This window comes from Hippopotamus amphibius, chromosome 11 (assembly GCF_030028045.1).
Source record: "Hippopotamus amphibius kiboko isolate mHipAmp2 chromosome 11, mHipAmp2.hap2, whole genome shotgun sequence".
Classification (NCBI taxonomy): Eukaryota; Metazoa; Chordata; class Mammalia; order Artiodactyla; family Hippopotamidae; genus Hippopotamus; species Hippopotamus amphibius.
In genome coordinates this window covers 91,896,979-92,041,157 of record NC_080196.1, presented here as the reverse complement: position 1 = coordinate 92,041,157, position 144,179 = coordinate 91,896,979, and the positions used below count along the sequence as shown (strand labels likewise).

The 144,179-nt window shown below is 40.2% G+C and overlaps 3 protein-coding genes across 10 annotated transcripts; 1 reads left to right on the top strand and 2 right to left on the bottom strand.

Moving 5' to 3' along the window:
* Nucleotides 1–31,839: 31,839 nt before the first annotated feature.
* On the bottom strand, nucleotides 31,840–85,061 carry SMAD4 (SMAD family member 4). 3 transcript variants are annotated; one of them, XR_009047928.1, is made up of 13 exons: nucleotides 84,602–85,061; nucleotides 69,477–69,855; nucleotides 68,145–68,319; nucleotides 67,708–67,737; nucleotides 62,823–63,035; nucleotides 59,335–59,454; nucleotides 59,124–59,240; nucleotides 57,636–57,689; nucleotides 50,460–50,643; nucleotides 49,234–49,402; nucleotides 40,251–40,389; nucleotides 39,586–39,698; nucleotides 38,615–38,741 (listed from the first exon to the last, which is right to left on the bottom strand). XR_009047928.1 is itself a non-coding variant. In XM_057698321.1 (12 exons), the coding sequence occupies exons 2-12, from the start codon at nucleotides 69,723–69,725 to the stop codon at nucleotides 38,530–38,532; spliced, it is 1,662 nt and encodes a 553-aa protein (XP_057554304.1). In that variant the 5' UTR covers nucleotides 69,726–69,855; nucleotides 84,602–85,054; the 3' UTR covers nucleotides 31,840–38,529. The 3 variants fall into 3 exon arrangements, 2 of the variants coding, with proteins under 2 accessions (XP_057554304.1, XP_057554305.1); XM_057698321.1 differs by lacking the exon at nucleotides 39,586–39,698 and having other exon boundaries at nucleotides 31,840–38,741; nucleotides 84,602–85,054; XM_057698322.1 differs by lacking the exons at nucleotides 39,586–39,698; nucleotides 84,602–85,061 and adding an exon at nucleotides 84,196–84,374 and having other exon boundaries at nucleotides 31,840–38,741.
* A 24-nt stretch (nucleotides 85,062–85,085) lies between these two features.
* LOC130830991 (ribosomal RNA small subunit methyltransferase NEP1-like) lies at nucleotides 85,086–95,085 on the top strand. 4 transcript variants are annotated; one of them, XR_009047929.1, is made up of 4 exons: nucleotides 85,086–85,326; nucleotides 91,453–91,561; nucleotides 92,095–92,310; nucleotides 92,947–93,079. XR_009047929.1 is itself a non-coding variant. In XM_057698324.1 (2 exons), exons 1-2 carry the CDS (start codon nucleotides 85,320–85,322, stop codon nucleotides 93,663–93,665), a joined length of 726 nt encoding a protein of 241 aa, XP_057554307.1. In that variant the 5' UTR covers nucleotides 85,095–85,319; the 3' UTR covers nucleotides 93,666–95,085. The 4 variants fall into 4 exon arrangements, 2 of the variants coding, with proteins under 2 accessions (XP_057554307.1, XP_057554306.1); XR_009047930.1 differs by lacking the exon at nucleotides 91,453–91,561 and having other exon boundaries at nucleotides 85,091–85,326; XM_057698324.1 differs by lacking the exons at nucleotides 91,453–91,561; nucleotides 92,095–92,310 and having other exon boundaries at nucleotides 85,095–85,326; nucleotides 92,947–95,085.
* Nucleotides 95,086–128,996: 33,911 nt separating this feature from the next.
* Nucleotides 128,997–143,952, bottom strand: ELAC1 (elaC ribonuclease Z 1). Of its 3 annotated transcripts, XM_057698035.1 has the most exons (5): nucleotides 143,825–143,942; nucleotides 142,181–142,377; nucleotides 138,165–138,329; nucleotides 131,138–131,605; nucleotides 128,997–129,676 (listed from the first exon to the last, which is right to left on the bottom strand). In XM_057698035.1, exons 3-5 carry the CDS (start codon nucleotides 138,319–138,321, stop codon nucleotides 129,210–129,212), a joined length of 1,092 nt encoding a protein of 363 aa, XP_057554018.1. In that variant the 5' UTR covers nucleotides 138,322–138,329; nucleotides 142,181–142,377; nucleotides 143,825–143,942; the 3' UTR covers nucleotides 128,997–129,209. The 3 variants fall into 3 exon arrangements, with proteins under 3 accessions (XP_057554018.1, XP_057554019.1, XP_057554020.1); XM_057698036.1 differs by lacking the exon at nucleotides 142,181–142,377 and having other exon boundaries at nucleotides 143,825–143,952; XM_057698037.1 differs by lacking the exons at nucleotides 138,165–138,329; nucleotides 142,181–142,377; nucleotides 143,825–143,942 and adding an exon at nucleotides 133,252–133,363.
* Nucleotides 143,953–144,179: the final 227 nt, after the last annotated feature.

Below are 144,179 nucleotides of genomic sequence, written 5' to 3'. Positions count from 1 at the left end.
ACCTCAAATCGAGGCGTTTTAAAAACTGGGGTCTGCAAACACCCCCGAGAAGCACCCACCCCACTCAGGAGGTCTGTGACCTTACTGTGAGAATTTTAACGTTCATTTGGATCCAAATCTTAAAAATTAACGTAAACGTTCCATAGCACATGAAAGATCCTCTCGTAACTGAGTGTTTCTGGAGATTTCAGGGCCAAAGAGTGTTTGTAAAAAGAACGGAGCAGAGGCTTTCTTTCGTGAACATCATGGTGTCCTGTGAAAGGGAAAGATGTGCAATTTCTCCAGTCAAGGGAAGACGGGGAGGAAGCTGGTCGTCACGCCACCCGCGGGGCATCAGCAAGCACGACATTCAGTGTTTGGGTTCAGAAAATTACCATGAGGTCCCATTAAAGTAAGTGAGCTAAGTGGAGTTTCAGCGGGGATTTTCTATATTTCATTGGTACACCGGCTTGGGTTTTAGAGCCATGCAAGAGCCATTAAAGATACAGAGTTTAAATAATTTTGTGTCCAGACTCATTTAAGTAATATGATAAGCAAAATCATTTAAATCAGCCCTGGGGAGCATAACACTTTTGGTTTCCTTTGTTTAAAAGAGGTTTGTACATGACTCAGATTTAAAAATCAGCACTTTGATGTTTGAATCAGATATGTAGAATTACCTAGAATGAGGGTTTATGCTGGGAGAATTACAGAGCAGTCTCTTAGGGTTTAGGGCCAACCAAGAGAAGGAGCCTGTGGGAGGTATATTATCACTTGTATGTTTCCTGGGAGCTGAGTTTAAGCAGGGGTTGTTTATTACCAGCGAGGTTACTCAGGCCTGAGAACTTAGTTTCTAGCACTTTGTGGTAAATGAGTAAAAACTGAATGTCAGGTATGTGCTGTTGCCTAATGAAGCACATGAGATGCAATTTGAACACTCACGATCTCCCAAGAGCAGTTGCAGGCAGGTGAGGTCACCGCCCAGGGGTGAAGCTGGCGCCTCACCTCCTCCCTGGGGACTGAAGCTTCAAAGGCTCACCTTCCCCCCCCACCCACTGCTGGGTTGAGGGTCACCGGGTCAGGTCTGGGTTGTCACAGTCAGGAGGGCAAGGGCCACAGCTTTGTTCGGGTCACTTTCAAGCTTCCTAAGAGCCCCAGGGTCCACAAGAGCAAAACATGAAATGCAGCGGTGCATGCGGGGGGAAGAGTCCCAAACGGTAAGTCAGCTGAGTGTCGCTGCCACTGCGGTGTGGAGACCCCAGGGGCAAGTCCAACCAGCAGTCCTGCTGGTGCTCCCTACGCAGCTGGGAACTCAGGTTCCAGGTCCCCCAGGGATGGAAATCCCAGCCACCTGGGCTCTCGCCCTCTGAGACAGGAACCTGCTAGAATCACCTCACTGGGAAGGGGGTGATTGCTAAAGGAGGATGAAATAAACCTGGCAAACAGACCCAGACACATATAGAGGGAATGAAGCCCGACACCTCAGGACCAGGTGGGGTGGGGCTGTGTTTCCCAGGAGGACAGAGTTTCTCACCGTCACCTTCCCATCAACCAAGAGAAGGTTTGACCCCAAGTGTATTCGTTTGCTAGGGCTGCCATATCAAAGTGCCACAGACTCAAGGTTTAAACAACAGGACTTTTACTTTGTCACAGTCCTGGAGGCTGGACGTCCAAGATCAAGGTGTCGGCAGGTTTGGTTCTCTTTGGCTTGCGGGTGGCTGCCTGCTTGCTGTGTCCTCACGCAGCCTTTCCTCTGTTCATTGGCATCTCTGGTGTCTCTCCCTCTTCTTATAAGGACATCAGTCCTACTGGATTAGGGACCACCCATATGACCCCATTTACTTAATTAGTCCTTTAAAGGCTCTATCTCAAAATACAGTCACATTCTGAGGTATTGGGGGTTAGGACTTTAACATATGAATTGGGGGTGGGGGGTGGGGAGACACCATTCAATTTCTAACACCAAGAAAATGCGCTTGTGTGAGGTGTGGAGTCAGACCCAAGCTGTGTCCTCGCCACTGAGGGTCAGGCAGAGCCCCCACCTGCAACGGCGGCTTCGTTCATGGTCTGGAGAAGACAATGCAGTAGCTCCAGGAATGGCCTGTCTCTCACCTTTCCTCGGCCCCTGGCAAGGATGGGCTGACCCTGACCCTTGGCCCAGGGCTTTGAACATGCACTGAGCACTTGCTGTGCCCATCTTTGTGAAAGTGAAACAGAGTCTCTTTTCATACTGACCTGTAGAGGTCAGGGAGGCCCTGGGCACTGATCCCAAATCTGCTCAGGACAGTGCAGGCCACCTCGGGTGCCCTTTTGGATTATGTTTGTTCAGGCAGATAAGCAGTATGTGCAGCTCCTAGGGCTGGCTGGCACACACACCCGCCCCAGAACAACACCACCTGCTGGGTCTGTGAGTCACCTTTCCTGACACCACAGATGCTAAAGAGCTCTGGGATTTAGACTGCTCTGTGAGCTGCAGTCCTTGCCCCCATACCTGCTCAACGGGTCTTCTTCAACTACAGCATAGTTAAGAGTAGCAGACCTCCCCTGCCGTTAATGACAGAATAGGTAGATCAGACCAATTGTTTCACCAAGAACAACTAGAAAAGCTGGACTAAATATAGAAATCATTGAAGGTATCAGAGAGCTAACATAAGAGTAAAACATTACTGGGCCAAGGTCTCAGAGAGAGCAGAAACTCAGGTAAATAAGGCAGGTGTTCCGAGCCTGGGTGCATTTTACTGATCCACAGAAAGATGAGAGACTGAGCGTAGCTTTTCAAAGCTTATATGTTATAGGACTGGGATCCGTAAAAATAGCATATATATCAGAAATGGAGTAAATGGAATTAAAGTTTTTCTAAGGTACTCATACTAAGAAGTGGTAAACGTTCCAATTTCTTTTAGAAGTTGATAACAAAAAAGTATTGTAATCTCTGTTTGACCACTAAAAATCATATTTTTAAAAAAAAGTATAACTATCAAACTAAAAAAGGAAAAAATGAAATAATTTTAAAAGAACTAAAGAAGGCAAGAAAGGAAAAAGAAACATAGGCTAATTAGGACAAAGAGAGAATGAATAATAACATTTAAGCCCAAGTGAATCAGTAATTATATTAAATGTAAATGGACTAGATGCTCCAATTAAAGATAGCCTGACTTGATAAAAACAAAACCAGCTAAAAGCTGCTTATAAGAAGCACACCTAAAATAAAAAGATACAGAAAGTTTAAAAGTTAAAGTATTGAAAAAGATACCGCAATCAAAAATCTAAAGAAAGTCAGAGTAGCCATATTAATTTCAGAAAAAAATTGATTTAAAATCAAGAAGCATTACTGGAAGTGAAGAGGTATTTCATAATAATAAAAAAGTTGATTCACCAGAACGATCTAACAAATCTAAATCTGTATGTGCATGATAAAGGAGCCTCAAAATATAGAAAGCAAAATGTTGACAACGAAGAGAAAAAATAGGCAAATCCAAAACTATAACTATAGGTAGGAGATAGTAACATATTTCTCCCATAAACTTTGGAGAAAACAAACAAAAAGGCTGAAAGGAATTAAAAGGATGCACCACTTAATTGACCCCAAATAACCAATACCAAGACATAATCTAGTAAAATATTGGACCTTAAAAATAAAAAGGAGGAAAAAAAAAGAATATAAGATGTGTGAACTATACACTTCATAAAAGAAGAGGAGGAGGAGGTAGAATGGGGTGAGAATATACATACAAAGTCATCTTTTTAACATGTCAGTAAGCAAATTTTGACAGTAGTGTTTTGTTTCCCAGTAAAAGAAACCAGTGCCTTAGCCATTAAGGAAGGAGGCTGCAATGAACTCTATGTTCCTGTGATGGATCTAAGTACTCCAAGAAAATTCCAGTTTAATTAGTCCTAAATCATCATCCAGCCTGGCATTGTCTGCCTTTATTGAAATCTGGACCCGGAAGCCTGTTCATCCAGACGGATGCTTGCACAGTCTGACGAGTCCAGCTCTAATGCTGCCCTCATTTTCCAAGGTGACTGATGATAAAGGATTTTGTTTACCCATCAGCAAGAAGGCCTGGGAGGAGGTTGGGAAGGGGTATGTGCTTGACAAGAAAGCATAGAGGAACTCGGCTTGCAAAAAATCCTTAAGACACGCACGGTGGTTGTACAAAATCCCATCAGTTTTGCATCTCTTTTCCCTTCTCCCCCCATCTTCTTTTTTTTTTTTTTAAACTGGAAAATTTGATTTCGAATTTGTGGTCTGAGTTCTGGCTGAGCTTCCAAGCAGTAGATCTGGCCGCCATAGACATCCACTTCCTAATCTCTCCAGCGGGTCTGAAAGGCCTGCTGCTGAATTATGGAAAGACAAGCAGGATGGTGTCAGGAAAGCACTTCGTAAACTCAAAAGCATTAGATGTTCTTAGCTCACATCTCCAATGGCCTCTGCAGGGCCACTGAAGGAAGGATTTGCTAAGCAAACGAAGGGTGCGGCCACCTGGGCTGGGCAGAGGGAAGGGTGAGCCCAGAAAACTATTCTCTCACACTTTGAAACATTTGACCTCATCACAAGTTATTCTTAATCAAGTCTTCTCCCAGGTCACCCAAGATTCGCTGCTTGGCAGGGGCTACATGTCACCAGGCATGTACTGGAATGTCCCATAAGAAACACAATGCTGCTGGGCTCTTCCAGGACCTCAACGGGGGGCCCACCCCAGAGCCTCCCCAGGCACCTGGCACTTTTCAGTTTGTCTGTGTAATGAGCCTGGTTTTCTGATGCTCCTTGGGAAGCGGGATCCCACAGTGGTGGCTGCACTGTCTGGTCACAACTCACTCCCTGTGTGTCCTTGGGCAAGTCACTCAGCAGAAACCTCTGGGAGCTCCTGTTTGTCTTCTACACAGCAGGGAAATGACAATCCCCTCCACACAGCTTTGCTGTGTGGATGAAGTAATTCACACAAAGCACTGGACAATGCCTAACACTCAGGAAGTCTTCACACAGTATTAGCTAGTACACTCAGGAACAGAAGTCAAATGTGAAGTGAAAGGCTTGTTTCTCAGAGAGGCGGAGAGGCCCATGGAGGCCCCAGTTGTGTGTTTCAGAGACAGAGGCTCCAAATGGGGAGACCTTCACGCACCAGGCTACTCACTTTACACACATTTAGACGTTTTACCAAGCGTCCCATAGCACTTCAGCCAACCCCTAGCCACGGCTTTGCTGCCCCAGGCATGATTCAGTGTTTGAGCTTATTTATGGGAGACCATGAGTTCATTTCAAAATGTCAAATGCTCCTTGGTGACTAATGGTCCCTGCTGTGCTCAATATCTTCACACAGGTTGTCCTTCTGTGCCCCAAGGGCCTCTGCACTTCAGGAACATCCATCTGGGTGTCTGTCACAAGGAGCTACTATGTCGCAAAACCACCCAAAAAAGTCAGGGAGCCCAGGCACTGCTGGGGTGAGCACTGGAGGAGCCTCAGCCAAAAGGCACATCCCCATGGGACTTCCCCGGTGGCACAGTGGTTAAGAATCTGCCTACCAATGCAGGCGACACAGGTTCGATCCCTGAGCTGGGAAGATCCCACAAGCCACAACTAAGCCTGTGCACCACAACTACTGAGCTCATGTGCCACAACTACTGAAGCCCACATGCCTAGAGCCCTTGCTCCACAACGAGAGAAGCCACTGCATTGAGAAGCCCGAGCACCACAACAAAGAGTAGCCCCCGCTCGCCACAACTACAGAAAGCCTGTGTGCAGCACTGAAGATCCAAAGCAGCCAAGATATTAATTAACTTTTTTAAAGAAAGGCACATCCCCAGGAATGTGGAAAGGCGATGGTTGGGGGATGAGAACCTATAAATTCAACCACCCAGAAAAAATAACCAGTGCATTGGACAAGTGGATCTCCTGGGATGTGCCCAGAAAACAGTTCTATTATTTTACAATTTTTGCCCACAGCTTTTACCATTGAAACCTTCTCAGATCCTGCCCATAAATGACTCTCCAGCGGGTTCTGTGCTGGTCCTGTTCACTCCCAACTTCAAAAAGTCCTCTGGTCACCATCTAAAACTTTGTATGATGGAAATTTTCACACATCACCAAAAATGAAGGAAATGGTATCATGAACCCCCATGAACCCAATCACCCAGCTTCAACAATTATCAACAGTCTTGCTTGCTTTATCAATTCCCATTCTCCGTCCATCCCAACACCTCACCCCTGCCCTGCCAACACACACTTTGTCTTTGCTGGAGTGCTTAAAGCAAATCCTCTGATTACTTTCAGAAACAAAAATAGCCTTAGTTCAGGACTGAGTCCCCAGCCCAGTGGGACAATCTGGGACTTCCAAACTTCAAGTTCAAGCTCACTCTTCCGCCCGGGGCTGCTGCAGGCTGGGAACCTGCCTTTGGAAAAGAGGCATGGTGGGCTCCAGAGCTGATAGACAGAAGGTGGAAACAGACACCTGCCTGGGTTGGAGAGTAGTGCATGCTGGGTAAACTGAACAGGGTGTGCCTGTCCATCATGGTGAAGACTTTTTTTTTTAATGTCACCTAATCCTCACACTTGTCCATGAGGTAGGGACTATTGGGTTTTTCTGGTGGTGATGGTGGTTTTTTTTTTTTTTTTTTTTTGGCTGCACTGGGTCTTTGTTGTGGTGCACAAGCTCTTTGTTGCAGGCTTCTCTCCAGTTGTGGTGCACATGGGTTTAGTTGCCCTGTGTGTGTGGGATCTCAGTTCCCTGACCTGGAATGGAACCCATGTCCCCTGCATTGGAAGGTGAATTCTTGACCAACAGACCACCTGGTGGGAGGAAGGGAGGATATGCACTGTTCCACCCACTCCCTTAGGGGACCTGGCATCTCACTCGGGAATGTGGGAATAGTTGGCAGTTCTTGCCTCGGAGCCTCACTGCCCAACACGGCAGCCACTGGCCACGTGTGGCTACCAAGCACGTGAGATGTGCTGTAAGTGTAAAACACACACTGGCTCTCCGAGACGTGGTATGAAAAATGATGTGAAATATTACCAGTTTTCTATATTGATTACACATTGAACTGATAATGTTTTTATATTGCATTAAATAACATGTATTATTAAAATTAACTTCAGTTCTCTCTTTTTAACTTTTAACGTGGCTATTAGAAAATTTAAAGTTATGTCTGGGATTCACATCATAGTTCTGCTGGACGGTGCGGCCTTAAGGGCTTGGCGACAACCGTGAGTGACATCGTTGCCTTTTAACTCCATGGTGTGAAAACGCCTTCTCCTCCCCCACCCCTCACCCCCCAAAACTGGTCCTAAAACCAACAAATGTTTGATCTGGATGTGTGTCTAGCTGGACTCCTCCATTTTACAGATGATGAAACTGAGGTCTAGAGAGAAGTGACAGGCCTGGCTCGAGGTCACCAAGTGTCACTGCAGAGCACGTGAGCCATTTCAAGTTGCTCCTGTGAAACAGTGGGAAAGATGGGTGCCAGATTTCCAGAAAACCCTTTATACACACATGCCTCAAAATGCAGCATTTCATAAGTCAGACAAAGACAAATACTGTATCATATCATTTATATGTGGAATCTAAAAATACAACAAACTACTGAATATAACAAAAAAGAAGCAGACACAGATACAGAGAACAAACTAGTGTTTATCAGTGGAGAGAGGGAAGGGGGAGGGGCAACAAAGGGGTGTGGGATTAAGAGGTACAAACTATTAGGTATAAAATAAGCTACGAGGATGTACTGCACAACACAGGGAATACAGCCAATATTTTATAATAACTATAAATGGAATATAATTTTTAAAAATTGTGAATCCCTATATTGTACACCTGTAACATATATTGTACAGCAACTATACGTCAACAAAAAAATAAATTAAAAAATAATAATAAATAAATAAAATGCAGTATTTCAGTGTCTCATAGCTGAATGACAGCTCGGAGTGGCAAGGGCAAGGCTGCAGACCTTTGCCTGCTGCCGGCGGAGATGGCTGGGTGCCTGCCAGCAGATGGCACAGGGCCTGAAGAGGTCTGAGTCTGAGGCCAATGAACTGGCAGCCCGAGGCCTAAATCTGGCCCTCAGACCTGTTTTGATTGGCCTGCAATGTTTGACAATGTTTTTAATCACTTGCCAACATTCCAACTTTAGGAAACGTCAATAGAAATGCGGGTTCCAACTTCTCCTAAAAAATTAGATCTGGCGACACTGGGCTGTGGTCCGGCCTGGCAGCAGCCGGCAGGCCCCACAGCTGCAGCCCCTTTGGGTGTGGGGTCACACCCTCCTTTCCCCATAGTCCTCGCCCCGCCCTCCCCTCCTGCCCAGGGGCCCAGCTGTAATCAGCTTGATCTCTAGTTTTCCTTAGGGCAGCGGTAAGAGGAAAGTGAGGTCATTTTCATATCTCGGTCACTAGCAAAAGGGGAAGAAATAAAAGCTAGGCCAAGAGGGCGTTGTGTTTCGGGGGAAAAAAAAATCTTTTTTACCAGCTGCTGCATCTATTTGCATCACGTCCCCCCTGACCGTGGACACCTGAGTTTGCCATCTGATCTAATTTGTTTCTGCTGCAGCCCGGGACAAAAGGGAAGGTATCCGTTTTATTCATTTTCCAGGAGGAAACAGAGGCGCCATCCACTGAACCCTAGGAGCTGGCTCCAGGGTGTCCTGCTGTCTGGGGCTTCTTTCCAGCTTGCCAACGTTCTGGGGCCAAGTCACCAGGATTTGTCGGCCCGGGCTGCAGGTGCTTCTGTCCCAAGGACAGATTACGTACCTCTGGGGGGCAAAATTCCATACAGTAGGCCTCTCCAGGGCTCTTCCCTAGAGCCACATTCAGGCACAGGAAGGAGAAAGACACAACCATGCTGAGGGCAGGAAACGACAGAGAGGGCTGTCACCACTGGCATTTCTGCTGCTTTTCCTGCTATCAGGCCATCCTGCCTCCGTCCCTGATGGCGCCCTACCCTCGGGGTCCTGGAGCCCAGTCCTGTCTCCCGGGGTGTGGGGCCAGCCACATCTAGTCTCCCCCAGCTTTCAGAATCTCGTCCAGACAAGGCTTGCCCTGTGGGGTTGGCACTCTGACCGGAACGGGGCCAGCGGTGCCTCTCAGCTCTCGTACTGAAGGGCCTGGAGACACTTCCTTGTCCCAGGAGACCTACGGATTGGGACTGTAGCCAAATGAACAGGCAGGAGAGGGCAAGCTGCCCTGGTAGGGGAGGTAAAGGGAGAGAAGCGAGTTCTAGCTATAACTAAGGCTGCTCATATGGTTCAAAATTATTTACTTCGGGGTGTGAGGGCAAGACAGTGAAGACAAGTACACAGCAGGTAGATGCTCCAGCAGCTGGCAGAAGCCCATTCACATCTGTCCCCAAACCTGATGAACCAACACGGAAACATACTTGCCCAGCTGCCTGGACGGGGGAGCAATGTTTGTCAGGTAAATGGCAAAGGATGTGCATCCTTCATTTCACTAGGAAATGAGGGGAGAAGAAGATGGAGAGTGGAGGGACGGGGCCAACCAGGTAGTAAGTGCAGGATCCGAGTCTGCTTGCTAGGTTGGCAGTCACGGACTTTACACTTCTTTTTGCTTGTTTGGTTTTTCTCCTTTGTTTGTTTAGGAGAAAAGTATCATGCAGGGATTCAGAAAGATTGCTAAGTGAAAAAAGGAGAAGCAATGTGTTTAGGACTCTACTTTTACAGTGGAATGAGGAGAAAGAAGAATATTATTCAGGCTCGCTTAGATTTACATCAAGAAAATATGGACGGAAATACAAGAAGCAAACAAAAGTGGTTACTGGGGGACAAGGTAAAAGGAATATATCTCAAAGTATACATTTTAAAAATAAAATGAGGGGCTTCCTAGGTGGCTCAGTGGTTAAGAATCTGCCTGCCAATACAGGGGACACGGGTTCGATCCCTGCTCCAGGATAATCCCACATGCCGCGGAGTAACTAAGCCCGTGCGCCACAACTATTGAGCCTGCGAGCCACAACTATTGAGCCCATGTGCTGCAACTACTGAAGCCCACGCGCCTAGAGCCCATGCTCCACAAGAGATGCCACGGCAATGAAGAGCCTGCGCACCACAATGAAGAGTAGCCCCCCTCACCGCAACTAAACAAAGCCCGCGCACAGCAAAAAAGACCCAACACAGCCAATAAAATAAATAAATAAATTTATAAAAAAATAATAAAATAAAATAAAATGAAATTTAAAATAAATAAAAATACTGCAAGCAACTTCATAAAGAGTTTAAAAAGCAGATGAAGGACACATACCCTTAGTTCTACTGCCATCAAAGCACACATGCATTCATTTGTGCCTATTTTCTTTCTGCTTTTAACCACATGCCTTTATGTTTTATACATGGATACAATCACAGGGCACATAAAATTGACTCCTGATTGTTTCATCCGTGTTTTCCAGGTTGCCAGGTAGGATTCATTTGGGTTGGAATCAGAAAATTCCATCACCTTCCTTGCTTCTAAAGACCCACGGTCTTTGCTTCTTTATTTCTAAAGCTCACCAGGTTGATTAGCTCTGAAGCTCATCACTCAGCACAATCATGGCTGCAACTGGGGTCAATGGGAGAGCAAAACAGAGACTTTCTTCTCCCAGGACACAGGCAGAAAAACAGAGCCAGGACCCACGCCTTCCCCTCAAGGCAACTATGATTGTTCATTGACCTAACACAGCCAGAGGCCCCACAAAAGCTTTTATTTCCTCTCAGAGCTAAGGGTTCTTTAAGATCTGTTTACTCTTTATTTTGAAATAATTATAGACACAGGAAGTTGCAAAAATAGCACAGAGAGGTCCCATGTACCCTTCACCCTCTTCCCCCCAATCGTGATGTCTTACATAACTATAGCAGATCAAATATATCAAAGCCAGGAAATTGACATTGAGACAATATATGTGTAGTGTGATGCCACTCACCACGCAGACACGTTCCTGTAACCAATGCCCCATTCAGGATAACCATTCTAGCACCACAAAGGCTTCCCTTGTGCTACTCCTCCCACCCACCCTCATCCCTAACCCCAGGCAACCGGGAGTCTCTTTTCCATCTCCCTAATTTTTTTTGTTGTTGTTGGTTTTATTTATTTATTTATTTATTTGCTGTGTTGGGTCTTCGTTACTGCACATGGGCTTTCTCTAGTTGTGGTGAGTGGGGGGGGCGGGGGCTACTCTTCATTGTGGTGTGAGGGCTCCTCATTGTGGTGGCTTCTTCTCTTGTTGCAGAGCACCAGCTCTAGGCATGCAGACTTCAGTAGTTGCAGCACGCAGGCTCTAGAGCGCAGGCTCAATAGTTGTGGCACACAGGCTTAGTTGCTCCACAGCACGTGGGATATTCCTAGAGCAGGGATCGAACCTGTATCCCCTGTATTGGCAGGCAGATTCTTAACCACTGTGCCACCTAGGAAGTCCCCATCTCCCTAATTCTGTCATTCAAGAATGCTGTATAAATGGAATCATATGGTGTGTGATATTTGAGATTGGCTTTAGGGGAACTATTCCAAATAAACTGTTATTCGTGTACAGGTTTGTGTGTGGACATAAGCTTTCACTTTTGCGGGATAAATATGCCATTGCTGGGTCATAGGCTAAATGCTTAGTTTTTTAAGAAACTGCCAAACTGTTTTCAGAGTGTCTGTACCATTTTACATCCCCATCAACAAAGAATGAGAAATCCAGTTTCTCCAGGTCCTCACCAGCACGCGGGTTTGAGCGTATCACCAGTGTGGGCCAATCAGAACCCCTTCAGTAGGTCAGTAGGTGATGTTGAGAGAGCCAAGTTCTTTATGGGGTTGCTAGTTGTAAGCTGTACTCATCATAGCCTTTTCTTAATTTTCTGTATTTCTGTTGCTTTGACATCTGGGGCCTTGCTGACACTGACAAGACTGCCCCCCCCCCCCCCCCCACCCAGGGCTAGGCAGTTCCTAGAGATAGTAAACCAGTGTGCCTTTCATATGCAAACTAATCAGTCAGGACCCAGATGCGCCAACCGCCTCCTTCACTTGCTCCTTCACTCAGCACCACTCTCTCCCTCCCCTAATTACTCCCAGGGACAGGTGTCAGACATGCGGGGGCAGCCCCTCTACCCCAGAGCTGCTCAAATTATTCAAGCTAGCCAATCCTGCTCACCCTGCTCACCCATTCCTTCCCACAAACACCATAATAAAGGCTCTTGCCCACGTTGTTTTCCTGCTGGGCCCTCTGCCTGTGACCAACAGTGATGGTTCCCCGTGTGCCCCAGCAACGCATGGTGTACCCCGTCCTCTTGGGAACTGTGAGAATCAAAGTATCTTTTCAGTGGTAATTGTCTCCTGATCTGTTGTCTCATCACGTCTAATAATAAATCCTACATTTTAAAACATGAGGACAATGTGCGTTTAGAGTTGCAGGGGGTCCCCCTTACCCTCCACAAGGAGAGCCCACCTGAGGATGAAGCCCACCTACAGAGACACAAAGGAGAGGCAGTGTCCTGATGGCATCACTGGGCCTGAAAGGCACCCCAGCTACCTAGTACATGAGCAATCACCTCTTTTTTTCCCCCTTAAACTATTCTGACTTGAATTGTCCATCTCAAGCACCCTGACTGACGCACAGACAGGCCATGGTGACCCTGCCCAGGTGCTGTGCTACAGCAAGACCCAGCCCCCCAAGAATGCTGTGGAGGCAGTCCTGACAGCTCAGCAAAGAAGAAGCTGGTGGTGGGCACGGGGCTGGAGTATCCGCTCAGGGGTTCTGGGGAAAGCAGCTCTCTGGGCTCAGATTCCTCACCTGTAAAAGAAATGGTTAGGCTGGGTGACCCTGTGGACCCCTTGCTCATAATCCCTAATTCTCTAAGTTTTCATTTCAAAGGAAAAAATAACACTAGCTGGCGCTCACAAAGCACTCACCACAAGTCAGTCACTGGGCTGGGTGACTCATACATGGAAATTCATTTCATCCTTGTAACAGCCCTCCGAGGGGTATGACTATTCCCATTCTACAGATGGGGAAAGTGAGGCACAGATGCACGAAGGCCAAGCTTGTACGTGCAAGAGGTGGGATGAGACCCGAGCAGTCTGGCTACAGAGTTCTTACTGATGACCACAGCTGAGCCCCTCGGCCCCCCTCTCCAACGCAGGAAAATCTCCTGTGTCTGACTTGAACTCTCAGTCTCGGTTTCCTTCTTCAGTTCTTTCTAGTCATTTCCTTCCCAGATGTAATCATCTGACTTTTTAGACTTCCCTCTAAAAATTTATTGCTGTTACTTTAAAATTTTCTTTTCTCTCTAAATTGCCTCTCACGTTGTCCCTTGTAATCCCATACAGCTGAGGGGTTTTGCTCTTTTCTTTTTTTTTTTTTTTTAATTTATTTATTGGCTGCGTCGGGCCTTCATTGCTGCACAGGGGCTTTCTCTAGTTGCAGTGAGCAGGGCTACTCTTTGTTGCCGTGCGCGGGCTTCTCATTGCAATGGGTTCTCTTGTTGCCGAGCACTGGCTCTAGGCATGCAGGCTTCAGTCGTTGTGGCATGTGGGCTCAGCAGTTGTGGCTCTCAGATTCTAGAGCTCAGGCTCAGTAGTTGTGGCGCACGGGCTTAGTTGTTCTGCAGTATGTGGGATCTTCCCAGGCCAGGGATTGAACCTGTGTCCCCTGCATTGGCAGGCAGATTCTCAACCACTGTGCCACCAGGGAAGTCCAGGCAAAGGCGTGAACAACAGGGAATGGCACATCACAGAGAGCGAGGCCAAGCAGAGGCCCTGGGGGGGAGGGGGCTGTCAGCAGGCAGACTCTGAAACCCTGCTGGGGACACTACCACTGAAGAATCGGGTGCCTGAGTGCCTCTGTCTCCTGTTTGTGAAGTCCCACATGCGTATTCTTTTCATCTTCCCAACGTTCCATTATATAGTTTTCATTCCCCACCATCCCCACTGCTACTATTTATAGATGAGGAAACTTGTCCTGATATTTTAGCTGATAAACAGTGAGATTTACAATCAGGTCTGACTCCAGAGCTCATGTTCTTTCTACTACTTTATTAAATAAACATTTTAAAATATCACCCAGTGCTTGACACGGCACGGTTTATGGCTAGCATCAAGGGCGGGGACTAGCCCCAAACAAGGGCAGCTCCTTTCTTTGGGAAGAAGCTGAAGTCAACACATGTGGGTGAGAATCATACCAGGTAGTCTGAGTAGAGACCCCAACCCTTAAAGCAGCAGCATTAGACAGGATACTTGTGCACTGGAGCTGGCAATCGTATTAGGCAGCTGGGTTCTTCTGGAGCAATAGCCTTGAATGTCCCTTCCTCCTACTATGAGAGTATGTCATTCTCAAGGACAAATGGACCTAATAGCTATTTACTGACCCAACAAGGTGGTATGAGGACTCATGTGACAGTGCTCCCACAGCCACAGCAACACCCAAGGCAGCAGCTGGTGGTGATTTGAGCTCTAACTGCAAAGGCAGCTCTGAGACAGGGCCAGCACCCTCCTCCAGTTGCCGCAGGCTCCCCCCCACCCCCGCACTGGAAAGTATCTGATGAGCTCATTCATCCTAGGGCATTAGATGCCCTCCCTGGGGAACCAGGGCTCTGGGTCTTGAAGGAAGTTATTGGGAGGCAGGCCTTGTCACACCACTGGGAAGAATTTTCTAAGTTCAAAGGGGAGAAAAAATGGAACCCAGCCTCATGCCACACCCTCTTTTTTCTGGTGATGGAGTTTCTGACATCATCAGCAGTTCTGGAACTGCTGTGGATCTTCAAGCCACTGCTAACCACCCCCTCCAGTTCCACCTCTGCCCGACATCGCCTGTGCCACGTGGTTCACAGCCACAAATGTCCACCAGTCCTCTGCTCAGCCGCGAGCTGCTCGCCTGGTAGCTGAGCTCTCTCAATGAGCCGTTAGTCGGGATGGTGACTCAGTGACTGTTCTCTCCAGCTTCATGTCAACCTGCCCCTTGCCCACACCGAGGGGTTCTCAAACTGAGGGCAAAACTGGTATTTCTATCACCAGGCTGGGAACGCATCCCTCCCAGGGCTGACCTCCAAGGGACTTTGCCAGGGCAGGGGCCTTACCCGCCCTTCCCACCGGGGGGCGCCTTAAGAGAAAAATTCACCCGCAGCTCATTTAGAAGCCCTTGCTCTTCTAGGTTCAGCAATTTTTCTAACCCAATTGTCCCACGGCAGCACATCCAGAAAACACACTTTCCTGGTCTCATCCCTACAGTTTGCCACTTACTCACCATGAATTGGCTGCTATTTCAGTCAAATAATTGATGACTAACCTGGTGGGGCACTTTCCTTCGAAAGTGCTGAATTTTCAGGAACCTGAGACCCAGAGAGATTTAAGATCTCTGTGCCTCACTTTCCTCACCTGTAAAACAGTGATAATATTTCCTCCAAAAATGTTTGTGAGGATTAAATGAGTAACTACAGGTAAGGAGCTCAGAACAGTGCCTGGCACAAGTGCTGACTCAGTGTCAGCTATTGCTATTATTACTGTTATTGTTCATGCCCCTGGGGCCTGGCTTTAGAATTTCCTCTTCGGTCTGTGGCTCCTCGGGCTCAGGGTGGGGGGACGGTCCCCCAGCATTTCAGTAACGGGGCCTCTTTGGGGGAGCTGACGAGTACCAACTCTCCTTCCGATGCTCTGAGAGTCAAGCTATTCGCATCACGGGGGACGTTTCCATTCGGGCCCAGGAAGGGAAGGGACCTGGCAAGGGAGGGGGCCCGGCACACTGGCCGACCTCCAAGGAAGCCAGCGCCCTGCCAGCTCAGACCCCAGATTCTGAGCAAACGAGGGCTGGCTTAGTCCCTCTGCAAGACCGAGGCTCTTGTGGACCAAAACGACAGCCGTCCTAGGCTGTCTCCCGGAGTCCTTGCGACATCGAATTAAAGAACCCTAATACCCGAAACCTAGGGGCAGGAGCACCCGTGTTAGTCTGGTTCCCGGCTCCGCCTCCGGCGAGCGACTCGGGCTGCGAAAGGCGCATCCTCCTCGCAGGCCCGCGACGCACCCGGGAGGAGAGGGGAGGAGCGCGGCGGAGGGGCGGGGGCCCTGAGGAGGGCGCTGCGCGGGGCGATGGCGACCCCTGGCGGTCGTCGCGGGAAGCGGAAAGCCGGGGCGCGCCTCCCGCCTCCTCGCCCGCGGTCCCCGCGGCTTCGCTCCTCCTCGGCCCCGCCTTCCCCGGGGACGCGCGCCCCGCTCCCTCCTCCCCTCTCGGCCCGGGTCCCAGCGGCCTGCAGGCTGAGGTGGCGGGTCGTGCGTGGGGGAGGGCGGGAGGCCCCGGGTGCCGAATCAGAATCCGCAACAGCCCGCCTCCCGCCGGCACCGTGATAGGCCCGTGCGTTTCAGTGGTGAGGGGCAGCCTCCAACACACCGGTTTTCCGTTAAGGCTCTGATGACGATAGTGGTGATGACAGTGGTGATGGTGGTGATGGTGATGACGGTGATGGTGATGATGGTGATGACGGTGATGGTGGTGATGACGGTGATGGTGGTGATGGGGTTGATGGTGGCTAAGCTCTATCAACCCCTTCCTGGCGGCGGACACATTAAGTACTTCATAAGCATTTTTCTCAATTTATCCTCACATCAAATCTAAGACCTTACGTATGCCTGTCAGTGTTTTACAGATAAAGAGCCTGAAGCTTAAGTTAGAGAAGTTGCCGAAGGTGCAACAATGAATAACCGCGGTCGAGTCTGAAGATGCCAAGACCCTCGAACCACGACTTCCCCGCCTCCAGATGTCTGCCAGTCATGGGTGCAGAGGGTACCGTTGCAGTAGTGTTTTCACCATTAATGGGAGATTTTGCACGTCACCCCTCCTGTATGAGTGCTCCTATTTGTCGATCCTCAATGTACCAAGGAAAGGTGCCTGCAGGGCCCCAGGCGGCGATCGGCAGGCCCCCCAGCCGAAACCCTGTCCTGGGAGATTCGCGGACATGCTCTCATACCTCCGCGTTTGCCTCTCAAGCCTTTGTCCTCTAGGCTGAGGCCCGGGTTCTCAGAGGGTCCCCCTAGGGACCTTTGACATGGCCTGGGCTGGCCTCAAACTAACTTCTCCCTGGAGAATCCAACGTGCCAGGGCAGGGAGTCACCACCTCCCACTCGTCCTGTGCTGCCAACACCTCACCCCTCGGAGAGCCGCCCAAGGCCCCCAGCACAGCCAGGCTCCATGGACATGCATTACCTGTTTCAAAAATCAAGGAATAAATGTTGTGTTAATTTCCTAGAGCTGCTGTAACCAAGTGCCACAAACCAGGTGACTTAAAACAGCAGAAAGTTATTCTTTCACGGTTCTGGAGGCTACAAGTCCAAAATCAAGGTGTGGGCACTGCCACGCTCCCTCCCCCCAAGGAAGAGGATTCTTTCTTGCCTCTTCCAACTTTGTGTGGTGGCTGGAGATCTTAGGGTTCCTTGGCTGGTAGACGCATCACTCCAATCTCGCCTCCGACTTCATAGGACCCCCCCCCCCCCCCCGCAACCAAAGCCCCTGTTTCCAAATAAGGTCACGTTCACAGGTACCGGGGATCAGAACTTCAACATATCTTTTTGGAAGACAATTCAAACCATAACAACTGTTAAGGGCAATTTGCTTGTGGGCTGATTTTCAGTTAAAACTAAAGCTCTCCGGGCTGGGGTTGTCACAGCAAGCAAAAGGTCCGCCACGTTTATGAGGTGGTGCTGCCTTACACACTACAAAGATGTACTTGTTTCACCCGTGACTCCTTTCCTTTTTTATTAGTCCATCAGTGATGCTTTTGTGGTCATGGTAGGACTGTGTTTACTCCAGACTTAAGTGCTTCTGTTTCTCTTTCATGTTAGGTTTTAAAATGGAATATTAACTTGGAATATAGCTTCTCTCACCCTGGCAGTGGCAAGAAGCATTCTAATGTCAAAATAGGTCAGGCTGACCTTGCATACTCACTGAAGTCCAGACTCCTCTGTCTGGTCCTTAAGCCTCATCACAGTCCAGCCCCAGCTTGCCTTTCCTGGAGCTGTCACTCGGTTCACACACTCAAGGGGCTACCTGCCCTTCCCAGAAATGCCCCCCCACCACTCCCTCCCCCCTGCCCCCCCCCCGCGCACCCCAAGCTTCCACATACATGGCTTTGCTGTGTCATTCCCAGAATCCCATTCCCATATCCAGCCTTTCTGTTGACATTCTCCCCAGTCTTCGAGGCAAAGTTCAAAGGCTACCTCTTCTAGGAAGCTTTCCTGACCCTCCAGCTTCCTCTTCAGAAGGCTGGAGGCCCTGGCTGTTCCTCAGTTAAGGCACTGACCATGCACTGCTTTGAAATAAATTTGTGTCTTTCCTTCACTGCCCCTACTCCTACTACGCAGTAATGGAGAGAAATCTAGAGGCCATGTCATACAAGGAATAGCTGATGTTGCTCTTTTATTTGGAAAAGAGAAGACTTCCATGAGGCATGTGCCCCAAGCTTCCTTCAACTGCTAAGACTCTGTTAGACTATGAGCTCCTTGTAGAAACTACACCTGGGCTTCTTTGGAGGTCCTTTATACATATAGACACACACACACACACACACACACACACACACGCACGCACGCACACCTGTGTCTAGCACAGAGCAGTGCTCAAATACAATTGCCTACCCAATATAAAAGGTCTCTCATTTGTCCCCCTTTTAGGTGGTATCGTAGGCGGAATTCTAAGATGGACCCCAAGATTTGCTGCACCTCAGGAAATTCCTGCCTTGAATTATCCCCAGGACTATGGTGATGATGCTTTCACTCCTGTGATTAGGCTGTGTTATATGGCACAGTTGACCTCAAAATAGGGAAATTATCTGGGTTGGCCGGTCCTAATCACACGAGTCCTTTAAAAACAGAGTTTTCTTCAACTGGTCACAGAACGGGATGTCCAAGAGCTCAGAGTGTGAGAGGGATTTGACTTTGGGGAGGTCCTCTATGGCTGAAACAGAGGGGCCACGTGGCAGGGACCTGAGAGTGGTGAGAGCAGTCCACACCAACAGCTGGCAAGACAGTGGGAACCTCAGTCCTACGACCATGAGGCACTGAATTCTGCCAACAACCTGAGGAAGCTTGGAAGAAGCTCATTCCCTAGTGGAGCCTCCATATGTGGCTGCAGATGGCCAACACCTTGATTTCAGCCTCATGGGACCCTGAGCAGAGGGCCAGCTAAAATGTGCTGGACTCCTGACCCATGGAAGCTGCGAGCTAATAAATGTGCGTCATTTAATCTGTTCTGTTTGGGATAATTTGTCACATAGCATTGGAAAACTGATCCAAGTGGGCATTCCCCCGGGCCCCCTCCCAGGACAGAACTTGCTCAGATCCACTGTAGGTAGGTAGCTCTAACGGCTAGAAGCTCTTTCTCCTCACAAGTTAGAGAAGCAATGAGGAGAAATTTGCCCTAGGAGGCATTAAAGTATATTTTAGAGCCAGAAGAAATGAAATTGCCTGGTATTGGCTCAGGGATACAGGTAGATTAATCCAATCAGTGGAATACAATGGACCCAGAACTAAATATACAGATATAAAATTTTTGTTCATGATAAAAGAGGCATATCAAGAAATAAATTAGTGAATAAGTGATGTTTTATTTAATTAATGGTGTTAGACCAATGAGGTATCCATTTGGAAGAATTAAGTTAGATTCCTCCACCTCACACCACATGTAAAATTACAGTTGGATTAAATGACTAAAATAAATAACTAAATAACCATACAACCTGTAAAATACTACAATGTTACAAAACTGTATAAGAATATTTTTGTAATCTCTGAGTAGGGAAGGCTTTCCTAAGCAAAACATAAAACACAGAAAGCTGTAGAGGAAACTTCTGAGAAATTTAACTACATCAATTCAAAACTTCAATTAGACATTGGGACCAATAACAGAACTGAAAGCAAGAATCAGCGTGGGAGAAATCGGTTACACAAACATAACAGGCAACAGATAAATATCCAGGTCCAGATATATTAAAGCTTATACTAATAAATTTAAAAATTACAATTCACCAAAAAAAAATAAAGCCATAAACATATGAAAAACTTCTAAACTTACCAATAATTAGAAAAACTCAAACTAAAATAATAGTAAGACATCACCCTTAATCCAATGTGACTGGCAAAATTTGTAAGTTGATAATATCCAAAGTGGGCAAGGGTGAGGGAACTCAAATACTCATTTGTTGGGACTGCAAAATGGTAAGGTCTTTGGGGGGAACAATTTAAAAATTTAAACTGGAAATTCCCTGGCGGTCCAGTGGTTAGGACTCTGCTTTTTCACTGCTGAGATCCCAGGTTCAATCCCTGGTCGGGAAATTAATATCCCACAAGCACATGGTACAGACAAAAAAAAAAAAAAAAAAAAAGGAAAGAAAAAAAATTAAAATTTTAAACTGGCAAACTCTTTAATCCAACAATTCTACTTCTAAATATCTATCCTAGAGAAATACTCAAAAAGACCTGTGAAATATTTATTGTAGCATTTTCATAATATTCAGAAAAGTCAGGTATCCATAATAGAACAGTGGCTAGATATATTGTGGGATATCCACACTATGGACTATTGCAGCTATTGTATTAAAATAAGGCAGGTCTATATAGACGAACATAAAAAGTTGTGCACATATCATTAGATGAGAACAGGAAGTTGCAAAATACTGACATATATTTTCAATTATTCTGAGACATAGTTTATCATATTTCAACATCTCTGAAAATCAGAAGTCACCTTATAATCAATGACATGTGAAGTGCTGTTGGCCCAGTGCCTATATTACTTGAGTATATGTGAACCCTCAAAATTTCACAAACCATTAAAGGACCATTTGGTGAAGAAACATAAATCCTGTCTGTTGCCTGGAAACTTTCCGTTAACTTCTCATAAAATTAAGAAAGTGCCAGCATCAAAAATTGCAAAATGTTTTTTTTTTAATTATTTTTTGAGGGGTGTATTGGGTCTTCGTTTCTATGTGTAGGCTTTCTCTAGTTGTGGCGAGCAGGTGCTACTCTTCGTTGCAGTGTGTGGGCTTCTCAGTGCGGTGGCTTCTCTTGCTGCAGAGCATGAGCTCTAAGTGTGCAGGCTTCAGTAGTTGTGGCTCGCAGACTCTAGAGCGCAGGCTCCATAGTTGTAGAGCGCAGGCTCCATAGTTGTGGCGCACAGGCTTAGTTGCTCTGTGGCACGTGGGATCTTCCCAGACCAGGGCTCAAATCCATGTCCCCTGCATTGGCAGGCAGATTCTTGACCATTGTGCCACCAGGGAAGTCCTAGAATGGGTTTTAACAACTTAGAAGAAATTCCCTGAGACGGTATTGAAGTGGTCTTTTAAGAACCGCTGCATCATAAGGCTCTTGGTGGTGTAAAGAGGACACAATATGTAAAAACGGTCACGTGCAATTCAGAGTCAGAAGAGATTCTGAACAAACAACTGAATCAACTATTTATTTATATTTTCCACTTACTGTATGGACATGAGATATGATACCAAAAGAACACTTTGTGTAAATGTCTAAATTCTTCCAATAAATGTAAAATAAAAATTATAAACTGAAAAGAAAACGTGGTAAATTACTATTTTTGTTTAGATTTACAGATAGTTCGGAGTTCCCATACACTCCACCCCCAGTTTCCTTTATTATTAACATTTTATATAACATATAAATGTTATATATATTATGATATATAATATAATATATTATAATGGTACATTTGCTGCAATTAATGAAATGATGTTGATACATTACTATGAACTGAAGTCCGTACTTTATTCAGATTTCTTTAGTTTTTACCCAATGTCCCTTTTCTGTCCCGGGAGCCCACCCTGGATCCCATGGTCTATTTACTTACAATGTATTCTTGGGCTCCACTTGGCTGTGACTGTTTCTCAGACTTTCCTTGTTTTTGATGACCTTGACAGTTGTGCAGAGTACTGGTATTTGGTGGAATGTGCCTCAATTGGGATTTCTGATGTTTTTCTCATGATGAGACTGGGAAGAAGATCAAAGATGTAAAGTACCATTTTCATCACGTTATTTCAAGGGCACAGAGTACCAGCATGATTTTATCACTGTTTATGTGAATCTTGATCACCAGGCTGATGTAAAGTTTGTCAGGTTTCTCTACTGTAAAATTAGTTAATTTTTTACAAAGATGCCAAAATAATTTAATGGGTGAAAGAGAAAGACTTTTCAATAAATGGTGCTTGGCAATTGGATATTCTTATAGGGAAAAACCTTGACCCTTACCTCACAGCACACATAAAAACCAGCTTGAAATATATCACAGACCTAAATGTAAAAACTAAAACTATAAAACTTCTAAAAGAAAATATAGGAGAAAATCTTTATGATTTTAAGGTAGGCAAAGAATTGCTAGGACACAAAAAATATAAGCAATAAATGAAAAACGATAAATTTGACATAATCAAATTTTAAACTGCTCTTTGAAAGACAATTAAGAACATGAAAAGGCAAGTTGCAGGTTGGGAGAAAATGGTCACCATACATATATCTGATATAGATCTTTCTACAGAATATATCTTATAATTCAATCAGAAGGCAATCTGATTTTTTAATTTTTAATTTTTTAATTTTTTCTTTATCACTTTCTCCATTTCTTTTGAGAAAATACAAGAGGTCCCAGCCTCTGGTTCCTGCATAATGCTTCCTCTCAGAAGTGGAGACATCATGGAACTTCACTCATAAGGCTTTATGAACTGGAAACTGTGAATGTATGTAAAGTGCTTATCACAGCCCAGTACGTGGTAATCCCTCAGCAATCCTGCAGCCACTGGTAGCAGCAGCTGTAGTGATGATTATAGCATAATTGTTAACTCAAGAGACAGAACAATCTGACTTTTTAAATGACAAAAAGATTTAAACAGACTCACAGAAAAATATGCAAATGGCCATAAGCACATGAAAGGATGCTCAACATCATTAGTCATCCAGGAAATGAGATACCACTACATACTCACTAGCATGGGTGAAATCAGAAAGACTCACCATACCAGGTGTTGGTGAGGATGTGGAGGAACTGAAATTTTCACACTTTTCTAGTAGGAAAGTAAAATGATGTAACCACTTTGAAAAAGAGTTTGGTACTTACTTAACATATGTGCATACAAGCAATCAATTTCTCGATTTTATTTCTCTTTGAAATAAATATTTGAGGTGTTTACTCAAGAGAAATAAAAACAGATATCCATCCAAAAAACTTGTACATCCATGTCCATAGTAGCCTGAGGCATAATAGGGAAAAACTAAAACAGCCTTGACATTTTGCCAAGATATTAGGTTTCTGACATTCTTAAGTGTCTCCAGGTGGGCTGGTTCAATAAAGAACCAATTAAGTTGAAAACCAGAAATAGTGACAAGTGCATGTACCCTCTATTACTTTGTGGCTCATTCCTGGGCAAGATTTTAGCTGAGTCATGCCCTGATCACAAGTTGGGAATAACCTACTCATTACATATGACGGGTACCATTCTAGGCAGTAAGAGCACACAAAGCAGTGCAAGTCATGGTCCCTGCCTTAGCCTCTGAGCTCTCTAATATTACTTGAGGAATTCCCACCTGCCAGGAAGAGCCCATCTCCTGCTATAGAAGGAGAACCTGCCAAACACTTGTTCTCCCAGCCTCTCTTGCAGCCAAGATGTGAACACGATGATGTAGGCTCTCCAATTATGGGTTCTTGACTCAGACTTCGCTTGGTAGGCTACGGACAGAAGACGTGGGGAGGGTGCAGAATCCATGCTGGCAAGGGCAGCTGTGGCAGGGGCAGTTCCCTTCAGGATTCAGAGACAGCAATGATGTCAGGCCAGCATGGGCAGCGCAGGCAAAGCTCGCTGCCATTTCAGGGCCCGGCAAGACCATTTCTGCAATGTGACACGGGCCGTGCCTGGCTCTGTGGACTCCAAGCCCACATCTCCTGCTCTAGTTAGGATTCGAATGACTAAGCCAGATCCTTTTAATAAATTGCTTTTCTGCTTAAATTAACCAGAGTTGTTTTCTTTGCTTACTAGATAAACCAAGTCCTTAAGGAATTCACACTCTAGACAAGCTGCTTATACAGATTCCCTGAAACAAGAGGGAACAAAGAAGATAGTATTACAGAGTGTTACACTGGGTAGAATAAGCTAGCAGCTCAGAGCGAGAGGGATTGCTCAGTGATCGAGGGATTTTCAGAAGAGAGGCTTAGGGTGGAAGAGACATCATAAAGGTAGGAAGTGAGGAGTGCCCCGCCCCAGGGCTGTGAGACCTGCAGGCCCCAGGACCCCCATTCTCCAGGATTGTTCACAGTCTGGAAGAACATATCAGAGCATCCCTTTCTCTTCAGAGCCAGACCATGATGGGCTGTAGTTGACGTGGAGAGCAGCTTCTCAGGGCTCACTCCCCAGGCAGTTCTAGTGCGTCCTGAAGAACCTGCTGTGACATCATTCGGGGAGAACAGCCCCACAGGAGCAAGTTCTAGTTCCTGGAAATCAGCCTTGAATGAAAGCAGCACAGAACTGAGAGGGATGCAGCTTATTTCCAGTCCACCAGTCAACACATCTGGGGACTTCCCTGGTGGCACAGGGGGTAAGAATTCACCTGCCAATGCGGGGGACACGGGTTCGATCCCTGGTCTGGGGAGATCCCACACGCCATGGAGCAACTAAGCCCGTGTGCCACAACTACCGAGCCTGCGCTCTAGAGCCCTCGAGCCACAACTATTGAGTCCTCGTGCCACAACTACTGAAGCCCGTGTGCCTCAAGCCCATGCTCCACAACAAGAAAAACCACTGCACTGAGAAGGCCCAGCTCACCACAACTAGAGAAAGCCCGCACGCAGCAACGAAACCCAAAGCAGCCAAAAATAATTAAATAAGTAAATATATAATAAATAAGTAAATAAAATGTTTTTAAAAATTCCATGTTAAAATTCACATCTGACTGAGCACCTGAAACAAACAGCCAAGGGCTAGATGTCATGTGTGGAACACAAAGTGTAAAGTGTGAGAACCCAGTGTGGCTGAAGAGATCTCCAGCTCGTGTGACGACAGTCCCCTCTAGCAAACGGGAGGTCTGAAGGGCCCCTTCACAGCCAAAGTGGGCTTCCCCGGGGTGTGTGCAACGGGACCACCAGAAGGGGAGGATGGCAGCAGGCGCAGATGTCCCAGCCCTGCCCTCGCCCTGTGCTTCTGTGACCTGAGCTACCCAAGACGGCAGCTGTGGCGGCCGGCCATGTGGCTTGGTGATCCTGCAAGTTTTGCCTCAACTGACGTTTTCCCCAAGGTCCCAGCAGCCCTGGGCACCCAAACCCATATGAGATTTGTACAAGGTTGTTCCTGCCACAACTGTGCTAGTTCTGAAGGTGGGGAGTGAGTTTGTGGGTGTTCATTTTCTCATTATACTCCATATATCTTGTATATTATGTTCATTCATTTTTATTGATTGAATACTACATGGTACTGTTTTAATTAAAAGTTTTACTGCCAAGAACTACAGAAAAATGGGGATGTTTACAAAGCTCTAAGGTATCTTGGGAAGTACATGACTAGTATGCACTGTGGAGCGTGCGTGGGTGGTGGTCCGGATTTCCGGTGGGAGGCTGGGTTAGATGCCACACTAGGCTACTCTGATTCCAAGTTGATGATGCCAGCTGTCACTGCTGCCAGGATCAGTGGGATGGATTCTGTCCCTACTGGAACCGCTGCATTCTGGTCCCATCAGCTAGCTGCGTGGCTGCCTGACCTATTCTAAGTCCTGTCCTGCACCTTCTGTTAAGTGCCTGTGTGAGGGGTGGCTTCAGCTTTGCCCACTTCTCTAGGGTTTTCACTGGCAACTCACTACAATGTCATCCCCCACCTCCTGCCTTCACCTTCTGGTCCCAAGGAAGTAACCCTCAAGAATCCTATCACTAAGAGTGAAGAGATGTCCATGGATGACAACTAGGAGTCAGGCCTCAACCAAACTGGAGCAGTAAGACAGAAGGCCACCTCCAGAAAAGTAATTAATGGAATTGAAAGGTTATCTGATGTGACTGACCATAATGAAAGGAATTTCATCATTCTTTTGCAAAATTGGGGCTAAAATAATAGCTACATAGAATAAGCAAATTTGCACATTAAAATATTGAGGCAATTAATTTTCAGGAAAAAAGCAAAAACAAACAAAAAAAAAATCCAAGAAAAAAATACACACCAAATGGCTCAGCTATGAATACTGAATTAAAGTTATGACTTAATTCTATCGGTGAATGAGAAATCATGGTGGTAGTGATGGTCTGAGAGAGTCAAAGCCTCATTTTTCAGAGTACCAAGTCAGTGAATGTCTAAAAAAAAATTTTTTTTAAATCAAGAAATGGCAACACAAGTATGAAATTTAGAAGGATGGAGGTAAATTCAGAAAAAGAGCTAAGAAACAGGAATGAGAGTAGGGAGGGGTGAGCTGAGAGATCTTTCATTATAAGCCTCATAGTATGACTTTTTTAAGATTAAACTTTTTAGTTTGAAATAATTGTAGAGTCACAAGAAGTTGTAAAAATAACACAGAGAGATTCCCTAACAGTAATATCTTGCCCATTTATAGAGCAATTCCACACAGGGTTATCCACATCAAAACAGCTGACACTTGAACAACACATTTTAACCTGTGCTGGTCCACTTACATGCGGTTGATTGAACACGTAGGTGCGGAACCGTGATACACAAATTTTTCACTGCTCAGGGGTTGGCACCCCTCGCCTCCGGGTTGTTCAAGGTCAACTGTACAGTCAAGATACACATTTCCATCACTACAAGGAACCCTCTGTTATCCTTCTGCTTTATACCCACTGACCTCTCATCTTGACCTCTGGTAACCACTAATCTGCTCTTCATTTCTGTGCTTCTGTTATTTCAAGAATGTTTTATAATTGGAATAATTTGTAATTCGGGGGATTGTCTTTTTTCACTCAGCAGCCTACTCTGGAGATTCATCCAGAGGTGCATGTATTGTTTGTTCTTTTTCATTGCTGAGTAGTATTCCATGGTGTAGATGCACCACAGTTTGTTTAACCATTTGTCTGTTGAAGAACATCTGGGTTGTTTCCAGTTTTTAGCTATTACAAATAAAGCTGCTATAAACATTCAGGTACAGGTTTTTTGTGCGAATATAAGTTTTCAGTTCTCTGAGATAAACGCCCAGGACTGCAGTTGGTGAACTCTGTGACAGTTGCATGTTTGGTTTGTTTAAAAAGAAACTGCCCAAGTGTTTTCCAGAGCAGTTGTAACATTTTACATCCCCAGCACCAGCAATGTACATGTGGACCATTTTCTCTGAATCCGCATTACCATATGATGTTGTCACTATTTTTTACCCACTATAGGTGTATAACAATATCTCATGATTTTAATTTGCATTTCTCTAATGGCTGGTGATATTGAATATCTTTTCATGTACTTATATGCCACCTGTATATCCTCTTCAGTGAAATGTCTTTTCACGTCCTATGCCCATTTTCTAATGGGATTATTTGGTTTTTTAATTGTTGCGTTTGGGAATTCTTTATATATTCTAGATATTGTCATTTCACTTCTCTTAACAGGGTCTTTCACAGAGTATTTTTAATTTTGACAGAATCCAATTTATCAAATTTTCCATTTATGGATCTTGATTTTTGGTGTCAAGTATAAGAACTTCTTGCTTAATCCTAGATCCCAAAGAATTTTTTTCTAAAAGTTTTATAATTTTAGGTTTTACATCTAATCTGATTCATTTTTAGTTAATTTATGTGTAAAGTGTAAAACTTAGGTCAAGGTTCATCTCATCTATGAGTCCAGCTTCTCCACCACCACTTGGTGGAAAAACTATCATTTCTCCATTGAATTGCTTTTGCACCTTTGTCAAAAGTCAGCTGTGCATATTTCTGTGGGTCTATTTCTGGGTTTCCTATTCCATCCAATTGATTTGTGTCTGTCCCTCCAATATCTCACAGCCTTGATTACAGTAATCAATATACAGTAATCATATATATATACACATTCAGCATACACACACACACACACATATACACTGTGTTTGTAATATCTTCAATTCGAGTAAACTAACTTTTCTGACTTTATTCTTTTCTTAAAAAAATGTTTATTTATTTATTGGCTGTGTTGGGTATTTGTTGCTGCATGCGGGCTTTCTCTAGTTGCAGCGAGTGTGACTACTCTTTTTTGTGGTGCACGGGCTTCTCATTGCTGTGGCTTCTCTTGTTGCGGAGCATGGGCTCTAGGCGTGGGCTTCAGTAGTTGTGGTACATGGGCTCAACAGTAGTGGTTTGCGGGCTCTACAGCACAGGCTCAGTGGTTGTGGCGCACGGGCTTAGTTGCCCCGCGGCATGTGGGATCTTCACAGCCCAGGGATCGAACCTGTGTTGGCAGGTGGATTCTTAACCTCTGCACCACCAGGGAAGCCCCCACTTCATTCTTTATCAAAATTGTCTTACCTGCTAGTTTGCCTTTCCATGTACATTTTAGAATCACCTTGTTTATAGCTACAAAAAAAAAAAAATCTTGCTGGGATTTTGACAGGAATCATATTAAACCTATATAATAATTTAGGAAGAATTGACATATTTACTATATTGAGTTTTACAATCATGAACACAGCATGTTTTCCCATTTATTTAGATGTTCTTCAATTTATTTCAACAGCATTTGTAGTTTTCAGCATACAAGTCCTACACGTTTTGTTAGATTATACTTGTGTTTCTTTTTTAAGTAATTGAAAACAGCATTGTGTTTTAATTTCAGTGTCCATATGTTCATTGCTTATGATAAATTACAGTTGACTTTTGTACGTAAATCTTGTATTCAGTGACTGCACTGGACTCACTTAGTTTTTAAACACATTCCTTGGGAATTTCTACATAGTCACGTCATCTACAAATAGGGACTGTTTTATTCTTCCTTTCCAATCTGTATGCCTTATATTTCCTTTTCTTGCTTTATCACACTGGCTAAAACTTTTAGCACTGTGTTGAATAAGTTGTGAGAGTAGACATCCTTGACTTGTTCCTGATCCTAGGTGGAAAGCATTCAGTTTTTTACCATTAGGTATTATGTTAGCTGTAGGGCTTTTTTTTTTGTAGATGTGCTTTATTAAATTGAGGGATTTCCCTCTATTCCTATTTTCTGTTTTCATCATGAATGGGTGTAGGATTTTGTAGCCTGCATCAATTGCTAGGATGATAAGATTTTTTTCTTCTTTAGCCTGATAATGTGGTAATTAGATTAATTGATTTTTCAAATATTGAACCAGCCTGGCATTCCTAGTATAAACTCCACTTCATCATGATGCGTAATTTTTTTTGTGTTGCTGAATTCTATTTTCTAATATTCTAAGGATTTTTGCATATATATTCATGAGGGATACTGGTTTTATTTTTTTTTGGCTAAGTTGGGTCTTCATTGCTGCAAACAGGCTTTCTCTGGTTGTGGTGAGCGGGGGCTACTTTTTATTGCAGTGCATGGGCTTCTCATTGCAGTGGCTTCTCTTGTTGCGGAATATGGGCTCTAGGCTCACGGACTTCAGTAGTTGCAGCATCCAGGCTCTAGGGCATGCAGGCTCAGTAGTTGTGGCTTGCGGGCTCTAGAGCACAGGTTCAGTAGTTGCAGCACACAGGCTTCTTTGCTCCGCGGCATGTGGGATCTTCCTGGACCAGGGATTGAACCCATGTCCTCTGCATTGGCAGGTGGATTCTTAACCACTGAGCCACCAGGGAAGTCCCTGTTGTTTCCCTTTTTTTTATTTTCCTTTTTTCTTTCTTTTGTATTGTCTTTGGTTTTGTATCAGGGTAATACTAGCTTCATAAAATGAATTGGGAAACATTCTCTTCTATTTTCTGGATAAGATTGCATAATTGGTATTAATTCTTCTTTGGTAAAATCTTCAGTGAAACCCACCTGGGGACTGGAGATTTCTTTTCAGGGATTTTAAAATTAATTCTATTTCCTTAATAGCTATAGGGCTATTCAAATAATCTGTTTCATATTGGGTGAGTTCTGGTAATTTGTTTTTCAGTAAATTGGTCAATTTCATCTAAGTTGTCAAACTTACGTGTGTAACATTGCTTGAAGTATTCCCTTATTATCCTTTTGATGTCTACAGTGGCTGCAGTGACATCCCATTTTATTCCCCACATTGGTAATTTGCATCTTATCTTTTTCTGTCAGTCTTGGTAGAGGTTTGTTGATACTCTCTTTCCAAAGAACCTGTTCTTTATTTCATTGATTCTCTGTTGGTTTTGTTTCAATTTTATTGATTTCTGCTCCAACTTTATTTCCTTCCTTCTGCTTGCTTTGGGTTTTTCTAGGTGTTTGAAATGGAAGCTTTAGAGTATTGATTTGAGATTTTTTTCTTTTTCTCTAATGTTTGCATTTTAGTGCTATAAATTTCCCTTTCAGCACTGCTTTAGCTGAATCCCACAGATATTTATGTTTTCATTTCTCATTCAGTTTAGTATATTTTTTTTAAATTTCCCTTGACACTTCCTCTTTAACCCATGGTTTAGAGATATGTTGTTTAGTTTCTAAGTGCTTGGAGATTTTCCTATTATCTATTATCAATTTCTAGGTTGATTCCATTGTGGTTGGAGAACACTTTATATGATTTCAATCCTTTTAAACTTGTTGAGTTTTGAGTCTATCCAGGATATGGTCTATCTTGGTATATGTTCTGTTTGTACTTGAAAAGCATAGCATTTTGCTGTTGTTGAATGACTTGTTCTATAAATGTCAATTACATCATATTGGTTGATGGTGTTGTTGAATTCTTCTATATCCTTGATGATTTTATGTTTATTCTATCAGTTGTTTAAAAAGCTGTGTTGAAGTCCCCAACTATGGCTGTGGATATATTTCTCCATCCAATTCTATTATTTTTTGCTTCCCATATTTTGCTCTGTTGCCTGGTGTATACACACTTAGGATTAACTCTGTCTTGATGAATTAACCTTTTTTTATTATATAATGTCCCTCTCTATCTCTGGCATTTTTCTTTGTTCTGAAATCTACATTATCTGATATTAACACAGCCAATCCTGCTTTTCTTTGTTTACCTAATATATATTTTCCTATAAACTTCTTTCTTTCAGATTGCCTATATTATTAAATTATAGACAGTATATAGTTGGGTCACGTTTCTTAATACATTCTTTATTAATATTCTTAATATTCTATAACTTTTGCTTCAACTAGCAATTTAGAAAACTCAAGATGAAATTTATGTATTTACATATATTTTTGCTTACTGTATACATGTATATTTTTTGCTTACCATATTTTTAATCTGTTCTTGACATTACCATCTTTCTTCTTTGATCATTTCCTTCCTGTTTAGAGAAACTCCTTTAACCATTCTTTTAGGGTAGGTCTGCTGGTGACAAATTCCCTCAACCCATTCTGTCCATCCCAAGTGGATGCCATCCCCAAAGTAGGGCCAGAACTAAAAGAACTGCTCTTTTAGAACAGAAAGGGCTGAGGGTAAAGGGCACTACAATTTATCACAGTGGGAAGACAGGGTGAGAAGGGTCTGAAGAGGGGTTGGGACTTTTCAGGCTGTCATTTGTGGCAGCTATCATAAGGCAGGAGATTGAACAAAGCACAAAGAATCAAGGGTCAAAGGCACAGGGCAGAGAGAGATGAAGAATACATAAAACTGCCCCAACTCCTGAAGAGTTCCACAGGAATTTTCTTCCCCCTCAACAGAATGCCAATCGACAACCCTCTTCAAGTTCTGGCTTAAAATACTGTAAATTTTAGGTCAGGGGAGAACAAGTTTCTCGGCCTGATAAACACCTCTGGAACTCACATCAGCAAGATCAGGAAGAAAAAATATGTTTTTTTTTTTTTTTTAAACAAGCCATTGTCAAAGAATCACCTTACGTGACCACCCCCTGCCCCACAATGACCCCTTATTTCATAAAGGAGGCAGCTAGGGGAGAACAGCTTTCCTTATCCTTTGATGGGCAATGATAGGGTCTCCAATTTCCAATTTCTGTCTCTCCTTTAAGCATCTTGGTTCTCAGAATTCCCTAGCTCCCACATCTTCAACCACCATAATTCCACTCTCTCCTTTCAGAAATCAGAAAAGAATGGGGACTGTTCTCCCATGGTCATATTTGAAATGCTGTAGTTCCCATTTCAATGGTCACAAAGCAATGAAGGAAAATGTCCTCAAGTCTGAGAATTTCCTAAGTGATTAGAAATTCTTTCTAGATCTAAAACATCCACAAATTTTAAGAAAAAGAATGAGCACATAATGATTTAATTGGCTTTCTCTTTTAATCAAAAACATACTTTGTTACAGAGTTCTCAGGAAAGGTTCAACTATTTTTTCAGCCACAGACTTCAACCAGGCAAAAGTACACAGAAAGCCACAAAGGAACTACCAGAGCCTTAGCTGACCAGTTCTCCCAAAAGCAGAAGCTAAGTGTGGCTCTTCTCTAAGTTTTGGCATAGCTGCATTCCTCTGACTTCAGGGGAGGACACAGAGTTGGGAAATACTATCACCAAATCTGTCCTCAGCCCCTAGTCACCTCCTCCAAATGGTTGTGCAGCCCACCAGGTTTTCAACAGCTACAAGCTTTCACACTTTTCCCTTAAATCATATGTCCAAGGCATCAGCCAGAACCCAATATTTGGAAGAAGTTTGCTGACTCCATGTTAAGCTGTTTAACCAATCCAAGCCCATGAGTCCTTCTATCAATGACAAGCAGCCACAGCAACAGCAGCTGGTTTCATTCCCTCCTTTCCAGCTACCACAGAGCTGGCCTCTACCAGGACTCCCCAGTCCCCCCCAGTCCCCTACCCTTGACCCACCCCCAAGGAAGGTTCTCAAGGTCCTTGAAAAAGCCAAGTCCATTAATTATACTCATCCAAGGATAGGCTGGAAGAGAACTCTGAAAGGAATGCTCCAGCCAAAAGTCTTCTAATCAAAATGGACCTAAAAAGAGCCAAAAATAAAGTGAATAATCATCCACTGGTATTGATTTCTTGAGTCATATAAACCATTTTAATTGATACAGTTCAAGGGAATTTCCCTGTTTTGAGAATAGAAGAGTTAAGCAACCAAAGACCCAAAGCAATGACCTCTAATATCATTTAGGCATTTACAGTAAGTTTTCAATCCATTTTAGTTTAAAAAAATTACCAGCACATAGCATTTAAGAGGATGGTGTCACACACATACCAACCCAAAAGGTAGACTATCATGACTTGAAAAAAGCCTTAATAAACCTTGAATAGAGATGATGGGAAAATAAAATGAAGGCTTTTCTCCCTCTATTTTTTTTTTTAAGTATTTCTTGCAGCCCCCAAGGTGGTGCTAGGCCTTTGGTTGAATTTAAGTCTTAAGGACATATTATGTAACTTCTTGTCCATAGAACAGTAATAAAATATCAAGCCTAGTCTCATTTGAATAATGTGGAAATAAGTAAAAAGGCCCCTCAAACAGCAGACCAAAGGTAAGGAAGAAATCAAAAACTGCTGCAAGGTAGGCAAGGTCACTTAAACTTCAGAGCTGGAAGAACTCATCTAGTCCAACTCCCTCATTTTACAGATGAGGCAACTGAGGCCCAAAGAAGGTAAATGACTTGCCCAAGGTCATGCATCAAATGAGTGGCAGAGCGCAAACTAGAGAGTGCAACTGTCTGGCCCCAGCCCAGAGCCACTCGTTTCAGGTGGAACAAGAGCACTGGTTCTGAGACCTACTGAGAAAGCATCTGAAATACTATCTGCATCAATAGAGAGAAATGATTGTCTTCACTGGAGTTTTTTCCTTAGTTCTTCCTACATTTTTTTTAAGAAGATAATGAAAGGAAAAGAAAAAAGGTTCATTCACTCATTCAAGTCTGATGTTAAAATCCCTGAAAACATCAGCAATCATTTTAGCTGCTCCTTGGGGCAGGATATCAGACCCTCAATTCTCATAAAGGCACCTAAAGGTCAAAAATATCTATAGAGGAGGAAGGCCAGAAGATAGGACTCAAAAAGGGGACACCAAAACAAAATAAAAATGACCCCCTCATTTTCCAAGGTTTCTGTTTTTTGCTGTTGTTCTTTTTTTTTTTGGCTGGTGTCCTCTAGGCAATGGTATTGCCACTGGCTATTGATGCTGACATAGTAACCAACACTGTTTAACCCCAGTTTTTGTTGGAGCAGCATTCAAGTGGAAACAACAAAACCTTTCAAAGGGGGAAACTATGAATATGACTCACTTCTCTCTATCTCAACTACCTGAAACTCAGCAAGAATCAGGAAGCACACTAAGCAGTCAAACTGAAATCAAATGCCAAAGCACTGAAGTCCTTTTCAATACTTTACAGGAAACTTTCCTGGGTCCTGTCCCGGTTCGCCCTTGTGTTTTAAAGAAAGTTCTAAGTATGGTTATCTGGCTTCCTTGCCCAAGCAGTTGGGAAAATGAATCAAAAAGGGAAGAAGGAACTAAGGGGAGGTATACGAATAACACACAGGAAGTGGTTGCTGTCATTAATGGGGTGGGGGAGCGTACAGAAAAACCAAATATTCTAAGCCATAGCAGTCTGCAACCATTTAGTGCAGGTAAAACAGTCCCACATGTCTTAGCAGGCCCTGAAGTCTATAAGACAGCAGGCACAAAAGAAACACTGTATCCAGTGTGTTCTCTGATATACATATCAAATAACTCCACCCCAAAAAACGGCCAAAGTAAAAAAACTTTTACTGCTTAAATAAGGCAAGTTTCGATTATGCAGAAAATTCCATTCTGCAGTGATACCAGATAGAGAAGATAAATAACCTAGCAACACTGGGACAAGTGCTCATGGACAAGGCTAGGCCTGAGGATGCTATGAATAAGGCCACTAACTTTTTACTTCCTTCCCGATGTATCTTAGGAGAAAAGAAATTATCTAGTTGTCAGGAAAAAATGGAAAGGTTGCACACAAGATTCTCATATCCCATTTTAGATAATCCTTGCAAAGGAGGACTTAGGCGATTACTTACAGATAGTTAGCTATCCACAACAAAATGGGTTCTGCCTTTAGGAAGGAAAAAAAAAGCACTTCCATCTGCTAGTCTTAGCCAAACCCCATCCGCAATAGAATTGTCAACTGACTTTACAGGTAACTGCTTTCATATACTCATTTACCCCAGTAACCTAAAATTCACCATTTTCCCAATCTGCTATCATTAAATAAAACGCTAGTAAAATGACTCAATGATGGAGGGAGCAACCTATAGAGAGTATCAACAAAAAGGATTCTGCCCTACTCAGAATAACACTGCTTCTTCCAAAAGGCTCTCAAAAAGGTTCTGAACGAATCTGATTTTACATAATATCTAGTAATTAATTAGTTACCACCAAAAATTAGGAATAGAAATACTTCACCATGTATTCTTTAACCTCCACAGATACGCAAGGAGCACCATGGGAAAATGTAAAATTTCCCTTCTTCAGATGGGCATGGTCAAAAAGACAACTGCAATATACTTTTAAAATAAGATATTTATCATCTGGAAGATGGGACATTTTATTTTGCCTTCAAATGTTCTATTACAAACACCCCTCTCTTTACACTACACCCGTCCTCACCAAAGTGGATTTTTAACTTTGAAACCCAACACAGCTAATATGTGCTCAGTTTATTTGGGTATTTTGAGTATGGTTATCCCTAAGTCAGGTTACCCAACCTGTAAACCTACAGTGTTTACACGAGGAATGGGACAGGCAACCTATTTAGTGGTTAGGTCAATACAAATGAGCCATGCTTCTAGAAAAACAAGGTTATATGGCAGTGATTTATTACCATAATCTCTGTATACCAGGGGTAGTATACTATAAAAAATGAGATAGACTATATCCCACAAAAGAATCTACTCCCTGGAAAATAAAGGCAACACCATTTTGGATTTAAGGATTTCCCTTTGATAATGCACTGAAAGGCACTAGACAAAAGTGGAATGGGCCTCATACTGGATTATAAAGGTACATAGCTGGTTAATCTCTCACTCACCTTTCACTGAAATTCAACATTTTGAGAGTCTTTGAGATACGAACTAGCTAGAGAAAACCCACCCAGGACCATATACTCATAGCATCAGCTTCCAAGAACTGTGGAAACTATTCTACTCTTAAAATAGCCATAAAATCTTAAACCTAGTGATTCTTTTAGTCTTATTCATCAAAGATGACTACCTCTAAAAAATGTAAATACTGTTCAACAACTAAGCCCTCAGAAATAACTGATTATAATATACTGGATGTTTTCATAAAAGCATGTGACTGAACCTAGGCACAAATATAAAGCAATTAATAATGAGAAGTACTCCTATGTACTCGTCATATCTTCATGGCTCTTTGCAAAAGAAACCAAGGTAGGTGGCCTGGCCTCAAAGACAGGCTACTTAGCAAATATTTCCCACAATACTTTCCCCAGATGATTACACATGTAAACCTTCTTTAAAGTAGAAAAGAAGGCAATGGATTATATCATAGCATGCTTACGGTTCTAATCAAATAACCTCGGTTTTTAAAATGTTATTCTAAAACTCTTCTTACTCCTATTCTTCATTCACAGTAAAATAGACCTAAGTCAAAAATTTCTAGAGAATGAAGATACCTTTTTAAAAACCTGCCAATAAAACGTAAAATCACCAAACTTTTACAGATTAAGATTAGGTCTTTAACAAAAGTATTTGTAAGTACTGAAGAGTATAAATGAGCTGGTAGAAATGTTATTTTAAAAAACAAAAGACATGTAGCTTGGATCAAGGTAAGTTTAAATCACAGCAATAAGCAAACTCAGTGGTTTCTAGGATGGTCTTATTAAGAAGACCTAAGCAAGGAAGTAGAAGATTTGTTGATTTAAGTTGATATGAGGATGAATATCATGCATAAGTGTTTCTCATGTCCCAAAGTTGTAACACACCTGAAATAATCTTATTACACTTAGAAAGGCCCTCCACGAAAAAAGCAAAAACATCTGAAAGATCATCCTTGATTTATTTCACACTATTTATCCTGTAGGCAAACTATTTATCTTATAGACAATCAGGCCTAGTTTTGCTACAGTAAAATAAAAGTTAAAAAAATAACCAACCCTACACTTGATATGTAATGTCCATAGGGAAGTCCTGGTAGAGTGGGAGAAAAAAAACCAAAGCTGCCCAATAGCACTGGCTGTTGCCTGTCATTTAGTAGAAGGTGTCTCGCCACTAAGGTTGGACTCAAAAGTGCAAAAGAAAAAAAACTTAAAAATCAAACCTAGAATTCAACTTTGCATGTTGAGATTCAGTTTTATTTATGCTACTAGCTAAGTAAAAAGCATACATATCTCGTGTCTGTGGTACAGTCAATACATTTGCAACTTTTCTACTTAAATTCTCTATACAAAGTCACTTGCCAATTGATATGATCATTGATGGCAAAGGGCTTAGAATAACCAAAAGGTATAAAAAAGTTTGCAGTCTTGCCCCAAGATACAAAAACTGAATTTTAAACAATGTCATAACATACATGATTTAAACAGTATACGAAAAAAAAGTCACACATCAAATCAAGTACAAAAATATCCAAACTACCTATTATGAACGGTAAATGTTTCCATTATTCTGCACAGTATTTAACACAGAATTTAGCAGTTTCCAAAATACTCATTATTTAGTTTAAGCACTGCCACCTCTGCAGAACAGTAAGATATTAGATGGAGTGACACTGCTTTTAGTGTTTTTAAAAATACAAAACCTTTCCCTATGTTAATGAAGGAAAGAAATTCCTCTTCTAGGCTTCTTAGTAACCAACCCTGTGCCTAGTTATAGAATACATCTACTGTTTAACAGGGCAAAAGTATATTTCTTGATAAATAGTTATCCAATAAAGATAACAAATGTAATTTTAAATGATATTCCTTTCTCTGGTAATTGTAAGGAATTCTCAATATACACAGATTAGTGTTTTGCCTTGGCAAAAGAAAAATTGAAGTCGCAAGACAATCTGAACTGAAATCATCTTCACTAGTTTAACTTGAAAAAAAATGTTTTGGATAAAAGGTTATAATACATTACTATCTTCTCTTTTAAACACAGAGTAAAGTTGCTCTTGGTAAAATTAACTCACCCACATGGCACAATATTTTGGAGTAAAGTATGTTCAACAATAACAACTCACACACAAGATAACATAGGTGAATTAACTTTGAGAACTTCTCTGCCTTTAAAATCAGCAATATTGAATTTATTCTGTAGTATAACACACATATCAATGTTCTGCATATAAAAGGCTCTAAAACATTTTAAAGGGCTAAATTTTCCAGCATTGGAATGATTCCTTCATACATAACTGGTGAAGATTTAATAAGAATGTGTTTTTCCTGATCTTCAAGCTCTGAGCCATGCCTGAAAAGTTCTAAATAGGAAAAAAAAAAAATTGTTTTAATCCAGTTTCTGTCTGCTAGGAGCAAGGCAGCAAACACATTTTTCAACCCCTTATGAAAAGATAAAGCAGAACAAAAGTGAAATATATCTTCGGATTATAAACAGGATTGCATTTTATAGTCCACCATCCTGATAATGTTAAGGGCCCCAACATTAAGTTAAAAGACCTCAGTCTAAAGGCTGTGGGTCGGCAATAGGCATGGTGTGAAGTACTTCATCTAGGAGCTGGAGGGCCCGGTGTAAGTGAATCTCAATCCAGCAAGGTGTTTCCTTGATGCTCTGTCTTGGGTAATCAGGTCCCCAGCCTTTCACAAAACTCATCCTGAGTATGCATAAACGACGAAGGTCATCAACACCGATTCCGGCAGCAGCTGACAAACCTAACAGAAAAGATTTGGAAGACGTCAGAGGGACAGGCTGATTCCTTTCCATCCTCCCTAAATCTTAATAAGGTGACCAGCTTTTTTCACTTCATTCTCCCCAGCATATAACTTCTCTGTCAAAGTGCCAAAAAGTAAGTGTAGATCTATACTTTATCAACAGGGACTGAAAACTTTTGGTTAAGACAATTTACATTCCACATGGGTCTTCTAGCTACCATCAATTATAAATTACCACAATCCACCAACACCCCACCTGTTTTTCTCTTTATAAGTGGAGGTGAAGGGATAAGAAACAACTTGTTTTTAAGAGGTAGTGCATGTCTACAGGTTGGTTCTAAGAACCTTTACTGTCTGTCTAAACAGTCTAGTTCAGAGTTAAGACATGACGAATAATGAGACAGTTAACAGTCCTGGTTCCACTAAGACTTCTTGGATGACCTAGATGATGTCTGTCTCTCAATTTCACAATGTAACAGAGATAATATGTAATTACTCAATGGGGGACAGTAGATGAGAATGAAAAATTTAATAATAGTTCTGGATTCTTTAGTAAAAGCATGTTTATAACATCAGAACTAGCAAATTAATGGTTTAGATGCCCAAATTTTTTTTAAAAAATCAGATTCTCTAAATGAGTATGCCTTATCTACCTCTAAATTGTAAACTCCTGAACACAAGTCACAACGGAGACTCTGCATCTAATTTTCCAGTCAGAACATACAGTCATATAGTCAATCTGCATTCATCAATATCACAATGAAACTAATGGGAGGAATTTGCATGTACTGTAGAGAAACCTGCAGGGCCACTGCAGTTTTCTTAGCCAGTGTGATTTGCTTACCACACTGAAGAGGTTAAGAACAGGGGTTGAATGAATCACTAGTTATGCCTTCAGACGTGGAAGATGGGTGCCACGTGTTTCCATCATAAAAGTCTATAGTCAGGAGTTTAACTCTGCAGTAAAAAATTCCCCATCAGTGTGAAACCTGGCACACAGTTCAATTTTACCCTAAAATTAAAAAAAAGTCTACAAGTTATCAAAATACCACCCTCACTTAGTTTTCTCTCCATGCTTAGCATACTTAAAAAAAACTGGAGAGGTGCCTAATTCTGAAATTGAAATATGCTTTCCTTCTAGAATAAAGCAAAGCATGTCAGTGATCTCAACCCACCCTGGCTGGTGAGGCAAGAATTAAAAGCATCAACAAAAAAAGGGGAGACTGATCAATATAATATAATAATAACCCCCTTTCTCCTTTATCCCATACTCCCTTTTTTGATACAAAAAGAATGAAGACAGGGTCCTAGACAAAGGGCAACTATTACAGAAGAACAGGTTTTGTTTCATTTTGTTTTGTTTTTTTTTTTACAAATTCAAAAATGTTATCATCCCAGTAAAAAGAACTTAAATTTCTATTATTGCTTAAAGTAACTAATCAACTGAGTCAATCAAAATAAAACACCAACCATTACACTTTAAAACAAAGAAATCAAAAGCATACTTACTGATAGCTGGGGCTATTCCACCTACTGATCCGGGGCCAGGGATGTTTCCTGCCACGGCTGCTGCCTGGGCAGCTGCTGCAGCCTGTGCAGTAGCTGCCTGCTGTTGCATCTGACGATGACACTGACGCAAATCAAAGACCTAAAAAAACAAGTAACAAGTCTCATGCCATGAGTCCTGCAGAAAACATTCCATACATCAAAAACCAATGTACAATTTATTCAAAACTCACAGCTTGATTTCGTTCTCAGAATTAAAGAATTCACAATTTTAATTTTTTATGTAGATGTAGCTCTTAGGAAAGGTGGCTTGAAGCTCACCAAGAGACACATTTCACCATTAGGACAGCTTTGGCTGCCACAGGCCTCTATATCCTTTATCCAGAGTTCAGTGTGGGTCAGCCATTACTGTCCTTGGGAAAAACCACACCACACACACTGAACAGTTAAGAAATCGCCCTATCCTTTCACAGCCAAATTACTGAGAGTTTTCCTTAGACTGAACTGATGGCCTAGGTCATATGGCCAACTTCTTTATCATTCTAATTATTTGGAGGAGTGAATAAAAGGCATTGTCACTATTTAAGAAAACTACATTTCTCAGAGATGCATACTTTAATCCACAGAAGCAAAATAACATGATATTTAGAACTTGCTTTAAAACACAGTACTTTAGAAACAAAGGAAAAAGAATAGATCAAGTAAATGCAAAATCTTAACTACTGAATCTCAATGATGGATATATGGGATTTCACTAACTAGTTTCTCATTAATTTTCTGTATGCTCACGATTTTTTTAAAAAATGCTTAGCTTTGAATCCTATCACTGGTATCTGTTACTTACATGGGTTAAATTTAACCTCTCTGAAGCCTCAATTTTCTTATCTATAAAATGGGAATGCTAAGTGTACATGCTTTCATAAGGCTGTTGTAAACTTGGCATAGTATACAGTAAGCTGTCAATAAATGTTACTTATTATTTTTTATTTTGTTTTTGGCCTCCCATGTAGCCACTGACCTTTCAGGATGAGTTAAGGAATTCATAAGTAATTTCAATGGTCTATATTAGCCATGCCAAGGGTTGGCATTTTTCAAAGCATTAGAAGATTACACAAGCAGAGTGGTCACCTTGAGAAGTCGTAGGAAAGGAAGACAAGGACAGAGTAGAAGCAAGACTGCTCAATGCACTTCTATATCACTTTAATTTCTGACACCATGTGACTATACTCCTTCATCAAAAGTAAGTTAAATTTTAAAAAATCCTTCTAGTATGCACAAAATCCAAATATGAGCAAGCATAATTATCCTTGATAATAAAAGCAATCAAAGAATACATAACATAGTACTTTACCAGATAACAGGTTTGGAACCCAAACCATTCAGATGCCTGAAAAAATTCTGATTGTCTTTAGCAATGGTATTTACATAAACCATAAGAGTATACAACAATAAACAAGAGAACCCTCTCCAAATAGCAAACCACATTCCTATTTACTTATTTCCCTACTCAATGCCTATCTTCTAGCATCAATAACGGACAAAACTTAGACTATCCCATTCCCTGAAGAGACAGAAATTTGTCAAATATAGATGTATTTATCACCTGACCAAACTACCAGTCCTAAAAGGCTTCAGGATAGAAAGCATGACAAAGTCAGGTCTGGAAATCAGAAACCCCCAAATGCCCAGAACAAAAACCACTATTTTTTCAAGACTCCCAAGAGTCCATTAGACTCTGAAATTTTTCATTGGGCTCTGACCTCTTGGAAGGCATTACCTAGCACAGTATAAAGTGGGGCTCAAATATCTGAAATGCCAAATAGCTCTCAACCACTTTTTTTTTTTTTAAGAAAGAAATTAACGAACTTTATTTTTTGAGCAATTTTAGGTTCATGATAAAACTGAGTAAAAAGTAAAGAGTTCCCTATCCCTACTCAAGTACAACCTCCCCCACTGTCAACATCCTGCACCAGAGTGGTATAGCTGTTACAATCGATGAACCTACACTCACACATCATTATCACCAAAAGTCACAGTTTACATTAGATTTCACTCAATTTTATAATTCTATGGGTTTAGACAAATGGAGAATGACATGTATCCAACTTTGTAGTACCATACAGAGTATTTTCACTGCCCTAAAAATCCTCTCTGCACTGCCTATGCATTCTTCCCTCCTCTCTATCCCTGAAAACCACTCATCTTACTGTCTCCATAGTTTTACCTTTTCCCGAATGCCACAGAGTTGGAATCATACAGTATGTACGTAGCCTTTTCAGGTTGGCTTCTTTCACTTAGTAATAAGCATTTAAGGTTCCTCCATGTCTTTTCATGACTTAATGTTAATAGCTCATTTCTTTTTAGTGCTGAATAATATTCCATCCACTCTGTGGGTGTACCACAGTTTGTTTATCCATTCACCTACTGAAGGACATGGTTGCTTCTAAGTTTTTGGCAGCTGTGAATAAAGCTGCTATAAACATCTGTGTGCAGATTTTTGTGTGGACATAAGTTTTCAAATCATTTGGGTAAATATTAAGGAGTGTGACTGATGGATCATATGGTTAGAATACATTTAGCTATGTAAGAAACTACCAAACTGCCTCCCAAAGTAGCTGTACCATTTTGCATTTCCACCAGTAATGAATGAGAGTCCCTATTGCTCCATACCCTGGCCAGCACTTGGTGTTGTCAGTGTTTGGATTTTGGCCATTCTACTATTATATGGTGGTATCTCACTACTGTTTTAATTCATAATTCCCTAATGACATATGAAGTTGAACATCTATCCATACACTTACTTGCTATCAACATATTCTCTTCACTGAAGCATCTATTCAGGTCTTTTGCCTGTTTTTTAATCAGGTTGTTTTCTTATTGTTAAGCATTTCCTATATTTTCGATAACAGTCCTTTATCAGATGTGCCTTTTGCAAATATATTCTCCCAGTCTGTGGCTAATCTTCTCATTCTCTTGACACTGTCTTGCATAGAGCAGACATTTTTAATTTTAATGAAGTTCAGCCTATCAACTGTTTCCTTCATGGATCCTGCCTTTGATGTTGTATCTAAAAGGTCATTGCCATACCCAAGGTCATCTAGGTTTTCTCCTATGTTATCCTCTAGGAGTTTTATTTTTTACATTTAGGTCTTTACAACCACTTAAAAAAATCTTTTCAGCCATCATTAACCTAGCATGGCCCATATATAATCTTATTATTTGGGAGGAGGAAATACAACTTACTTATAAATTCCCAGGATTCAAATATGTTCTCAACATACCCCCACCTCCACCATTAAAAATAACCAAGAGGTCTTCACACATAGGTTCTTTACAACATGCTATAAACAATCATAATTATGACTGTCTTAGTCTAAATCTATGCTAACATCAGGAGCACATATTACAGTTAACCACAAAAATGCAATTTTAAAACATTATGACTTTTATCTGCAGATACAGTAAAAATGATTCATTAAGCACCTCGGCAAACCTTCTCTCCACATGGGTTATTTATGTAATTAGAGCACTCACACCAGAAGACATAATCATTGGCTACAATGCTAACTGAAACCCAGGCTGCCTCCTCACTGTGCACTCTACCTGTCTATACCATAAGTTTCATCTGTTATACTGGATGGTAAAATTAAGGCTTTCAATGAAATGTAACCATCTTCCCTTCAAAATGCGACTGAGTTGTTAAAAACAATACAAAATAACCAAAGGTTTTAAATATTATTTCTGGCTCAGATCCAAAAGATATTTCTGATCACCACCCCTGGGCTAATCAACAATTTGCCTCTGATTTCATTTATTTAAACATATTTCCTATGGTTACTCTCATGTAAGCTTATTACAAACCTACTACTTAACAAAGGTGAGTGTCTTACAAAGATCACTGTCAGCATCTTCAGGATATTCTCTTTCAACCAGGAGTCAAATTTTGGCATTCTTCTTTCATAAGGCTCAATTACAGTACTCCGTTTAAATCAACTACCAAGAAACAGTAATCCAGAAAGAGAAACATAATTGTGTTGGTGGTATACTGGGCATCTGAATATAAGACTGCTTTAAGGACTTGCCAAGTAATCTGACCTGGAGGTAAGGATCATGTTATATAGTAACTGGGAATAAATTTAAGTGGGATCATAATAAACTTCAACCTAGTCCAGCTGTGGTTTAGAAGCACTGCCTGCCCCCTGTCCCTAATATATATGTGTTCAAAAACAAACCAGACTCAACATCACCAAAGAAATGCAAATCAAAAACCACCACAATGAGATACCACTGCATACCCTCTAGGATGGCTAAAATAAAAAAGACAGATAATAACAAGTATTTATGAGACTGTAGAGAAATCGGAAACTTCATACACTGTTGCTGGAAATATAAAATGCTACAGCCACTTTGGAAAACGGTTTGGCAGTCCCTTAAAAAGTTACACACAGAGTTACTTTATGACTCAGCAATTCCACTCCTTGGTATATGTGAGAGAAATGACAATGTATGTTCACACAAAACTTTGTACCTGAATGTTCATGTCCTATATTATTCATAATATAGCCAAAAAGTAGAAACTCAAATGTCCACCAACTGAAGAATGAATAAACAAAATGCGGTATATGGAATATTATTCAGCCCTAACAGGAATGAAGTACAGATATATGCTACATGGATGAAGCTTGAAATCATTATACTTAATGAAAGACGTCACAGAAGACCACATTATATGATTCCATTTACAAAAACTGTTCTGAGTAGGCAAATCTATAGAGAGAAAAAGTAGATTAGTGGTTGTCTAGAGCTGGGAGAAATGGGGGGTTGGGAGGTAAGACCTAAAGGATACAAGGTTTCTTTCTGGGGTGATGAAAATGTTCTAAAATTGATTGTGGTGATGGCTGCACAACTCTGTGAATATATTAAAAAGCACGCAATTGTAAACTTTTAATGGGTGAATTACATGGTATGTGAATTACCTCAGTATCTTTATAAAGCTTTTTTTTAAATTAATTTATTTACTTATTTATTGGCTGTGTTGGGTCTTCGTTGCTGCACGCGGGCTTTCTCTAAGTTGCGGCAAGCGGGGGCTACTCTTTGCTGTGGTGCACGGACTCAATAGTTGTGGCACACGGGCTTAGTTGCTCCATGGGATGTGGGATCTTCCTGGAGCAGGGACCGAACCTGTGTCCCCTGCATTGGCAGGCGGATTCTTAACCACTGTGCCACCTAGGAAGCCCAATAAAGCTCTTAAAAAACCTTCCAGTGCTTAAGCAACACAAACAAAATATCTTACTTTTGAAAACAAAAGAGCAATGCACGTAAAGAGAATTCAAACATTTGCTCCATTTAAAGCTTGTAAAATACCATTTCATTACATCAGATTTTCATAAATGTAAGGAGACTGCTACGTCCTAAGAGAAGCAGGGGGGAAAACAAATCAACGTCTTAGAAGGAAAAAAAAAAATACAATTTAGTCCTAGCTTCTTGGTTAATAAAATGAAAGAATGGTTCTCCAAACCTATGTTTTCCTCATTTTAACTAAAAAGAGAAAAATGTGTTTGTGCGTACATATGTGTGTTGAGGGTAAGAGTGGATTCCCCCATGTGGATTCCCCAATGTAAGGGCACTCCTTCCAAGGGTTCAAGTACCTGCACACAATTCACCCCAGTAACATCATCTCTGATGAAAATGTATCTGACAACCTAAATAGTAAAATACAGATCCTTTAGTTAGTGCTGACCAAAAAAGTAGTAAATGAAGAAAACACCAATGGTTAGATTTAGGATATACGAGCGTGAGTCAAAAATTATCCACACTCTGGTTCTATTAAAACTTCTGTTGGCTGCACTGCCTTATCAGCGCTTTCCATTCAAGGCTACTGTCTCCCCAGTCACTGCTGTGTAGGTGTGAATGTGTTACATCAGTTCACTTATAACTGCAGTGTGAGCAAAACTGGATGCCCCACTTATGATTTTCATGAAAGAAGAACAGCATGCAATGATTCATTTTTTTATGGTCTGAGGGTGTGCACATCCACACACTTCTGCCCACACTGTCGACACTCTGCAAAAACTTCATCTTGAGGTGTTAAAGCATCCTCCCTATAGTCCTTATCTTGCTCCACTGGACTTTCACCTGTTTGGTCCCCTGAAAGCAGCCCTATGAGGACAAAGATTCACTTCTGATGAAGAAGTGAAGACAGCAGTGCATTCTTGGCTCACAGCTCAGCCTAAAACACTTTTTAATGAGGGAATACGAAAGCTTGTTGACAGATGGACAAAGTGTATTGAAAAGCAAGGTGATTATGTCAAAAAATGATGATGTACTTGTCTTTTCTAAAAGTTAATTAAAATAAATTCTACAGCCAGAGTGCAGATAATATTTGACTCACCCTCAAATTTTTATCTCTTTCTAATTAGAAGACTCTTCTGAAGAATATACTTTATAAACAGAAATAATTATTTTTAAATCTTAGTTAATACAACAAAAATGGGATGTTTTTTACTCCACCAAAATGTACCACAAGAACAGTTATTTATTGTTCAAGGCAAAAGTCTGAGACTGCTATAAAAAAATCTGTCCATGATAGTGGTTTATCATATCTTGGGGGCTTTTCAAGGACCATTTGTACCAAAAACAGAGATATTACATTATTTGACAATCCTAGAAATTAATTATACAAGATTCCATATTTTTTAAGCTTAAATGTTTTAAATACTACCTCATATCCTGCAAGTTCATAACTATGTCTGGCACAAAGTATGCATTCAACACTGTGGTCCTCTGTCCATTCAATTCTAATTGCACAAGTAATCCAAAGACTTATAATCAAGATGGATGCACAGGTATGCATAATTACCTTCTCTCTCTGCTCCAAACACATACAAAGTCTAGAAAAACTACTGAAAATAAATACTGGGTTGGCCAAAAAGTTCATTCAGGTTTTTCCATGAGATGTTATGGAAAAACCAAAACGAATTTTTTGACCAACTCAGTATCTTCCATGCCAATCATAAAATTCAAGTGGAAATCCAAGGGGCTGGCTATAGCCAAAACAACCCTGAAAAAGAAGTTGGAGAGCTCACACTTCCCAATTTCAAAACCTCCCACAAAGCTACAGCAATCAAGATAGGGTAGTACCGTCACAAGGACAGATACATAGATCAACGAAATAGAATTGATGGCCCAGAAATAAACCTTTATCATTTAAGGTCAACTGAGTTTTCAACAGGGTGTCAAGATAATTCAGTAAGGGAAAGAACAGTCTTTTGAACAAACGGTTGCTGGAACCACTGGTTCTCGTGCAAAAGAAAAAAGTGGGATCCTTTCCTTACACCATACACAAAAATCCACTCAAAATGGATCACAGACCTAAATGTAAGACCTTAAACTATAAAGTGCTTAGAAGAAAACACAGGCATAAATATTATGACCTTTGATTAGGCAATGGTTTCTTAACTATGACACCAAAAGCACAAGCAACCAAAGAACAGACTATACCAAAATTTAAAACTTTTGTGCTGCAAATCATTATCATGAAAAAAAGTGACAAGATGAGCCAAGAATGGAAGAAAATATCTGCAAATCATGTATCTGATAAAGGACTGATACCCAGAATAAAGAACTCTTACAACAATAATAAAAAGACTAAAAAACCCAATTGAAAAATGAGAAAAGATCTGAACAGACATTTCTCCAAAGAGGCACAAATGGCCAATAAACACACGAAAAGAAGTTCAACATTATGAGCCATTAGGGAAATGCAAATCAAAACCACAATGAGGTAGATACCACTTCATATCCACTATGATGGCTAAAATAAAAAAGACAGATAATAACAAGTGTTGGTGAGAATATAGAGAAATTGAAACCCTGCATATACACTGCTGGTGGAAATGTAAAACGGCACTGCCATTTTGGAAAACACTCTGGCAGTCCCTCAAAAAGTCAGACACAGAGTTATCTTATGATATAGCAACTCCACGCCTAGGCATATATCCAAGAAAATGAAAAAATACATCTACCTAAAAAACTTGTACATGAATATGCATAGCAGCATTATTCAAAATAGCCTAAAAGTAGAAACAACCCATATGTCCATTAACTTATAATGGATAAACAAAATCCACCGTGGAGAGCAGGGACGAAAGACAGAAGGTACTTGGGGTACCAGCACCAAACAGAAGATGCAGAGGACAGGAATTTGACTTCTTAGAGTGATATGGAAAGATAAAATAGACTCTCCAAGGGCTGCAACTGCACACCTGCCCATGAAGCAAGTGCTGGTGAAACAGTTTGACAATTAATTCAGAAATGCATCTAGGAATAAAATTCTTGTCCATGGCATGGGTAAGCTTCAGAGAAATCTATGCAACAGGAATTAGGCCCTGGGCATACCTGGGATTGGAACTCAATTTCCTCAAGGGACAAAACTCCTCTACCTTCTAAATATAAAAATGGGTTCTGAGGTGTGGATCCCAGGGTGCCAGACTAAGGCAAAACTGCCCTACAGGGAGAAGCAATGACAGGGAGGAAAAAATAAAAAAATAAAATCTCTTGAGACAAACTTGCCAACAAATATTAAATAGATTACAAAGCATATGAGGAAATCCAGCACCACTTAAAAATAATAACACAAATAATAATAAAGCACAAATAACTAAAATTCCTTGTAGAAAAATTAGAAAACACAAATAAAAATGATTCTATCTGTGTGCTAAGCAACTTCCTAGGACTAAGTGATGAGGTAGAGTTAATTCCACTAACTTACAATAGCTAATCTTAAAGATGCTTAAGATGATGGTGAAAAACCTGAAATATGAAATATATTTAGGCTATCTAACTACAACTATCTTTCACTTTCAAAAACAATGTTATAAATTAAAATTGAAATAAGTTGAATATATAATAATTAAACCATCTCAATTCTTTAAACAACAAATAGAGTTTTCCAAGTCTAAAATATTAGAGTAAAATTGCAACTAACCTTTATATATGCACTTGGGTAGATCTTATGAACGGCATCTCCAGGTGCACGCCCAGCTTCTCTGTCTAAGTAGTAGCTCTGTACAAAGACTGCGTGGTCACTAAGGCACCTGACCCAAACATCACCTTCACCTTTACATTCCAATTGCACACCTTTGCCTATGTGCAACCTTAGGAAGAAAAAGTGAATCACATTTCATTTTGATAAACAAATTTTGAAACAAAATTTTGAAACAAAATTTCATTTTAAAAACAAATTTTAGTTCAGATTATACAGCATACTCAATATTGAAAAATGTTAAAAAATAAAGGACATTATATAATACCATAACCAAAAGAGAGCTGCTGTCAACATTCCTGTGTGTTTTCGTGTTTAGTATCCTAGTCATATGTCATAATGATGAGCATTCATGTAACGCATATTATGTGTCAGGAACACAATATAAATTCCCACCTAACCTTCACAATTCAATTAAAATTAATTTAAAAACTCAGTTAATCATCTGAGCCAAATATTAAGTGCTCAATAGCTACATGTGGCTAGCAGTTACTGTACTGGACAGCACAGATACAAGCCATTTCCTTCATCACAAAATATTCTATTAGACAGCACTAGCTTAGAGAGTAGATAACCTGCCAAAATCACACAGTTAGTGACAGAGCCAAGATTATGTGCTCACACACACATACATTTCCTTAAAGAGCTGAGATCACAGAGTACCTAAAATTGTATAGGTTTTCCTATAATATTTCATCTTAAGTATTTACATTTGATTATGTAAACTTATATTTTAATGACTGCATAAAAATGGAAGTTTATTAAAATTTACTTAATCACTTCCCTGTTATTATTAGTCTTCCACTATAAATAACACTTGCAGAAACGTGTCTTCATTTTATGTTATTTCTTCTCAATAAACTTATAGAAGAAACACCATATAATCAGAGGAAATAAAAACTTGTTTTCAAACCAGGTTCCAAAAGGTCTAGTTACTATTCAAAACATAAAAACTTCACTAACTTTTAAAAAAAGACCTTATTTTATCATATTTTAAATAATAAACATCTACAATTAAAATGAAATGCTTACAAATTCTGAATTTTCAAGACGATCTTTATTCTTTTATCTATATTCAAAAACATAATTTACATTGAAAAATATAAATCTGAATAAAAGACAATGTACTATGTCCAAATTTTAAAATTATCTAACTATACAATCAATACCTTGCTCTCTCAATGGCTTCTGTCCTATGGACATTGGAGAGTTGACCCAAGCAAAAACGATCTCCTCCAGAAGGGTCTACGTATCCATCAACAGTAACAACAGGACAGCTTGAAGGAACCTTAAACGTCTCTCCTACTTGAACATCCATTTCAAAGTAAGCAATGGAACACCAATACTCAGGAGCTACAGGAGATAAATGGGAGAGAACAGCCACTCATGTGAGAAAGATACAAGGCTTTCACTTTCACTCCATATGACAAAGCTTTTCTTAAAGGGTGAAGGAAGGGGAGCACATCCAAAAGAATTTACAATGCATTATAAAGCAGGCATTGCCATGTCTTCTGTTTTTCAGCTTAGTATCTAATGTTCTTGAAACTTAAAAAAAGTCATTTTTAAAATCTGGAATTCGGTTCTTACCTCAAAGTACTCAATCAACAGGAAATTTAAAGACCAGAAATAATTAGAATCATAAAATTTTTTACCATGATGTTTCGTCTAGCTGCACATAGTATTTTCTATATAGTCTGAACTTTTTTTTTTTTTAAACACACTGATTCTAAAACATATTTCAGAGAAGTGTTCTTGAAAAACATCAATCCATGGTATATATTTATAGATCCCTAAATGAGAGAAAGGGCATAACCAAATCAGACATCCCAGACCAGAGAGTTAAGGTTAATTACAGTCCCGCTACACAGTTTCTATGAGCAGGAACTTTCAATTGTCTCTTGGATGAAAGGTCATTTGTCCCATCTGTATTTTTGGTGAAGTTCCATTCATGTTAACTACTATAATTTTAACTTTGAAAATGTGTTTAGTGCATTCATTTGAACAACAATAAATGATTTTAAATAATTTTAAATGATTGGGGAGAAGAGAGCCACTTCTTAGTTTGGTTTGCAAATATAGTTGATCAAATATTTCTAATTTTTGTTTGAATACAATTATTACATAGAGCCCACAAACATGGAAATTATTTTCCTTTTTTAAATAACAGGTGTTTATGGGGTACACAGGAATCACTGTAGGCACTACATACACAGCAGTAAACAAGGCAGCTACTGTCCTTATTTTCATGGAGGTGCAGAGGCAGACAAGTAAGCAAATAAATGAACAAGCTAACTCAGGTAACGAGAAGAAAATAAGACAGGGTATGTGACAGAAGATGAGTGGAAAGGTAGTTCAGACTAAACAGTCAGGGTACCTATCTGAAAAAGTCAGACCTGAAAAGACCATGTACCTATGCAGAGACTATGAATGAACATCTCAAGAGGAAAGCAAATGCAAAAGCCCTAGAGCAGCAAAGGGTCTGACATAAGAGGGGAAAAAAGGCCAGTGCCATTTGTGAGAGAAATGAAAGTTTTCTATGATAAACCAATTATTTATCTGCATCTCATTGTGCCCTTTATGAACTTTAGCCGAACTAGAATTTGAAGCAATAAAACTCTGAACAATATGAAAACATACTCAGAATGACAAAAAATTACATTTTTTCAAACCTCCCAAAAGATCTTAAAATGAAGTATGCTTAAGGCTTAAAATATATTAAAAACAAAAATCCTGTAAAGTCTACGTATCTAATTGCTTTTCAAAATGTTATCAAGGAAAAAAGTACTTTCCAATGAAATATTAATAAAACTGGGTGATTCAAAAACTTAGTAATTCAAATGTTTTGCCATACAGAACAACCAACCAATCACAAACACTCCTTTAAATATTCTTATTATAAAAAAAAATTCTTATTATCATTGGAACATGAAAACTAGTGATATACTAAAGTGCCTTCTTAAAAAGCTAGTTCTGAAACATTTATGAAGCTGTTCCTTATAGTAAAATTCCTTAATAAAGGCATCACATTATGCCATGGACAAGAAACTTTAGCCAACATAACACGCAGGTATACTGGTTGAAGCTAAAACTGAAGAGGTTGTCTAAGACAAGATAACAATTACCCAATGTTTTGGTAGCTTAAACAGTAATAGCACTTTAAAAAGGTCTTTAAACAATCAGCCCAAACAGTAAACTTTGTTACAAATAATATCCTGAAGTCATGAATGTTTTCAATGCTGGTTAAAAAAATGAGATCCAAGTACATGCATTTCCTAGTTCATACTGAAGAACACCATTTACAAGTAAAGTTCCATGGCAAGCAATCTTTTTTCCAAGAGAGTCAACTGAGAGGGAAATCGGGAGTTGTATAATTTCCATTTTAAAATAAGAAAAACATATTTTTATCACCATAAATTGCAATATCTGCAATTACACTTAAACCCTACTTTATTATTTCCCAGTTACCAAAGGGGTTTTTGTTTGCCTAATATTTCAGACACCATACAACAATGATGGTTACAAACAGCTGCATTTTGGCAAACCCTGAGGATAAAAAGAAACTGACATCAGAGTTGAATCACAGACCAGGGATGAAATATGACCAGCTAATTAAAAGGAGTGTTAAGGCCCAGAAAAGCAGGAGGTAGGGAGTTACTATCTGTGAGGACAGAGGGGCAAGAGGTAACCTAAGAGGTAATCCAGAGAATTTGGCCGTGTTGGGATACAAAATATCATGTGAAAACCTTTTCCAGTCCATTCTAAATTTGCTATACAGCTAGGAGGGAACATTCTCATTTTTAAAACAGGACAGGTTAATAGGAAACACTCATTAAGCCTTTCTGGATCTCCCTGTGTTCTTTTGCTCCAAGGACCAAATGCCATATAAGTGACAAGTCTGCAGCCTCTCAAAACTAGCATCAACAGCAAGACAGAATTCACTCAGTTCCAAGAGAGCTTTCTTAATTTCCCAACTCATTTGAAAGGGAGTGGGATTGTTATGTGCTTACTGACATTGCTATTTTTAGCTTCCTATTCCTTAAATTAGTGAGGTTGAACTGGTCTCCTAAAGTCTATGGGCTGCTCATCACTGACCAGAGGAAAAGTTTTGAAAGACTGAGTTAACAACATGAATTTTTTTAAACAATATAAAAACAGCTGAATATTTTTTGTAATGGGGAAACATAAAGCACAGCTTTATCAAAAAATTGTTGTTCAATTATAATAGAAAATGTAAATCTCCAAGGCACTATCTTTAAATTCTGAAACAAAAGTCACTCAAGAAAAAAGTTAAAAATTTGGTTAAAGCACCTAAATGGCTCATTATGAACTATTCCTTTTATTATTTATATCTGAATGAGATGTCCTACGAGAATCTTTTATGAACACATAAAGGTACTCTCTTAAATGGTAGTTAGTTCCAAAGTACTAGAACACAACCTGAATTTTTAAATCTGTGAATTCTGTATCCATTTATCAATGACCAAACAACCTCAAAGATGCTGAGGAAACTCTTCACTTTAATTTGCAATCAATATTTAATTTAGTGAATATATCTCAGCTTTACAAAAAAAGCAAAAGAATATTAGTCCATAAAAAGAAATGATTAAAAATGAAATAACTTTTTCCAAAAATATTTTTCAACTTAGTTATCAAAGTCAAAGCATAGAAATCACCAAGTATATGTCCTGTCTGAAATCATTTTTTTTCTATCTGAAATTTTTTACACCAAGTAAAGACCAGTACTAATTTTTTTCACTTTCAACAATTTATATTACCTATATTTCCTAAGATATATATGCAATTATATTATAAATACTTTCTCAAAATAGATATACTATGTATTATTGATGATTTTTAATTATTAAAAATATTTTATGTATTCACTTATATGCATATTTTCCATCTATATAGTCCTAAGTCAGTGGTAGAATATTTTAGCATTTCTTAATCAAACCTTAAGGGGTTGCATTAACCATACACCTAATACAAAATATTTTTACTTTGGTTTCCTTTTCTATTTGTTCATGAAACAAGGATAGCAGATCTGTACAAACTACTAACTAGGACTTACAAAGTACTAGACAGCAGGGGACACAAGATATTAGGAAAGGCTTCATGACAGTGGTATACTCAAGCTGATTTTAAAAGAGGTCACCACACATAAGAGGGTAGGGGGTGCGAGGTATGGGCATCAAGATGACCCCAATGATTCTCACCTCCTGATATTCACATCCTTGTATAGTCCCCTCTCCACAAAACAGGATTTTACAAAAATGAAGATATGACTTAGGAGGTTAAGTCTGAAAAGACCCCAAGGTTCTGTCTTGTTTTCTCTTGATCACTCAATTTTGGAGGAAGCAAGCTGTCATGTGAAGACACTCAAGAATCTCTAGAAAGGTCCATGCAGAAAGAAACTGGAGCTTCCTGCCAACAACATCACTAACTTGCCAGATATGTGGATAAGCCACCCTGAAAATGAATTCTCAATCCCAGAAAAGCCTTCAGATGATGGCAGCCTGAGCCAACAACTTGACTGCAACCTCATGAGACTATGAGCCAGAACAAACAACAGATAACTAATGGTGTATATAACATATGTGGCAGAGAACACCACACACAAAAAGAGCAGAGGGATGATACAGTCAAGCAAGCTTGGGTAAGGAGTTCAGGACGTTTAAAGCATGAAGAGTTGAAGCTAGAGAAGTATGCAGGGTCCTGGACCAGAGATTCTTTTCTGTCCAGCTAAAGGAATTTGGACTTAATCCTACAGGCTAAGCAATAAGTAGGGAAGTCAACGAAGTTCTTTAACAGCGAAATAATATAACTAGATTCAAATCTTAAAAGAAATACTGAGTAGCAGTAGAAATTAAATGGTGGGGAGGAGGGCACTATGACTGGAAGTTCTCCCATTAGGGAGACCAGTTAGAATATTCTCTTAACAGTAAGTACAAGAGGAGAAATAAACAACAGTTGTGAGATAAAACTCTTCTAGCGCCCATCAGTATTCACAGGCAGAGTTCACAGCCATCTGGGTTCCAACAAACTGACTCCATTAAAGGTATATGCACAGAACTCATCCTTTCCCGCAACCACTTGAACAAAGACCTTTCAGGACCATCCTCACCCGTAAGTCACTTCCTATTCTACTCAAAAACAGAGGCTTTAATGCCAGTGCAGGGTGCTACAGATGCATATCATAACTAGTGAACCCTATTCCCTAATCAACAGGAGCTGTTAGGCTTCAGCATCAGTTCTACCATGAGAAGAATGAAGTAAATCCATCAAGAGGCAAAAAAAATTGCTGAATCCGAAACTGAGTCCAAATAACTACCTAAATGCCACCATTCCTAATCCTACTCCACCATTCATCCAGGGACCATCTTTCTTCAGAGCCCTGATTACCCTTATTCCTGTAGACCACCTTCCACCAAGCCATATGAACACTGAGAACCACTGCCCTCCCCCCGCCCCAAGGTTGCTAGGGGCCACTACTGATTCTCAATGATGCTGCCTTGAAGCCAGCAAAATTCTCATTCTTAAGACTCTAGATTTCCCCCTCTTATCACAATATATTTATTAACACAAATTAAGATTCTCATGCAATGATTTCATTTATATAATTTCAAAAAGCAATAAAATCAAACTACTAAACTAGATTGTTTAGGGATGCATTTGTTTTCAAAGAGCAAAACAATAAAATCTATAAAAAGCAGGATAGTGGTTATCTCTGCAGGGGGAGAGGAAAAGTTTTTGACTGAGACAAAATGCATAGGGAGGGAAAATTTCTGGGGGTGCTGTGATGTTTTAATTTTCAGTCTGGGTGTTGGCTTTTCTGTTATTCATTAGACTGTATATATACTGCTTTTATGTACGTATCTGTTTATTACATTTCTTAATTAAAATGTTTATAGAAGGCAAGACCCCTTGACTCACAAAAAAGTTTAAAACCACAAAAATATGCAAATAACATACAGAAAATCCACTTAAAAGGATAATTTAACTAGTAATTGTGTATGGTTAAAAATATGTATGTTGAAAAATGTAAATATGTAACTGGTAAATACGTATCGTTAAAAAATATTTCTGTCCCAACCAGCATCATTTTTCTCCTTATCAAAATAAATATTTGTCTCCCAAATAAGTAAAAGTTAAAGTATCACATCTACTGCTGGTGAGCATGACAAAACTGGTTCTCATTCTCTGACATGATCACTAAAGCAATTTGGCCTTTTGATCCAGAAATTCTTAAATCTCCTAAACTGAAATATAAGAAGAATTATAAGCATAAAGATCTTACCCTCAATGTTTTATTTTTTTTCTTTAACAGCTAGAAGAAAAGTAGGAACCAACATAAACAAGACACTGTTTAAGAAAATTATGTAGATCTATTTGAGGAACTATAAGTTACCCTTTAAATTGATCATTATGGTTACTGTAGTTACATTTTCAAAAAATCCTCACTGGAAATATACAATGAAATATTTATGTATCAAATGATTATACAGGATTTCCATCGAAGTAATAGGTAAAGATATGAAAAGCAGGTGAGAGTATGAAAGAAACAAGATTGGCCATTAGTTGACAATAGCTGAAACTGAGGAACGAGTACAATAAGAATTTTCTATATTGGTATTTGGCATATGTTGAAATTCTTCATAATAAAACAAACTTTTTTAAACTAGGGGGAAAATTAAGGTGATGAACTGAAATTATATATTTGTGTCTTTCTAAGCTAAAAATTCAGATATGATAGGATGGAGTAAGGAAAAACAAATGAAAATCCTATGTTTATGTTAAGAAGCCTTCAGTATTTTTATTTCCAAACTTTCTGTCTTATTACTTCTATAGTTTAAATCTACTTAGCTATTTACTCTTTTGAACATAATTTAATGCAAATATTTCTAAATCCCACTTAACCAGAGATTCCTGAATCTATCTTCTAAGACAGATAAACAGTGAATTATTTTTCTGTTCAGCACCTACTTCAGATTCTCTCTGGTTTTTTAAGCTACAGTTTTACAGCTGTTCTATTTTGAAACCTAGTTTCTTCTGTATATGTATTGAATGCATCTTAAAAATGGCATTTTGGTACTTTATATTTTAGCCAAAAATGCAGTTCTTGTCTTTTCTTTCAGAGACAGTTAAAAAGCACCAAACATGGACAGTTTATGTGTGATTATATTGGTTACTCATAAACTGTTGATTAACTAATGCTGTAATGAGAATTGTACTTATCTGAAAAGTTAAGTTACTCTACAGCTATATTAAAATCTCTGTGTGTGTATTTGTTTCAATTGCCATAAAGAAAAGTTAAATGTAGGGAATTAGTTTTGAAATACACTTACCAGGATGATTAGAAATGGGAGGCTGGAATGCAAGCTCGTTGTGAACTGGCGGCCCTAAAGAAAAGACAATAAAAATACCATTTTTATTTATGAAAAGTTTTCCAACGCTGAAACTTTTAATAAATCTTAAATATAACCATCACACTTTAGGAATTGTTTAGATCACGCTTACACAATGTCTAAGAACTCAAAAGCTTAGTTTATAATTATAATAAGCAAATACTCTTGAATTACTTCTGTAGCTACTTAATAGCCAACATTTTAGTGCTATATACCAAATGTTAAACAATTTACAATAGTTGTACACACAAATTTTAATGTAAATTATAAATTATTCATGTAATATGTAATACAGTATAATTCATAATGTAATATATAATTCAAACTGTTAGGTACATTTTAAAACAAGTGTTTTATGGTTTATTAAATTAAGAATATTTACAAATGGCACGGTAGCTAACATAACTGAGAGATTATTGTGTGTTAAAACATTGTGCTAAACACCTCACATGAATTATTACATTTACTTCTTACAACATCCCTTGAGATAGATACTACTATTATTACCCCTAAGGTTTAGAGAGGTTAAATAACTTGCCAGTGGTCACACAGCCAGTTAAGGGTCCAAACTCAGCACCCTTAACAGCTATGCTGGCCTAGGCAGCCATTAAAAACTACATTCTCTTAAGACATGGATAAATAGTAACATAACTGTAAAAAAAAAAAAAAGCAGGGTACAACAACATATTCACAGTCTGATCTCCTCCTCCCCCAAATTTATATATATACCCAATTATATGACTGGAAGGGAAAATGTGACAAAATATTAGAAGTAGGTATCTCTGGGTAGTAGGATTCTGGGTAATTTTTATTTTCTTATTTACTTCTCTGTGTATTTTCCAAGTTTTCTTTGGTACTATTAATCTTATAATGGAGAAAAGGGAGTTAATGTATATGAAAGATTTACACTCTTGATTTTACTAGGCCAAATGAACAATGTTCCTATTCTGCCTGAATCTACGAGGTATGGTTAACAGTAGGGTATCCCTCCCAATCAAGCCTGCACAGAGTAGAGGAATGACAGATTCAACATCTGAGTGTCTATGGTATGCTGAACTCTATGGTGAGAGACACCTTGAGATCTTGACACTCAAGGAGTTTCAATCCACTTAGGATGGGTATACAGATAAACATGAAATCTAAGAACACACAAAACAAACAAACAAACAAATGAATGGCAATCAATGTGGTGTTAATGAAACATTAGCAACAAAGAAATAAAAGTATTTTGTAAATATCAATCCTTTAAAACAAAGGTATGATAACTATGAAAAATAAAACTGTTTACAAAGAATACTGAAAAGCACTAATCATTTCATGAAACTAAACTGTAAGATGAATAAAAGATGTAAAAACATTTTTTAAAAAATAGAAAGAAAACAAAGTTCTCAAAAAGAAAAGGCCCTTACAACAAAAACAAGAGCTTACAGTAATGTCCGGGATGGGGCGGCATAGGCGGGTGGTGCTGAAGATGGCCGTTTTGGTGGTGAGGCAAATTAGGTGTGTATGGTGCAGTCCTACTTCCAGTCCAGGTGGTAGTGCTGTCTAAAAATTAAGGCCCATATGGATTAATTTGCTTTTATAAAGTCTGCCTATTTTTTCTCAACTACTTAAAAGATTTTAAAAAGCATGTACATACTATGATGGTAAGTAGCTGGCTGACCAGTAAATCCATTCTGCTGCTGTCCTGGCTGAGGCCCTGAAGCTATCTGCAACAATCCTTCACTATGGCTGCCTGCCAGGATACTGGCAGGCTGACCTAGGGGAACAAGAAGACATTAATACGGTACATATACAGATGCAATCCTATGGTTTTATAGGGTGAATGAAGGATCAACTATATCTGATAGTCACAATTACAAAGATGAGCCAAAAGAGAAACTTACCCATGGCCCATCAAAGAAAAAACCCTACAGCCATCGATAAAGACAAACCTTAACTTGAAGAAGTTCAAAATTATTCTATCTTTAAGTAATATCTAGCTTATTTTAGTGGCCTATTTCTTCACAAATATTCTTAAAATGCCAGCAAAACCCCACTACAGGTCTAGCCTATCATGATGTCTTCAGAAGTACATCAGCTCACCCCTAGCCACTCCATCTAGCTCTAAACCTTTCTGATTAGGACTGCAAAAGTTCAGGCTCAAAAAAACTGAAAACTGTAAAATTCATTATTATCAGCACTGGTACTGGTAATGGCTGACTGCTAGAGTCTGATCAAAGAAAAGCAGAGCAGGCAAATATTTTAAATGGAATGCGATGGGTAAGGTGAAAGTTAAAAAAAAAAAAAGGTAAGCGCCACTGTCCAATCAACACAGCATCTCCTAGTTAAAAAAAAAACAAACAACAACAACAACAAATCAGTCTATTTTGAAATGCTTTCATTACTTTTAAAAATCAAGAATTGCCTCTAAGAACACTATCATATTCCTGGATTTACAGAAAATTAGTTGCCCTCTCTATATGTAATACACCTGGAAAACTAGTCTACTCAAAACCATTGTATGAAATTGCTTATATTTTTAAGGCTTTATTTTTTGTGTGGAAAAAGCTTAATTTCCTCAAGCAAGTATTAAGTTAACTGTGCATCTCACTTGGAAAGCACTGAAAGTCCATAACTGTTATGTTACTGGCATTATCTCAATCCTTTCTCATCTACATAGGAGTATAATCAGATAGAAGAGACTAAATGACAGCAATGCTCTAGTATGCTCAAAGTTTCAAGAAAAAGGAACATTTTTCTCTTCTCTACAAATCACATTCCCTCAAGGCTAAGATAATAAAATTAAAAGCTAGAGCGACTATTTCAGTACTCCCCAAATATTTTTTTTTGAGATGATGTTTTCAGCAACATCCATCCCTTCCTACTCATCCCCCTCAAATTTTTGCAGTTATCTTTAAAGGTTAGTTACATTTTTACTCTTGGTTTTAACAACTGTACATGCTACATACTCTTAGCTCTCTTACAAAAACTGTCACTATGCAGGAGAAATTAAATTATTTTAATTTACTGCAGATATTTGGAAAGAAACCCTGAAACATTCAGGTGCCAAATGAACATAAAGCCCACTGCAGTTATCTGTACTGAATATTTCCATTACACAATTCCAAGTACATAAAATGAAATTAAAAAACTAAATCAGCTCATGTAGTCTTCCAATTCCCCTATTTTAGTCCAATAACTTTTCTTTCATCTAGTTTTATTAATACACTTTTTGAGATCTAAGGAAACATTCTGCAACGAATTCTAAAACTTACAGTAATCATTATTAATTGAGAAAATATATCCAAATAAACACCAAGACAAAATTATCCTCATTTCATTCATATCACTTTCTCTGGTCTTGAACAGAACTCTGGCCCCAAGGAATATAACTGTTAAAATGAAGTCACCTTAGCAAGCATCAACAAAAGCATGCAGGACTTCCTAGGTGGCGCAGTGGTAAAGAATCCGCCTGCCAATGCAGGGGACACGGGTTCAAGCCCTGTCCTGGGAAGATTCCATATGCCATGGAGCAACTAAGCCCGTGTGACACAACTACTGAGCCTGTGCTCTAGAGCCCATGAGACACAACTACTGAGTCCATGTGCCGCAACTACTGAAGCCCATGCACCTAGAGCCCGTGCTCCACAACAAGAGAAACCACTACGAGGAGCCTGCGCACCGCAATGAAGAGTAGCCCCTGCTCGCAGCAACTAGAGAAAGCCTGTGTGCAGCAACGAAGACCCAACGCAACCAATAAATAAATAAATAAATAAATTTATATTTAAAAAGGAAAAAAAAAAGCATGCAAATTCAACCTCCAGGTAGTATCAAAAGAGTTAAAGTGGCACTAATCAACAGAGTTAAGTGGCTATAATGTATGTTCTTTTATTCTCCTTCCCTACCCACTCTGTTTGTCAATTATATTCCCAAACTGGTAAATAAAGAGTAGACAGATAAGAGAAGCACCAAGTGATTAAAGATTCACGTTCCAAAGTACGGGTTAAACCTATATGGCTCACTTGGAATATGCTATCTATAGTGAGACTGTCATCTCATGTAGTAAATCCAAAAGATATTGTTTGAAGAGGTAAAATGAATTAAAGGGGGAAATTTGGTATACTTTATTTGAAACTCAATTGCAGAAATCAGTCCTCCATTTATTCCAAAGATCAACTTCCTATGTTGAATCTGATCTGATATTAAACAGAATAATGCTTCCTTTGATATCAACTAACAAAGTATCAGTCCAGGCCTATCAACAATTCACTGCTGACATGGGCATGGATACGATCTCCTTAGCAACCAGGTGCAAATAACACAACACAAATGCCAAGACCCTGTTCTGTGATTAATTTAAAAAAAAAAAAAAAAGAGGCCACTCAATTTGCCAAGTTGAAAACTGTCCAACCTTTGGTGGCTATGAAAATACGGTCATTATTGCCTTGACCAGGCCCTAAGAAAAGCTGAACCTAATAGCACTCTGCCTCCATGACATGGCAGAGAAGGTGAGCACCTCTATAACGGGAAGAATCGTTTGAAAATAGACTTCTTGTTAGGGAAAAAAAAAGGTTAGATACACAGAATTTAGCTTTATTTCAAAGTTGACTAAGATACTTAACATCTATCTTGAGGGTTATATGTTACAAACAAATTTGTCAAGATGTGTTTTCCTATGTTTGCACAATTAGAGACTGAGATGACTATTATAAAGTAACATTCTTCCAGATAAAGCAAAATAAAAATACTGATTAAAGAAAGCTTACAATTCCATTAACACAGATTTTTATAAACCTCTTGGTTCAAAACTACTTGTTGGCAACTTAAATATTTCCCTAAAATATATCTGAAAGCTCAAGAGACTTCTTACTTCTGCACGTAATAAAGTACAAATTAGACCATTAATTTAAGTCATTACTTAAATTCCAAGTGACTATACATCAACATGAGAACATTTAAATAGATTACAAATACCGTTTTTTTCCAGGACAACTCAAAAACCTATTTAATGCTTGTTTACCTATGAAAGATACCATAGTACTTTTAATTTTCACTTACTTGGAGGCTTCCTCCAAGTGACTACCTATAAATATTCAATGATTAGGAAAATTCATCTTGCTGACTACATCTGACTCTACAACTCACTTGTGGAAGCCACAGGAATGTTGGGAAAGTTGGTGGTGCTGGCAGCATTAGACTCAGATGGAGCCAAGAGAGCTGGGGTGCTGTATGTCTCCGTCGACGCACGATTACTTGGTGGATGCTGGATGGTTTGAATTGAATGCCCTTCAGTGGACAATGATGGCTGTCCCTCAAAGTCATGAACATATTCATCCTTCACCAACATACTAGGTGGAGCTATACAGAAAAGCAAACATATTTTAAAATATTATAAGCTTCTGTTCCCAGGAAAAAAAATCTTACAAGAAATACAACACCACCTAAAATCAACTACAGGGTAAATAACTCTAACTCAGAATTTTCTCATGCTCTTTTAAAAGCATACTACTTTTATCAGCAAAAAGTTATTTATTTAGCGGTAGTAGCACATCAGATCAATCTGACTGACTGCTTGAAATCTGAAGGTAGACTATATTCCAACAACCTCCAGCAATGGTCCTGAAGAGGTATTCCTTAGTTTCTTTTTTTTCCCCCTTAGTTTCTTGATTAATAATCTAAAAGAAATAATCACCTTAAATATATAACATAAAATAGACAAAAATCAAGTGGCTGGGGAAAATGTTTACCTAGCTAAGACCAAACTGAGACCAAGTAATTACTTTCTTTATCTTTTTACTAATTTCACAGAGTAAAAATATGAGTAGGATCTGACAGCTATCCAATTCCAGGATCTAGAATTACTGTTCAGTAACGTAGTCTTTGAAAGTGAAGTATACTGAATGTCCCCTAAAAGATTAGAATGAGCAGAAAAATACCAAATGGTATGTCAAACTGAAACTTTTTTCTAGAAACCCAATCCAAATGATGTTTGATAAATATGTAGTGTGAAAAAACTCAATAAACAACATCTTTCACCTACGTAGTTACACCTTAATGAGCAAAGCTAGACTCTAGCTGACATAACACCTTTTCTTGAACAAACCAAGGAATAGTTGGCTTTGTTGTGGGAAAAAAAGAAAACTGAAACTGCATTTATAATAATCAATGGGTCTCTGCCCAGAACCTCCCTGTTTGTTTTCAGGCTATAGTTTCGGGGTTTGCTTTCTATCTTTAGCAAACAACCCTTTACTGCATCTGAACTAACACTACCCTAGAATTTTATAGTCCATTGAACTCTAACACTAGGTTCTTTTCTTAGAGCAGTTAACAGTCAACAAAAAGACATTCTCTTTTCCATTAAGAATCAACATATCCTTATCTTTATCTCAATCTTTGAAAAAATCTATTGCACATAAATACTGAGAGTTACATTTTTTTTTTTATTAAATTGAGAATATTTCAAAGAGGTAAGAATAATCTGTTGTTCAGATTTCCATGCACAATCTCTTAAAGGGCTTTTTCATGCATCAAAAGTAATGAAGACATTGATATTTTTAAGACCCATAAATTCCATTCTAAAGAGTTTCTCTTTAGAAAATTCTATGGCAGCAAAAAGATAACCAAAAAGAGCTTAACATATCATTATATGTCAGTAAAAAAATGGATCTAACCACTCATCACTAATGTTGGCCAAATTATAAAAATGCAAACAAAAAAATCATTTGGGACATGAAGTGGGTGTGACTGTATTTACTCAATTTTTTAAAAATTATACTCTTCAACAAAGTCCTATGATTTTCTGCATATAGACCCTGACATCTCTATTTAATTCTTGGAAATTTTAGGGTTTTTTGTTGTTTACAGTGACTGGGATCTTTTTACCAAGATATTGCTATTGCTAGTACATAAGGAGAAAGCTATTGATATGAGGATATAGCTGGTCAACTTGATACTCATTATCTCTGCTTTTCAGTTGACGCTTTGGCTTAATGTGCAATCATAAGAATCCCTGGCAGTCCAGTGGTTAGGACTCGGTGCTTTCACTGCTGAGGCCCACGTTCAAACCCTGGTCAGGGAACTAAGATCCCACAAGCCGCATTGCGTGACCAAAAAAAAAAAAAAAAAAAGATTTGAAAATAACAACTGAACTCTGCTTTTAAAAAGTTATGCCTCATAACTTTTTCTTGCCTACTACGCTAGCTAACCCTTCCCAACTGTAAGTTTGGGACTTTTACCAGTCTACAGGTCCCTTTAATCAAATCACTTAAAATAAAAGTTTCTTAGGAAAAACTGGGTATCAACAAGGATAGATGTCTGCAATACATTTTTGCCAAGAGAAAAAAAGTAGGTTACAAAACACTATTGTATACTACGATCATATTCATGTTTAAAAAATCATGTAAGTAAAAAATTAAGGTCCAGTACAGTGTACAATATGCTTTTTGTCTAAGAAAGAGGGAAATAATACATGTATTTTTGCACAAAGAATTTTTGGAAGGAAACACCAGAAACTAATAAAAGTGATTACCTGCGGAAGGGGGGAATGGGGACAGGGGTGGGAGCACTTCTTTTCACTGTATACCTTTTTATAGTATTTTGATTTATGGACCATGTATTGCCTATTCAAAAAAATAAAATTAAAAAAAACATATAGTATATATTTTTAAAGTCCAGGAAACAGACACCAAACTATTAAGTATTTCTCTTTATGGACTAGCATTCAACAAATTAAATTCACTGAAAAAATATTTATTGAGCACCTATGTTCCAGGTACTGTTCTAGCACTTGGGATACATCAGTAAACAAAAGATCACTGCCCTCACAGAGCTCACAGTCTTTTATGATATTTTTCTATTGCTTAAATATCTAATAGTGAGCACACATTACTCCAGCCCCTCCTAGCTGTCTAGTCTTGAGCACGTTCCTTGACCTCTCCGGGTACCAGTCTCTACATCTGATAAAATGTAGATAATGCCACCTACCATGTAGGAGTATTAGCAGAATGATGACACAATATTTGTAAAATATTCTGACACAAAATATGTACTTAGAAAGTGTTAGCTATTATGATTTAACCATATTTTTAGAGTGGTCATACAAGTATACAGAGATTATAAAATGTTCTATGAGGAGTAAAGAATGCATAGCGGCCAGAAAAGCTGAAGATACTGAGCTCATCCTAGGTCTCTGCTCTTTATTACCACCAGCAAGCAGGTTACAGCCTGTCTGATGGTACTGTCACTGTCTTATTTACCTTTTCTTTCCTCCACTAGACTATGAGCTCCCTCGAGTGGAAAAAACACACCATATTTATCTTATTGTCCCTGGAACCTAACACAGTACCAGGCAATACATGCTCATTAAATATTTATTAAAATCAACACACAAGTTGATGTGGTCATGGAAAGTTTCATAGAAGAGATGAGACAGGCTGGAAATGATTACCACCAAGATCCCAATTCAAAAGTGAAGGAATTAACCCATGTGCTTAACTTTTAGCTACCTGGCCTTATATTATTTCCTTGTCCAAATCTAAAAGAACCTGTGAGAAACCCATATTGTTCTCTGAGGAAAGAAGCCACTGAAGCCAGCCTTTACACAGCCACCACTAGGGGGATCCATAAGGCTGAATACAGGGCTAGAGCATAAAAAGGGGCTCCCAACCCACACAAGCCCATCAATAACAGGAACTCATAACAGCAGTATTTTAGGACAGGAAGCAGTGTGATGAGTCTTCAGAATTGGATATCCTCACAACCAGCCCCCTAGGAAGATTCTGATATAGTTATCACTACACTTGCCCAACCTCTAATACCCACCGAGCTAAAAGCTTTCATTCTCCAAAAACATAGATGGAGAATGCTAAAGATCTAAAGGGTGTTTACTTTCAAAAAGAGGTGACATGATATCAACGTCTGTGTGGTGAAGAGGCAGGGCTTTACCCAATCAATCTTAAAGCTACCCTTCCCAGATGACCACAACAGCTTCCATTACCAACCCACTATTCTCAGAAACCAACTAACCCTTAACAGGTACTAAAAGGCACTAGAGTCTTCCTTTATAATTACTGACATGGAAGAGAAGTGGAGAAATAAAAACAAGCAGACTTTCATGCTCTTCCTAAATGTTAAGGTCAGATGATATTTCTGACCCGTTTCTAAGATTCTGTAACAAAAGAGGTGCTCAGCCACTAATTTCCCTTCAAAACAATGGCACACCTTTCTAAGATGATAGTGGCTCTTTTATCAGAATTTCTCTGCAAATGAATTATTTCTTACAGAAATTTTAGTTCATTAACATGTTCCAAGAAACAGAACTAAAGTTTCAACGGATCTCAGTTCTCAAATATTATACACACAAAAAATACCCACCCCCCATTTGTTTCATTTCCCCACCTCAAAACACTTTCTCCTTTTAAAATCAGGATTAAAACATCTGTGATTGACATATACTTTAAAGTAGCCTTGTTTTATTTACTCAAAATGTAACAAGACTGAAAAAATTAATGTATTACACAGTTTTAAGTTATTCAGAAAATTATCATTCATAAAAATTAGGCTGAAATGAAGGAAAATGAGAATTTTGGTGTTTTTAAACTATGTTACACATGATTCTAAATTATCAGAGATTATTTATACCCATTTAAGTTAAAATAAATACTTTGAAGATTTTGAAAAAAAAAAATAAAGATAAAAAAATAAACTGGCTCCGTGAGATTTTCTTCCAAAATAGTTTTTACCAATTCAAAAATAATTCTTCCTTTGTATGTTTTCTGTTCCCCTATCACATTTTTTAGACTACCTTCAGTCATAAACAGCAGTTCAAATCCAAAGAGCCAACAGCCTATTTAAATCCAGTTTTAAGTGCTGACGCATGCCCCGCCCCCTCCAAAGCATACATTTCTGAAGCAGTAAGTTTTTTTCTTGTAAATGTTACCAGCACCCACACAAACTAGTTCTAGGTCAATCAAAAAACAAAGGGGACAGGATAAAAGAAAAGAGAGAAAGTTACGAGAAACAAATTACCTACCATTACTCTGCAGTGTTAATCCCGAGAGATCTTAAATTTTAAAAGGGAAAGGAAAATAAAACATTAATCATTACCATGAAAATAATTTCCATTATATTTTAAATTACAGAATGTAAATTTAAGCCAGGGATTCAAAACTTCCATGAACCATTCCAATTCAAGAATAGTAGTACAAATGCTATCTAACTGCATAAATGCTTTCCATCTTGTTTTTTGAAAACAATCTTCTAAATGGGCAAATTAGTTTTAGCAGTCAGAATACAAGTTTGTTCTGAATTCAAATTTAAATATTTATATTTCCTTAAAAATGTCTGATACTTTAACCTTAGTTGAAGTCCTGGGCTATCTCCAAATTTATAATTTAACTTAGAAAAATTAAAACACTATTGCGATCTTTTCCCTTTGTGCTTCTAAGCATAAAAGCAAAGCCTACTTACCAATTCCGGGTGATACAACTCGTTCATAGTGATATGGATTCACACAGACACTATCACATTTTAAGTCAAACGCATACTGACAATATTTAACATGTTTTAATTCATTTTTGTGAAGATCAGGCCACCTCCAGAGACGAGCGTAGATCACATGAGGAAATCCTTTCCGACCAGCCACCTAAGAAAAATAAATGACCATTTGTTGAACATCAGCTATGCATCACACATTACACAAGGCACACTATACATTCTCAATTAATCCTTACAATCCTATGAAGTCAGTATTATAATCCCCATTTCTTAAATGAGAAAACTAAAGCTCAAAATAACTTACTTAGCCATGGTCACAAAGCAATAAAGTTAGGTATGATTTTTAGGCTTATGCTCAGGTTTTAAAAATGCAAAAAAAGTATGAGTTTGATGAAGAAACCATGCCTAAAATCTAGAAATAAAAACTTTAAATCTAACAATATAAGCTTTCTACATGTTTCTTTAAAAATATTAAACACAGGAGATATATTATGTAGTTCTATAAGAAAAATCTGATCCATGAAAATAAAAGGTAAAGAAAATTTGTATATATAAGTTTTCAACTCCAGAAGTTTTAAAATTATGCTTGAAGTCTTCTGGATTGTTTTTCAAACAAAAGTACCAAACATACAATATCAGATTTCTAAATTATAAAAGAACTGAGTATAACTCAGTTTTTTGGGTTTTTTTTGGAATTTTTTTAATCAAAAATAATAACTCGTTGGAGGAAGTGAGTCGCAGAATGCATGTTAACGAAAGCTGATGTGATTTAAAAGACTGCCTTGAGAAAGTCCACCCAAAATACAAGGCAAAAGACAAAGTATTGGGATTTAAGAGAGAAATGGTAGGACTCATGGAGGATAGAGCCAAGAGAACCAATATCAATGCAAAAAAGATGTGCAAAAGAAAAAGAATGTAGTGGATGAGAGAGAATAATAACTCAGTTTTTTAAATGTGCACATAATACCAAAAAAGAGAAAAAGAAAAAAAAAAAGGCTACAGGGATGAATATCAAAGTGATGAAGATGTGGGTTTTCTTCTGATTTTTATTTTTAGTTTCCAAATTTTCTACACTGAACATTTTTTTTTAGTCAAAACACTTAAAAACTTTTAAACTATATCTCTACTGTATGGAAGATACATTCTTCTGTATATTCCCATAATGTGTACTGGTACAGGAGGTACTATGATATCTAAAGAGATGGAGCAAGCATTAAATTTCCCATAGTAACTTAAGAGGAAACATGAATTTGTAAAAATCTGCCACTACAGAAGATATAGAAAAAACTCTAGAACGAGACTAACCTGAAGCCTTCCATCCAATGTTCTCTGTATGGTAACACATTTGCTAGGGTGAGCTCCATTTGTAGTTATAGCTGTTATTAAAGAATCCAATTCATCTTTTTTCTCCTTCAGCTTCTTTACCAAACTTTCAATTGCTCTTTTTGCAAATGTTTCACTCTCTCCACCTTGTCTATGGCACATCAAACTATGTACAATGCTCAGACAGGCATCATTACTTGTTGGTGTATTTGTAATAGACATATTGTCCATTTGTTAAAGTTATTTCTTTTAAATCAAATGTGTCTCCAATTTCCGGAGCAATTCTGATCTTTTGGAGGCAGTGAAAAACAACGGCTAACGTTGCAAGGAAAATTGTTAGACATGTGGTATTCAGGATAACCTAAAAGAAAAGAAAAAAGAGAGAGACACACACAGATATTAGAAAACATTTCACAAAGTAGATTCAATTACTTGGGAAAGATGGAATTGCCCCAGTTAAGTCAAAGATTCAATGCACATAATTAAAATGTGGTGCTTATAGTTTTAAATGACAATTAAAATGTTGTTTTTGACATTCCCAAAATATTAAAGTTAGGCCTTCTCATTATTATAAAGGTGTGTTCAGTCAAATCCTGTCGACTGTCAACTAGTCTTGTCGACTAGTCACCCTAAAGTAAAATCTTAACAGAACTTTTTTTTTTTTTTTCCCAAAGTTCTTTATTGGAAAAGAATTGCTTTACACTCTTGTACCAGCTTTTGAGGTATACCAAAGTGAATCAGCTGTATTTATACATATATCCCCATATCCCCTTCCTCCCGTGACTCCCTCCTGTGACTCCCTCCCGCTCTCCCTGTCCTGGCCCTCTAAGGCATCAAGGATTACTTATGAAGACCAGCACTTTAAAATATTCTTGATCAACAACTAGCTAAACCTAAGTCTATCACTAATACACATAAAAAATTCACCATCACCTATGCTGTTTATCAGTTAACTATACCCAACTTCATTATAAAGACCATTGACAACAATAAAAAGATGAATAATTTTTAAATGGGCAAAGGACTCTAATACTCAATTCTCCAAAGAATGGCCAATAAGCACATGAAAGATACTGAATACCATTAGTTATTACTGAATTGCATACCAAAACTACAAAGAGATACCACTTCACACCCACTAGGTTGGATAAATTAAAAGAATAGACAAAAATTATTGGCAAGAAAGCAGAGAAAATGGAACCCTCATATATTGCTGGTGGGATTGCAAAACTGTACAGCCACCTTGGAAAGTAGTCTGACAATCCCTCAAAATGTTAAACACAAAGTCACCATATAACCCAGCAATCCCACCCTTAGCAATTTCATCCAAATTTACCAAAAACCTACATCCACAAAAAAAAATGTACATAAATGTTCACAGCAGTATCATTCATAATAGCCAAAAAGTAAATACAACCCAAATGCCCATCAACTGACAAATGTATAAATGAGTATATCTATACAACGTAATATTATCCAATCATAAAGAGGAATGAAGTACGGATACATGCTTCAGCATGGATGAACCCAGAAAACATGTTAGGTGAAAGAAGCCAGTCACAAATGGCCACATGTTGTATAATCCCATTTATACAAAATATCCAGAATAGGCAGATGACCAAAACAAAAAGTAGATTAGTGGTTGCCAAAGTGGTGGGGGGGGGGGGGGACTTCTAATGGGTATGGAGTTTCTTTTGGGGGTAATGAAAATGTTCTAACATTGATACTGGTGATAGTTGCAGAACTCTGTCACTAGAGTGAAAACCATCAAATCATACACTTTAAAAAAGTGAATTTTATACTATGTGAATCATATATCAATGAAGTTGTTATTTTAAAAAAAGAGAGACCACTGAATTCCTCAAAAGATTTTCCCCATAAAAACAGGGTAAATTATTTTCAAAAATATTAAAATACAGAAAATAAATATTAATTAAAAATCCATTCAACATTCATAACTCAAACTAACTTATCTAACCTCAAAATCTCACATGGAATAAGAAAATGGCATCAGCCTAAGAATAAATGAGATAAAGCAGGAGTGGAAGCTGTACTTATGCCAGGTTGTCTTTATTTGTTTGTTGATGTTGTTGCATTCCATCCTTATTTTGCTTTTGTTTTCTTTGGCTATTTACTTGAATTATAAAAACCCACCCTCCATCACCAAATTAATAAAACTAACTCATCAGTCTCTACCAAAATCTGTTCCTCTTCTGACGACCATTACTTGTACAGCTTGAACTCCACTCAATTACCCAGTATTGGAAAGCATGACAAATCATCTTTGACCTACCTCTCTTGACTACCCGCTACATTCTCTCACAAAGTTACCTTAGTCATTTCTATCAATTTCTATTCTACCAGACACTGCTGTAGTTGTGGGCTTCCTTTAAATTTATATCACTTGGTATTTAACATGTGCTCCCGTCTACTGTAATCTGTTTTACATAAATTCCTGCCCCAGGCAAAGAAAAAGCAGTTTTTCTTATGTCTTTGAATACTTAGCCACTTGCCCACATTCAATAAATACATGTTGAAGGTACACTTTCCAGATAACCAAAGATTATCTGCCTAGTAGGTTTTGGAATTAGAGGTCTGGATTAGAATCCCAGCTCTCACACTAAGTAGTGGAACAAATTAAGTTACTTAAACTCTCTCTGAACCTGGATTAAAAGGAGGGTATACAGAACTCAAAGAGGAAAATCTATATGAAGTGCCTAGTACGCAATGTTAGTAAAAGCTGCTCCTGTCTGAATACTGAAATGTTTATTTTGTTTTAAAAAGAGATGTTCCTAAAATACATCATGCATTTTTCTACATTTTCTCCTATTAAAATTTGTCAAACAAAATTTAGAAGAGCAGGAACAGTAGTAAATCACCCATGCAGGATTCACAACACAAAGGCATACAGGAGCCAGGAAAATTATGTAAATGAATAAAATATGCCAGGTGTAAAGAAAAGTACTGAGGAGGACAAGTGCATGTCCATCTAAAGTGAGTAGCCGTGGGACTTCCCTGGTGGTCCAGTAGTTAAGACTCCATGCTCTCAATGCAGGGGGCCCCGGGTTCCATCCCTGGTCAAAGAACTAGATCCGTCATGCTGCAACTAAAAGCCTGCATGCTGCAACTAAAAAAGATCCTACATGCTGCAACAAAGGCCGCCATTCGCCACAACTAGAGCAAGTCCGCAGAGCAATGACAACCCAACGCAGCCAAAAAATAAAAATAAAAAAATAAATACATAAATAAATAAATTTAAGAAAGAAAATAAAGTGAGTAGCTGCTACTCACCCTTGGCGGAAGTGGCATTTGAGCTGCCACATCTTCAACGCCCATTTATACGTCAAAAAATAAGTACTGGAAACTTATTTGCAGGAAAAGGGAGGAAAGAAGGGGAAAGAGAAATCACTGTGTACGCCAAACCAAACACACCTTCAACTCAAATCTGGCCCAAGAGAATCACCAGTCTGAAATCTCAGCATGCCAACCTAACAACAATTTTAATCTCTTAACTTCAAAAGCTCTCAGGGACAGGGATTGTACTCCTCAGCCATCATTATATGCCCAATTCCTAGGACATAAAATGTTTCCTATTGTTAGGTGAATGCATTTCTGCATGTGCTTTCAGATTCATGCTCCGGCTACTTGTTTTGCCTAAAATACCCAGTCCCATTTTACATACTTGCTAAAGTCCTAGCCATCCTTCAAAGTGCAGCTCAAATGTCTCAATTTCTCCAAGAGTTTCCCCTAACGCACTACCTCCTCTCCCCACAATCCTGAAGGAGAACTACTTCCCTGGTGTTTTTACTGTGCCCGCCCTAGTATGTTACTTGACACCTCCCTCAAATTAAAAACACATCCCAATTACAACTCAACACATACTGTAGTTATTTGATTATGTATTTGTTTCACACCTTGTTGCCACAAGTTTAGAAGAAAACAGCAACACTTTCTCATCCTAAAAATTCCCAGTACCATGCACAGTTCCTTTCATATACCAGGGAAATGTTTGCGAGTTGACTATATAGCTTTTGCATTGGGTGTCATTTCCTTGCAACATTTTTTTTTAATTAATTTATTTATTTATTTAATTTTATTTACTGACTATGTTGGGTCTTCGTTACTCTGCACAGGCTTTCTTTAGTTGTGGCAAGCAGGGGCTATTCATTGCGGTGCACAGGCTTCTCATTGCAGTGACTTCTCTTGTTGTGGAGCACAGGCTCTAGGCGCATGAGCTCAGTAGCTGCAGCTCTCGGGCTCTAGAGTACGGGCTCAGTAGTTGTGGCACGTGGGCTTAGCTGCTCTGCGGCATGTGGGATCTTCCTGGTCCAGGGCTAGAACCCATGTCCCCTGCATTGGCAGGCGGATTCTTAACCACTGTGCCACCAGGGAAGTCCCTTTGCAACAAATTTTGAAGAATGCAAATACTTCTGTCGTTGAACTCATTTTTTGATATTACATTCCAGAAGATTTGTTCCAATGCATGTAACTATTTCATCACAATCTCACTGTCAGATGTTATCATCTCTAAATTTTATTAAATTTTATTAAGCTATTTTTGGCCCTAACAGTATCTCAGAAACTGTTTTAATTGCACATTTCTTTGAAAACTAGTGGAAATATTCCTATGACCACTAGCGCCTGAAACATAATTTAAAAGTTCTTTGTATAAAAAATAACACCAGGGGCTTCCTAGGTGGCGCAGTGGTTAACAAATCGTCTGCCAATGCAGAGGTCACGGGTTTGATCCTAGCTCCAGGAAGATTCCACATGCCGCGGAGCAACTAAGCCCATGTGCCAAGAAATTAAATAAATAAATAAATAAATAAATAAATAAATAAATACCATTTAAAAAAAAAAAAAATACCAGCAGGGCTATATAGGTGTTTTTCTATATGAATTAGCTCTAGATTATAATTTTTTAAAGAGTGGTATGGAATGATAGTAGACAAGGGCACTGGACGGGCATAAACAAAATTATATATTCTAATCAAAGCTCCAGCAGCATGACTGGGCAAGTTAACATCTCTTTCAATTCTCTTATCTATAAAATGGAAACAATATCTGCCTTGCCAAGTTTACAGACTGGCTATGGTAATCAAATGCAACAGTGTATATGAAAGCAATCTGGGGACCATAAATTGGCCAATTCAACAAACACTGTATCTGCTAGGAGCAAAGCACTACAGATAGAAAAACAAGTAACACATCATCAGACAGTGGTTCTCAACTCTATTGAGAATATCCCATTTTTGTAACAAAGAATTTATATTTGTCATTAGCTGTCCTGAAACAAACTTCTAACCTACTTATGTTTTTATTTAATTTAACAATGCCCTAATTATAGTATAAAGGGGGAAAAATTAATATATAATGAAGTGTGTATTTCAATAAAAATGCTCAGGCATATCAACAAAAATTAGAAAGTATAGTAAAGAGGTTAGATGCCTAGACTTATATGGTAAATCACCATAAATATGACAATTACAAATTCAGACCTTCCAAGACAGGCGTGTTGTTTTGGCACAGTGGCATTACAGCTGGTGACATGGAGAACAACTGATATAGACAATCCAAACATATCATTACACTAAGTAACAGATACCTACAAGAGGTAGGAATTACAGTGATTTGGAAATAGAAAAGCATGAAAAATCCACAGGTAAGCTAAGTCTTAGCATGATGTATCAGTCTATCAGGCTAGGCTAGTCTATGTCACAGTGATAACCACTTCCCAAATATCAGCAGCTTAAAACAAAGGTTTGTTTTCTGCATAAACTACAGTCAATCACAGATATATGCCCATAACAGCAATGTCCATCACTGCTCACTGTCATCTCTCACAGATTAGGCTAAGAAAGTCTCCGTTTCTACATGTGTCCTTAAGTGGCAGGGGGAAAGACAGGATAACTCACGTTGCTGGACTATCACTTCTGCTCACACTGGATGGGCCAAGTCATATGGCCACGCCAGTGGTTCTCAATCAGAGCAACACTGTCCCTCCATGGACATCTGGCAACTTCTGGAGATAATTTTGATTGCCACAAGTGGAATGGGGAAGTGGAAGGCAAAGTAGTACTACCGAGTATCTAGTGGGTTAAGTCCAGGGCTGCTGCTACACATCCTGCAATGCACAGGACAGCCACCACAACAAAAATTTATCCAGCCCAAAATGTCAATATGCTGAAGCTGAGAAACCCAGGACCATGCCCAATTTCAAGGTGGGGAAGGGAGACAGAGAAGTACAAGATTACCATGTGCCAGAAGAGAGCCCTCAGAATATTGATGGAACAGTACTAGTCACTACCACATGTGAATAAGAATTTGCCAAACTGAGGAAAATTACAGGAAAAAGCAGAGGGACAAAAGTGCAGTTGTTTTGTCTAGAGCAGGTTTACAGTAGGAAAGAGGGGGAGAAATAACAGCATTAGATCTGTATTAGAAAGAAAACTATAGAGAGAGCATGGAGAAGAGCTTTGCAACGAGGAAGAGAAAACCAGTTAGGAGACACCGATTGGAAGACTGATAGGGCCTAGATTAGGGAAATGGACAATGGAAACAAGGGGAACGAATAAGATGTTTCTAGGTAAAACAGACTAGATTTTTTTAGTTAACTAAGTATAAGGAGTGAAAAGAAGAGTCAAAAGATGGCCCATTTGCTAGATAGGTTAACTGAATGGTGAAGAAAGAATAAAAGATTTAAAAGAGGTTAAGTAACAAATTCAGCTTTAAATATGCTGAGTTTGAAGAGCTCATTAGAGAAGTTAAGCCTACGTGAAAGTCTCTAACACACAGGCATTAGATAAAGTCACTGTAATACAACAAACCTTCCCACAGTGTTGGGGTAACAGGAGGTCGGAAGTCAGCAGAAGGAACACAGGTTTGTTCTTATACCTACCTATTTTGTATTTTTGTCTCTAGCCTTGCTGTTAAACATAAGCTGTCACCTGAAGTTGACCACAGGTCTAAAAGCAACAGAATGGACTACAAAGCCAAGATAATTAAAATACTCTAAAATTAAAAAGGCTGAGTGCTGACCTGAGAGGCTCTCGTGGAAATTCATAAACTTTAGTTAATGAATGTTGACCTCTTTTCATTTCTCAGATGTCTGTTTACATTTGGATTATTGACTACACTATATATGGGAAACAAACATACAGGTATATTTTCTAGAAATTATAGATATTTTGATCAAGGATCAAATATGGGAATATTTGAGAAAGTCCTTAAGTTTAACAAGGGGGAAAAAAAGCCTGCCCTGGTGAAGTATCACTAAAAAGAAATTCTAAGCACAGGCTTAGTTCAACTGCCTGCAGCACAAGTTACAGCCTAGACTGAGCTTCGTCAAAATGAGGTCAGTCGGAGGAGAACCTCCAAGAGCACAAAGAATTATATACATGCACAGGTATTAATGATTATAAAGATCTGAGATGGGAACAATACAATCAAAGAAACAAAAAACATTTTTTGGCAATAACTTTTAAGATGAAACAGAAGGGACAAATTTAGAGATATGCTTCTTGTTTACCCACTGGGCTTAGATTTAAATTTCATATTGGTACACTAATTTCACCTTAAATAATCTTATTTGAAAATTAACATTTTTCTGAATGAATAAATTAAAGGTTGTTAAAAGAAGAATGAACAAAATCCTCTAGCTGACATTTGTTTTTTGTCTGCCAGCATATATTTCCCCTTCTCTAACAGTACTCTGATTTTCCAATAAGACTCTCCCCATCTGAGCAGGTGGGACAATCCCAATCCTGACTAACCAGAGCCACCTCCTAGGTAGATCAGCTGTTTCAAAGACAGAAGAAGACCCAAGTAAGGCTAAGGATACAGCTCCAGGAGTTCTGTTGGAATTACAAGGTGGGTGGGAGGGGTGGGGACAACAAACACGACTCTCTCTTTGCTGGGCTTGAACTTGAAGCTGGGAGTTGTTGGTCTAGGCCTACCTGAGACTTAAATTAACAGAAAGGGAAACAACCAAAAGATAGAATCCTGGTGATACTGGCTTCTTGTGACCCTGATCCAGCACTCTGAGGCCAGCTCTGATTCCAGACCAAGCCAATGAATTCCCTTTTTACTTAACTTGATTGCTACATATTTCCCAGTATATAACTGAAGAAAAATTCAGTTACTCAAGGACCTACTATATAGCACAGGGAACTATACTCAATATTTTATAATAACTTATAAGGGGAAAAAAATCTGAAAAAGAATATATATGTCTCTATACATTATTTATATATCTATATCTACATATATAGAGATATATATCTGAATCACTGTGTTGTACACCTGAAACTAACACAACATTGTAAATCAACTATATACTTCAATTTTTAAAAAACTGAGTTAATAACATTCTCAGAAATTGCAGCAATATAATACAAACCACATGTATAAACAATGGAACCAACCAGTAATCTTGTCAATAATACAGTTAACAAATAACGAGTTACTTTAAAATAGCAGTTGCCAAACTCTAGTCTCCAGTACACTTACTTACATACTTAATTATTGAGAATTCCAAATAGCCTTTATGTGAGTTACATCTATTAATATTTACCATACCATGAATTAAAACAAATGTTTATTTACTCTATTAAATTAATTTAAAATAATAATAAACCCATTACATATTAATATAAGTTCTATGAAAAATAACTATTTTCTAAAACAGAGATGAATTCAGAGTGACACTGTTTTCCATTTTTGCAAATTTCTTCAATGTCCAGCTTAAGAGAAGACAGCTGGATTCTCACATCTGCTTCTGCATTCCATCTATTGTGATACGCTGTTTTGGTTAACATATATGAAAGAAAATGTGCCTCACACAGATAAATAACTGGAAAAGAGAAGACTATTTTAATGGCCCTTTCCATAATGATGGATATTCATCTTTTATTCAACACCAAAATGCAACAAACAGCAATTCCTAAAGGTTAGTTGCAATGTGGAATCTGAAACTGTATCAATCAACTTCTTGGCTCTGTTATATAAAAATCCATTGGTCCGTACTGTATTTTGAATGGCTCTCCTACCCATGCATGATTTGTAACATCACGCATTGGTCATCTGGAAAAATACTGGTTCAATGAGTTATAAGGACCTTCCCAATGTTGACACATTTCCTTACACAATCAATATATTTTTTAAAAATCACATTCCTAAATATCATCACCAATCTCATTAGAAAATCCTTTAAGTATTGAGAAGCTGGCAAGCCCACGGTGGCAGATACAAGTTTTCCCAAAATCAAATTTTCACTTGAAAGATCAGATTTTTATCATTGGCAGCAAAGAGTTATCTTCCTTAAGTGACAGGCTCACTTCACTCATTTTCAAGGAAAGGCCTGCCAAATATCCAAGTCTAAGTAACTACAGTTTAACTATCAGTCATTCTTTTAAGTAAAAATAAAAGTAGTGTCCCATTAAAGCAGCTAGTTTAACTTGCAGCCCAATCACACAAGTGCTTTTCCTAGAGATGAACCTTGTATGCTGATGTGCAGAACTACTTTATGCACACTTTCATTTAATCACACCGAATACTGAAAAGACATGCACTCCAGGATAGATACTTTAAAAATTAAAACTTTTTACTGCTTTACCAAGGATATTTTTAAGCGAAACTGCCATTTTTTTCAAATGGTAATGTGTGTTTGGTGGCCACTGCCTTGATTCAAGCTAAGGTGCCAGCAGTTTACCCACCACTGCTTCCTCACCATCAGTGCAAATGTCAACACAGTAAAAGGGCACATAATGTCTCAGTTTTATTATGAGAATAATTTTGATTTCATGAACCCCTAGAAGATAAGGATCACGGAGGCCCCCAGGAGTCTGTGGACCACACTTTGGAAAACACCATTTTAAAAGACTGTGAAGTAGGGTGAATTTTAATAACTGATAACTGAAAGATACATTTCATAAAACCTTCTAAATGAAGGAGACTATCAAGTCATCTAGCTTTCAAAAGAGGCTGTAACCAAATTCCCCCTGCAGGTTAGCCCAGCCCTACTAAATATATATTGAGTGGGGCCCTACCTTTAAAAAGCACTCTAGGAGTGCTGTCAGTTTTACAAAGCACTGATACAGTCTATGCTAGTCTACACCCTTCACTTTACAAATTAGCAAAAAGATAGTGAAATTGCAATGTCACCAATATATGAAACTAATTAAAAAGACTAATTACATAGAAGGTATGCCATTTTTCTTACTATCAGCCAGCTGCTTAATTTCAACATCTATACATATAAAATTCTTCCTTCAACTAGTTTTGGTAAATCTCTACGACACAGATGCACCTAATGTGTTTATGTACAGTAATACTTGGTTTATCTAACCACATTAAGCACTACTTCCAGTTATCCTTTCACCAGATGATTCAATTATTACAATAACTGGCCACCTACTGATATCAAATGCTCCAGAATTCACTAGTGAATACTGCTGATAACCTTAATCCACTCATACATTTAGAAATACATTTTGACTTGAAAAAGACCTGAGTTACATACATTCATCTACATTAGGATACAAAAATCACACCTTACTACATACCAAAGACAAATATTCAGTAGAAGTCCTTTTTTTAACATTATAAATAAGATTTGCATTCTAAACATGCAGACTGGGGTTTGATGAATTTTAAGTAACTTACTCTAGTGCACCAATGATTGTAAAATAAAGCTGGTAGTATATTAAAACAAATGAAGCAATAAAGACAGGCATACTAAAATATCCAAAGGCTTTAAAATCAAGAGGTCCTCTTTTTTTTTTTTTTTTTTTTTTTTAAATAATACAGATTCCCATGCCTCCTCCACTCCATTCTCATCCTGAATCTGTATTCTGGGATGGGATGTGGGGAGGGGACAAAGAATATTTTGTTTTATTTTTTTAAATAGCTCTTCTAGAGACGCATGTGCAACTCACAGACCAGCACTTATGAACTACTTCAGGTAATATATGGATAAATGGAGAACTGAACATGCCCCCTCTAGATGATCTCTAAAGAACTGGTAACTAGCTAGGTTTGTTGAGCAACTGTCTCACACTGTATAAGTTAACCTCTGACAGTAAAACCTAAATCAATGCAACTCGTTTCTCAGGGACCAATGAAGTGACCAGTTAATCGGTGCCTAGAAACTGTGATGGTTTCCAAGCAGATTAACCCCCTATGAGGACCAAATTCCCACTGGAGTTTAGATGCAAAGTTAAAAGGAGCCCAAGTAAGCATTTCAGAATATGTTAAAATATCAACTTTTTATTTGGGATAGCAATGATAAAACAACTTCTCATCAGGGGAAACAGAGCTTCCTAAAACTTGCTACCAGACAGTTCAAATGAATTGAAGAAAGATTCAAAGAGGAGAGAGGCAGACAAAGGGACAGACTTGGAAGCAAAACCAATATGGCTGGCAATACCTTCAAGGAACCCCTTAAGTCAGAAGTGAGAGATCATTACATTGTGCATGTGTATATCACTGTCTTAAAGAATGTAAAGCTGACACAAATGAAACAGTTTAAAGAAGAAGAAGTTAGAGGACCCTAACAGCTCAACCATTTCGGAACTCAGAATTGGTTGCATCCCAAGCCGAGTCACAATTTCTGGAGGTGGGATCCAGCCATCAGTATTCTGTAAAGCTCTCCAAGAAATTTCAAAATGTAGCTGAGGTTGAGAACCACTGCCCTAAACTTTGGGAGTAAAAAAGCAATAAAAAGACGAACACCACACAGTTACAAGTTTTCCAAACTGCAAACAATTCTCATTTAAAACGTAAATAATGAAGTATAGTCTTTAAGCTTAAAGGTATTTACAATTATCACCAACTTTAAATTAAGATGTAAAAATAGGCACTCTTTACCAACAATCTCAAGTAGCTATCTCACCTATGATATATTTGCAGTAGTAAATAATAAGATTTATTATAAGTAGTAAATAACAAGACTTATTCTAAGATTCGGATGACCTCTCATCTTAGTTTTACATAGGTAAGTACCACCCTAGTTTTTATCCACTCTCATGGTTAAAACAAATTTTCCTAGATGCCAAGTACACCCATGTAATAGTGTCAAGGTGACACAACCTAAAATATCTTGTTCCTGAGAAACTGGAATTTAGCCACATCTTCTATCACCAAAATTACACATTTTAGGATGAGGGAAAAAAAATCCAAAAATTCTAAATCTGACTCATTATTAAGTATATGTTTTGGCATATTATGATGCTAACAGTACCATAATAAAAGTTGCTCAAATGAATAATATCTAGACATATTTGTCAACTGTCTGAATTTCTCTTTTTCAACTGAATCTTCATCAACTGTGGAACAATAAACCCGAAATTTGATAATTTAACAAAATGATGTTAAATTCTGTGTTATGCAGATCTAACTCCTTTAACTTTAGTGTAGAAAATAATGAAATCAACACCATTTCAGTCAGGTTAGTATATTTACACATGATTGTCACCTCACCTTTAATCATCACTGAAGCAAAACAAAAATTTCTGCCTAACTACACTATTTTCTACAGGAAAAAAAGGAAATCCAAAGATGTACAATAAGCACTGAAATGGCAAATGTTTAAAAAACCATTCACTCTAAAATCACTGAATTAAAAAATGAGAAAAAAAAAAAAAAAAGCCATAAGCTGCAAGGGGACACAACAGAACTGAAATAAGTAAAGTTTAAATATAAGAAAAATAATGTATGTTCTCACCAAAATAGACAAAATTTTAGATGAAACTAAATATGCATTTTAAATGTAATGAGTGAGTCAGATCCTGTAGGGTTAACTGCCCTACTAGAGGCCTCAGCAATTCACAGCTCAATTAGAACAGGGTCTAATGATGTTAATATAACACGGGCTCAATCAGAAAAAACAGCTTCCAAGCCAGAGAGCTGGAGTGTGACCGGACAGCATAAATTAGTTTAATACTTGCACTTTAATTGGGGGGGTGAGGGGGCGGGACCTGAAGGGGAATGCAGAAAAATGAATTCACAGACAAATGGTGAAAGAGCTCAACTAAAATGTAGCTTAAGAAAGTGAAGCATAGGTTTTTGGAAATAAGATTTACTGCTTCCTAGTATAAGCAGAATTGCTTCGAGCAGCAAAGCCATGGGAAAAGGTCAATGATGCATATAAAAGTTATACCGAAAAAGTTCAAAGTGACTTTCTCAGCACAAGTTTTCATTAACTCTGAAACCAATTTGCAGTTTCTTCTAAGTTCAAGATATACAATGAAGGAACTTAGCTAAGAAGTTTCTACCTAGGCACTCCCACTTCAAAAATAAAAAAACTAAGATGCAATACCTCTTTAAAGCAACCTCACCCAAAAACCTGGAAAGCAAAGAAAAAGTCAATTCTATTAATAGACTCACAAAATGTTATATCAGTTTCCTCTAGAAAGGTTTTTAGTTTTAATTTCAACTTAAACTGACATAATTCATCACCACCCTTAGACCTAAAGATACTTCAAATTTTAAAGGCTTGGCCTACCTGCATTACATTTATACTGTAACAAACCCACTCAGAAAGCAAAATCATAACATTATGAAAGAAACACTAATTAAAAAATCATATTTTATATGTGTATAAAAACAGATGATTGAACTTGGTGTACCCCCCCAAAATAATAAATAAATAAAATTTTTTAAAAATCATATTTTAAGATGTTAATTATATCAATCATTTACAACTTCAAATGTCACGTACCAACCATATTAGAACTTTCCAAAAGAGAAAATAAATCCTTAGCACAAAAAGAAAAGTTGCACTTTAGAACTCCCCATGCTGAATTTCACCTGAAATAAATTTAGTCTAAGTACAACTTAGCAAAGACAATTTATGAAAACTGCAATTAAAATTATTCAAATGCAATGTTCTAAATCTAATTACTTTGTAAAAGTATACATTTCTCTATTTTCTATTAGGACTAAATAGTTTCTTCCACACAAAAAAGTACTGAACCTACTTTTTAAACACCCGAATAATCAAACTACTACTGGGACTAAAAGGATGCTAATTCTTGCAAAAGTCAAAGGTTAAAAATGAGCCAAGACAAACTGCTTTTAGAATATCAATTCAGACTAAATAAAAAGATTCCCCATTATCTTATATTTATTATTTCTAAATAACTGGCAGTTTCACCTTAAACTACAGTCCAAAAACTAAAGGCATTAAGAAACTAAATTCAAAATACACTGTTTAGAAATAGGCAAATATGTATATTTTTAATTTTACTAGGATTTTCGGGGTGGGGAATAACTATCAATTTTCAATAGCGTTGTTTTTTTTTTACACCTATTACCCCCCCTCCAAAAAAAACCTTCCAAATTAACAAAACACACCCATTTCTCTGAAAATCTTTTAAAATCTAGCTTAAGAAATCATAACAGCAGTTTGGGGCATGTGATGGAGCCACCGCCCTACACACCCTACACCAATTTCACGGTCAGTACTTGTAGTCCTAGCAGTAAGATAAACTATGCCTTTTACTTTTCATTAGGAGTGCGGGGGGCGGGTGTCAGCTGCGAAGAATGCTTCCTGCATACAGCCATCACCCACAATACTCGAAAAGTAAGTCAACAGACCAAAGCCAGAAACATAAAATGGAATGACACAACCAGGAAGAGAAAATAAGGGACAAAGAGAAAACAACAACCTGCCTGAGAAAAGAAATTAAGACAAACCACGTACAACTTTCATTTAGACCGAAGGCAACAGACTCCAGCCGACCCGACACGCTCGGCCAGGAGGGACAGCGAAACTACTCAGAACAACAAAGAGCAGCGGCGGCCGCGGCAGGAGTCCCAGTCCGAGTTCAACTTGATTCCGCGACAAACTGCGAGGGGAGCTCGGGGCCGGAGGACCGACCCCGGCGCGCGAGGGACGCGAGGCACGCGGCTCGCTCCGACCCGCGCTGGGGCCGCCGGCCCGACCCGGCCCGGCCCGTGAGGCGGCCGCGCAGGTTCTCCGGGCCGGCCCGCCGGCCTCCCGCGCGCTCCCCGGCGCCCCGCCGCCGGGAGCCCGCCTCGGGGCGGGGAAGCCGCGGGCGGGGTGCGCGGGCCCGGCCGGGAGAAGGGGAGGGGACATGGCGCGTTACCTGGGCTTGGGCGACGGCGAGGGGCGTCCGCTCTCCCGCCGCGGCTCGTCCGCGGGGGCGCCGGGCCCGTCGCTCCCCCGGCGGCCCGGAGCGCTCCTCGGCCCCCGCCCCGAGGCGTCCAGGCCAAGCCGCCCCTCCTCGGCGCCGCGCCGCTGCCCGCGCAGGCCGGGCCGCCTCGAGCTCCCGGGCCGCCCCGCGGCAGGGGGGCCCCTCTCGCGGGGCGCCCGGCTCCCCTCGCCCGCTCCCGCCCCCTGGGCGGCCGCGGAGCCGAGGGGAGGGCGGGAAGGGCCTCCAGAAGAGAGCGGGCGGGCACGAACGCGGGCTCCGCCACCCGAGCCGCTCCGTTACCGCAGCGGCGACGACGACCAGGGCCGTGTTGTTGCTGCCAACTTGTCGAGAGGACACTGAGCATGCGCGCGCGGAGACCACATCCGGGTAATTTCAGGGTTTGGCCCTTTTTCCCCCGCAGCTTTCCTTTCTCTTGGCTGCCCCCGCCTCCCGCCGGAGTGACGGGAGGGTCGCTCTGCGCAGGCGCCCGCGGGGCGGCGCAGTCGGCGCGGAGCCCCGAGTCCCGCCCGGCCTGGTCTGTGGCCCTGGCCGAGTGCGCTACCCGCAGAGGTCGGGGGAAAGGCTGCTTGGAGGCGGTGGTCATCAGACAAATGCGTGTCCCTTTGCCAAAAAGTACCCAAGCAGCGCGGGAGAGCTCGGCGTATAGTGGATGTCCCGTAAGTTTATAAATAGCACTCAAGCGGGCCTTGTTTTTGAGGATCAGCGTTGGCACAAAAATTAGACTTTAACAGCTTGCTCTGGGGAGAAGGTAGTTGTAGCGGTTTAGTACTTTGGAAGGAAACTAGGAGGACCGCACCTTCCCTTTCCGCCAGCCCTGGGTCACTAGATCCAAAGGTGTTTAAACTCTCGAGACTCCTTAGGTTGAAAAGATGCGCAATCATGGAATCACAGATTTGAGAGTCTGGACAAGTGTTAGGAAAAGTGAGTGGTTCCTGTTGGAAGAGATTTAGTCAAAACCTCGGAGCTGGAAGGGACTTACAAGGTCCTACAACACACCTGTTAACTAGGTTACCTGCTGGGTAGAGAAAGGCATAAAAACTCTGCTCTTGACTATATACTTCTTTTATTTGAAAATTTTACAGAATAAATACATTTATTTGAAATTTTTAAAGTTTCAGAAAACATATATGAATTATATATATTTTTTTCACTAAACAGGAAATATTTATGTTGGGGGTCCCACCAAGACTAACTACTATCAGAAGGTTCTAAAGTCATTTCTTAAGTCTTGTTACCCAGAAACTGGCTATTCCCCCATCTATGTTTTACACCCAGTACCCTAATCCCGTGCTGTCCTCTCTTTCACAGCCTGGGCTCTTTCCTCTTCTGCCCCAACAGCCTCTAAAACTGCCCTCTTCAAACTGGTGTTCCTTGGGGTTTATGAAGACTTTCCAAGACTAGTTTTAAGGCAGTTCATTTCCAGATGCCTCACTGCCATGTGTACTGTAGTCTAAAATGGCTCAGCTTGGGACTTCCCTGGTGGTCCAATGGTTAAGGCTCCGCTTCCAATGCAGGGGGCACAGGTTCGATCCCTGGTGGGGGAACTAAGATCCCACATGCTGCATGCAGGCAAAGATTTAAAAAAAAAAAAAAAAAAAGGATTTACACAGCTTGAGAAAGCATCTGAAGACACAGCATCCCCTTTCAAAACTGTTCTACTCCCACCATACAAACCAAAGTAAAAGCTCTCACCCATTACTAAGGAGCCATTGATCCAAGATGTAAAAAAACCTCCAGGACAATTCAGAGGAACAAGTCAGAAATTGGTGTCTGTGCTGAGAATGTGAATGACTCAAAACAAATGGATTATAAGTTATCTTGCAAGTCAGGTAGTTTTGAGTTGTTATTAACAAAATTGAAGGAAAAGCTAACTACGTGATTTGATAATAGATCAACATGTGGCTCTTGGCTGTATACCTCAGACAGAGTTAAAAGAATTGAGTAACATTGCTATATCTAAACTTCTTCCATTCCTGTCTCTAGTAATGATCTATGCACGTGCATCTTGTCACCTTTGCCAAACTCTGTAGGCCAGAAGCAAATCACAAGTCCCATCCCCGTTCAGGGGAAGGAGGCCACATGGGACATGAACACCTGGAAGCAGGATCATATGGGGCCACATTAGAGTCTGTCTGTTTATGCAAAGGACAGTTCCTATACGCTCAGCCTCCTCAGAATTTCCTCAGGTTCCCTTCACCTCCTTGTGTAAGGGAAACCTGACTTTCCCCTGGGGCACTGCTTCCCCTCCCCCTCTCACGTAGCAGGTCCTGTATTTTCAACCCTGCACCTCATAGTCTGGGCCTGGAGGTGAGGTAGACCTCCTGCTTGCTCCTCCACAGTTGCTTCCAGGCCATCCCTCTCTCTCCTCCCTATTAACCTGCAGCTGTAAATCTTGTCGTCCACAGATGTAGAGAACGGACTTGAGGACACAGGAGGGGAAGGGGAGGCTGGGACGTAATCAGAGAGTAGCATTGACATATATGCATTGACATATATATACTACCAAGTGTAAAATAGATAGCTAGTGGGAAGCTGCTGCATAGCACAGGGAGATCAGCTCGGTACTTTGTGATGACCTAGAGGGGTGGGATAGGGAGGGTGGGAGGGACGCTCAAGACAGAGGGGATATGGGGATATATGTATACATACAGCTGATTCACTTTGTCGTACAGCAGAAAATGGCGCAGCAGTGTAAAGCAATTATACTCCAATAAAGATGTATAAAAAATAAAATATAAAATAAAATAAGGTGCAATAAGGAAAAAAAATCTTGTCATGCAGTATCCTCATCATTGCTCTCATTCCCCTTCATTTTTTCATCTTATGGTCTTGTTGTCACTCCAATACCATTTCAGTCTTAATCCTAGGTTGTAATATGTACTTTGACTATCATCCCCATTCCCTGACCTCTCAGTTCCTTGACTTCTCCTCCAAGGATCTTGTCCTACTCCAACTCAGCCACTTATTCCCTTGGCATAATCACAGCAGCCTCATCAAACTCAATAACTTCATCACAATTTCAAACACCTCACGCTCTGAACACCACCTCCTATTTCCATTTTTCCCTATAGTACTCGAACTCCAACAATTCTGCAACCCACTTATCCTCTCTCCCATCCTTACCCAGCTTAACCTCCTGGCCAGTCATTACAATCACTCCCTTGGATACACTCTTAAACCCCTTCTCTCTTTCCCCTTTGCTGTGCTTATTGGACAAAACTACTGTCCTGATTCAAGCCAGCTCTCCATCTACTCCACGTCAGCCCCTGTGTATCTGAATGTGGCTAAAGAAAAACACAATCACACTGACTAGTTTCACTTTAATTTCATCACCATGAACTTCAAGTGGGTCCTTAGTGCTGCCCAGGAATCCTACTTCCCGCCTCCATTCTTCTGGATGTCATACCTCTCTGTCCTCTAATCTGTACCTCCTTCCCTCTCATCTTCATTTTTTTTTTTTAATTTATTGGCTGCATTGGGTCTTCGTTGCTGCGTGTGGGCTTTCTCTAGTTGCGGTGAGCAGGGGCTACTCTTCTTTGCAGTGTGTGGACTTCTCACTGCGGTGGCCTCCCCTGTTGTGGAGCACAGGCTCTAGGCACGCGGGCTTCAGCAGCTGTGGCTCTTGGGCTCTAGATTGCAGACGCAGTAGTTGTGGCGCATGGGCCCAGTTGCTCCACGGCACGTGGGATCTTCCCGGACCAGGGCTCGAACCTGTGTCCCCTGCATTGGCAGGAAGACTCCTAACCACTGCACCACCAGCAAAGTCCCTCATCCTCATTTTTGATTCATAACCTTGCTTCCTATTCCACTGAGAAAGTTGAAGCAATGAGATGAAAAGTTCCACAGAATCTTGCCATCTCATCTACCCACACCCACATACCAGTATCTGTAACCTCTTCTCCACCTTCCCTTCCATTACGTAGGTGAATTTTCCGTGCTCCTAGCTAAAACCAGTCCCTCTCCTAAGGCAATAGACCCCAATATTGCCTCGCTTAATCAAGATTATCACCATCACTCCATCAATTATCCCCCCTCCCCTATCTTACCAGTGTTTCCCTCTCTACTGGGTGATTCCCATAAGCTTTTATAAGCAGCTGTTATTTCTCCAGTCCTACGAAATCATCTCTTTGACCCACTTCCACTGGCAGTAACTGCCCCATTTCTCTGCTTCCTTTGCAGCAAAACTCCTAAAAGAGTTTTCTGTGCTGTCTCTAGTTCTCCCATTCTAGAGCAACAGAACACATACCATATGATACAATTAATATAAAGTTGAAAAACATGCCAAATATGATGTATATGTTAAGACGACATACATATGTAATAGAATCATAACAACACACATGAGATTACATATGTGGCATATTTTAGGTCTTCAGCTGAGAGGGTCTCCCACTCTCTTAAACCTACTTAATTCATACTTTCATCCTTATCACTTTATCAAAACTCTTCTTGCCAAGGTCAACAATGAACTTCACATTGCCTAAGTCCAATGACCTATTATTCTCAATTATCTTAAACTGACCTGCTTGTAACAACTGATACAGCTAACCACTTAATTCACCCTTTTTTTTTTTAACTGCACCCTCTTGGTTTTCCTCCTCATCACTTCATCAGATCCCTCATTCTCTGACTTCTTTCTTCTTTGTTGATTTCATCTCTTCTCCCAGACCTCGTAATGGCCCAGGGCTCATTCTTTGGATTTCTTCTCTTTTCTATCTCTACTCACATTTTATTGGTGATCTAATCAAGTCTCCTGACTTTCAGTACCATCTAAGATATATGATGTCATCATATATGATGACTACTCCCAAATTTGTATCTTCAGCTCAGACCTCTCATCCAAACTCCAGATTATGCTACCCAGCAGCCTACTACACATCTTCTCCCTCAAATCTCTTCAGCCCAACAACTTCCCTATCTCAGCTGATGACAAGTCCATCCTTCAAGTTGCTCAGACCAGAAGCTCTGGAGTCGTGCTGGACTTTCCTCTTTCCACAGTCAGATTATATCCCTCACCACCTCCACTGCTGCCCCTGGTCTGTTCCACCATCATCTCATGCTTGGGTTAGTCTTCTAAAAGCTCTCTTTCATGCTTGCCCCTGAGAGTCTATTCTCAACATAACGGCCAGAGGGATCCTCCTAAAATAGAAGTCAGATCATGTCATTCCTCTGCTTAATACCCTGCAATGGCTCCTCATTTCACTCAAGAGTAAAAGTCTATATCCTTAAAATAGTCTCCAGGGTCCTATGAGATCAGCATCACCACACTTCTGATCATTACCTCTCTAATCTCATCTCCTGTTACTCCTCTCCTGGATGACTGCTGTAGCCTTACTGACCTTCTAGCTGACCCCAGAGGACACCAGCTAGGTTCCCAAGGTAGGACCTTTGCATTAGCTGTTCCCTCCTTTTGGCACACATTTCCCCAGATATCTGCGTTGCTAACTCCCTCACTTTAGTCAAATGTCATCTTCTCAATGAGGCCCACCCTGACCTTTTTAAAATCACAAGGAAAAACATAAATGAATAAATAAAAATAAAATAAAATCACAAGCTATTCTGAACCCTCACTCTACACCCCGAATCCTCCTTACCCTGTTTCCCATAGCTTGTATCTTCCAACATACGGTCTCATTTACTTCTGTGTTATGCTTACTGCTTAGTGTCTGTTGTCTGCCCCTAGAATGTAAGCTCCACTAGAGCAGGGATTTATCTGTGGTGTTTACTAAGTTATCCCAAGTGCCTAGAGTTCCTGTTGACATATAGGAGGTGCTCAATAAATATTTGTTGAATGAATGGACAAGGTGTTTCATGCTTCTATCCATCCAAGTGGAAACCAGAAATAGAGTTGACTCTGAAACATATTTTAGTCCAGCAAGAATATTCTACACTTTAATAGTTGATCAAAATTCATAATATGTAATTTAGATAAATTAGATATTCAAAGCTGAACCAAAGAATAACAAAATTTTATTGGCAATACAATAGAGATAAATGTTTTAAACTTAGAGACTCAATTTTTTTTTTAATTTTTATAGGGAAATACAATAGGCAAATCAATAAAAGACTTTCCAGCCTAAAATATGACATTAAAATGTTCAGGGGCAAGTGGAATGGAAATACAAGATAAAGAGGAAAAGAATGATGTTAAATTTCTTTTAAAGAAATGCTTGTTCCTGTATTTTTTAAGTGGATGATAGATGCATCATGATATTTAGATTCCCTTGGATACACTTAAAGAATGATGTAACAATCTTATTTGTAAATGCCAGTACCTATAATATGCCAGAAACGACAAACTTTGCCATTATTTAAACTTAAGATGAAACATTTTACATATGACCTTTAAAAGTACAAGAAGAAACATAGTTTGTCAAATTTCTTTGAGGAGGTAAGCAAGAAATTTTGAAGACCACAGCCCCAAAGGAGCTAAGCTACCACCTTTCCTGAGACCTCCCTGGGTGAAACGTCTCAGTTTCCAGATCCATCTCTGTCCTAGGCAGGCGAAAGCTTGAAAGCTTCCTTTCCCTTTTGTTTTCCTTGATGGCTTCACCTCCTATAAATTGCAGCTTCCCAGGGTGTGGAGAATACAGAGCTTTAACCTTTTCATCCCAGAGGTGGAGACAGAGAGCTCTCACCTCCTGTACTGCCCACCTAGGAAGGAACAGAATAATATACAGAGTTCTTGTGGAAATGACCTAGCAATGAACAGCCCCAAGTAAGAGTTAGCACACTGACATTTTAGAGTTAACCTAATTTTTTTTCTTTTTTTTTTTTTACAGTTATCCAAGTTGCCTTTGAAGATCACTTAACATTGATAAATCTGAACAAGTGTTTCTCACATTCCTAAAAGCACTATAGTAAACTCTGTCATCTCCTTTGGCTTAAAGTGTAAGAAGTTATGCTTCAGGGTGACTGATGTGCATTTGACGATCAAGTGATTTGTTCTTTTAGCTTTAGAGACAGCCAGCGCCAGATTTGATTAGGAAGAGAGAAAATGGGTGGAGCCAAGGCTCCATTTCCTTCCTCCCTCCTTCCCTCCCTCTCTCTCTCTCTTCCTTTCTTTCTTTCTCTTTTTCTCTCTCTCTTTTTCTTTCTTTCTTTCTCTCCCTCCTTCTCTCCCTTCTTTCGTCTCTTTCCCTCTTTCTTTTTTTCTCTCCTTACTAAACCACTGTTATAGCCAAATCTAGCAAGGGCCACAAGGGCAGCTGTGGACAGATTCCCTAGGGGGGAAAGGGGTGGAGGCAGGAAGGAAGGAATTAGGTGGGAGGGGAAGGGAAATCACGGCCCACCTTTGTCTGGTGGCAGTCATCTAAGTATTAACAGGCTGGGAGGCAGCAGAAAGTGAGGGACGGGAGCGATATGACCCCTCTTTTTCAGCCCTAACCATTCATGCAATGAAGGTTTTATTCAATATCTTCCAGGTACCAAGCTCTAAGGGATTCTGGGATAAATCTTCTATAGCACATGCCCTTGAGTAGCTCCCAGTCAAGTGGGGGAAGAGTGACGTGTTAGCAGACAATTCTGGTGATGTGGGGATGGAATATTTGAGAGTAAAAGGAAAAAGCAACCCAATCTTGCCTAAGGGAGTTCAGAAGGCTTCACAAGACAATGACATCTGAGCTAGATCATGAGATAAGGTAGGAGTTCGCCAGTAGAAAGGGATTGAGTGGGAAATTTCAAGGCAGAGAAAACAGTCTAGAGATATGGAAGTGGTTGGTGTGTTTGTGAATGATTTAAAATAACTTCAATATGTAGCCAAAAAAACACAATACACCACTTATAAGAGGTTATTTATTACAGCTTTTTTTGTCGTAACAGACTGTTGGAAATAACTCAAATGCTTACCAAAAGGAGGCTGGATAAGTAAATTATGGCACAGCCATACAAAGGAACACTATATTCCTTTGTATGCATGGAATTTTTAAGTAAAATTTTTATAGTAAGATTTTTTGCTGTATCTATATGGAAAGATCTCCAAAGTTTACTGCCAAATGACAAAGCAAGGTCCAGAACAATGTATGTATTATGCTATCTTTTCTGTTAAAAAGGAGGGAAAATAATGTGTATTTATGACAACTATGGTTGTATGGAGTGGAGTGGGAACTGAGCAGGTAAGAGATGGGTGGGAGGAAATTTTCCACTGTATAATTTCTTTTATTTTTGAACTATGTGATTGTATTCCCTATTCAAAAACATTAAAGTGAAACTTGATTAAAACTTGTAATTCAAAGTGTCTGGAATGTATGTTCTTCTTCTTCTTCTTCTCCTTTAAGACTCAGTGATCCTCAGTGAGCGGCGCGCCGCAGAGAAGGACGAGGACTGGGATGCCGTGGCGCCCAAGTGGCCCCGACGCGGGGCGGGGAGCAAGCTCGGAGGCCGTAGGCTCATTGTGGTGCCGGAAGGGGCCAGTCTGGAGACGGTCAAGATGGGGAAGACGTACGAGCTGCTCAACTGTGACAAGCACAAGTCTATGTTGTTGAGGAATGGACGGGACCCTGGGGAAGTGAGACCAGACCTAGCGCACCAGAGTTTGCTGATGCTGATGGACAGCCCTCTGAACCGGGCTGGCTTGCTACAGGTTTACATCCACACTCAGAAGAATGTGCTGATTGACGTGAACCCGCAGACTCGAATTCCCAGAACCTTTGACCGCTTTTGTGGCCTCATGGTTCAGCTCTTACACAAACTCAGCGTTCGAGCGGCTGATGGCCCCCAGAAGCTCTTGAAGGTGATTAAGAATCCTGTGTCAGGTCCCTTCCCAGTTGGGTGTATGAAAATTGGCACTTCTTTTTCTGTCCCGATCATCAGTGATGTGCGGGAGCTGGTGCCCAGCAGTGACCCTATTGTCTTTGTGGTAGGGGCCTTTGCCCACGGCCAGGTGGACGTGGAGTACACAGAAAAGATAGTGTCCATCAGCAGCTACCCCCTCTCTGCTGCCCTTACCTGTGCAAAACTCACCACAGCCTTTGAGGAAGTGTGGGGGGTTGTTTGACAGGAGAGCCTTGTCTTGACACAGAGACTGTGGACATTGCTTCCCTGCCCCTGTCCTCAGCGGACTGCTGCAAGACCCCCTGCCTGCAACGAGACTGGGGTTTGCGGGGGTGGGTGGGGGGTCCAGGCTGTACACCTGCTATTTGTTTATCTTATAAACGCTGTTCTCACCAAAAAAAAAAAAAAAAAAAGACTCAGTGATCCTCTAGGATCCTTGATGTTTGTCAGGGTTGAACGCCCTTTCTTTCTGCTCCCAGACTGGGCTGTGAGTTCCCTGAGGACAAAGGTTCTCTTCTCTCACTCTCTCTCCAGAGTGCTTAATACCGGGCCTTGCAGGAAATGTTAAGATGTTTGTTGAGTGAACGCACAGAGGAGAGAGGTGGGAGATGAGTCTGGGGAGGTAGATTTGGGGCCAGACTACGAAGGAAGACATTGACGAGTTGAACTCCAATGGAAGACAGATATGTTTGCGTTTTTTGTGTTTTTGTTTCTGTTTTTACAGTTTTATTAAAGTGTAATTTACATTCATAAAGTTTTTTAAGTAGAGAGATGAATTTGGGTAAAATGTAGATATCATGCAACCACCATCACAATCCAGTTTTAGGACACTTCCATCACTCCAAAATGTTCCCTTCTGCCCCTCTGCAGTCAGTCTTCACCTCCATACCCCAGACCCCAGGTAACCACTGACATGCCTCTTGTTTTGGTTTTTCTAGAATTTCATATAAATGAAATCTTACAGTGTGCAGTTTTTTGTATCTGGATTCTTTCACTCAGCATGTTGTTTTCGAGATCCAAAATGTTGTTGTGTGTATCAGTAGTTAGTTCCTTTTTACTGTTCAGTAGTATTATATTGTATGTATATGCAAATCCATAGAAACAGAAAGTAGAATAGTGGTTGTCTGTTGATGAGAGAGGGGAACCGGGAGACATAGGGTTTCTCTTTGGGGTGATGGACATGTTCTGGCATTAGATGGTGCTGATGGTTGTACAAAATTGTGACTATACTAAAAGACACTGAATTGTACACTTTAAAATAGTTAAAACTCATCAAAACGGAGAGTAGAGTGGTGGTTGATGGGGCTGGGGGCAGGAGAAGTGGGGAGATACTGGCCAAAGGATACAAATTTCTAATTATACGACAAATAAGTTCTAGGGAGCTAATATTATATATACTATTACTAACAATACTGTTTTATATACTTAAAAGTTGCCAAGAGAGTAGCTCTTAAGTGTTCTCACCACAAAAGAAAAGAAAATGTAATTATGTGAGGTGATAGATTTATTAACTAACCTTAAAATGGTAATCATTTTGTGATATATACATGTACCAAACCATCACATTGTACACTTGAAACTTAAATGATGTTATATATCAATTATATCTCAATAAATGTGCAGGAAAAATAAAATGGTTAAAATGGTGAATTTTCTTTTTTTTTTTTTTTTTTGGCCACGCCAAGCAGCTTGTGGCTTGTTGTTATTCCCCAACCAGGGACTGAACCCGGGCCCACAGCAGTGGAAGCACCGAGTCCTTACCACTGGACTGCCAGGGATTTCCCAAAATGGTGAATTTTATGTTGTATAAATAGGTGAGCATCACTAGCATGGTTACCAAGCAGATAGTCCTTGGAGGCAGACTGACTTGGTTCAGGTCCCTGTTTCACTCCTTACTAGCTATGAGATGTTGGACAAATTATTCCAAGTCTCAGTTTCTTCATCTGTGAAATGGGGGTAAAAAAGAGAGCCTTTGTCTCAGAGCTGTAGAGAGGACCTAATGAGACAATGCACATAAAGCACTTAGCATGGTACCAACAAGCTCCTAATCAGTGCCAGCTGCTTTTTAATCCACCCACATCTGCCATATCTCAAGTCTCAACCTACAGGTAGTTAAACTGAACCATCAAGAGGTTTAGAAAACTAGTCCCCACGTTGAGGGATATTCTATAAAAGAACTGATCTTTATTTTTCAAAAATGTCAATGTCATGACAGACTAAAGAACAGTTCTAGATTGAAGAAGACTCAATAGACATGACAATTAAATGCTATGTGTGATTCTGAATTGGGTGTGGGGAAAAATTGCTATAGAGGACATTATTGGGACAATTGATAAAATTGTAATATGGACAACAGATTAGATAATAGTATTGAATCAATGTTAGATTTCCTGATTTTGATTAACTGTAATGTGTCAGGCCAAGACTAGGGTGTAAGGTGTGGCAAGCAAGGCTCCTAGGGTACAGAATTTAAGGAAGCCCCCCGCAACCACCACCTCGGTCACTCATTCCCAGGCCTTGCCTCCCTCCCCCTGGGTCTGGCCCTGGAATTGTGATGATGTAAGAGAATGTCCTTGTTCTTAGGAAGTACACACTGAAGTATTAGGGGGAAAGGCATACCAATGTACGCAACTAATCCTCCAAGAGTGCAGAAATAATAATAATATTTATATGGGTAGAAAGAGGAAATATTAAAGCATATGTGGCAAAATCTTAACAACTGGTAAATAGGGATAAAGGGCATACAGAGTTGTTTGTACTAGTCTTGCAAGTTTTCTTAAGATTGAATTTTTTAAGTCGCGTGCGCATGTGATAAAGTTCCTTTAGCAGCAGAGCTGGAATTTGAACCCTCTGTAGCCTCCAGCCCTCCATGCATGGTGCTGTGTGGAGCTGCCCAGGGACCTTAATAGCTATAAGCTGAAGCCAGGGCCTAGGAGGGCCTCCTGACCAGGTGCCTCTGGAAGGAGGTGGCCCAGATGCCCTAGAGCTGTGTTTCTCTAACTTTTAACATGCACATAAATCACTTGGGGATCTTGTTGAAGTGCAGATTCTAATTCAGTGGATCCCAGGTGGGGCTGGAGTGTCTCCATTTCTAACAAGATGAGGCTGATACTGCTGGTCCCTGGGTCAGAATTCCAGCAAGGCCCTAGACTCTCGGGCCCATAACTCTAGGCCAGAACTCTGAAATGCAAATTTTATTGGGGAGGGAAATAATGGAAAAGAACATTTAGGATACAGTCCACAGTTGTGATTCTATGCACTTCAAATGCTTTTCAACCATAAGTTCAGCTTTCTTTTTTCAAACATTCTTTCATTCAATAAACGTGCAGAGTGAGCCTACTGGGTGCCATGCTTCAGAGTAAGGAATTGAATGGTGATGAACATTAATTGAAAGAGTTACAATTTATCCAGTCTTTCCCTTTCCCTAGGAAACTCCAAATCAGCCTTAAATCTAGACAGTTTTTAGTCCAAGTGAACTTGGCATCTAACAGTCTCAGTGTCTCAGGCACATGAAGGAACATTGCACGCAGGGAGTGCTGTAAATGATGATTTCATCACAAACAAAAACAAACAAACTGCAAAAAAAAAAAAGAGTTGGCATTTGCGCTGTGGTATCATTTTAGTGATATAAGAATTTTATAATGAATATTTGTACAAAGAGTTTTTCGCTTTCAGCTCTAAGGGGGAAAATATCTTACCTTAACATCAACAGCATCTTTTATTTTTAAAGCATTTTTCTTGGGAGGCAACCTTGAGGAAAATAATTAGCTTTACCTTGAACCAAACTTACAGTTACTATTTTTTTTTGGAGATTTGAGGATAATGAAGGGCCATCTTTAAAGGAGAGGCATTTGAAGGAGAAGAAGGATGCTGTGAGCATTTGAGCAGCACTTACCTCACATCTACCCCTCGGGAAGGAGCTGTGTGAAGGATAAGGATACCTAGTTCCAAGATTCAGCCTTTCAGTCCCCCTTTTCCAAGAAAAGGAGGCCAGCTGTACCCTCACCTCTCTGAGGCTCCCAGAACACTTGCCACTGCTCTGAGAGTTTTCTTTCCCTTTTTCCCAGCGGCAGCTGCTGCCTCTCTGCTTTTGCTTCTTCCCCTTTCCTTGGTCTGGCTGACTTTCACTTCCCTGGCACTTCTGATAAGCTTCACCCAGCTGCTGCCTTTTCACTGTCCCCACACTTCCTGCCCTCTGCTCCCTCCCTGCCTGTGGCTATCCAGAGCTTGCCCGAACTCGGCCTGCAAATGTGACCCCAGTGGAGAAGCACTGCAGGATCCAGGGTCTGCTCCTAAGATGCGAGGGGGCCACAGCCCTTTCTGAGGCCGAGTGAGCCATCTCCCTTGCTGGGGTACCTGCGTATCCACTCACGTGTCTTTAATCGCCAAGGAAATGAGAAGGCCCTGGAGGCCACTGGTGGTCAGAGCTGTTGGCTCTTTCTCATCCTTTTCAGGGAGGCTGGTTATCAGGTCAGTTCCTACCTAGTTCAACAATAAAACCTATCCTCTCTAAAAAAGATGCCCTGGCTCAGAATCCTCCTCCAGCCCTGATGCCCAGTCTGCCCTGCCCAGCACACAGAAAATTGGCTTCACAGGAGAGCTTCGAACTTGGTCTGGACTTGCCTGAAGCTACATCTGTAGTTAGAATGTGGGTCCTAACTCCCATCCTAACCACAGTCCGCAAAGTCTCCTTGGAAAGGGTTCTTTGCTGGAGGGTTTGACCCAAAGGCCCTAGAAGGCAGGCTCATGCCCTCCTCCCCTGCAGCCTGCCCTCCATCCTCACTGCTCCCCAGGGAGCAAATCAGAACTGATTCTCCAGCCGAGGAAAAGGCCACTGTGGGCAATCGCAGGCCAAACCTGGGGTTTGCCTCCCTCCTTTCCCCACCTTTCCAACTCTCAGTCATTCGTAGGGCCCAACCCTCTGCCTGCCAATGACTCCATCTCAGCTGATCTCATCCAAAAACCCCACAAGCCCCAACGGGCACTTGATTTCCTATTGTCTTGTGTGTTTGCATTTCCTTCATTAGGAGACAGTAACGTAGCAGTGGGCATTGTGGATGGGCTTTGGAGTCAAAGGGACCTGTGTTCAAATCCTACTCCATTGCTGTGTTCCTAGGCAAGTTACTAAAACTGCTCAACTTTAGTTACATCATCTGTAAAAATAGGTATCATCACACTTCTTTAAAGTTTTTTCCTTGAGAATTAACTGAAAATTCTCTCCAACAAAAATTTGTTGAGTGTCTACTGTTTGCCAGCCACTGCTCTAGATGGGGATATAGCGGGGTATGAGACAAATTCTTTGTCTTTAAAGCCTTACATTCTGCATACAATAAACATGTAGCTAAACAAATAGTATAATATTAAATAGTGATAACTGTTATTAAAAAAAAAAAAAGACCATAAAGAATGACTAGATTTGGAGAAAGGGTGGAGTAGTGTATTAAATACGGTGATTAGGGAAGATTTCTGAAGAGGTGACATTTGAGCAGACCTGAGATGTAAAGGAGTGAGCTATGCAAAAATCTGGGGAGAGCAGGTATAAAGATCCTGAAGCAGAAATGAGCCTGGTGTGTTAATGTAACAGCAGTAGGCTCAGTGCAGATTGGACAGGGTAAGAGAGGGGAGCAAGGTTGGAGATAAGATCAAAGAGGTAATATGTGTGGGAAAGAGTTAGTATGTAGTAAGTGTTCCATAAATTATTTTTAAAGAGATCTCATTTTCTTAACAAGGATGTATGCTTTTTGAGGACATTCATATTGAACAAATATTTACTGAGTGCCTCCTAGGTATCAGGTACAGTGCTACAAGATAGGGATATAATAATGAAGAAGACAGTTGTGGGAGAGAAAAATAATAAGAAAATGAGCAGGGTGCAGTGCAGGATCAGAGACACCTGAGGCTAGCTGTTGCAAATTTAGGAGCTGAACTTGGACTCGGGGCACCCTGATGCTTGGCCAAATATACCTTGTTCTGCAGATTTTATTGTCAAACTATGTAAACATTTAACATAATTATGGAATAAAATCCAATTTCTATAAAAAAGCAATCCCTAAAAAGTGAAAACAAATTGGAACAAACCTAACCGTGCATCAAGTTGGTGACTCACCAGGAGCAGCTATTCCAGGTGACTTTAAAACAAATAATTTGAATTTACATGCCCAGTGGGACATACAATAAGGACAAAAAGAACAGCAACACACACACACACACACAAAGTCTTAAAAACTATTTTTTATAATCACACTGGTGGTGGAGTTTTGGTATCATTATTATTCTGAGACTGTTAGTATGTACTGCAGGATAAAGGAAATGAGTGTATTGATGTTATTGAGAACTGAGATTTTGACATGGCAGAAAGGAGACAGATGTAAGATGGATCAGGTTACATAGTCCTAAATTTGAATTGAAACTATGTGGTAGGCTGGGACTTCCCTGGTGGTCCAGTGGGTAAGACTCTGTGTTCCCAATGCAGGGGGCCTGGGTTTGATCCCTGGTTAGGGAACTAGATCTCATGTGCATGCCACAACTAATAGATCCCACATGCCGCAACTAAGACCCGCTGCAGCTAAAATAAATAAATAAATACTTTTTAAAAAAGGAAAGTATGTGGTAGGCAGAATTCTAAGAAGATTCCCATTGAGAGAAGCCTTTGTATAATCTCTTTCTCTTTGGTGTGGGTAGAACCTGTGACTGTGATAAGATGTAACTCTCATGATCGGGTTTTATTACATGACAGAGGGATGTGATATGAAAAGATATGAAAGGATTTTTCAGATATAATTAAAGTTCCAAATCAGTTGGCTTTAAATTGATCAAGAGATCTCCAAAGAAGACATACAGATGGCTAACAAACACATGAAAAGATGCTCAACATCACTAATCATTAGAGAAATGAAAATCAAAACCACAATGAGGTATCACCTCACACTGGTCAGAATGGCCATCATCAAAAAATCTAGAAACAATAAATGCTGGAGAGGGTGTGGAGAGAAGGGAACCCTCTTGCACTGTTGGTGGGAATGTAAATTGGTATAGCCACTATGGAAAACAGTATGGAGGTTCCTTAAAAAACTAAAAATAGAACTACCATATGACCCAACCATCCCACTACTGGGCGTATACCCTGAGAAAACCATAATTCAAAAAGATACATGTACCACAATATTCGTTGCAGCACTATTTACAATAGCCAGGACATGGAAGCAACCAAATGCTCATCAACAGATGAATGGATAAAGAAGATGTGGCACATATATACAATGGAATATTAGCCATAAAAGGGGATGAAATTGAGTTATTTGTAGTGAGGTGGGTGGACCTAGAGTCTGTTATACAGAGTGAAGTAAGCCAGAAAGAGAAAAACAAATACCGTATGCTAATGGTATGCTATGGAATCTAGAAAAAAACAGTACTGATGAACCTAGTGGGATGACAAGAATAAAGACAGACATAGAGAACAGACTTGAGGACACAGGGGGAAGGGGAAGCTGGGATGAAGTGAGAGAATAGCATTGACATATATACACTACCAAGTGTAAAATAGATAGCTAGTGGGAAGCTGCTACATAGCACAGGGAGATCAGTCGGTGCTTTGTGATGACCTAGAGGGGTGGGATAGGGAGGGTGGGAGGGAGGCTCAAGAGGGAGGGGATATGGGAATATATGTATAAATACAGGTGATTCACTTTGTTGTACAGCAGAAACTGGTAAAACAGTGTAATGCAATTATACTCCAATAAAGATCTGAAGAAAAAATTAATCAAGAGAGATTATCCTGGGTGAGCCTGACCTAATCAGGGAGCTCCTTAAAAAAGGATCTAGAAGTCAGAGACTATTCACGGTGAGCCCTTAGATGTGATCTCTTTTGATTCAGAAACAAAACAAAGAGATCTGCTACCGCCACCACCACCGCTGTTTAACATCAAGACAGATAACTACCAATACGTTGTCATGAAAGAGACTAAGGATTGAAGGGAAAGAGAGAAGCTGTTATTTTCATTAAATGTCATTTCCACTTACATGCAACACCCAAGAGAATGAACGAATTATTAGTTCTAATAGAAGTTCAGGAAGGTTGCTAGATAGCAGGGAAACAAACAAAGATCAATAGTATCCCCCTACACCTTCAAAACCGAGTAAATAAGATACCATATATAGTAGTCATAAAATTATAACATGTAGAAATTAAACTGCCAAGAATGCACAGAATATATGGTCGGGCCTCCGTATCCATGGGTTCTACATCCTCTAATTCAACCAACTCTGGACCAAAAATATTTGGGAAAAAAAAAAAACTCCAGAAATTTCCAAAAAACAAAACTTGAATTTGCCACATGCTGGCAACTATTTACCTAGCATTTACATTGTATTAGGTATTATAAGTAATTTAGAGAGAATTTAAAGTATACAGGAGGGGGCTTCCCTGGCGGCTCAGTGGTTAAGAATCCACCTGCCAATGCAGGGACACAGGTTCGAGCCCTGGTCCTGGAAAATCACACACGCCATGGAGCAACTGAAGCCCAAGTGCTGCAACTACTGAGCCCTAGCACCTGGAGTCCGTGCTCTGAAGCAAGAGAAGCCACTGCAGTGAGAAGCCTGCTCACCTCAACGAAGACTAGTCCCCCCACCCCCGCTAGCCACACGCATAGCAAGAGAAAGCCCACGCATAGTAACGAAGACTCAGCGCAGCCAAAAAAAAAAAAAGAGGCCACATGCACAAATTTTAAGGGGGAAAAAGGCCATGGATTTGATGAAATCAAAATTAAATATTTCTGTTTTATGGAGGCCATCATAAACATAACTAATAGACAGGTGGTCAAGTGGGAAAAGTTCTTTGTAATATTAAAAATCAACACAAAATAAATATTTATAATATTTTAAAAAAACTTCTTTAAGATAGCTTTAAGGGAAAGACAGGGAATCTAACAGAAAACTAAATGAGCATAGGATACGAAGAGGCAGTTCACGGAAGGAGAAACCTGAATGACTCATAAGTCTCCGAAGAGATGTTTAACCTCATTAGTAATCAGTGAAATGTAACGTAAAACTAAATACCATTTTACACCTCTCAGATTGGAGAAAAGAAAATCAGATGCCATTAACTGCCGGCAGTGGCTGGGGCGACAGGACATTTAAGGTGCTCCGGATGGGAGTGTAAGTGACTGCTCCTGGAGCAGTCATTCAGGAGAGCCCTGGGCACTATTGCGTGAAGATAAGGCTGGGTAGCCCTAAACCCCCAGCAGTTCCACTCCTGAGCTTATCTTCAAAAGAAACGGAAGGTTGTTGTGAGAATCAAATGAGTTATATTCAGGAATCAAAGATTAGTTCTTTTGCCCCATCCCTTTTTGGCAAACTCTTATTTCCTAGTGGCTCTCAGACTTTTTCACCTGGATGTATGTAAGGAAGTCGGCAGAAGGGATCTAGAAAGGGAATACCCTTTCACAGGCTGACTGATTGCCAGCACTTGTCAGTCATTTCCAGGTTAACAATCCTAGGAGCAACAACACTTTACACCCTTTGGGTACCTAAGAATTTGCTAAGCATTTTTGCATGTGTGGTCTCATTTCAGCTATTCAATAATTCTGTGAGGAAGGTGCCATTAGCTCTTTTTTTTTAATTAATTTATTTAAAAAGTTTTTCCTTGTTTTCTTTTTATTGAACTATAGTTGATTTCCAATTTTTAACTTTTTGAGGAATTTCCATACTATTTTCCACAGTGGCTGCACCAATCTATTACACATTCCCACAAACAGTGTAGGAGGGTTCCCTTTTCTCCATACCCTCTCCAGCATTTATTATTTGTAGACTTTTTGATGATGGCCATTAACTCTTTCATTTATTTATTTATTTTGGCCACACCTCAAGGCATGCAGGATCTTGGTTCCCAGACCAGAGATCAAACAAACCCTCGCCCCCTGCAGTGGGAGTGCAGAGTCTTAATGGCTGGACTGCCAGGGAAGTGCCTAACTTTTTTTGATAGATAAGGAAACAGAGGCTCAGAAGATAAAAATGCAACGAACTCTCATAGCTATTACGCAGGATTGTCAGGATTTATATTGGATCAGATGGCTAGGGAGCACAGTGACCTGTTACGTTATAGTAGTTACTACTCTTTTGGTTGCAAATAATAAAATTTCAACAGGAACAACTGAGGGAGGAAAGCCCTAAGGTGATGGGGAAGGCTTTCATTTCGACCCAAACTACACTTAACTCTTGTCCTAACTGTTCCTGATCCGTAACCTCTCATTGCTCCTTCCCACTCTGCCCTCAACATTAACTGCACCAGACCCCACCTCCCCAATTTCATCTACCACCATCACTTCCTTCCAAGGCCTCACTTAGCAGAAACCACAATGGATGAAGCCACCACTGCTACCTCAAGGGCATTTGCATTAGCAGGATCTATTGATTAAAAAAAAAAAATCAGGAAAGAGTGATGGGAGAGCAATAAGACAAAGAAAAAAGAAAAAAAAGTCAAAAGAAAACATACAAATGGCAAAAGTATACTATTAAAAAGAGGCTCAATAGTAATAGTCATCAGTGAAATGCAAATTAAAACCACGAGGTACCTCTTTATGCCTACTAGGATAGATAAGATTAAAAAGGTTTGCCATGTCAAGTGCTGACGAGAATGTGCAGAACCTGGAATGCTGGTAGATGTGTAAAACGGGGACAGTCACTTTGGAAAGCAGTTTGGCAGTATCTTAAACAATTAAATGTACATTTACCATATGACCCAGAAATTCCACTCTTATACATTTATCCCCCATCCCAAAATGAAAATATATATTTTCACAAAGACTTGTACACAAATGTTCATAGCATCTTTGTTCAAAATAGCCAAAAACTGGAAATACCCCAAATGTCCATCCACAGGTGAATGTACAAACAGATTACGGTAAATTCATTCAAAGATCTACTATGCAACATTAAAATGTCATGAATTATTGATACATGTCAAAACATGGTGGTTGGGACACACAATTTGGGCATCTATATATTATATACAGTTTAATTAATTATTCTCCTACAGTATTTATAGTTTGGAATATTTATGTTGCTTTTCTGATGTTAACTAACCATTCATTCCTTGTGGTATTTCTCAACCTTACCTGATAATGAGAATTACCTGGTGCAATAGGCTGAATGATGGCCCAACTATGTCCACGTCCTAATCCCTGGAACCTATGAATATTACCTTGTATGGCAAAAGGGACTTTTCGAATGTTATTAAATTAAGGATATTGAGGTGGAGAACTTATCCTGAATTATCTGGCTGGGCCTCATGTAATCACAGTGGTCCTGACTAAAGGGGCACAGGAGGATTCAGAGTCAGAGGGAAAACAATGTGAGGATGTGTGGGAAGACATTCGGGAACCTTGAATGTGGGCCGAGCGATGGGATTCAGAATGTCCTGCTTGAGCAGTGGAGGAGCTGAGGGTGCGGGGCGTGGAGACTAATATCACCCTGTTTGGTCCTGAAGGATGGCTGGTTAGCCAAAGCGGGTAAGATTCCTCAGAGGAGGAACAACCTAAGACAGGCACAGTCGCAGAGGGGCCAACACGGGTGGGGCACAGACCCCCAATATCTGAGAGAGGTCTCCTGCCCCCAGGGCTGTTTTGCTCTCCACCCCCAGCTCAAATCCACACCTGCTCAACTCAGACCCAGGAAGTAAACAAAGATAATTGCCTCAGTCATGTGAGGCCTTTGATTGTTTATGAGTGTAACCTGAGAATGTTAGCCCACGAACTCAATAAAAGCAGCCTGGGATGAGTCAGCGGGGCTCTTGATCCGAGAGGTCTTGAGCCCCCCGGTCCCACTTTTCTCTTCAGTCTGTGTCTGTGTCTTCTTCAAGCTTGCGGCACCCGTCACTCGCCTCGAGTCGCCGAGCTGGTCTCGGCAAGTGGCGCCCAACGTGGGGCTCAAAAGGCTTGAGTGACGAAGGTTCACGGAAAGTGAAATTGATAAAAGTAAAGAATTGGGAAGTGCCGTGAAGCCCCCAAGAGGAGAGTAAGAGGCCTCTGAGAAAATCCTGCCAGTAAGTAAATCTCTTGGGTAGTCTATGTTCGGGGTAAAATATGGGAAATAAAGAAAGTTCAGATTAATATCGACCAGATGTATGCCTGTTACGGCAGCTCCTAAGGGCAGGTGGAGTAAAAAGCAAGTGAAGGTCTTGTAAAAAGCAAGTGAAGGTCGATTGTTAAAAATTCTGTAAATAGTTGAGAATATTGTATATAGTTTCCTTCTTTAGGCTAACACTGGGTTTATGTACTTAGGGGTAAGGTTGGGAACGAACTTAAAAAACTGCATTCTAAAGGGACTCCCGTACCAGGTTCTGTTTGGTCAAATGTGGTCTCTGATTAAGTCAGTATTAGAGCCTCTATTAGAGCCTCTATGGGCTCCTGAGGGCTCAAATGATAGCTTTGATGAAGAAGCCGGTCCATCAGAGGACCGATGGGCGTGTGCGGTGCCAAACGAAACTGAAAAACAAAAAAGGAATTAGAATTCATACTGAAGTGATTGATAATGATTATACTGGAGAAATTACAGTGATGATATCAACTTCGGTTCCATGGAAAGCCCATCCAGGTGATAGAATAGCACAGTTGCTTATTCTGCCATATTATAAGATTGGCAATAGTACAAAAGTAAGGAGAACGAAAGGCTTTGGAAGCACAGGAGAGGCTGGAGTTTTCCTCTCTGAAAAAATTTTAGAAACACGCCCGACGTGCTCAGTAACTATAAATGGAAAAGCTTTTAGAGGATTAATAGATATAGGTGCTGATGTTTCAATTATAAGCAGTAATCATTGGCCTTCTCGCTGGCCTACTTGTCCTGCAGACATTACAGTGGTAGGTTTAGGTAGAGCTCATGGCTTGCAGCAAAGTGCTAAAATATTGCCTTGTATAGGCCCAGATGGGCAGCCAGCCCACTTACAACCCTATATAGCAGACCTTCCCATTAATTTATGGGGAAGGGATTTATTGCAACAATGGAAGGCTGAAATCCACATTCCGATAGATACTTATAGTATGCAAAGTCAAGAAATGCTAATAAATCAAGGATATCAGCCAGGGTTAGGTTTTGGTAAATATCATGAAGGGAAACTATTTCCCATTCCAGCTGAAGGTAATGCAAATAGAGAAGGTCTTCGATTTCCGTCTTTTCACTAGTGGCCACTGTTTGTAAAAGCTTACTGCTTCCCCCAGCACCAATCCCATTGACCTGGAAAACTGATACACCTGTATGGGTTGAGCAGTGGCCTTTAACCATAGAAAAGTTAGAAGCTCTAACAGAATTAGTGACTGAACAGTTAGAAAAAGGACATATTGAAGAATCTTTTAGCCCATGGAACTCTCCAGTATTTCCAATAAAGAAAAAAACTGGTAAATGGCGTTTATTAACAGATCTCAGAGCAGTCAATGCAGTTATACAACCAATGGGGGCCTTACAACCAGGCCTCCCATCACCTAATATGATCCCTGCTAATTGGCCTTTAATAGTTATTGATCTGAAAGACTGCTTTTTCACCATTCCATTACATCCCAAAGATAAAGAAAAATTTGCTTTTTCTGTGCCTGCACTAAATAATAAAGAACCTCGAAAAAGGTTTCAATGGAAGGTGTTACCTCAAGGCATGTTGAATAGTCCTACTATTTGCCAGAATTTTGTTGCTAAAGCCCTTGAACCAGTACGACTAGAATTTCCTAATTGTTATCTTATCCATTACATGGATGATATCTTGTGTGCTGCTCCTAATCAAGATTTACTTATTTCTGCGTATATTAGCATGCAGCTTTGCCTTGATAGAGCAGGACTTAAAATAGCTCCAGAAAAGGTACAAATGCATAGCCCATATCAATATTTGGGCACAATAGTTGATAGAACAACTATTAGACCACAAAAGGTGGAACTGAGGACAGATCAAATCCAAACTCTTAATGATTTGCAAAAACTCCTAGGAGATATTAATTGGCTTCGCCCATGCATAGGGATCCCCACCTATGCATTGTCTAACCTATTTGCTTTGTTAAAAGGAGATTCAAAATTAAATAGTCCAAGAACTTTAACATCAGCTGCTTTAGAGGAACTAAAACTTGTAGAAAATAAAATTCATTCTTCTCAATTACAGAGAGTAACTGTTAATCAGCCATTGCAATTATATTACCTTCTCATTCACCTACGGGGATATTAATGCAAAATGAAGGAATTGTGGAATGGTTGTTTTTAGCAAATACTGTGGTAAAATCCTTGTCACCTTATTTAGAATTATTAACTCGGTTCTGAAGGGAAGAACTCGAAGTAAGCATTTAATTGGAACTGACCCTTCACATATAATTATTAATTTAACTACTAAAGAAATTCAGGCTTGTTTCCAAAATTGTGTAAGTTGGCAAATTGCCTTTGCTGATTATATTGGGAAAATTGATAATCACTATCCGAAAAATCCCATTTTGCAGTTTCTTAAGAGAACTCAATGGATTCTACCTCGAATAACAAAATCTGATCCTATACCAGATGCTTCTATAATTTTTACTGCTGGCTCTAGTAAGGGCCAAGTGGGATATACGGGATTTAAAACACGACAAATCCCTGTCCCTCACTTTTCACTATTAATTTTTTGAATGTATCTGCACAGGCTACGGACACAGCAGCTGAGAGGCATTTTCGAGCCTCGTCTAAGAATGTGACTCATTTTAATGATGCACAGCCGCTGATATGGTGGCAGGACCCATTGACTAATATCTGGTCATCAGGAAGGTTAATCACATGGGGAAAAGGGTTTGCTTGTGTGTCACCAGGACAAGGCCTGGAACCTGTGTGGATTCCATCTAGGAGAATTAAGCCATATCATGAGCGTTCCAAAGAAACGCCATCTTGAATGGGATGTAGAATCTCCAGAGATGAACTTTGTACATTTGTTTTCAGGTTTGAGCTTTGGATACTAAGTTTACTAATTATGCCATCCCTGATAGACCTTTGTGTAAAATAAAACGGATATGGGCTGACAGACAAGATCAGATTCTTTGGGATGTTTGCCGTGGGACGGAGGGTGTGATACTACTTAATGGTTCCTATGGAACAGTATGAAACTGGTCCCCTAAGGGGTATGCAGTCTCTGATGGTTTACACCAAAACAACTCCTCCTGCAATCCCTATAAAAGATTGTGATGGCATATACCAATATTGCCATGCACTCACCCTATCCCATCTTATGGCTTAGGATTGGATTAATACTGCCTTGGCCTCAATTAGAGAATGGCAGAGCTCAAACAGAAATATGGAAACTTCCCTTAAGTTTAAGAACATTACAAATCTGGAATGGCCATGATGCCAGTGACACATCTGCTGGGATATGGAGCGGATGGTCTCACACTGGACATACAACAATTACTAACTAAAATAACTGGCATGCAATATGATTTTTGCAGTGTCTACACCAAATTTGCTACTTTACAAAGTATAGCTGATGGATTAAAAGCATTGCATCCATTGGATTGGATAAAAGGCATGAATAGCAGTCTCCTAAGCATTTTGATACTTTTTGTTGTCTTTTAATTATCCTATGTTTAAGTTCTCAGGTGCACAGGAGGAATGCTCCAAGGATTGATGGAAAAAGAAATAACTCGAATAGGCTTATCTTCTCCTACAGGCTTATCTTCTCCTAGGAAAACAAAAAGGGGGAGATGTGGGAAGACATTCGGGAACCTTGAATGTGGGCCGAGCGATGGGATTCAGAATGTCCTGCTTGAGCAGTGGAGGAGCTGAGGGTGCGGGGCGTGGAGACTAATATCACCCTGTTTGGTCCTGAAGGATGGCTGGTTAGCCAAAGACGGGTAAGATTCCTCAGAGGAGGAACAACCTAAGACAGGCACAGCCGCAGAGGGGCCAACAGGGGTGGTGCATAGAGCCTTCCTTATATCACCGTGTTTGGCCCTGGAGGATGACTGGTTAGCCAGAGACGGGTAAGATTCCTCAGAGGAGGAACAACCTAAGACAGGCACAGTCGCAGAGGGGCCAACACGGGTGGGGCACAGACCCCCAATATCTGAGAGAGGTCTCCTGCCCCCAGGGCTGTTTTGCTCTCCACCCCCAGCTCAAATCCACACCTGCTCAACTCAGACCCAGGAAATAAACAAAGATAATTGCCTCAGTCATGTGAGGCCTTTGATTGTTTATGAGTGTAACCTGAGAATGTTAGCCCACGAACTCAATAAAAGCAGCCTGGGATGAGTCAGCGGGGCTCTTGATCCGAGAGGTCTTGAGCCCCCCGGTCCCACTTTTCTCTTCAGTCTGTGTCTGTGTCTTCTTCAAGCTTGCGGCACCCGTCACTCGCCTCGAGTCGCCGAGCTGGTCTCGGCAAGGATGGAAGCAGAAGTTGAAGTGATGCATTTTGAAGGTGGAAAATGGGGCCGCAAGGCAAGGAAAACCACTACAAAGCCACTAGGAGCCGAAAAAGGCAAGACATTCATTTTCGCCTCAGAGCCTACCGAAGAAACCAGTGCTTTCCATACTCTGACTTTTGTCCATTGAAACCAATTTTGGACTTCTTATCTCCAGAAGTATAAGATAATAAATTTATGTTGTTTTAAGTTACTAAGGATTTTGGTAATTAGTTACAGCAGCAATAGTAAGCTAATGTACCTGGGTTATTTGTTAAATGTACAAATTACCATCATCTCCCCTGTAAATTCTGATTCTATTGGTCTGCATGGGTAGCCCAAGAATCTGTCTTCTAACAAAGGCCCAGGTGATTTTTACCTTTGGCTAAATTTTGGAACTACTGCTATAGTGGATTGTAGTAGCCCAGCCAAATTCCTCATCTCATAACAGACTCCATCTGCTTTGATTCGAGGGTGGAACTGATGAATCCTTGCACTCACTTGAGTGCTTGAGACTGGTCCACAGGTGGACATACGGCCCACACTGGCCAATCACAATCCTCTGTGAATCTGTACATGGAAGCCATGCTTTTTCTTTGTGCTACGATTGCTATGCTAGGATGTGTCATCCGCCTGCCGTTGCTGGCAACCATCTCTGACTACATCAGAGATTTAGTTGGCCCATCTTCTGCTGCCACATTATGTGGGATTTTATAGACATCTTTAGCTTGAAGTGAGGAGCAAAGAGGTTGAGTAGTCGACTAGAAGATTCCCCGCCATTATTCAAATTATTTCTTCAATGATTGTTTTCGATCTTTCAATTCCAAAGTTTCTCAGTTCTAGCAGATGCAGTTAAACACAGTTATCTGCAAAATTTGCCTGGTATAAATCCTCGTTGCCAAGGGGATGGGCCTATAGCATTACAAACTGGAACTAACCAAAGGAGGCTTTACACGCAGACCACTGCTGGCAAGTACAGTCAGGTCCTTCGTGCAGTCTGGCTGTAAAAGTTGGAAGAATTCCTAACCTTCCCCTCTGCCAGCAGAGTAGAAGAGGGCACTGGCTAACAGTCAGAAAGCAGGATAGTCTTGGCTCTGCCGTTTATTACCACTTAGTAAACTTAGGCAAGTCAGTTAACACCTCTTGGTTCTAATTTCTTCATCTATGAAGTGAGATTCATGATACTCCCCTACCTGTCTACCTCACTGAGTGATTGTAAACATTAAACAAGGTATACAGACATAAGGTATTATTATGCACTAAAGCAAATGTAAAGTTTAATCATGGAACCCTACTCCTAGACATCTTTATTCAAACCTGGGATTATAGAATTGTGACTATTCTACTTCTAAGATTGAAAAAGTGAATTGCTTCTCATAAATCAATTTGTTTAATATCCATACATTATAATGCGTTAGGAATTATGCAGGCTCATATAAAGAGCAGCAGCAAATTTGGACCATCAGTTAGGGAATTACCATATGCAAGTAGTTGAACATTCAAAGTATGGATGCACATAACGATGTAAACAGATGCTACAAACTTCTGCAAAACATGCCTAGAAACAGTCTTCAGCAGATGCTTCTAAATTCTCTCTAGATTACAGCTTTCGAACAAAACAAAAACCCAGTGGATTTAGATCTCTCAAATCTCTTCCACCCCACAACTGTCTTTATTTAGTACTACATTTGGAGCAGATGGAGAAACCAGCAAGCAAGACAATGCCTGCATCTGCTAATAAATTAATACCGCTGAGCCAAACCAGTAGAAAAATCTTGAGTGGCGCTACATGTTAGCTGAGCTACAAAGAATGCAAGGTTTCCTGCTTTTGAGGAGTTTATAATCTATATAATTTACATGTGCTATTGTTTGCCAACATTTTTTGAGAACTTACTATATGCCAGGCGCTAGTCTTAGGATTTTACTCATATTAACCCATTTAATCTTCCCAACAACCCTGTGAGATAGATACTGTTATATTGTGCAGTTTACAGAGGAGGTCACATGCTAGCACCAGCTAGGATTTCAAAGATCGCACTCTTAGCCACCATGCTAAACTGCTCTTCTAGAAAGACACAGATAGGAAGGAATAGAATGTCCTACGACTTCACTTCATATTTACTATATATTCTTTATTATTTTTTGCAAACAGAGCTAGCTACCCCTCCTAGATTGCTTTATAGGCCTGTATCACAGCACTTATCACTGAGCTTGCATATAGTAGATGCTCAGTTGGTATTTATTGATTTGATCATGGGCTATATTTTCTTGGATAGTTAGGTTGCTTTGCACATAAAATCATCATAAGAACTTAAAGGAACTGACCAATGCATGAGAGATGTGTCCAAGCCTTGAATTCTGGTGACTCCCACTCCCGTGATTTATGTTTATACTGATTTGCAAGTTATTTTCTTTCCTTGTCTCTCCCTGGTGGCTGTAAGCCCCTTGAGGGCAAGGATAGTGTCCAAGTCATTGCATCCTCAGCTACCAGCCCAGTGTCTGGTGCACTGTAATACAGAGGAGGTTTAATTGTGAGTGACAGGAACCCAACTGGCATTTGTTAAACCAGAAAGAGATTTGTTGGAAAGATGTCGGGGAGCTTGTGGGTTGAAGAAAGAGGAAAGCGAGAGCTGCAGGAAGCAGAGGATCCCCCAGGGCTCCGTGCTGCTGGGGCTCACTTTCTTTTAATGCATCTCTTCTCTGCCTGGGGAGAATACAGCCCCCAGGGCCCTTATTTCACAGCCTTCTAGCTGAACTATCTGACACAACAGTCTAGGGGCTACTTCCTCTCCCCCAGCTTTAGTAAGAACAGTCTTGAGGAAGCCTCTGATTGGCTGAGTTAAGTCATGAGCTTATCTCCGACCAGTCACTCCAGAGCACTCCCATTGGCCAGACGTCGAATCTGTGCTTATCCCTGAGTGCTGGGAAGTAAGCTACCAAGCAGAAGCTGAGTGTGGGATTGGGGGTAGGATAATGTGGAAGCATGCCAGGTAGCCACAAACAATAGCTACCACATACCTAGTAGGTCCTAAGTAATGATGATTGAGGATATGGGCTGGGGGTGCAGAGTGAATTATTTCTTTGAAGAAATGATTCCATATTGAAAAATGATAGGGCCTCCTTGTCATTCAGTTTATATACATTCATTCATTCAACATGTTTTTTTGAGTATCTGTCAAGGGCCAGGCACTCTTCTAGGTGCTGGGTATACCTAACAGAAATAAAACAAAGTTCCTGTCTTCCAGAGTTTTCCATTCTAAAGGAGGGAGACTGACAATCAAAAAATAAATATGCAAATACATACTATGTCAGTTGGTGATAGTATTTTGGAGGCAAAGCAGGCTAAAGACAATGGGAAGTGAGACGAGGACAGTCAGACCAGGCTATTCTGATGAGATGACATTTGAGCAGAGACCTGAAGGAAAGGAGAGGGCGAGCTCTGAGGGTAGCTGGGGATGGACTATTTCAAGCTCAGGAAATGGTAAGTAGAAAAACCCTAAGGTGGGAATACGCTTGGTGTGAGGCACAGAAAGGAGACAGAAAGAGTGGAGGATGACAGGAGATGAGATTGGAGCAGGGAGGGATTTACCGTGAAGCCAGTGACACTTGCCTGGACCTCTGTCCCTGAGGGGAATTTCGGGAGTTGTGGAGAGTTCTAGATGGGGTGGTGGAGCCAGGCTGCAATCTGGAAGCATTTCTGTGTAAGCATGTCTGATAAGTTGACTAAAGATATATCAGAAGAAAGGGACCTGAATTAAATTGTTGAGATTTATTTTCTAATTCTAAATTAACATTCACGTTTTTACCTAATTTTCTATTTGTAGTTTGTATTCTTTTCCTCAGCAAGGACCCACGTCCCTCTTTCCCTTCCCTCCTATTCACCTGTGGTGTAAGCTTCAGCTTCGGCAAAATCTGGGTCCCACCCTAGACCAGCGAGACTGGCAATGGGTAGGGCTGATCACTTAGGATCTGGTAGACCTTGGTTGGGAGTTTGACTTTTACTCTTGAGTGAAATGCAATATTATTGGGGAGTTTTGAGCAGAGTAGTGACGTGACCTGAATTCTCTTTCTAAAGGATCACTCTGACTGCTGACCTTGCAGTGTAAAGAAGCACTGTCCAGTTGAAATACAACGGAACCACGTGTCATTTTAAATTGTTTAGTAGGCCCATTAAAAACAGTCAAAAGAGACAGGTGAAATTAATTTCAATAATACATTTTATTTAACCTAATATGTCCAAAATATCATTTCAACACATAATCGATATAAAAATGATGGAAATATTTTACATTCTTGTTCTCATATTGTCTGAAATCCAGGGAATAGTTTCCACTTACAGCACATCTTGGTTTGGACTAGTCACATTTCAGATGCTCAGTAGCGCATGTGGCTAATGGCCTAAACAGGTCCAAAGCAATGTGTCCTGGCCCCAACCTCCCCAAGCTGTGGTGTCATAGGTACTCCCTACCTACCCCCTGGGCTGGTGGAGTACTCTGAGGGCAGTTTCCAAACTCCATGGGAGTTAAAGCTGAAGTGAATGATGAGGGAACACCCGGGCTCAAACCTGAGGTTTGACAATGATAATGTCTAATTTGTATACAGCATTTCCAGTTCTAATTGTTTATCTATCATTTCATCTTCATAACAATTTATTCATGGCAATCCTGTTACTATTCCAGATTCACAGACGAAGAAACTAAGGCAAAAGAGAGCTGAAATAACTTATCCAAGACCACACTGCAGTCTTACTTCAGAGTCTGTGTTCCCATCTACTATACCAATGGTCCTTCTGGTAAAATATGTCAACATTCCTTTTTTTTCTTTAAGGGGTCTTCCTGGAGCAGGGATCAAACCTGTATCCCTGCGTTGGCAGACAGATTCTTAACCACTGCACCACCTAGGAAGTCCTCAACATTCCTTTTCTCCTTGTACTTGTTTTCCATTCTACTTCCCTTCATTAATCATATTCTTATGCTTTTTTGCATACTTTTATTGATCACTCTATCATGTTTTTTGTAACAAAAATCTGAATATATATTTTTTCATATTACAGGGTTTTTTTTAAACTTGTTTTTATTTTATTTTATTTTTATTTATTATTTTTGGCTCATCGGGTCTTAGTTGCGGCACGCAGGCTCTCTAGTTGCAGCATGCGAGCTTAGTTGCCCCTCGGCATGTGGGATCTTAGTTCTCCGACTAGGGATCGAACCAGCGTCCCCTCCATTGCAAGGTGGATTCTTTACCACTGGACCACGAGGGAAGTCCCCAAAATCTGAATATATTGAAAAAAAATTTTTTATATTTCTGTGACCAAGAAATTTCTTATGGATTGACTTATCATCAAAATTATAAGTAGTTATAATTGATCAAAATAACCTAATTACAAGTTACTAATATGAAAAGTTAAATTTTATTGGAAATACATTTCTTAAGTGAGATCGATGAGACTTTTTTCTTCTTCTTCTTTTTTTACAATTAGTTCTGTGTCCACCTGTATGGCTGTTCTCTTGCTCTCTGTACATGGCCTGCCAGACCAGCGCCTACTTCACCAAAACCCCACGTACACGACTGACCTTCCTATGTATGTGCTCTGGGCCCCAGCTGGTGATTGTTCTTATCAAAGGGGCGGTGAGGGGCGTGTCCCTCTACTGGTTTCCCTGGTACCTAATGAATCCACCTGACATCAACTCCCCTATAACTGGTAATCTCCCCTTCCCCCAGGAGCGAAGACTGCCACCATGTCCTGCCTGCTGGCCACCGCACAGGATGGGGTGTCACTGCAGGACCTTGCTTCAGCCGTGTAAGCTCCCCCACCCATTAAACCACTGATGTCTCTGTTGCTGACTCCCGGCTCTTGCTTCGGTCTTGAAGCTGAGCAGGCACAGGCTTTGTAGGCCTGTGGGGTGCCGGCCAACACCATTGATATCGCTAAACACTAAAGAGTGACCCGGTTCAACACCCATGCTATCTCGAGCTTTCATTTTTACAGATGTGAGCCCTGAGAATCTTATTTTATAAATGAGTAAATGGGTGTAAAAATCATTTTCTAATAATAATGCTACTCAAGTTTTTGAACCGTGTCCAAGTTGTGTAACCAAAAATTACATAGTGATTGCTGATTGCCAGGGGCCAGGTGGGGTTGGGGAAATGGGGAGCTGTTGTTCAATGGGTATATAGTTTCAGTCACGCAAGATGAAAAAGTACTCAAGATCCATTGTACAACAATGTGTATATAGTTAACAATACTGTGATGTACAGTTAAAAATTTTTAGCGTAAATTTATGTTACATGAGTTTTTTTTTTAACCACAATTACAAAAAAAAAAGTCAAGCCTGATCCATGAGCTGATGAATACCTGAACACAATATAGTATATCCATACAACAGACTATTTATTATTCAGCCATGAAAAGGAATGAAGTTCTGATACATGGACATAACTTGGATGAACCTTGAAACATTATGCTAAGTGAAAGAAACCAGGCACAAAAGATCACTTATTGTGTGATTCCATTTATATGAAATGTCCAGAATAGGCAAATCCATAGAGACAGAAAGTAAATTGGTGTTTGCCTAGGCCTAGGGGGATGGGAAGCTGAGGGGTAATAGCTAGAGAGTGAGGGGTTTCTTTTGGGGGTGATGAAAATGTTCTAAAGTTAATCATGGTGATGCTTGTACAACTCTGTGAATATATTGAAAGCCATTGAATTGTACATTTTATTTATTTATTTATTTTTAATAAATTTATTTATTTATTCACTTATTGGCTGTGTTGGGTCTTCATTGCTGCGCGCAGGCTTTCTCTTGTTGTGGCGAGCAGGGGCTACTCTTTGTTGCCGTGCACGGGCTTCTTATTGCAGCGGCTTCTCTTGTTATGGATCATGGACTCTATGCATGCGGGCTTCAGTAGTTGTGGCACATGGGCTCAGTAGTTGTGGCAAATGAACTTAGTTGCTCTGCAGCATGTGGGATCTTCCTGGACCAGGGATCGAACACACGTCCCCTGCATTGGCAGGTGGATTCTTAACCACTGCGCCACAAGGGAAGTTCTGAATTGTACAATTTAAAGGAGTAAATAGTGAGGTATGTAAATTATATCTTAATAAAACTGTTTTTGAGAATTACACAGTAACTGTATTAGTTTTCTATTGCTGCATGACAAAATGCCACAAAATTAGCAGCTTAAAATAACCTACATTTATTATCTCACCATTTTTGTAGATGAGAAGTTTGTTGTAGGGGAGGGTGTTAGTAGTTGTTGACTGAGTTTTCTGCTTAGGGTCTCACAAAATTAAGGTGTTCACAAGGGCTGGGCTCTTATCTGGAGACTCTGGGGAAGCATATGCTTCATTCTTGTCGTTGGGAGAATTAAGCTTCTTGCAGCCATAGGGCTGAAGTCCTGTTTTCTGGCTGGCTGTTGGCTGGGCGCCACTCAGTTCCTAGAGGCCACTCTCAGGTCCTTGAATGTGGCCCCCTCCAGCCAGCAATGAACTGTCAAGTCCTTATGCTTCAAACCTCTCTAACGTATCCTTTTACTTCTAGCCAGAGAAAAGCCTCTGCTCTCAAACGGTCCCACCAATTGGGTCAGGTCAACCCAGATGATTTCCATATAATTATATTTGCAAAATCCATTTATAGCCAGCACCGAAGGAATAGCCAGAAAACAAGAATCTTTAGAATTCTGCCCAGAATTTTTCATCAAAATATTCTTTTTACCAGCGTTATTGGATATAATTGATATATAACTCAAAAATGTTGTCAACTTTTCACTGATGTATAACCTACATTCAGAAAAATGCCCAAATCACAACTGAAGAGCTCGATTATTTTCACACCAGGAACATAGCCATATAACCCCTTAGTCAAGACTTTTAAGAGTTTTTTAATGTTTTATTGTGGGAGGCAGCCTCTAAGATGGCCCCCCACCATGACCCCTGTCTTCTGGTATTTACGCCCTTGTGTAATGCCTTTCCCTTGAGTGTGAGCTGGAGTTACTGATTTACTTCTAATGAATAGAATATGGGAGATTAATAGGACGTCACTTTCAAGGTTAAGTTGTAAAAAGACTGTGGCTTCTGTTCTGAGTGCTCACTTCCTCCTGGGCTGCTTGCCCTGTAGGAAACCAGCTGCCATGTCATGAGGCAGCCCCATGGAGAGGCCCATGAGGCAAGGGACCAAGGTGTGCCAACAACTACATAAGCTTCCTTGTGTAGGAACTGTGGACCCCCTCAGTTGCCTTTAGATGAACCCACAGCTCTACTGGCAGCTTGACTACAGCCTCATGAGAAATCTTGAATCACAAGCACCCAGTTAAGCTGTGCTCAGATTCCTGACTTACCAAACAGAGACAATAAATTTGTTTTGGGGGTAATTTGTTATGCAGCAACACATAACTACTCTAAATCCTAGATCCAAATCCTTTATCAGCTATAGATATCAGCAAATATGTTCGACCACTCTGTGGCTTGCCTTTTTACTCTTTTGATAGTATCTTTTATGATAGAAGTTCCCAAATTTAATGTCCAATTTAACAATCTGTTCCTTTATTGTTAGCGGTTGTATTCTGTTTAAGGAATCTCTGCTTTTCCCAGGTCAAGGAACTATTCTATGTTATCTTCATATTTAAATATAAAACCACCTGGAATTGATTTTTTTGTACCATTATTTAATTCAGGCATCAAAGTAACAATTTTTCATTATGGATATCTGGGTGACCCTCTATTTATTGAGAAGGTAATCCTTTCCCCATTGCATAGGAATTCCATATTCATCATAATTAAAGTGACCATATATGTGAGGAGTTTTTTTCTAGACTTTATCCTACTCCATTGGTTGATTCATCCTTCTTAAAATAATATCATATTGTCTTAATCACTGCAATTTTATGATGTCTTGATATCTGCTAGTGTTAAGCCTTCCAATTTTTTTCTTCTTTCAAGATTTTCCTGGCTATTTTTGATCCTTTGCATGTCCATATAAACTTCAGAAATCACTTATCAATTTCGTCATATATATATCCACATAAAATGCTGCTGAGCTTTTATATTGGGATTGCTACAGATAAATTTAGGGATAAATTGTATCTTTCCAATACTGAATTTTCCAAATTTATTAACATGGTATATACCATTCTATGTATTTGGGTCTTCTTTAATAAATATCAGTGTTTTGTAGTTTTTAATGGAGGGGTTTCTCATACCTTTCATTAGATTTATTCCTAGCTTTTTGATGGTTTGATGCTCCTATAAATGGTAACATTTAAAAAATTTCAGGACTTCCCTGGTGGCGCAGTGGTTAAGAATCTGCCTGCCAATGCAGGGGACACAGGTTTGATCCCTGGGGCAGGAAGATCCCACATGCCACAGAGCAACAAAGCCTGTGTGCCACAACTACTGAGCCTTCTAGCCACAACTACTATGCCCACACGCCACAACTACTGAAGCCCATGTGCTCTAGGGCCCACGTGCTGCAACTACTGAGTCTGCATGCTGCAACTACTGAAGCCTGCTCGCCTAGAGCCCACGCTCCACAAGAGAAGCCACTGCAATGAGAAGCCCAACCACCACAACGAAGAGTAGCCCCTCCTTGCTGCAACTAGAGAAAGCCCTCACATAACAACGAAGACCCAAGGCAGCCAAAAATAAATTCAAAAATTAATTAATTAATTAATAAAATAAAATTTTCAATCTGTTTATTGTTGAAATATAGAAATAAAATTGATTTTCTTTATATTTGATTGAGTATCCAGCAACCTTGCTAAATTCACTTGCAAATTCTAACAGGTTATCTGCTCATCCTTTTGGATTTTCTATGTACATAAACATATCATATGCTAACGATGACAGTTTTATTTCTTCCTTTCCAATCCTTAGGACTTTCATTCATTTTTCTTGCCCTAACACACTGAGTAAGACCTTGAAAACAATGCTGAATAGAGGTGGTATTAAGTGAGGCTCCTTGTCTGTTTTTCATCCCATGGAAGAAGCTTTCAATATTTTATTACTAATATTTACATATTTTTGCAGATAATATTTATCAGATTAAGAGCATTCCCCCATCCTTAATATGCTGAGTTCTTATTCTACATGAATATTAAATTTTACCAAAGAAAAATTTGTACCTACATAGATTATTTTACTACTTTCCCCCATTTTTTAAAAATTGGGGTATAGTTGCTTTACAATATTGTGTTAGTTTCTGCTGTACAAGGAAGTGAATCAGTTATATGTATACATACATCCACCCCGCCTTGGACCTCCCTCCAACCTTCCCCCACCCCCATCCCACCCATCTAGGTAACCACAGAGCACCAAGCTGAGCAACCTATGCTATACAGCAGGTTCTCACTAGCTATCTGTTTTACACATGGTAGTGTATATACATCAATCCCAATCTCCCAATTCATCCCATCCTCCCCTTCCCCCTCACCTCCATGTCCACACAGCAGTTCTCTAGGTCTGCATTCTTATTCCTGCCCTGCAAATAGGTTCATCTGTACCATTTTTCAAGATTCAACATACATTTGTTAATTTATGATATTTTTCTCTTTCTGACTTCACTCTGTATGACAGACTCTAGGTTCATCCATGTCTCTGCAAATGTCCCAATTTTGTTCCTTTTTATGGCTGAGTAATATTCCATTGTATATATGTACCACATCTTCTTTATCCATTCATCTGTTGATGGACATTTAGGTTGCTTCCATGTCCTGGCTATTGTAAATAGTGCTGCAATGAACATTGGGGTACACGTGTCTTTTTTTTAAAACTCTTTATTATTGGAATATATTTGCTTTACACACTTGTACCAGTTTTTGAGGTACACCAAAGTGAATTAGCTGAATTTATACATATATCCCCATATCCCCTCCCTCCCACGACTCCCTCCCCCGCCCTGTCCTGACCCTCTAAGGCATCTCCCATCATCAAGTTGATCTCCTTTTGTTATACAGCAACTTCCCACTAGCTATCTATTTTACACTTGGTAGTGTAAATATGTCTATGCTACTCTCTCACTTTGTCCCAGCTTCCCCTTCACCCCCCCAACCTAAATCCTCATCAACAGATGAATGGATAAAGAAGATGTAGCACATATATACAATGGAATATTACATGTGTCTTTTTGAATTATGGGTTTTCCAGGGTATGTGCCCAGTAATTTTTGTTAATGTGGTGGATAATATTGATTTTCAAATGTTAAACAAACCTGCCATCCTTAAATAAACTCCCTTTGTCAAAATGTCTTATACTTTTTATGCCACTGGATTCAATTAGCTAATGATTTTCTTAAGAGTTTTTGTGAGATAAATTAGCCTGTAATTTTCCTGTCTTTTAATGTCCTTAAGTTTTGGCATCAAGGTTATGCTGACCTCATAAAATGAGTTAGCAAGTGTTCCTTCTTTTTCTATTTTCTGGAAGTGTCTGTGGAAGAAAGGTATATCTCTTCCTTAATGGTTTAGAATGATTCACTAGCGAAACCGTCTGGGCCTGGAGTTTTGTTTCTTTGTAAGAAGGGTTTAATCACAAATTTAATTTCCTTAATGAATTGAAAACATGAATAGTCCTGTATTTTTCCTTGTGTCAGTTCTAGCAAGCTGTGTTTTTTAAGGAAGTTGTTTTAGTAATTTTATTTAAAATTATTTATATTATATTCTTTTAACTTATTAAGAGATCTGTAGCAATGTCTCATTTTGCATTCCTGATACAAGTATATTATAAAAATATATCTTTATTTCTTTAATAATCTATCATCGGGTCAACTGATGAATGGATAAATAAAAAGTGGTTTGTATATACGATAAAGTATTATTTGGCCATAAAAAGGATGAAGTAGTGATATAAGGTACAACGTGGATACATCTTGAGAACATTAAGCTAAGTGAAAAAAGTCACAAAGGACCACATATTATATGATTCAATTTATATGAAACGTCCAGGATAGACAAATCTATGGAGACAGAAAGAAGATCAGTTGGGTAGAAAGTAGCTTAGTGGTAGAAAGTAGCTTAGGGCCGTGGGGTTTGGGAGGAAAGTGAGAGTGACTACCAAAGGGTACAGAGATTCTTTTGGGGATAATGCAAATGTTCTAAAATTGATAGCGGTGATAGTTGCACGACTCCATCAATATGTGAAAACTCATTGAATTGTATGGTATGTGAATTATATCTCAACAAAGCAATTAAAATCTATTATTGGGCAGCTAATCTGAACTTGGTTAGATCCTCCTTCAATTTTGTTCAAAGCAACACATTGGAAACTACCCAACTTGAAAAGAATTTGTTACCCAATCATTCATGTTTTCACCTCAATACCAATATTTCAATTATCCCCTTCTCTGGTATCCTGGAGCATTGTACAATGGAACCAGTAAGACATTTTGCCTATGCTAGTTCTCAGAAAGATTGATTTTAGGAAATATTTCATATGAAAGCATGCCTGTATATCCTTAGAAAAGTCCTTGCACATCTCCAGCAGTACAAATACCCTAGTTTGAAGACCACTTGCAGTAGGCTATACTGCCTCTCAGTGTAGGCATGTGGGGGAGGAAATTGCTCATGTTCCAATATCTACTAGCTGTAGGAAGATGTGTTCCACGCAAGACCCTTTGTAAGCCAGTTAGGAACAGCACATGGATTGCTGCCCCAGACATGGGTACGTCTGCAAGGTCAGCCTCAGTCCAGGGTGTTTGATGGAGATATGATGTCATTCAGACCAGCCTGTGATTTGAAAGCCACAACAATGAGAACAACCTAAACAAAAGAGCCTCGGTTTCATTTTGTGACACTATACACAGTGTTGCTTCGCTCTACCTGTCTGCCTGAACAGTTTCTGGTGGTTGCAGGGGGATTGATACAGCTGGGAACCTTGATCCTTCGCCTTCCCCCTTTTACTTTTTTGTGGGTGAATTTAATCTTTGTACCTGCCACATCTGCTGAGTGTAATTAGCACACTGACATCAGAGCAACCGTGTTTCTCAGCTAGCTTTATTTAGGAGTGGAAATATTTTTTATTTTGGATAAACTTAGGCACCCCCCTTCAACTTCCTTATCCTAGATGTGACAGCTCTTTAATTCTTAAAGATATGTCTGTCAAAGGCACATAAATATCTGTGTCCAGATGTCAGCTAGAGTTACACTGTCCTTTAAGATATATACGAAATGGGCTCAACCCTCTATCACCTCCCCATTCCATGGGTTATGTAAAGGTCAGTGCCCTCCTTACAATCTTCTGAAAATTCCTGGGAGACCTAGGTTCTTGTGCTCACCTCTGACACCATTCCTCTGAACCATATTAGTTTGGGATTGTCTCATTCTTTCACTCCTGCTGTTCTTTTTCCACCCAGGTCAACCCAGTCATGGAATTTAGAACTTGTTCTAGTTTGGTGGTGTGAAGTGTTGAGGAGAGATCCCCAAATCCTATGTGTCCAGCAGACTTCAAAGGAAGTTTGTGGGAAATAGGGGGAATTACTTTCAGGCAACGCAGCCACCATAAAACTAAACATCTGACATCTGTATTCTTAAGGTTCTTCCACCGTTTCCCTACCCTGCATGGGGCTCCAGACTCCCGCATGGGGGTTGGCCTTCTCCCCTCATTCTTTATACCTTTGTTCTGAGTTTCCTATACATAGTGAAAGCCAACATCCCACTTTCTCAGGCAGAGAAACTCCTTTTTCCAGCCCTTTCCCTGACTCTAGGTATCTGTCTTCGTATCTTAGGACACCAAGCTAAAGCTTTATTTATTTTTAAAAATTTATTTATTTTATTTATTTATTTTTGGCTGTGTTGGGTCTTCATTGCTGCGTGCAGGCTTTTCTCTAGTTGCGGCGAGCAGGGGCTACTCTTCGTTGCAGCGCACAGGCTTCTCATTGCGGTGGCTTCTCGTTGCGGAGCATGGGCTCTAGAGCGCAGATTCAGTAGCTGTGGCACACCGGCTTAGTTGCTCCGAGGCATGTGGGATCTTCCCGGATCAGGGATCAAACCCATGTCCCCTGCATTAGCAGGTGGATTCTTAACCACTGCGCTACCGGGGAACTCCCAAGCTAAAGCTTTAGAATTAGTATTTATAAAGATTTGCCTCATTTTAAGGTCACAGGCAACCATTCTCGTCCTCCCTATTTTTAGTTCAGAGATTAACGGTGGGGAATTTTGCTTTTTTTGTTTTTAATATTAATGAAGAAAAATCCCTAGGAGAACAAGGTATTGCATCTTACAGAATAACAGGATGGCAAGAAAAACTGAATCAGTCACCACTATTTATTTAGTGCCTAATATGTTCCAGGTGCTGAGCTAGGAGCTAGGGCATAAAGGGAAACAAAATCAGAGACAGTTCTGCTCTTGTGAAGCTTACAGTGCTAGTGGAAAGAGAAACATCAATTGAATGTTCACAGGAACAAAATGGAAATATGAAGTGACAAGCAACAGGAATGTGGGCTGCAGGTGCTGTTGAGTCACATGCTACCTAGTGGGGAAGTCTGGGAAGACTTCCAGGAGGCAGATCTGTGAGCAGAAGGCCCAGTAAGGGTTAACCTGGGGAGAGAAGAAAGAGCATTCCAGGCTGAGGGAGCAGGGTCCAGGCCCAGGGAGCAGTCCATGCCAAGACCCTGCAACAACAGAAACCTCTGACAAAGGACTAAAAGGCCCATGTGGCCGGGGCTGCAAAAATGAGTGGCACCATGGAGTAAGATTAGCTTGGACAGTGAGGGTAAGGCAAGGCCATTAAAATCGGGATGCTAGGCTCAGATTTGCATTTTGAAAAAATCTCTTTGCAGTACGGAGAAACGATTGGAACGTTAAAAAGTCTTGAAAGGAACTGTTACCGGCCTGGAGCACCCACCTGGAGATGCCAATCGGCAGTTATTTGGAGCAGCGTCTTATCTATGCTTTTGTGTTTTAATGTAATTTTTAAACTAAATGAATACACACACATACACACATAAATAGTTCAAAGTGCCAAACAGTACGAGTGCTATTAGGCTTATATAACATAATCCTCTGACTGTTCCCTCCCATACTCCTTGCACCTTCTGCTAAGGATCCCTTCCGCCACTCTTAACGATTCAGCTGGTATTTATGCCATCTCCCGCCCCCCCTCTTTAAAAAAACATATTATGGTTAAAGCACTATTTATTTTTTAGTTTTTAAATGCTGTTGACTTCCTACTATGGAGGAAAAGAATTTCTCAATCTTCCCCATGTCCCACTGCATGTCCCCCCTGCCCCCCACTTAAACTCTACTCTTATCCTGCCAAAGAGAGAACATCCCTAGCATTTCCTTTTTATTCTTCCCATATTAAAAAAAATACTCTGACTCATTCAGTACCTAAAAAATCCATCAATCAGTAAGGACAGAATCAATACATTTCACCATAAATTTATACCTTTGTGAAGACAAAAGTACCTTCACTGTACATCTGTCATAAACATATTTGAAGCAGGAAGGATTTTTACCTCTAAGTAAGAACTGTCAAATTTTTAAGGTGGCATAACAATATTCAAGGAAATCACAGTTGAATTATATGTGATGGTTGAAAGACATAATAAAGTTACTTTCACTAGAAGGCAAAAATAAACCTTATAAGACAAATGTCTTGGAAGAGAAGTGTTAGAAAGGTCATTAATTGATGATATTCAATATCATCTATCAATAGAGTAGCAAAACAGGCCTCTCTCACGCTGCTGCAGTGTGAGCTAAAAAACAAGTGGGAGATTCTTACCCAGAGTCCAAAAAAATAAGTCAGATGTTTTGACCGTCACAGAAATCAATCCTAAGGAAATACTCAGAGATACAAAGATTGATGCCCAAGAATATTCATGATAGTATTATTTATAATAATGATAAACAATCTCAATGCTCCAAAAGTAAGAAAACACAAATTATATTACCTCTATAGAATGGAATAATATAAAATCATTAAATGCATGCTTTTAAAGAACCGTTAATGCTGTGGGGAAATGCTCTTGTTAAATGAGGAAAACAGTTGAGGTCAACCTACATGTAAAAATATGCATGTGTGCAATATATATATATATCTATAAGCATGTTTAAGTATATATAAAATATTTATATACACCTCAAGTTTTTGAAGTGCATAAATAAAGATAGCTTTTTCTCCTCATGCGTTCTACCTCTCATATACTTCAGAATCCCCGGGGTGGGGCGGGGCAGGGGGGCCGGTATTAAAAATGCAGATTCTTGGGTTCCACCCCAGACCTACTGAAGTAGAATCTTTGGAATCAGAGCCCAAGGGTCTCTGTCCACCTACGTACTACCTTGAGTTATACTGACTCACATCTCAGTTTGAGGATTACTTGGACCGAAGCAGTAGCTCTCTGGATAGTAGAATTATGAGTAATCATCTTCTTTTTTTGAATCTTTAAAAAAAATTAACTAATGAGCATATGCTGCTTTTCTGTTTAAAAGTTTATTAAAAGTATATTAATGAGGCATGGGTATTTGAAAACAGAGATGATTTGGGGTCTATCTGGGCAAGTCTAAATACCTTTTGAGAAACAGAAAGTGCACATTTAAAATAAGCAGGAACCTATGAATTCCTGACAATTGGAAAGTCAGTTTAAGACAAAGAAAATACTGTACTCAGTGTAGACATGGAATTTATTACTTCAATAAATTGTGCAGGTAAAAATGATGAATGTAATACTTTTCAGAAGTATTCAGGAACAGCATTTCTCAGTGTTCCAAGATGCTCCTTGGCAAAAGAGGATTCAGTTATCAAATAAGTCTGGGGAATAACACATACTCTAATCCCCTCTGGAGTCACATAACCATGAACAAATTATAGGCTCTGGGAAGTCGAATTTAAGATTCACTCTTAATTCTAGCTCCACACATTCTTAGAATGTGTCCTACCATTGAGAACAAATTCTAGGCCAGAAGAGAGTCCAAGAAAGAATTCTCACCATGAACTGATACCCTACACTTAATCCAACATAGCAATTCGTTCCACATTCCCATGTTCTCTGAGGGCGTAGCCCAAATATATTAATAGAGCCTGATCCTAAGGGCACAGCTCAAGTCAGCTATCAAATAATGCTCAGGAACAGGAAAGTTGAGTGGTAGTCTATAAGACCAGAAACACTTGAAGGAACTGCACATTTACTTTGGTTTACCTATATCAGTCTCTACCACTTGGACAGTGAGCCTGAAATTCTGTCTTATATTCATTTATGTGCTCCCAACACAGCGAATGGGGTACCACCAAACAGGCAGTTAAATTTTTTTTGACAAACACAGTAATAAAATGGCACAGGTTCTAAACTTTAGGTCACAAATTTTGTGCATTCATGACATCAAGGCCTCATTTCATTCAGTAAATACTTCTGAGTGCATACAATGGGTAGGTATTTCTAAGAAAGTAGAGGTGACTAAGACCTTTACCTACAAGAGCTCCAGGCATTAGCAGTACTAGTACTACTCATTCCCTCTTGTACAGGTTTGGGCACACAGTAGGTATCTAATAAATGCTTGTTTGAACTGAGTTCAGAAAGCAAGATACACTTTAAGTCTGGTCAACTTTGGTACTTTGGCAGGCTGGAAGCCTAGAGTAGGGCTGAATCAGACTATTCTGGAGACTGCTTCAGAATGATTGAGAGTTTGAGTAGCTAGACCCATCTTTATTATCACTACTACAGGGATTCCAGACCCATCCAGGAGTCAATTTTTACTAGAAAAAGCCCCCAGACCCAAAGGAATTTAATAGTATATACCACGACAGTATTTCTGAATAAGTGTAGTGTAAAACTCACTAGGTTCTTGAGATGTGAATAGACAGCATACGGTGAAATATGACTTAGAAAGGGGTTCAATAGAATTGACAGGCCTCTGTACTTTAGGACTTTAGGCCTTCAAGCAATGTGCTATGCTCCTTTTATACACTGTCTTATTTACTCTTCACAGCAATCCCAGAGGTAGGTCTTATTATTTTCCCCATTTTTAGAGATGAGCGAGCAAAAGCTCAGGAGAAAGTAACCTGCTGCAGAGCACACAGGGACCACCATGAGGCACAGAATGCGCCTCTGAAACCAGGCCTTTCTGGCACCAAAGACTGGCCGGTGATCACTGAAGCAGTGCTGTTTTTAATATATTGATGGGCACTAGAACTCTGCCAGACGGACACACAGTGTACTGGGTCTCCCAAAGTGATCTGATTAGGGAACCCTTGTGACTGAATCAGTACTTGAGACTACCTTTCCATGTAACACATTTTGAGAAACCCTGTGGGCAAATGAGTCAGAGATACCCCATGACAGACAGAAGGGAGGTGGAAGGCAACTCAGGAGGAAAAGCTATTCTAGAAAAAACATTTACTAAAACTGTGCTCAAAGAATTATTGATCGGAACATGTAAATTAAACACATGTTGGACTGATATCATTTTTTAACCTCCAGATTCATAAGCTCTAGCTCACAGCTCATTTCTGACAAATAATATTTGATATGACATTCCAATTCCAACATGCTCACTTAGCTAGCTTTTTAGGATTTGTTGTAGAATCTGACTTACCTTGTAGTTCAACTCATTATGTCATTAGTTTTTATAAAGTATATTCACAGTGGGAGTATAAGTTTTAACTTGCTGTGTATCTCAACAGGCCTGCAATAAGCATTTTGGGATGAGATAATTCTTCATTGTTTAGGACTGACCAAACTTTGTAGAATCTAGCATCCTGGCCCCTACTGACTAAATACCAGTAGGAACCCCCCCTAGTTTTGACAAGAAACATCCCCACAATTTCAAAACTCCACCTAAGGGAATAGTATCACCTTCAACCGAGAACCACAGGTTTAGAGCAAACTGGGAAGTTCAAAAAAATATTAATTGAAGGAAAAACACCTAGCCTGACCCTGCATTCAGTATTCTAGCAAAGAATTCAAGATTTAACATGCCAGCTTTAATTCTGCATATCCAATGTCTCATCACATTTCTCTCTGTTCTGTTAATAACATGAACAGATTCAACACAAACTGCCAAAATACCATTTTTAGCCAGAAGGGCCAAGCCTTCTGTACTTCGCCAACAACAGCATAAAGCCGGGCAGAAGCTCAGCCCAGGATTGCGTGGCATACTGGCTAATCTCTGAGGCAGCAGCCATGAAACATGTATACCTGAATAGTCTATCATTTTGTCAAATGTGAACTTTAAGAAGGATGCTGGTTTTATTCTTTTTAAAGTGATTTATTATCAAAAAGCTTGCTCCCTTCTCAATGCTGAGTTAGTTCAGCAATGCAGCTCCATCCTTTTTAGGATTATTAGGACCCAAATAATTTCAGACCAAAACAACAACAACAGCGACAACGACAACACAACAAACTTGACTGTTGGTTCAGTAACATATTCAAAGACACGTCAGAATGCATTCAGGAACACTGGCTTCATTTCTTGATTGGAATGCCAATCACCATAAAATCTTCTGCTAGAGTCACTTCTTGGAGATCTAACACTGATTCTGCTTGCTTTTTAAGTTCTACAATCCCGTCTGTTTCTCCTTCTCTGGCCAAGGCAACTGGTTTGTACCTCTGACTGAAGTGAGTCAGGACCAGCCTCTTTGCATGGCACGACTTTGCAAAGGTTGCTGCCATCTGCGGCGTGCTGTGGCCATGCTCCTTCGCCTTGTCCATCTGCGTGTCATCCAGGGTCGCTTCGTGGATCAACAGGTCTGCTTCAAAGCACAGCTTCACGCCTCCATCATCCACAACCCCGGAACAGTCACCCAAAATGCAGATTTTTCTTCCAACGATAGGCTTTTTTAAGACATCTTGGGGAGAAATTGTAATTCCATTTTCCAGAACAACAGAGATTCCATTTTTCAGCTTCCCATAGGCAGGACCTGGCGGAACACCTAATGATGGAGGCAGATAACATCACATCACGGGAATGGAACTTATGACTTGTTAAGAGAGTCTGTTTCAACAGCACAGCAAATAGCAAATGGAAAAGGCGTCCAATTCTTTTCATAATTGTTATAAACATTTTATTACTTGTGGAAAACTGGAATATTTATACATTTTTAAAAGTTCACTGTTGGCTATTGATATTAGCAATGCCTGAGTACTTAAAACATTTCCAAGCACACGTGTCAGATGAGTTTTTAGCTTGTAAGTCCCACTAAAACCCTATTACAGTCAAGATAACAGCCTGGATTCTCTGCTGTGCATGGGAATAACATTTTTTTGAGAGTGCTGTATTTAATAAGCTGATCTTTGGATAAAACTAAAGAGCCCGTTTAAATGACAAGGTACTGACAAACTAACAGAATAAAAAAAATTGTTAAGAGGAAATCGTTTGGATCACAAGATCAAGGAGAATTTCAGGTAGTTATACATAATCTTTGCAGATAGTGCTTAAATCTCACATTAATAGAGAAAAACACCTGATCATCACTCTGTGTAAAACATACAAATAGAATGTGTTCACTATTTCCAATATAAATCATGTTTAAAGTTTCCCAATAAAATACTATTTTCACAGGTTTTTCGATAATAAAAATACCTTTGGCCTAAGGCACTTTTCCTCATTACTTAGCATTTTGTTTTAGCTGAGGAAGAAAGAAGAGGTTGTGTAAATAAAGAAAAGAACACATAAAAAACCATCATCATGTTTTTCACAGGCTCTGTCGTAGCCATGCCAAGGAAGGTGGTAACGCTGGAGGAATGATGTACCTGGACACTGCTTTGGGAGAGGTGCTGAAGAACCCTCACACATGCTGGCCTAGCATGGAGAAGGTATGAAGCCTCAGATGGGCCCCAAGCCAATCTTTGAATGCTTGCTTCGAAGTGTGATGAACCCAGATATATAATACTGGTTGAGGCAGTGTTCTAAACATCAAATTAACTTAATCAAGGTTGACTGACTAGGCAAAATCAAAAAAGAAGGAAAACCCAGAAAGCAGCTGGTCCCAACTGCAAGGTTAAAAGCTATGGCGAAAAGTCTCTGGCCAAAGATGTCAGTGAAAACATATTTCAGAAAGATGACATGAAAAAAATAAAAGCCTAGATTTGAGACAACCACCACCACCCCACCAACCAAGACAGTAAAAGCTGAAGATAAGACAGACTAAGAATGTGCATCCAAGGAGCTGAAGAGAGAAATCGCATATACACTTGGTTTTTGCTCCGTATAGCATCTTTTTGGCCCCAGGGATTTCCCTTAATAAACAGTGTTTATTTATTTATTGGGCAAAGGAAGTAAGTGGAGAAAATGTCAGTTTTAAGCCTGGGAGACAAGAAAGGAAGGTTTCTATGACACTTCTAACTGCTTCGGTTAACAACTTGACTGATGAGAAAGGAAAAAAAACACTTACCGAGGTCTTTCAGTTTCTGTGCATTGAGTTTACCTGGGCGTTTCTTCTCCACAACTGAAAAGCCAAAGGAGGGTATTCGATGAAAGAGGCGAAAAGCTTTCACGACAAACTGTTCGTCATCAACCAGGAGGTATGAGTTTTCTTCTGAGTCTAACAGGATAGTTCTTCCTTGTCCTTCTTTGGGAGGGTTGTCTGCTTCATTCACGTGTACAAATTCTTTTAGTTCTTCTGTAGGACACTGATCCGCTGTAGGCACCAGCTCATGGACCACATAAGGGAAGACCAACTCTGTGTGAGAAAGTTCCATAGTTCGCCAGATAAAGTCCCGAAGCCCTGCAGGGCCATAGATTTCAATCGGCTGTTTGGTGACCACGGAGCCACTCTGCAGGCTGATTGTGCAGAGGAGGCCAGGAAGGCCAAAGAAATGGTCTCCATGAAGATGCGTAATGAAGATCTTGGTAATTCTCCCTTTTGATTGAGGCAGAGAAATAAACTTGGGTATTTTTCAGAAATAAAACCCATACAAAGCTACTTGAAACATGCATAAAAACTTACATACAAAGCAACAAAATGAATTCAGAAGTTCTACTTATCACCATAAACTTATTTCTTTTTATATTTTTCTACATGATTCCAGAAGCAAGAAAGACGGGTATTATTTCACTAGATGGTTTTAATAAGATATACCCTTTTTCCATAAAACAACTTCAAATTACACAATGTTACAATTTTAAGAGTACTTTCTTACACATCCTTTTACTTAAAAAAAGAAAAGAAAAAACTCTACCAAAATGATTCACTTAAGTAACCAGATAGGCCTCAAGTGTTAAAAACATCTGGCAGTTACACTGCCCCCTACTGCTCCCTCTGAGAACAGCAAATATGTACAATACTTCCAGCATAAAAATGTTCCCCTGGCTCCAACGGATTGGACCAGTGCCTGAACCCAAAATTGCCTTTTAAGGACTCCACACTGGACAGAGATTAACTAACCAAGCCAGAGCCTGCTTGTCTGGGTGAGGCTGAAGGAAAGGAGAAAAAGGAAGGGGGATGGCGGAGGGAAAGGAAAGGAAGGAGGGAGAACGAGGGAGGTGGAAAGGGAGTGGGATGAAGAAACGAGGGGGAGGAGGTGGGCAATAGACCCCCAAGTGCAGATCAGAGGGTAGATCCCCCACGGGGCTATGTAAAGGCACGGGGCCCCATCCCTTCCTTTCAGTCTGAACTAACACAACAGCTTTTCCAGTGCATATTGACTTCGGTTGTAACTTGAGTTAGCCAATGGTAAACTGAATTTACTCCTGGTATGTGGCAGGAAGCCACACTGACATTTTTCTGAGATGCACCACAAGGCCTTTTAAAAGTAACAGTTACAATCAACACATTTTTAGTGTAACAGTAGCTTCCAGTCCTAGCTCATGGCCCACCTATTTCAAACATCTGATACCATAAAAGAACAGGAACAGTTTATTGATACCATAAAAGAATAGGAATAGTTCATTGTGATGGGATTTGTCCTGTGACATTTAGGTAACAGTGTTCTCCAAGCCAGTGGTCCCACCAGGCCCCTGTGGCAGAACACGACAGGCTGGGCAGAGGCTGATCTTGAACCTTGAGAATTCCCAGGAGCCACGCTACAAGTTTCCTCAATATGCTCCTTTTTGTTTTCTCTTTTTAGTCCTCGTTTTCTCTTTTTTCTCACTTCTGGAACCCTTTCATTTCCCCCTTCCTGCTGTCTGGGCTGCCAACACACCTCCAAATGTGACCTGAGGACTCAGCAGACAAAAGAACTACAATAGTTGTTGAGTCCTGGTCTCACGCTGACCCCAAAACTGCCAAGTCAGACTTTCTGGGCCTCTCCCTATCTACTGCAAAACACAGCCAAAACTGAACACCAAAACAATTCGTGAACTCAAAGCAAGTGAGACAAATTAAGTAAGAAAAAGTACTTCCCGCAGTCATCACAGTTTCAGGCAAGACAAACATTTCACTTTTCAAGAAATTTGATTTCAGAGGCAGAAGGAACGGCAACCACAATTATCAAAGGTAAGGGGAAGCTATCAAATGAAAAAAGAAAAATGCATGAGTTCCCTTTCACTTAAGAACAAGAAAGTTACCAGGGAAAATGTCCTCCATACGGGAGTAGACTACTAAGCGTGCTCTAAGGGATGATGCAGTGATATTTACTGCCGCAGGAAAACGTCCGCAGCGCATCGTTCATATGTACTATTCAGCTGAAAAAAAGTGGGCCACACCAAGTACAGTTTGATTCCATTTATGAAAAGTTATACACAAACACACACACATATACACCTATACCATCACCACATCTACATGTAAAGAAACTTCACTGAAGAGAGGGGAATTTAGGCTTTTCTTATTTATATTTTTCTGCTTCGTTTGAACTTTTACAATGAGCATGTATACTTGTTAAATCACTTTTAAAATTATACTTTTATAATACTTTTTGTAATCATTTTCGAGGGAAAAAAGGCTTAAGCTCACTCTTTACAATTATGAAAAAAATACACATGGCAAACCTATACTTTTTAATTAGATGCTTGCATGTTAGGACCATGGGAACTTGAAAGAAGTATTTAGAGAAACAGGAAAGTACTTCCTTATGAAACCCATAAAATATTATTATCCCAGGAGGTAGTATAAGCTAAAAGGGCTTCAATGCCTCCAACAGTGATAGGTCTGTATTGGGTTATTGAGAGAGACCAAGATGTACTGAGGGTGCGGCATTCCATCCAGGTTGAGACTGTGGCTTCTGAAGCCCTAGAGCGTCTTAGCTAATGTTCAAGGATAACCATATCACCCTCCTCTCTGAGGCCAGGAATTTTTTTCTTATGTCAATAAAAATTTTGTAAACTAAAAGTTCCCTTCTGTTTCATTTTATTATTATTATTGTTTTTGCCAAACTTTTATTTTAAAAAGGTCAAGCTTTGTGAACTGTTTAAAAAAATATACACAAAATAGCGGTAAAATATAAAACATTAGAGAAAGGTATGAGGCAGATGGAGTTAAGGTGGTACCCATGGCCCCTGCCTCTTGCTGTTCACATTCTTCTTTAATTCCTTCCCCTTGAGTGTGGGTGGGACTGGGCACTTGCTTCCAACCAGTAAAATACGGCACAAAGATGCAATATGATTATGTTATTTGTAAGACTCCATCTTTCTGGCAGACTTGCTCTTGAGTCTCTTTCTCCCTTGCTGGCAGTAAGGAAGCAAGCTACCCTGAAGCAGTAACCCCCATGACCAGGAACTACAGGATGCCTCTAGCTGATGCAGGCAGCCTCAGTCCTACAACTACAAGGACTCTGCCAACAGCCTGAGTGGGCACTGAAACAGATTCTTCCCCTAGTAGTTACTCTGATGAGACTGCAGCCCTGGCCAAGACCTGGACTGCAGTCTAGTGAGACCCAGAAGCAGAGAATCCAGCTAAGACAGGCTCGAACTCCCTGACCCACAGGAACTATGAGATAATAAATGCAAACAACCCACTAAATTTTATAATCTGTTATGTAGCATTAGATAACTGATACAGGTACTAAATAAAAAGACCCAAACCTCCTGACACAACAGTTACTTGTTTCTATTTTAATCACCCTGCCACCTCAATCCCTACTCTCTAAAATGTTAAATATTACAGCCTCCACTTTGGCATGTGCCTACCCTGACAGTTCTCAGGAAAGGAACCCCTGTGTGATCCAAGGGAGGTAAAGCCTAATACCTGCTCTGACCTCGGGGTTTCAACATAAGACAATATATAATTAGGGGTGAACTGTGTACACCTCGAGGCCATGTGTCCCAAGTGATATGCATTAGTTCCTTCCTCTAACAGCTCTGTTCCTAACTCCCTATCTAGGTCTGGGACATCACCACCTGTAACTTGCAATAATTCTTCACTTCACATCCTAGACATTCACTTAGGCACCACCTCCTGTTGGCTCTCCAAGTATCTGAGTTTCTTGTCTTCACCCTTATCCCTACTTCCTGCTTCAACATCTTCAACTTCTCTCTCTCAGGTGAATGCAGCTGCCTTGGAACTGGTCTTCTGATGCCATTCTCTTTCTCCCAGCACATTTGCCATTGGAAAGCTGTTCTAAAACACAAATCAGACCATGTCATTCCTTGGCTTAAAAGTTTTTAATGATTCTTTGTTGCTAATAGAATAATGAGGTCCAGATACCTTAAAATACCACAGGAGTCCTCATAGTCCGCCCTTACTTCTTTTTTAATTCAGATCTTTATTAGAGTATAATTGCTTTGCAATGTTGTGCCAGTTTCTTGTTTCTTTACAGCAAAGTCAGTCAGCTGTATTTATATATATATCCCCATATCCCCTCCCTCTTGAGCCTCCCTCCCACCCCTCTAGGTCATCACCAACCATCCAGTTGATCTCCCTGTGCTCTGCAGCAGCTTCCCACTAGCCATCTATTTTACATTTGGTGGTGTATATATGTCAATGCTACTCTCTCTCACTTCATTCCAACTTACCCTTCCCACCACCCCACCCCTGCCATGTCCTCAAGTCTATTCTCTATGTCTGTGTCTTTATTCTTGCCCTGCCACTAGGTTCATCAGTACTGTTTTTTTAGATTTCATATATAAGCGTTAGCATACAGTATTTGTTTTTCTCCTTCTGACTTACTTCACTCTGTATAACAGACTCTAGGTCCACCCACCTCACTACAAATAACTCAATTTTGTCCCTTTTTAGGGCTGAGTAATATTCCATTGTATATATGTGCCACATCTTCTTTATCCATTCATCTGTTGATGGGCATGTAGGTTGCTTCCAAGTCCTGGCTATTGTAAATAGTGCTGCAATGAACATTGTGGTACATGTATCTTTTTGAATTATGGTTTTCTCAGGGTATATGCCCAGTAGTGGGATGGTTGGGTCATATGGTAGTTCTATTTTTAGTTTTTTAAGGAACCTCCATACTATTTTCCATAGTGGCTGTACCAATTTACCTTCCCACCAACAGTACAGGAGGGTTCCCTTTTCTCTACACCCTCTCCAGCATTTATTGTTTCTAGAGTTTTTGATGATGGCCATTCTGACCAGTATGAGGTGATATCTCATTGTGGTTTTGATTTTCATTTCTCTAATGATTAGTGATGTTGAGCATCTTTTCATGTGTCTCTTGGCCATCTGTGTCTTCTTTGGAGAAATGTGTATTTAGGTCTTCCGCCCATTTTCGGATTGGGTTGTTTGGGGTTTTTTTGCCCTTATTTACTTGTTTAAACATTCTTATCTCCCATCTGTCCAGCCAAGTACTCAAAGTTCTGGATGGCTTAATATTCCCCAAACATGTCATTTCTCTCCTGGGAACTCCTTTACTTGTTGCTTACTTTATTGTCTTTGAATGTCCATCCCTACTTCTCTCCCCAGAGAAACTGCTATTCATCTCTTACATCCTAGCTCAACTGATACCATCTCTAGGTCGTTTTCTCTGAACATACAGATATAGTTAATGTCCCCCTCCTTTGTGCTTCAAAAGTAGTTAGAGAACACCTCCATTATTCTTACTTATCACATTACACCATATCTGTCTGCATGTCGGTTTTCACCACTAGACCACTGGATCCTTGGATGCTAGAACTATCTTTCCTTTAGTCATCAAATGCCAGGTACTGTGGTGAGTCGCAGGAATAATTTCAATAACTACCATTTATCAAGACCGAACAAGTGAGAGGCACTGTACTGAGTACTGAACATTTCATTCACCCATTAACTGAACAGATACTACTAGGCATCTACTAGGTATGTAAGTGATCACTGAGTTGACTTTATCGTACAGAGAAATACACAGTGAACACAGAAACAACAATTTAACTAACATAATTTTAGATAGTGATGATGCTAAGAAGTCAATAAAATTAGCACAAAATAGTAGAATCCCTGGGGTGAGGGAGAAATTACTTAACCCCAGATGTTCAGGGAAAGCCTTTGAGGAGATAGCATTTGAGCTAAGATTTAACTGATGAGAAGGAGACAACCACACAGAGAAGACATTATTATATAAAATTCTCATAACACCCCTTTTAAGTTGAGTTTTTAACCCCATTTTAAAGATGAAGAAAGTAAAGCTTAAGTTTGCTGATCTACTTAGGTAATAAGCCAAGACACAGCTGGGACTGGAACCCTGGTCTACCTGACTCTGGACCAAGGCTCTGGTGAACACCGTACTCTTTGGTCTGCCTGGTGCTAGGCTCGCTCTATGGCTGGAATGCCCTTCTTCCCAGCCCGGGGAATCCTTCCCCCTTCTTTAACAACCCATAGTATCCACCCTGATGATCTCAAGTGGAAAAGAACATCTCACTCCCCAGAACGTCTACCACCCTCTGTATTCTCTCGTGATACTTACGCCTATGTCCCTTTGCTTGGGCAGTGCCTATTTAATACGTCTGACGTATCCCACTCCATCCTCCATGCCCTAAGCCTATATAAATCCTTGCTCTCAATATTTACAGGAAGAAGGACAAGTAAACATGTAAATAAATAAGAAAGGAAGGAAGGGAAGTAGGAGGGAGGGAGAGAGAGAGGGAGATTGAAAGAAAGAAAGGAAAGAAAGAAGGAAGGAAGGAAGGAAGGAAGGAAGGAAGGAAGGAAGGAAGGAAGAGAAAGAAAGAGAGAGAGAGAGAGAGAGAGAGAAAGAAAGAAAGAAAGAAAGAAAGAAAGAAAGAAAGAAAGAAAGAAAGAAAGAAAGAAAAAAGAAAGAGAAAAAGAAAAAGAGAAAGAAAGAAAAGAAAGAAAGAAAGAAAGAAAGAAAGAAAGAAAGAAAGAAAGAAAGAAAGAAAGAAAGAAAGAAAGAAAAAGAAAGAAAGAGAGAAAGTAAGTTAGTTAGTTAGTTAGTTACCTCGGTGGGTGTGCCAGATGCCTCAGCGTCTTCTGAGGCTCCAGCACCAAGATGGGATGCAACTGTCAGGGCTGTTTCTCAGCAAAAGGCCCAAGAAGAGTCAAGCAAATGAAGCAGAACAAGAGACAGCCTTAATGAGATAGCTGAATGCACACTAACCTGCTTTAAGTTGGCTTTTCATAAGCTGTGTCTGGGTTCCCTCCCCACAGTCAAAGAGCCAGCACTCGCCTTCACACCGAAGGACCAGAGCAGAGGCACCCCGGGTTGGGGATGGGTATGCTGCGCCTGTCCCCAGAAATGTCACATCCATAGACATCTTCCACCCTGCAATGAGAAGATCACTTAGGGATTATTACACATCACTGCTCAGAATCACCAAAAACAGGTTCTTGTGAGTTTTACTGTTACCTCTGTTTTGGTTATTAAGAACAGTCTGGATTCCTGTTCTCTAATAGTTTTCCACAGAAATTTGAAGGAAGACTTTAGTAACTCTTAATCAGTTAAAACCACAAATTACCAAACCTTGTATAACTGCTAACAGAAACAAAAATAAATTTTAAAAAAGTTAAGCCCAGTCAATTAAAAACTATAGTTGAATTCCAACTATATGACATGCTGGAAAAGGCAAAACTATGGGGAGAGTAAAAGGACAGTGGTTTGACTCTACAAGGTGGGTATGATATCGTCATCCCCATTTTAGAGATGGGGAACCTGAGACACAGGGAGGTGGTGACTTGCCTAGGGTCCCATGGCTAGTAAGTGGCAGAGCTGGGATTCAGACACCAGGACCCTAGCTCCAGGGCGACTCTATCATGTCACCTTCTGTCTTAAGTGTTCCTCATATTGTAGCTTTATTATCCGTAACAAAGGTCCAGATGACACCTTGATTTCAGATGTCTAGCCTCTAGAATTGTGCAAGAATAAATTTCTGTTGTTTAAAAAAAAAAAAAAAAAGATAGTGGTTCGGGGGAAGGGAGGGGGGAATGAATAGCTGGAGCACATAGGATTTTTAGGGCAGCAAACTATTCTGTATGATACAGTAAAGACAGATACACATCATTGTACATTGGTCAAAACCCATAGAATATATAACACAGCTCATGAATGAACCCTAGTAAACTTTAGTTAATAATAATGTGTCAGTGCTGGCTCATCACTAAGTACCACACTAATGCAAGATGCTAATATTAGGGGAAATTGGCCAGGGGAGTGGGTATATAAGAACTCTGCACTTTCTGCTTATTAATTTTTTTAAAAAGTCCTTCTAATAAACAATAAACAACTCTAGTGAGATTCTGGGCAAGAGACGGACTTTAATTATGCTTACTAGATGATACCTCTGGTGCCCTCGGTGAGCAGCCCTTTCTCTGAACCATCATAAACCACAGCAATGCTCTACAACACTCTACAGTAATGCTAATACCACACAGTAATGCTGAGTGAATGTCTCACTCTCCTAATAATAGAGTCCATGAGGGGTTACCACTTGGGCTTCTGGTTTTATAAGTGATCAGCAACAACCTGTTGAGAGTGTAGATTCCCCCTGAGATCTCTTCTTCCTTTCATTATTTTTGGGCACATCTATCTCTGATATACTTCTGTGATAGGAGATATGCATCAGATGAAATTAGCATAAACTCAGACTTATATATATAACCAATTGTAGAGTATCCACATTGATGTCAGGGAAAGAAACAAACATATACGTTTAAGAAAAACTACTAAAACAAGAAAATTTGACAGAGTTGGATAAATATATCATCTATAGGAGAAATAAAACTATCAAAAACTTTTCTCAGTTCTAGCAATAACCAGATAAAAGTAAAAATGAGGGAAAAAACCTTCAGTCACACGAGAAAAAAAGCCCTATAAAATAACTAGAAAGTTAACAGGAAAGGAATAGGCCCTTAAAGATCCAAAAAGAGATACACATTAGCTTCCCTGATGGAATATTTACTATCACAGAAATGTCTATCTTTTCATAATTAATGTATATATATTTAATGTAAATTCTATCAGATTTCCAGTGGGATTTATCTTGGAACAAAAGCAACCCACAGATCACATGAAAGAAAAAATACCTGTCTGAGAACGGGCAAGAAAAGTACACAAAGTAGTGAGTAGTGACTTACCCGTCTAGATATTAACACTTACTACACTAAGCAGACATAATGGAAAGAGAATAATATTGGCACAAAAATAGAGGTGACAGAGAAGGGACAGTCCAGAAATAAACCCAGGTATTACAGAAACCAATATACAACAAAAGTGTAAAAAGGGTAGCTTTTTTAATGAACAACACTGACATAATTCGGTATTTTTGCAGAAAAACACAAAGCAAGATCCTTATTTTGCATTGTATATAAAAATACGTTCCACATGGTTTGTAAATATAAATGTGAAAGGTCCAAAAAATATGTTCAAAAAATTAGGAGAATATGTATATAACTTTTGGGATGAGAAAGCCCTTACTGGCAAGACATGAAACCCAGAAACTTTTTAAAAAGACATTTTTACCACATAGAAACTTACATATATCAAAAGACTTAAAATCAAAGGACCAAAAAAACACCTGGAGAAAACTGTTTGTACTATATGATAAAGGGTTAATGCCCCTAAGAAATGGTAAGGCAAATGCATTAAAAAAAAATAATAAAAAGTGCTCAGTCACCCAGTAGTTACAGGAAATGCAAATTAAAGAAATAAACAGACATAATTTCCCACACATCAGCTGGCAAATATTAATGCTATCCAGTGCTAACCAGGACAAGGGAAAATGCGTACCTGCATTTTCCTAGTGGTGGAAGTATGAATTGCTATTATGTTTCAGGAGAGTAATCTGGCAATATATATTACCAGTAACAATGATGCTGCTAACAGCAACATGCTTTAACCCAAGCAATCCCATTTTGGGGACTCTAAGTTACAGAAATAAAGGATCTATGTACAATGATGTTTACTGTGCTACTTTTAAGGTGGCTAAAATTTAGAAACCATCTGAATGTATACATACATATCAATAGGAAAACAACTTTTTATTGTACATTCATATCACGAACTATTTCTTCTGCAGTTCAGTCAGGTCTGTAACTCTTGTCCTGAAGGGATGGCGATGAGAAAAGTTACGGATGGCTGTGGCATAATCTCATTTTTAGAACAATGCCCAAACCCCTGCATTATACAAGACGGAAACAGCACGGCAAGGAAGGATATACACCGTACTGCTAATGTTGATTATCTTGGGGGTGATTAAAATGATGGTGGTGGTGGTGGAGATTATTAACTTTTCTTTTAAATCTTTGAATTGTTTTTGGTTGCAATAAGCAGCACTTCATTTATTTATTTGATTTTAATTTATTTTATATTTAACTTAATACTGATGATTTTTATGAAATGTGTCATAGTGATGAACATGCTTTTCTAAGTACATATCGCCTAATTTCCCTTTCCTTTTGGGGATACGGTCAGCTCTCCCACACGTCACACAATAGGTGGGCGGTACATCTCTCCACCCCACACACAAGCCTTCAGGTTATTGCTAGTGTCCTTTCCTTGTGTTAGTCCACATTTTCACTCCCAAGATCAAGACTTCCTCTGATAATTAAGTAGTTTAATTTGCAGAGTCTTTCTTATTGGACTGCAGCTTGCAAGAGATGGGAGAATAAACAGAATGTAGAAAGTTAAAAATTTAAGGTAATAAATGCAGAAGGTATAATAGAATATAATCACTTTGCATGCATAACAAATAGATCTAAGCCAGCGGTACAGAATCCTGGAGAGTATTAGAATCACCTAGACAGATTTTGAAATATATCAATGACTGGGCTCCATCCCAGAACAATAAACAGGAAATTCTGCAAGACACATGCGCTTTAGAATTAAAATAATAAAAAAAAAAATCTTCCCCTGTGATTGTAACATGCAGTCAGTTTTGAGAACCACTTAGTGAAAGGCTAATGGAGAACTATAATGGATCAGGCTGACCTGAACTCACTAGTCAACTAGTTGATCTTTTTTTTTTAAAAAAAACTTTTGTTATGAAAAATTTCAAACACATACAGAAGTAGAGAGATTAGTATAATGCACTGTCACATACCCATCACTGAGCTTCAACAATTATCAACTCATGTTCAATCTTATTTCATCTTTATTCCCCACCCATCATCTAAGAATACCTGACAAGTGGTATTGGGTACTTCCATCAGGGACTACACGCTGTCTGGCTGCCTCTCTTTTTCTGATGTTAACAGCCACTAATGATCATTTCCAGGATCCAATATTTCATTAGGGGTTGCCAAAAGGTGATATTTTCTCATTCCTTCTGTAGTTATTAGCTGGCATCCTTCTGTAATTCCCTGATCAATTAGCCACCCTGCAATACAATTTGTATGGAAAAGGTCCAGTGATCAATCTTAACACCACAAAGAGAGATAAGATCTAACTCCTGATGTGATGCAATATGCAGTACAAAGTAATCTAGGAGGTTTTCTTGCCAAAAAGTATAACCTGAATCTGGAAAAAGCTGTCATCTAAAATACCAGTTTATTAAAGGACACCACAGGGATGGAAAAAGCAAAATTCAGTATGTAAGAAACATTACAGGACAAATAAGTTGGCTTCTTCAACAAGTGAAATACATGGAAAAACAATAATAAACAGGGAGGAGATAAAGAAATATAAGCCATCAACCAAGTGTAACATGTGTAGCTTGTTTGACTCCGGATTTGGACAACCAGATAATGGGAGAAAAAAAAAAAGAGAGAGACGAGAGGAAATGTAAACGTTCACTGCAGAGATGGTAACGTGAAATTCTTATGAGATTGATAACGGTTTTATGTTTGAGTTGTGTTCTATAAACATAAACAAGTATTTAATGGATGAAACGGTACATTTCGATTTGCTTTAAAATAATCCAGTGGGGGTGAGGGTACCAGATGAAACTAGATCGATTATGAGTTGGTACATTCAGTACACAATTCTATTTTTGTATTTATTTGAAAGTAATAAAAAGTTGAGAAACAAGCCAAATAATCAAACTCTTCCACTAGGTCGGGAAGTAATCAGAAGTTAATTGATTTAATCAGTGGTACATGTTTTGTGACATGCACCATTCTAAGCAGTAGGAAACAAGTGACCAAACCAGATTTTGATCCCTGTCTTCTTGGACAAAAGACTTGCTTTCTCATGACTGTGATCCACTTTGGAGGAAGTGCACGTTCCGGGCGAGAACACAGCCCACGGTCGATCGCCGTACTGTCACCTGACACTCCGGGCCAGTGGTTCTCAGTCCCCGCTCCTTATCACAATCACCTGGTGATTCTGGGGCCTCAGCATTTAGAAGGCTTCCCAGAAGATTCTAAAGGCTGCCGGGTTCAGAGCGAGTTTCTAGGCAGGCAGAGCCAACCCTGCAATCACCCAGTAGTGCAGGTAGGGCAGATACTGCCAGCCTCCATTTTAGAGATGCAAGAACCGTGGCCCGCGACATAGGGTGATCGGCCAAGGCCGAACCCGGGCCCGGGCCAGAGGCCAGGTCTGCGACCGCCGGCCAGCCCAGCCTCTCCTCCAAGCCGGCATCAATATAAGGAGGGGCGGGCGGCCGCAGGAGCGCCGGGCGACAGAGGCCCCCGCCCGGGGGTGGGGGTGGACAAGGCGCGTCCTCGCTCCCCGGCGCTCCCGGGCCCGGGTCCTCCGCTCTGGTCCCGGCCCGCGAGTCCGCAGGAAGCGCGCCAGCTTGCGCGCTCAGCGGCGGGCGCGGGGCAGGCCGCGGCGGCGCAGACCCTGGCCCGCCCCCCTCTTTCGGCGCGCCCTGCCCCACTCACCCACTCCCCGAGGCCCGCGGCAACAGCCGACGGAGGCGCGGGCCCGCGGCGAGGCCCAGCCGTCCACGCGGCGGCGACGCGCGCGGGCGGAAGTGCGCCGCCGGCCGTGCCCGCGTGCAGCCTCTCTAGGAGCCGCCGGAGGTCCGCGCTTGGTGGTTCCCGCCCGAGCCAGACCGCGCGGGGAGGCGGGACAGCCGCTGTCGGCGTCCGCTCTGCCCTGCAGTGGGACGGTCCCTCTCCTTCACGCGCCCGCACCGGCGCGCTGGGTAAGATGGTGGCGCTGACCCGTGAGGCCCAGAGCGCCCAAAGTGAAAAACACCTGTTGTTGGGCTTTTTGTTTTCGGTGCAATGGTTT

Excerpts from the sequence above, each read along its gene's own strand:
- SMAD4 (XM_057698321.1), bottom strand. The coding sequence starts at position 69,725 with ATGGACAATATGTCTATTACAAATACACCAACAAGTAATGATGCCTGT. Across the intron at positions 40,390-49,233 it reads ACCCAAGTGCATATATAAAG|GTCTTTGATTTGCGTCAGTG; the intron begins GTTAGTTGCAAT and ends TTGTTTTTTTAG. Across the intron at positions 38,742-40,250 it reads TGGAATAGCCCCAGCTATCA|GTTTGTCAGCTGCTGCCGGA; the intron begins GTAAGTATGCTT and ends CTTTTCTGTTAG.
- LOC130830991 (XM_057698323.1), top strand. The coding sequence starts at position 92,665 with ATGACAAAGCAAGGTCCAGAACAAT. Across the intron at positions 92,690-92,946 it reads AAAGCAAGGTCCAGAACAAT|ACTCAGTGATCCTCAGTGAG; the intron begins GTATGTATTATG and ends TTCTCCTTTAAG.
- ELAC1 (XM_057698036.1), bottom strand. The coding sequence starts at position 138,321 with ATGTCTATGGATGTGACATTTCTGGGGACAGGCGCAGCATACCCATCC. Across the intron at positions 131,606-138,164 it reads GAAAAGCCAACTTAAAGCAG|GGAGAATTACCAAGATCTTC; the intron begins GTTAGTGTGCAT and ends CTCAATCAAAAG. Across the intron at positions 129,677-131,137 it reads ACAGAAACTGAAAGACCTCG|GTGTTCCGCCAGGTCCTGCC; the intron begins GTAAGTGTTTTT and ends CTCCATCATTAG.